The sequence below is a fragment of the Phocoena phocoena genome, chromosome 13 (genome assembly GCF_963924675.1).
Source record: "Phocoena phocoena chromosome 13, mPhoPho1.1, whole genome shotgun sequence".
NCBI classification, from domain to species: Eukaryota; Metazoa; Chordata; class Mammalia; order Artiodactyla; family Phocoenidae; genus Phocoena; species Phocoena phocoena.
The window spans coordinates 23,209,551-23,353,729 of NC_089231.1; the positions used below are offsets into that span (position 1 = coordinate 23,209,551).

Genomic DNA, 144,179 nt, shown 5'->3' on the forward strand with positions numbered 1-144,179 from the left:
TCTATTTTTAGTTCAGAGATTAAGGGTAGGGATTTTTGCTTTTTTTTGCTTTTAATATTAATCAGGAAAAATCCCTAGGAGAACAAGGTATTGCATCTTATAGAATAACAGGATGGCAAGGAAACTTGAACCAGTCACCACTACTTATTGAATGCCTAATTTGTTCCCAGGGGCTGAGCTAGGCGCTAGGGCACAAAGGGAAACAAAGTCAGACACAGTTCTGCTCCTGTGAAGCTTACAGTGCTAGTGGGAAAGAGAAGCATCAACAGAATATTCACAGGAACAAATTGAAAATATGAAGTGACAGGCAACAGGAATGTGGGGTGCCGGTACTGTTGAGAGTCACATGCGACCTAGTGGGGAAGTCTGGGAAGGCTTCCAGGAGCATGTGACTGCAGAGCTGTGAGCAGAAGGCCCAGCAAGGGTTAACTTGGGGAGAGGAGGAAGAGCGCTCCAGGCTGAGGGAGCAGTCCATGCCAAGACTGAGCAACAACAGGAGCCTCTGACAAAGGACTGAAGGCCCACGTGGCTAGGGCCGCACAAACGAGTGGCGCCGTTCAGTAAGGTTAGCTGGGAAGGGAGGGCAAGGCAAGAACGTTAAAATCTGCGCGCTAGGCTCAGATCTGCATTTTGAAAAAAATCTCTCTGTGGTATGGAGGATGGATAGGAATGTAAAAAGTCTTGAAAGGAACTGTTAGCTGCCTGGGGCACCCATCTGGAGATACCAACTGACAATTATTTGGAGCAGGGTCTTATCTATGTTTATGTGTTTTAATGTAACTTTTAAACTAAAGGACACACACATACACACATAAGTAGTTCCAAATACCAAATAGTACTAGGGCTCTTAGGCTTATATAAAACAGTCCTCTGCCTGTCCCTCCCCACATCCCTTGCACCTTTCGCTAAGGATCCTCCACTCTTATTCACCCGGTATTTACTGCCACCTGCCCCTTTTTAAAAAACATAATATGGTTAAAGTACTCTTTATTTTTTACTTCGTACTATGGAAGAAAAGAATTTCTCAATCTTACCCCATGTCCCACCGCACCCCACCTTGAACTCTATTCTTATCCTGCCAAAGAGTGAACATCACCAGCGTTTCCTTTTTATTCTCCCCATAAAAACAAACAAAAAAAATAACTCGACTCATTCAGTACCTAAAAAATCCATCGGTCAGTAAGGACAGAATCAGTACATTTCACCATAAATTTATATCTTTGTGAAGACAAAAGTTACCTTCACTGTTACATCTGTCATGAACATATTTGAAGCAGGAAGGATGTTTACCCCTTTAAGAAAGAACGGTCAGATTTTAAGGTGGCATAAGAATATTCAAGGAAATCACAGTTGAATTATATGTGGTGGTTGAAAGACATAATAAAGTTATTTTCACTAGAAGGCAAAAATTATCTTTATAAGACAAATGTCTTGGAAGATAAGTGTTAGAAAAGTCATTAATTGATGATATTCAATATCATCTGTCAATGGAGTAGTGAAACAGGCCTCTCTCATGCTGCTGCGGTTTGAGTTGGAAAACAAGTGGGAGATTCTTACCCAGAGTCCAAAACAGTAAGTCAGATGTTTTGACCTTCAGAGAAATCAATCCTAAGGAAATACTCAGAGATACAAAGATTTATGCCCAAGAATATTCATGATAGTATTATTTATAATAATGGAAAACAATCTCAATGCCCCAAAAGTAGGAAAACAGATAAATTATATTACCTCTATAGAAGGGAATAATATAAAACTATTAAATTCATGCTTTCAAAGAACAGTTAATACTGTGAGGAAATGTTCATGTTAAATGAGAAAAACAGTTGAGGTCAACCTACATGTAAAAATATGCATGTGTGTAATATACATAGATCTATAAGCATGTTTAAATATACATAAAATATTTATACACACCTCAATTTTTCAAAATGCATAAATAAAGACAGCTTTTTCTCCTCATGTGTTCTACCACTCATATACTTCAGAATCACCTGGGGGTGGTTTTTTAAAAATGCAGATTCTTGGGTTCCACCCCAGACCTACTGAATTAGAGTCTTTGGAATCAGAGCCCAAGGATCTCTGGCTACCTATGCACCCTTGTCCACCTATGTACTACCTTGAGTTATACTGACTCACATCTCAGTTTGAGGATCACTGGACCAAGGCGGTAGCTCTCTGGATGGTGGAATTATGAGTAATCATCTTCTTTTCTTGAACCTTTAAAAAAAATTAACTACTGAGCATATGCTGCTTTTATGTTTAAAAGTTTATTAAAAGTATATTAATGAGGCATGGGTATTTGAAAACAAAGATGATTTGGGGTATATTTGGGCAAGTCTAAATACCTTTAGAGAAACAGAAAGTGCATATTTATTTAAAATAAGCAGGAACCTATGAATTCCTGACAACTGGAAAGTCAGTTTAAGACAAAGAAAATACTATACTCGGTGTAGATATGGAACTTATTACTTCAATAAATTGTCCAGGTAAAAATTATAAATATAATGCTTTTCAGAAGTATTAAGAAACAGCATTTCTCAGTGTTCCAAGATGCTCCTTGGCAAAAGAGGATTCAGTGATCAAATAAATTTGGGGAACACCACATATTCTAATTCCATCTGAAATCACATAACCATGAACAAATTACAAGCTCTAGGAAATCCAATTTAAGATTCACTCTTAATTCTAGCTCCACAAATTCTTAGAATGTGTTCTACCATTAAGAACAAATTCTAGGCCAGAAGAGAGTCCAAGAAAGAACTCTCACCATGAACTGATACCCTACACTTAATCCAACATATCAATTCGTTCCACATCATGTTCTCTGAAGGCTTAGCTCACACATAGTAATAGAGCCTGATTCTAAGGGCTTGAGCTCAAGTCAGCTCTCAAGGAATGCTCAGGAACAGCAAAATGGAGTGGTAGGCTATAAAATCAGAAACACTTGAAGGAACTGCATATTTACTGATATTTACCTATCAGTCTTCAGCACTTAGACAGTGAGCTTGAAATTCTGCCTTATATTCATTTATGTACTCCCAACGCAGTGAACAGGGTACCACCAATCAGGCAGCTAAAATTTTTGGACAAATACAGTCATAAAATGGGCTAGGCACAGGTTCTAAACTTTAGGTCATAAATTTTGTGCATTCATGACATCAAGGCCTCATTTCATTCAATAAATATTTCTTGAGTGCCTACTACGGGTGGGTATTTCCAAAAATGCAGAGGTGACTAAGATACAATCTTTACCCACAAGAGCTCCAGGCATTAGAGGTACTAGTACTAGCCATTCCCTCCTGTACAGGTTTTGGCACACTGCTGGTATCTAATAAATGCTTGTTTGAATTGAGTTCAGAAGTCAAGATACACTTTAGGTCTGGTCAACTTTGGTACTTGGCAGGCCGGGAGCCTAGAGCAGGGCTGAGTCAGACCACTCTGGAGACTGCTTCAGAATGACTGAGCTATTGAGTAACTAGACCCATCTTGATTATCACTACTCTAGGGATTCCAGACCCATCCAGGAGTCAATTTTTACTAGAAAAGCTGCAGAACCCAAAGAAGTTTAATAGTATACACCATGACAGTCTTTCTGAATAAGTGTACAATAAACTCATAGGTTCTTGAGATGTTAATAGATAGTATACGGTGAAATATGACTCAGAAAGGGGTTCAATAGAGTTGACAGGCCTCTGTACTTTAGGACTTTATGCCCTGAAGTAATGTGCTATGCTCCTTTTATACACTGTCTTATTTAAGTTTTTCCCTGCCTTATTTTTCAGTGACAATTTCTCACTGTCTTATTCTTATTTTTCCCATTTTTAGAGATGAGCAGCTAAAGCTCAGAGAGTAAGTCATCTGCTCCAGAACACACAGGACCATCATGAGGTAAAGAATGGGACTCTGGAACCAGGTCCTTCTGGCACCAAAGACTGGCTGGTGATCCCTGAAGCAGGGCTGTTTTTAATGTACTTATGGGAACCAGAACTCTGACGGAGGGACACATAGCATACAGGGTTTCCCAAACTGATTTGATGAGGGAAGCCTTTTGACCGAATCAGTACTTGAGACTACCTCTCCATTGACACATTTTGAGAAATACTGTGGGAAAATGAGTCCGAGATACCCCATGAAAGACAGAAGGGAGGTGGAAGGCAACTCAGGAAGAAAAGCTATTCTAGAAAGAACATTTACTAAAACTGTGCTCAAAGAATTATTTATTGGAAAGCGTAAACGCAAGTTGGACAGGTATCATTTTTTAACCTCCAGATTCATAAGCTCCAGCTCATAGCTCATTTATGACAAATAATATTTGATAAGATGTTCCAATTCCAACATATTCCCTTAGCTAGCTTTTTAGGATTTGTTGTGGAATTTGACTTACCTCGTAGTTCAGTTCAGTATGTCACTAATTTTTATAAAGTATATTCACAGTGGGAGTATAAGTTTTAACTTGCTGTGTATCTCAACAGGCCTGCAATATGCATTTTGGGATGAGATAATTCTTCACTGTTTAGGACTGACCGAACTTTGTAGGATCTAGCATCCTGGCCCCTACTGACTAAATACCAGTAGTAACCACCCCTAGTTTTGACAAGAGACATCCCCACAATTTCAAAACTCCATCTAAGGGAGAGTATCACCTCCAACTGAGAACCACAGGTTTAAAGCAAACTGGAAAGTTCAATAAAATATTAATTGGAGGATAAACACCTAGCCTGACTCTGCACTCAGTATTCAAGCAAAGAATTCAAGACTTAACGTGCCAGCTTCAATCCTTCATATCCAATGTCTCATTACATTTCTCTCTATTCTGTTAATAACATGAACAGATTCAACACAAAATGCCAAAATACCATTTTTAGCCAGGAGGGCCAAGCCCTGCTACTGCTTTGCCAACAACAGCAATAAAGCCGGGCAGAAGCTAAGCCCAGGATTGCATGGCATACTGGCTACCCTCTGAGGCAGCAGCCACAAAACGTGTACACCTGAACAGTCTATCATTTTGTCAAGTGTGGACTCGAAGAAGGATTCTGGCTTTATTCTTTTTAAAGTGACCTATTATCACAAAGCTTGCTCCCTTCTCAATGCTGAGTCAGTTCAGCAATGCAGCTCCATCCTTGTTAGGACTGTTAGGACCCAAATAATTTTAGACCAAAACGACGACGACGACAACAAAACAAACTTGACTGTTCGTTCAGTAACATATTCACAGACACACCAGAATGCATTCAGGAACACTGGCTTCATTTCTTGATTGGAATGCCAATCACCATAAAATCTTCTGCTAGAGTCACTTCTTGGAGATCTAACACTGATTCAGCTTGCTTTTTAAGCTCTACGATCCCATCTGTTTCTCCTTCTCTGGCCAAGGCAACTGGTTTGTACCTCTGACTGAAGTGAGTCAGAACAAGCCTCTTTGCTTGGCACAGCTTTGCAAATGCTGCTGCCATGTGTGGCGTGCTGTGGCCGTGTTCTTTTGCTTTGTCCATCTGGGTGTCATCCAGGGTTGCTTCATGGATCAACAGGTCTGCTTCAAAGCACAGCTTCACTCCTCCATCATCCACAACCCCAGAACAGTCACCCAAAATGCAGATTTTTCTTCCAACAATAGGCTTTTTTAAGACATCTTGGGGAGAAATTGTAACTCCATTTTCCAGAACAACAGAAATTCCATTTTTCAGCTTCCCATAGGCAGGACCTGGCGGAACACCTAATGACAGAGGCAGATAACATCACGTCATGGGAATGGCATTTATGACTTGTTAAGAGAGTCTGTTTCAACAGCACAGCAAATAGCAAGTGGAAAAGGCATCCAATTCTTTTCATAATTGTTATAAATATTTTATTACTTGTGGAAAACTGGAATATTTATACATTTTTAAAAGTTCACTGTTGGCTATTGATATTAGCAATGCCCGAGTACTTAAAACATTTCCAAGCACACGTGTCAGATGAGTTTTAAGCTCTTAAGTCCCACTAAAACCTTATTACAGTCAAGATATCAGCCTTGATTCTCTGCTGTGCATGGGAATAACATTATTTGAGAGTGCTGTATTTAATAAGCTCATCTTTGGGTAAAATTAAAGAGCCCATTTAAATGACAAGGTACCAACAAACTAACATCATAAAAAAAAACTGTTAGAGGGGATTGTCTGGATCACAAGATCAAGCAGAATTTCAGGCAGTTATAAATAATCAATCTTCTTTGTAGATAGGGGCAGTTCCATGTTTACCAAACTGGGCTTAAATCTCATATTAATCGAGAATAATACCTGATCATCACTCTGGGCAACACATACAAACAAACAGAATGTGTTCACTAATTCCAACATAGATCATGTTTAAAGTTTCCCAATACAACAGTATTTTCACAGGTTTTTAGACAATAAAAATACCTTTGGCCTAAGGCACTTTTCCTCATTACTTAGCATTTTGTTTTAGTTGGAAAAGAAAGAAGACATTGCATAAGTAAAGAAAAGACACACAAAAAAACCATCACCATCACCATGTTTTCACAGGCTCTATTGTAGCCATGCCAAGGAAGGTGGTATGCTGGAGGAATGATGTACCCGGAAACTGCTTTGGGAGAGGCGCTGAAGAACTCTCGCACATGATGGCCTAGCATAGAGGAGGTATGAAGCCTTTGATGGGCCCCAAGCCAATCTTTGGATGCTTGCTTCCGAGTGTGATGAACCCAGGTATGTAAAACTGGTTAAGGCAGTGTTCTAAACACCAAATTAACTTAATCAAGGTTGATTGACTAGGCAAAGTCAATAAAGAAGGAAAACCCAGAAAGCAGTTGGTTGGAGTTGCAAGGTTAAGAACTATGGCAAAAAGTCTCTGGCAAAAAGTCTCTGGCCAAAGATGTCATTGAAAACATATTTCAAAAACATGACATGAAAAAATAAAAGCCTAGACCTGAGACAACAGGTCCACTTCACCAACCAAGATAGTAAAAGCTGAAGATAAGACAGATCAAGAATGTGCATCTAGGGAGCTGAAGAGAGAATTCAAATAGATACTTGGTTTTTGCTCTGTATAAAATATTTTGGCCTCAAGAATTTCCCTTAATAAACAAACTTTGGGCAAGGGAAGTAAGTAGAGAAAATGTCAGTTTTAGGCCTGGGAGACAAGAAAAGAAGGTTTCTATGACACTTCTAACCGCTCTGGTTAACAACAACTCGATTGACGAGAAAGGAAAAAAAACACTTACCAAGATCTTTCAGTTTCTGTGCATTGAGTTTACCTGGGCGTTTCTTCTCCACAACTGAAAATCCAAAGGAGGGTATTCGATGAAAGAGGCGAAATGCTTTCACAACAAACTGTTCATCATCAACCAGGAGGTATGAGTTTTCTTCTGAGTCTAACACGATAGTTCTTCCCTGTCCGTCTTTGGGAGGGTTGTCTGCTTTATTCACGTGTACAAATTCTTTCAGTTCTTCTGTAGGACACTGATCCGCTGTAGGCACCAGCTCATGGACCACATAAGGGAAGACCAACTCCGTGTGAGAAAGTTCCATGGTTTGCCAGATGAAGTCCCGAAGCCCCGCAGGGCCATAGATTTCGATCGGCTGTTTGGTGACCATGGAGCCACTCTGCAGGCTGATTGTGCAGAGGAGGCCAGGAAGGCCAAAGAAATGGTCTCCATGAAGATGCGTGATGAAGATCTTAGTAATTCTCCCTTTTGATTGAGGCAGAGAAATAAATTTGGGAATTTTTCAGAAACAAAACCCATACAAAGCTACTTGAAACATGCATAACAACTTACATAGAAAGCAATAAAATGAATTTAGAAGTTCTACTTATCACCATAAACTTATTTCTTTATATTCTTCTACATGATTCTAGAAGCAAGAAAGACAGGTATTATTTCACTAGATGGTTTTAATAAGATATAACTTTTTTTCATAAAACATCTTCAAATTACACAGTGTTACAGTTTTTTTTTTTTTTTTTTTTTTTTTTTGTTTTTTTTTTTTTTGCGTTACGCGGGCCTCTCACTGCTGTGGCCTCTCCCGTTGCGGAGCACAGGCTCCGGACGCGCAGGCCCAGCGGCCATGGCTCACGTGCCTAGTCGCTCCGCGGCATGTGGGATCTTCCCAGACCAGGGCACGAACCCGTGTCCCCTGCCTCGGCAGGAGGACTCTCAACCACTGCGCCACCAGGGAAGCCCAGTGTTACAGTTTTAAGAGTACTTTCCTACACATCCTCTTACTGGGGAAAAAAAAAAAAAAAAGGATAAAGTGTACCAAAATGATTCACATAAGTTACCAGATAGGCCACAAGTGTTAAAAACATCTGGCAGTTACACTGCCCCCTACTGCTCCCTCTGAGAACAGCAAATATGAACAGTACTTCCAGCATAAAAATGTTCCCCTGGCTCCAACGGACTGGACCAGTGCCTGAATTCAAAATTGCCTTTTAAGGACTCCACACTGGACAGAGATTAACTAACCAAGCCAGAGCCTGCTTGTCTGGGTGAGGCCGAAGAAGGAGAAAAAGGAAGGGGGATGAGGGAGGGAGAGGAAAGGAAGGAGGGAGAAGGAGGGAGGTGGAAAGGGAGTGGGGTGAAGAACCGAGGGGGAGGAAGTGGGCAATAGATGCAGAGTGCGGTTTACAGGGTAGATCCCCCATGGTGCTACGTAAAGGCATGTGGGCCCCTCCCTTTCTCTCAATCTGAACTAATACAACAGCTTTTCCAGTGCATACTGACTTAGGCTGTAACTTGATTTAGCCATTGGTAAACTGAATTTACTCCTGGTATGTGGCAGGATGCCACATCAACATTTTTCTCAGATGCACCACAAGGCCTTTTAAAAGCAACAATCACAATTAACACATTTTTAGTATAACAGTGGCTTCCAGTCCTAGCTCATGGCCCACCCATTTCAAACATTTGAAACCATAAAAGAACAGGAACAGTTTATCAATGCCATAAAAGAACAGGAATAGTTTATTGTGATGGGATTTGTCCTGTGACATCTAGGTAACAGTGTTCTCCAAGCGAGTGTTCCCAGTGTTACTACACCAAGCCAGGCCCCTGTGGCAGAGAACAGACTGGGCAGAGGCTGATCTTGAACCTTGAAAATCGCCAGGAGGCACGCTAGAAGTTTCCTCAACATACTCCTTTTTGTTTTCTCTTTTTAGTCCTCGTTTTTGCAGTTTTTTGACTTCTGGAACCCTTTCCTTGCCCCCTTCCTGCTGTCTGGGCTGCCAACACGCCCCCAAGTGTGACCTGAGGACTCAAGAGACAAAAGAACTACAACAGTTGTTGAGTCTCACGCTGACCTCAAAACTGCCAAATCAGACTTTCTGGGCCTCTCCCTATCTACTGCAAAACACAGCCAAAACTGAACACCAAAACAATCTGTGAACTCAAAGCAAGTGAGATAAATTAAGTAAGAAAAGGTACTTCCCACAGATATCACAGTTTCAGGGAAGACAAACATTTCATTTTTCAAGAAAGTTGATTTCAGAGGGAGAAGGAATGGCAACCACAATTATCAAAGGTAAGAGGAAGCTATCAAATGAAAAGAGAAAAATGCATGAGTTCCCTTTCACTTAAGATCACGAAAGTTACCAGGGAAAATGTCATCCATATAGGAGCAGAATACTAAGCATCCTCTAAGGGATAATGCAGTGATATTTAGTGCCGTAGGAAAATGTCTGCAATACATCGTTCATACGTAATATTCAGTTGAAAAAAAGCAGGTCACACCAAGTATAGTTTGATTCCATTTATGCAAAATTATACACACACACAAATACACCTACACCATTACCATATCTACATGTATAGAAAATTCACCAAAGAGAGGGGGATTTAGGCTTCTTATTTATATTTTTCTGCTTTGTTTGAACTTTTACAACGAGCATGTATACTTATTATAATCATTTTTAAGCTTATCTTTTATAATACTTTTTGTAATCATTTTAGAGGAAAAAAAGGCTTAAGCTCACTCTTTAAAATTATGAAAAAAGTAGCTATGGCAAACCTACACTTTTTTTTTTTTTTTTTGGTACGCGGGCTCCTCACTGTTGTGGCCTCTCCCGTTGCGGAGCACAGACTCCGGACGCGCAGGCCCAGCGGCCACGGCTCACGGGCCCAGCCGCTCCGCGGCACGTGGGATCCTCCCAGACCGGGGCACGAACCCACGTCCCCCGCATCAGCAGGCGGACTCTCAACCACTGCGCCACCAGGGAAGCCCAAACCTACACTTTTAAATCAGATGCTTGCATATTAGGACCAAGGAAACTTGCAAGAAGTATATCTAGAGAAACAGAAAATACTTCCTTATGAAACCCATTACCCCGGGAGGTAGTATAAGCTAAAAGGGCTTCAATGGCTCCAATAGCGATAGGTCCATATTGGGTTATTGAGAGAAACCAAGATGTTTTGAGGGTGATGCATTCCAGGTTGAGACAGGGGCTTTTGAAGCGCTAGAGTGTCTCAGCTAATGTTCTGGGATTACCATATCACCCTCCTCTCTGAAGCCAGAAAATTTTTTCTTAAGTCAACAAAATTTTGTAAACTAAAGGTTCCCTTAGATTTTATTTTATTATTATTTTTTGCCAAACTTTTATTTTAAAAAGCTTGAGCTTTGTGCATTGTTTAAAAATATATATAAAATAGCTGTAAAATATAAAACACTAGAGAAAGGTATTGTGGCAGATAGAGTTAAGGTGGTACATGGGGGTACCACCATGGCCCCTGCCTCCTGCTGTTCATATCCTTCTATAATTCCTTCCCCTTGAGTGTGGGCGGGACTGGGGACTTACTCCTAACCAGTAAAATATGGCACAAGGATGCAATACGATTATGTCATTTACAAGACTCCATCTTGCTGGCAGACTTGCTCTGGAATCTCTCTCCCTTGCTGGCAGTAATTGAGCAAGCTACCCTGAAGCAGAAACCCCCATGACGAGGAACTACAGGAGGCCTCTAGTTGCCGCAGGCAGCCTCAGTCCTACAACTACAAGGATTCTGCTGACAACCTGAGTGAGCACTGAAAACAGATTCTTCCCCTAGTGGAGACTCTGATGAGACCGCAGCCCTGGCCAAGACCTGGATTGCAGCCTAGTGAGACCCTGAAGCAGAGAATCCAGCTAAGCCAGGCCCGAACTCCCTGACCCACAGAAACGATGAGATAATAAATGCAAATAACCCACTAAATTTATAATCTGCTATGCAGCATTACATAACTGATACAGGTACTAAATAAAAAGTGAAGACTTACCCTGCACCCAAACCTCTTAACACAACAGTTACTTGTTTCTATTTTAATCACCCTGCCACCTTAACCCCTACTCTCTAAACTGTTAAATATTACAGCCTCCACTCTGGCATGTGGAGGCATGTTCTCGTGAAAGGAACCCCTGTGTGATCCAAGGGAAGTAAAGCACAATACCTGCTCTGACCTCAGGGTTTCAACATAAGACAGTATATAATCAGGGTTGAACTGTGTACACCTCAAGGCCACGTGTCCCAAGTGCATTAGTTCCTTCTTCCAACAGCTTTTTTCCTAACTCCCAATCTTGGTCTGGGACATCATCACCTGTAACTTGTAATAATTCTTCACTTCTTCACAGACTAGGAATTTACTCAGTCACCACCTGCTGTTGGCTCTATAAGTATCTCTTTGAGTCTCTCATCTTCATCCTTATCCCTACTTCCTGCTTCAACATCTTCATCTTCTCTCTCTCTCTCAGGTGAATGCCACTGCCTTGGAACTGGTCTCCTGATGCCAATCTCTCTCTCCCAATATATTTGCCATTGGAAAACTGTCCTAAAACACAAATCAGACCATGTCATTGCTCAGCTTAATTCTTTTTTTTTTCGGCTTAAAATGTTTTAATGATTCTTTGCTGCCAATAGAATAAGGTGCAGATACCTTAGAATACCACAGGAGTCCTCATAGTCTGCCCTTACTTACTTCCTTAAGCATTCTTATCTCTCATCTATCCAGCCAAGTACTCAAAGTTCTGGATAGCTTAATATTCCCCAAACATGTTATTTCTCTCCTAGAAACTCTTGCTCACTTTGTTGTCTGTTCCTTGAAGGTCCATCCCTACTTCTCTCCCCAGAGAAACTTCTATTCATCTCTTACATCCTAGCTCAACTGTTACCATCTCCAGGTTGCTTTCCCTGAACACACAGATACAGTTAGTGCCCCCCTCCTTAGTGCTTCAAAAGTAGTTAGAAAACACCTCCATTATTCTTACTTAGCAAATTACACCATGACTGTTTGCATGTCAGTTTTCATCACTAGACCAAGGAATCCTTGGATGATAGAACTATACTTCCTTTAGTCATCAAATGCTAGGTACTGTGATGAGTGGTAGGAATTTCAGTAACTACCATTTATCAAGACCTAACAAGTGAGAGGCACTGTGCTAAGTGTTGAACATCTTATTCATGCATTAACTGAACAGATATTACTAGGCATCTACTAGGTATGTAAGTGATCACTGAGTTTACTTTATTGTACAGGGAAATAAACAGTGACCACAGAAACAACTATTTAAATAACATAATTTTAGATATTGATGATGCTAAGAAGTCAATAAAAACAGCACAAAACAGTAGAATGCCTGGGGTGAGGAGAAATTACTTAACCCCAGAGGTTCAGCCTTTGAGAAGACAGCATTTGAGCTAAGATTTAACTGATGAGAAGGAGACAACCACACAGAGAAGGGATTATTGTATACAATTCTCACAACCCCTTCTAAGTCGAGTTTTTAAGCCCATTTGAAAGGTGAGCAAAGTAAAGCTTAATTGGCTGACCTGCTCAGGTAATAAGCCGAGACACCGCTGGGACTGGAACCCTGGTCTGCCTGACTCTGGGCCAAGGCTCTGGTGAACACGGTACTCTTCAGTCTGCCTGGTGCTAAGCTCACTCTGTTCCCCATGGCTGGAATGCCCTTCTTCTCCCCAGCCCAGGGAACCCTTCCTCCTCCTTTAACAACTCACAGGTCACCTTCTCTGAGAATGACCCCAAGTGGAAAAGAACATTTCACTCCCCAGAACATCTACCACCCTTTGTATTCTCTCATGATACTTATACCTATCTCCTGGTGGAAATAAGTATGTTCCTTTGCTTGGGCAGTGTCTATTTAATATGTCTGATGTAACCCACTCCATCCTCCATGCCCTAAGCCTATAGAGATCCTTGCTCTCAACATTTACAGGAAGAATGAAAAGTAAATATATAAATAAGGAAGGAAGGAAGGAAGGGAGGGAGGGAGGGAGGAGGGAAGGAAGGAAGGGAGGAGGGAAGGAAGGAAGGGAGGGAGGAAGGAAGGGAGGAAGGGAGGGAGGAAGGAAGGGAGGAAGGAAGGAAGGAAGTAAGAAAGATAGTTTAGTGGGTGTGGCCAGATACCCCAGCACCTTCCAAGTATTGCCAGGGCTCCAGCACTGAAATGGAGTGCAACTGTCAGGGCTTTTCTAAGCAAAAGGCCCAAGGAAAGCCAAGAAAATGAAGCAGAACAAGAGACAGCCTTAATGAGAGAGCTGAATGCACACTGACCTGCTTTAAGTTGGCTTTTCATAAGCTGTGTCTGGGTTCCCTCCCCACAGTCAAAGAGCCAGCACTCGCCTTCACACCGAAGGACCAGAGCAGAGGCACCCCGGGTTGGGGATGGGTATGCTGCGCCTGTCCCCAGAAATGTCACATCCATAGACATCTTCCACCCTGGAACGAGAAGAGCCCTTAGGGATTATTACACATCGCTACTCAAAATCACCAAAAACAGGTTCTTGTGAGTTTTACTATTACCTATGTTTTGGTTATTAAGAATAGCTTGGATTCCTGTTCTCTAATAGTTTTCCACAGAAATCCAAAGAAAGATTTTAGTAACTCTTAATCAGTTAAAACCACAAATTACCAAACCTTGTATGACTGCTCACACAAACAAAAATAAATGTTAAAAAAGCCAAACCCAGTCAATTAATAACTATAATTGAATTCCAACTATATGACATTCTGGTAAAGGCCAAACTACGGGAATGGTAAAAACACAGTGGTTTGACTCTACAAGGTGGGTACTATATCATCATCCCCATTTTATTTTATTTTATTTATTTATTTTTGCGGTATGCGGGCCTCTCACTGTTGTGGCCTCTCCTGCTGCGGAGCACAGGCTCCCGACGCGCAGGCCCAGCGGCTGTGGCTCATGGGCCCAGCTGCTCCGCAGCATGTGGGATCTTCCCGGACCGGGGCACAAACCCGTGTCCCCTGCATCGGCAGGCAGACTCTCAACCACTGCGCCACCAGGGAAGCCCCATCATCCCCATTTTAGAGATGGGGAGGCTGAGGCACAGAGAGGTAATGACTTGCCTAGGGTCCCACGGCTAGTAAGTGGCAGAGCTAGGATTCAGACGCCAGGACACTAGCTCCAGGGCAACTCTATCATGTCACCTTCTGTCTTAAGCATTCCTTATGTTGTAGCTTTATTATCCATAACAAAGGTCCAGGCGACACCTTAGTTTCAGATGTCTAGCCTCTAGAATTGTACAAGAATAAATTTCTGTTGTTAAAAAAAAAAGGACAGTGGTTTGGGGGAAAGGAGGGAGGGATGAATAGGTGGAGCACACGGGATTTTTAGGACATGGATTTAGCACATGGGATTTTTTAGCAAAACTATTCTGTATGATACAGTAAAGACAGACACACGTCATTGTACATTGGTCAAAACCCATAGAATATACAACACAAACAGTGAATGAACCCTAATGTAAACTTTAGTTAATAATAATGTATCAGGGAACCGGATCCCACATGCATGCCGCAACTAAGGAGCCCACGAGCTGCAGCTAAGGAGCCTGCCTGCCGCAACTTAGACCCAGTGCAACCAAATAAATAAGTAAATATTAAAAAAAAATAATGTATCAATATTGGCTCATCACTACCACACTAATGTAAGATGTTAATATTAGTGGAAATTGGGGGAAGGAGTGGGTATATAAGAACTCTGTACTTTCTGCTTATTAATTTTTTTAAAAAGTCTTTCTAATAAATAAACAACTCTAGTGAGATTCTGGGCAAGAGCTGGAATTTAATTATGCTCACTAAGTGATATCTCTGGTGCCCGTGGTGAGCAGCCCTTTCTCTGAAACATCATAAACCACAGCAATGCTCTACAACACTCTACAGTAATGCTAATACCACACAGTAATGCTGAGTGAACGGCTCATTCCCATAATAATAGAGTCCATGAGGGGTTAGCACCTGGGCTTCTGATCTTATAAGTGATCAGCAATAACCTGTTGAGTGTGTAGATTTCTGCCAACTCCTGAGATCTCTTTTTCCTTTTACTACTTTTGGGCACATCTATCTCTCATATACTTCTGTGATAGGAGATATGCATCAAATAAAATAAGCACAAACTCAAACTTATATATCAGTATAACCAATTATAGAGCATCCACATTGATGGCAGGGAAGAAAACAAACATATTAAGTTTAAGAAAAACTACTAAAACAAGAAAATTTGGCAGCGAGCTGGATAAATATATCATCTATAGGGGGAAAAAATCTATCAAAAACTTTTCTCAGTCCTAGCAGTAGCCAGATAAAAATAAAAATAAGGAATAAACCCCTCACTCACAGGAGAAAACTAAGCCTTATAAAATAACTAGAAAGTTAATAGGAAAGGAATAGACCCTAAAAGACTCAAAAAGAGATACACATTCGCTTCCCTGATAGGAAGATATACTATCACAGAAATGTCTATCTTTTCATAATTAATGTATATATATTTAATGTAAATTCTATCAGATTTCCAGTGGGATTTATCTTGGAACAAAAGCAACCCAAAGATCACATGGAAGAAAAAATACATGTCTGAGAATGGGCAAGAAAAGTACACAAAGCATTGAGTAGTGACTTAACTTTTCTAGATATTAACGCTTACTAATCAGGCATAAAGAAAACAGAATAATATTGGCACAAAAATAGAAGTGACAGAGAAGGGACAGTCCAGAAATAAACTCAGGTACGTACAGAAATCAATATACAACAAAAGTATAAAAAGGGTGGCTTTTTTAATGAACAGCACTGACATAATTGGCTACTTCTGCAGAAGAAAGTAAAGCAAGATTCTTATTTTGCATTGTATATAAAAATACATTCCATATGGTTTAGAAATATAAATGTGAAAGGTCCAAAAAAATATGTTCAAAAAATTAGGAAAATATGTATATAACTTTGGGGATGAGAAAGCCCTTACTGACAAGACATGAAACCCAGAAATTTTTTAAAACGACATTTTTACTACATAAAAACTTTCATATATCAAGATTCTTAAAGTCAAAGGACCAAAAAAAACACCTGGAGAAAACTGTATTGTATGATAAAGGGTTAATGCCCCTAAGAAATGGTCCAAGTAAGTGCATTAATAAGAACAAAAAAACTGATAAAATAGAAAAATAAGCAATGAATATACACAGGAAATTCACAGCAGAAATCCAAACAGCCAATAAGCATGAAAAGGCTCAGTCACCCTGTAGTCAGAAGAAATGCAAATTAAAGGAAAAGAGACATTATTTTCCACACATCAGCTGGCAAATATTAATGCTATCCTGTGCTAACCAAGACAAGGGAAAATGGGTACCTGCATTTTACTAGTGGTGTTTAGTATGAATTGCTATTATGTTCTGGGAGAGTGATCTGGCAATATATATTACCAGTAATAATGATGCTGCTAATAGCAATATACTTTAACCCAGCAATCCCAGTTTTGGAAATCGACCTTACAGAAATAAAGGATCTGTGTACAATGATGTTTATTGTGCTACTTTTAAGGTGGCTAAAATTTGGAAACCATCTGAACATATATATACATATATATATATGTATATATATATATATATATATCTCAATAGGGAAACAACTGAATATTTTATTGTATATTCATATCATGAACTATTTATTCTACAGTTCAGTCAGGTCTGTAACTCTTGTCCTGAAGGGAAGACAGTGAGAAAAGTTACAGATGCTATGGCATAATCTCATTTTTATAACAATGCCCAAACCCCTACATTATACAAGACAGTCTGGTGAGGAAGAATATACACCATATTGCTAATATTGGTTATCTCAGGGGTGATTAAAATGATGGTGGTGATAGTGGAGATTAACTTTTCTTTTAAATCTTTGAATTGTTTTTGGTTGCAATAAGCAGCATTTCATTTATTTATTTGATTTTATTTTATATTTAATTTACTTAATATTGATGATTTTTAAGAAATGTGTCATAATGCTGAACATGCTCTTCTAACTACATATCACCTGATCTCCCTTTCCATTTGGGGATACAGTCACCTCACACATCAGGTGGGTGGTACATCTCTCCACCCCCCACACAAGCCTTGAGGTTACTGCTAGTGTCCTTTCCATGTGTCACTCCACATTTTCACTTCCAAGATCAAGACTTCCTCTGATAATATTTGCAGAGGCTTTCTCATTGGACTGCAGTTTGCAAGAGGTGGAAGAATACACAGAATGTAGAAAGTTGAAAATTTAAAGTAATAAATGCAGAAAGTATAATAGAATATAATCACTTTGCATGTGTAACAAATAATAGATCTAAGCCAGTGGTACAGAACCCTGGAGAGTATGAGAGTATTAGAATCACCTAGAGAGCTTTTAAAACATATCAATGATTGGGCTCCATCCCAGAACAATTAAACAGGAAATTCTGCAAAAAACGTGTGTATTAGAATTAAAAAAAAAAAATTCTTCCCCTGTGATTCTAACATGCAGTCAGTTTTGAGAACCACTTAGTGAAAGGCTAATGGAGAACTATAATGGATGGATCGGGCTGACGTGAGCTCACTAGTCAATCTTTTTTAAAAAAAACTTTTGTTAGGAAAAATTTCAAACACAGATTAATATAACGCACTGTCACATACCCATCACCGAGCTTCAACAATTATCAACTCACGGTCAATCCTGTTTCATCTTTATCCCTCACCCATCGTCTAAGAATACTTGACAAGTGGTATTATTGGGTACTTCCATCAGGGAGCACATGCTGTCTGGCTGTCTCTCTTTTTCTGACGTTAACAGCCACTAATGATCATTTCCAGGACCAATTATTTCATTAGCTGATATTCTCTCATTCCTTCTGTAGTTATTAGCTATCATCCTTTAGTAATTCCCTGATCAACTAGTTAGTCACCCTGCAATACAATTTGTACGGAAAAGGTCCAGTGATCAATCTTGACACCACAAAGAGAGACAAGACCTAATCCAACTCCTGATGCGATGTAATACGAAGTACACAGTAATTTAGGAGGTTTTCTTGCCAAAAAGTATAACCTGCATCTGGAAAAGCTGTTATCTCAATACCAGTTTATTAAAGGACACCACAGGGACGGAAAAAGCAAAATTCAGTATGTATGAAACATTACAGGACAAATGACTTGGCTTCTTCAACAAATGAAATACAAGGAAAAACAATAATAAAGAGGGAGGAAGGGGCTTCCCTGGTGGCGCAGTGGTTGAGAGTCCGCCTGCCGATGCAGGGGACACAGATTCGTGCCCCGGTCTGGGAGGATCCCACATGCTGCGGAGCGGCTGGGCCCGTGAGCCATGGCCGCTGAGCCTGCGCATCCGGAGCCTATGCTCCGCAATGGGAGAGGCCGCAACAGTGAGAGGCCCGCATACGGCAAAAAAAAAAAAAAAAAAAAAAAGGGAGGAGATGAAGAGATATGAGCCGTCAACCAAGTGTAGCATGTGTAGCTTGTTTGACTCCTGATTTGGACAATGGGAGAAAAAAAAAAAGAGACAACAGGGGATATGTAAACTTTCACTGGATAGATGGTTAACATGAAATTCTTATGAGATTGATGATGGTTTTATATTTAAGGAGTTACTGTGTTCTATAAACATAAACAAGTATTTAATGGATGAAACGGTACATTTAGATTTACTTTAAAATAATCCAGTGGGGGTGAAGGTACCAGATGAAACTGACTGTGAGTTGGTACATTCAGTACATGATTCTATTTTTGTATATATTTGAAAGTTTTCATAATAAAAAGTTGAAAAACAAGCCAAATAATCAACTCTTCCACTAGGTCGGAAGTAATCAGGAAGTTAATTTATTTAATCAATGGTGCATGTTTTGTGACATGCACCATTCTAAGCACTAGGAAATAAGTGACCAAACCAGATTTTGATCCCTGTCTTTTTGGACAAAAAAAAACAAAAAAACCCAGCCGCTTGCTTTTTCATGACTAAGAACCACTTTGGAGGAAGTGCACATTCCGGGCGAGAACACAGCACACGATCGATCGCAGAACTGTCACTTGACACTCTGGGCCAGTGGTTCTCAGTCCCGGCTCCATATCACGAACACCTGGTGATTCTGGGGCCTCAGCACTTGGAAGGCTTCCCAGAAGATTCTAAAGGCTGCCGGGTTCAGAACGAGTTTCTAGGCAGGCAGTGCCAACCCTGCCATCACCCAGTGGTGCAGGTAGGGCAGATACTGCCAGCCTCCATTTTAGAGATGAAAAAAGCGTGACCCCCGAGATGAGTGAGCGGCCAAGGCAGAGCCAGGGCCAGAGGCCAGGTCTCCAACCGTTGGCCAGCCAAGCCTCTCCTCCAATTCAGCATCAGTGTAGCAAAAGGAGGGGTGGGCGTCGGCAGGAGCGCCGGGCAACTGAGGCCCCCGTCTGGGGGTGGGGGTGGACAAGGCGCGTGCTCTTCCCCGGCGCTCCCGGGCCTGGGTCCTCTGCTCCGGTCCCGGCCCGCGAGTCCGCAGGAAGCGCGCCCTCAGCCACCTCGGCGGGCGCGTGGGGGGCCTCAGCGGCGCAGACCCTGGCCCGCCCCCCTCCGGCGCACCCTGCCCCACTCACCCACTCCCCGAGACCCGCGGCAAGAGCCGAGGGAGGCGCAGGCCCGCAGCGAGGCCCAGCCGTCCACGGGGACACGACGCGCGCGGGCGGAAGTGCGCCGCCGGCCGTGCCCACGTGAGGCCGCTCTAGGAAGCGCCGGAGGTCCGCGCTCGGTGGTTCCCGCCGGAGCTCAACCGCGCCTGGAGGCTAGGCAGCGGCCCCGGGCATCTGCTCTGTGCTGCAGTGGGACTCCCTCTCCTTCAGTCGCCCGCACCAGCGCGCTGGGTTCGATGGTGGCGGTAACCCGTGAGGACCAGAGCCCCCAAGGTGAAAAACATATACGGTTCAGCCTTTTGTTTTCCGTGTAATGTTTTCAAACAAGAGTGTTCACCCAGATGCTTTGCTCTGGCATATCTTTGTGTAAAGTCTGTTCTTTCGTGGGGATGAATCGTTCTATCTTAATCACTAAATCTGAAAGTGTAAGCTTGCGCTGCCTTAGAATCAGAGTTCATAGCAGCGTTACTATAGATCCTGAGTCTCCGCTCCATTTCACTTTGCTATTCCAGGTATACAGCGGAATGTTTGCTGAAAATCTGAAGCTGCCTGTGCTGTGGGAATGTTTGCTGAAAATCTGAAGCGGCCTGTGCTGTGCACGCACGAGCGTCGCAGGTGTGTTCACTTAGTGAACGCACAGCATTGCCTGCTGGACGCGCGAGTGAAGAGCCGGGGCCTAAACTGCGTGTAGTAACTACAAACCACGGGGAAAACACTCATTGATTTAAATCCCAATTTTCAAAATTTCAGGCTTGGGACTTCCCTGGTGGCGCAGTGGTTAAGATTCCCCCTGCCAATGCAGGGGACACGGGTTCGAGACCTGGCCCCGGAGGATCCCACATGCTGAAGAGCAACTAAGCCCATGTGCCACACCTACTGAACCTGCACTCTAGAGCCTATGAGCCACAACTACTGAGCCCACGTGCCACAACTACAGAAGCCCGTGCACCTAGAGCCTGTGCTCTGGAACAAGAGAAGCCACTGCAAGGAGAAGCCTGCACACCGCAACGAAGACCCAACGCAGGCGAAAAAAATAATAATAATTTTAAAATTTCATGCTCCTATGCAGTGCTAGATGCACTGGTATTTGCTCACATGCTCAAAGTGGTCAAAGTATCCAACAGCTTCATAACAGGAATAGAAGTGCTGTGGATGTGAGGTTTTTAAAACTACCTGGATAGAGGGATCAAGATCCCATCCTCTCCCCCCCACCCCCCGACCCCGACTGCTTTGCTCAATAAACCATTAGATCATTTACTTTTGGACCTCTTCAAAGCTTTTATTTATTCAAGTGTTAATTGAGCTCCGACTTTGTGAATAGTATTATTTTTGGGGCTGAGTTTTTTGTTGTTTTTTTTTTTTTTTGCAGTACGCGGGCCTCTCACTGTTGTGGCCTCTCCCGTTGCAGAGCACAGGCTCCGGACGTGCAGGCTCAGCGGCCATGGCTCACGGGCCCAGCTGCTCCGCGGAATGTGGGATCCTCCCGGACCGGGGCACGAACCCGCGTCCCCTGCATCGGCAGGCGGACTCTCAACCACTGCGCCACCAGGGAAGCCCGAGAGAGTTTTTTAAGTATGTCATGGCCCCTGGTTTTAGGAGCATACACTGAGGTTGGGAAAAGAGGTATCAGGAAGCCACTAACAATGTGAGGGAACAAAAGAGAAGCCAAAAGGAGTGATAAGACGGTAGAAATAGGGAGATCACTCAGTTAAGAAAGGGTTAGGGTAAACCCTGGCAGTCCAGTGCTTAGGACCCTGTGCTTTCACTGCCAAGGGGTCCCACAAGCTGCGCTAGGTGCCCCCCCCCCCCCCCAAAAAGAAACAGACTTGAACTGGTTCTTGTAGGATGGTCGAGACTTGGATTAGTGTTCTGGAAATGGAAAAATTAGGTGGATTTGTTTGTGTGGGGACTGGTTTAGCAAAGTATTAAAAACTGGACCTTGAACGTTATTTATTCTGACACTTGCCTAGCTAAGAAGTGCTCAGGAAGACACATTCTACAGCTAGGTCTCGATCACAACTCAGCTAGGGCTTCCCCACAGCGGTACCCTCCATAGATCTGCCCACTCCAGAGGTTCCTGGCTGGTTCCTGCCACCCACCACCCATACCCCAATCAAGGTTTCTTACAACTCCTCAGAGGTTCTTATAGCTTTAGAGAATACTGGACAGTGCTTTTTGTTCGTTTTTAAAACTTTACATTATGGGAAATTTTTAACATACACAAAAGTTGAGAAAATGTTTAATGAACCATTATGTGTAATCGTCACTCAACTTCAACAGTTAGTAACACCTGGTCCAATTTGTTTCCCCTAGAGCCCCTGCCTCTCCAAAGGCAACAAAAAGCCCTGGATTATTTTCATTTCCAGGCACAGTATCATTTTTTCCATAAACACTTCTAAAAGCATTTAAGGATCTTTTCTTTTTAAAAAAATTTCATCTCTGTATAATGATGGTGGATAGTTCAGTATATAAATATAAAGATAAGGACTTTAAAAAATGCAAAGTCTCTGGGGGAAACAGAGACTCCACTCTTGGAGGGCACACACATAATATCATTATCGTACAAAGACAATAATTCCTTAACATCATCAAATATACAGTCACTGTTCAAATTTTCCTGATCATCTCATAACTTTTTACAGCTCATTTGTTCTAGTCATAAAATCAAAATATAAAATAAAAGAAATTCAAAGCTCTCTTAAAAAACTTAGCTACAGGGAGATTGGTTCAAGATGGCGGAGTAGAAGGACGTGCTCTCACTCCGTCTTGAGAGAGCACCGAAATCACAACTAACTGTTGAACAATCATTGACAGGAAGACGCTGGAACTCACCAAAAAAGATACCCCACATCCAAAGACAAAGGAGAAGCCACAATGAGATGGTAGGAGGGGCACGATCACAATAAAATCAAATCCCATAACTGCTGGGTGGGTGACTCACAAACTGGAGAACACTTATACCACAGAAGTCCACCCACTGGAGTGAAGGTTCTGAGCCCCACGTCAGGCTTCCCAGCCTGGGGGTCCAGCAATGGGAGGAGGAATTCCTAGAGAATCAGACTTTGAAGTCTCGTTGGATTTGATTGCAGGACTTCGACAGGACTGGGGGAAACAGAGACTCCACTCTTGGAGGGCACACACAAAGTAGTGTGTGCATCGGGAACCAGGGGAAGGAGCAATGACCCCAGGGGAGACAACCAGACCTACCTGCTGGTGTTGGAGGGTGTCCTGCAGAGGCGGAGGGGGTGGTGGCTGTGGCTCACCGTGGGGACAAGGACACTGGCAGCAGAAGTTCTGGGAAGTAATCCTTGGAGTAAGCCCTCCCAGAGTCTGTCATTAGCCCCACCAAAGAGCCCAGGTAGGCTCCGGTGTTGGGTTGCCTCAGGCCAAACAACCAACAGGGAGGGAACCCAGCCCCACCCATCAGCAGACAAGCGGATTAAAGTTTTACTGAGCTCTGTCCACCAGAGCAACAGCCAGCTCTACCCACCACCAGTCCCTCCCATCAGGAAACTTGCACAAGCCTCTTAGATAGCCTCATCCACCAGAGGGCAGACAGCAGAAGCAAGAAGAACTACAATCCTGCAGCCTGTGGAACAAAAAGCACATTCACAGAAAGATAGACAAGATGAAAAGGCAGAGGGCTAGGTACCAGATGAAGGAACAAGATAAAACCCCAGTAAAACAACTAAATGAAGTGGAGATAGGCAACCTTCCAGAAAAAGAATTCAGAATAATGATAGTGAAGATGATCCAGGACCTCGGAAAAAGAATGGAGGCAAAGATCGAGAAGGTGTAACAAAGACCTAGAAGAATTAAAGAACAAACAAACAGAGATGAACAATACAATAACCGAAATGAAAAATACAGTGGAAGGAATCTATAGCAGAATAACTGAAGCAGAAGAACGGAGTATAATAAAGATAAAAGAATGAAAAGAAATGAAGACATCCTAAGAGACCTCTGGGACAATATTAAATGCAACAACATTTGCATTACAGGGGTCCCCGAAGGAGAAGAGAGAGAGAAAGGACCCAAGAAAATCTTTGAAGAGATTATAGTCGAAAACTTCCCTAACGTGGGAAAGGATATAGCCACCCAAGTCCAGGAAGCACAGAGATAAACCCACAGAAAACATCATTCTCAATGGTGAAAAACTGAAAGCATTTCCTCTAAGATCAGGAACAAGACAAGGATGTCCACTCTTATTCAACATAGTTTTGGAAGTCCTAGCCACAGCAATCAGAGAAGAAAAAGAAATACAAATTGGAAAAGAAGTAAAACTGTCACTGTTTGCAGATGACATGATACTATACATAAAGAATCCTATTCTATGATTATGTGAGAGAATACCTTTGGTCTTAGGAAATGCACACAGAAGTACTTAGGAGTAAAGGGGCATCATGTCTGCAATTTATTCTTAAATCATCAAATAAATATTTATATAGTGAGAGAGAAAGAGAGAATGACGAAACTAATAGAGCAAAATATAAACAATTGGTGAATGTTGGTAAAGGTGCTTGGGAGTTCTTTGCACTGTTCTTGCAACATTTCTAAGTTTGAAATTATATCTATATTAAAAAATAATAATGAAAAGGAGGGAGTGATCAACTGTGACAAATGATGCTTACGGATCTAGTAAAATTAAAGTGTGACCTTTGAATTTGGCAGTGTGTAGGTTTCTGTGGATGCTGGCTATGAAGGCCTGATTGGAGAGGTTCAAGAGCAAGTGGAAGGAGAAGAATGGAAGTCAGGAAGTATAGAGGAAGTATTGAAGGGTTTTGATTTAAAGAATAGTGACTTGGGGCAATAGCTGGAGGGGAGAAGAGTCAGGAGTCCTCCAGCCCCAGTCAGCATGACAGTGATCCAATAGAGGGAAAATGGATGATGCAGAGAGGGGAGAATTGATGAGCAAGGCCCTTAAGCAGGTGAGAGGAGATGGTACCTCATGCCCAAGTGGGGGGCTGTTTCTGGCTGACAGGAGTGTGGCCCATTCCTAAGCACGTGGGTGCAGATGCAGGTTGGCACTGCCCTCCAGCCAAAAAGCACCAAGAGCACAGCTGTAACTGTGACCAAGTTGGGTTTATCACTCACTGCAGCCGGGGAGAGGGCACACATGGGGAACTCTGGGGTGTCAGTATGAGTGTGTTAGGAAGCATCTATTACAGGATTCGGGGTTTCGCTGGGTAGTTTTGCAGAGGGCCCACGGAAGCCGGGGTTCACTCTGGATTGGGTGCTGTCAGGAAGCAGGGACACACGTATGACTGATTATCTCAATAAACCTTTTCTATAGGGAATGCAGACTAGAGTGAGGCTAAAACTGTCATTGGTAAAGTATTGTAATCAAGCATATTAGCCAGGATGCGGGGGCCGGGGGGAAGGCGCGAGGGAGGTTATTTCTGTGGTTTGGACAATGCTTAGGTTTGTCCATGCGTAGACGTGATGGTGGAGTAGCCTTGTTTGGGCCTTGATCCATTGTGGTCAGAGCAGCCTTGTCTGATGTCGATGTTCTTGTCTGATGTGAGATGGTTTCCATTCAACAGGAGAGCACCGGCCGAGGCCTAGCTGTGAGTTCCTAGTATCAGGCCAGCTCCTGGAAGTTAGGAGCTGCTGCTTTTCACTTTCTCAAGGTTCCTGGGGAGATGGGGAGAAGGGGAGCTTGAGGACATTCTCTTCTGATCGTCTCATTTGTCTGTGAAATAGGAAGCAAAGCTGTCTCGAGAGCAAGGGTGTGGGAGGATGTCAGGGAATCTGACAACAGGGAAGGTATCAGAGTCACTGGACGGGCAAGTGCCAGGAGCATTGAGGGTGTCTTGAAAATAGTGATTTTGACTGAGCACGACTGGGATGTTCTACAGCCGTGTTGTGCTGCTCAGCCTGTGCTCAGAGGACGTGGAGAATCTAGTTTAAACAGGATCAGAGTTTTGTCAAAACAGGACGCAGGAGCTCTGAATAGTGGCTTTGCCATTTTAAGTAGCTATGTGACCCTAAGAGTTCTGCGCCTCAGACCTTACATCTGTAAAATGGGGAAAATATCAGTACCTAACACCTCATAAGGTTGTTGTGAAGTTTAAATGAGTAAATGCGTATCAGGTACTTAGAATAGTACCTGGCTTGAAGGAAGTACTCAGTAAGTATGAGCTATTATACCATTTCCCCCTTTATCACAAAATCAACATACAGTTTTCCTACTTTAGTATTCTAACGTTAGGGTCTTAGAATCTGTATGCGGTAGGGGGAAGAGATGAGAACTCATTCCTTTACTCCTCTGATTAAACAAACTAAGGAGAGAAAGGGAGTAGGGAACCAAACAGAAGGAAATGAAAAAATGGGGAGCACGACTAGCTCCACAGTGAATTTCGGTCTAACAGCATAGTCCCAAGGGATCAAGTATTCTGCAGTGTGCATGTGTTTTAAGGTTTAAAATAATACCAAGTTTTAGGAGTGCCCTATATACAGCAGCCTTTAAAAACGAGGTCATACATTTCTGATGCATATGAAAATTTTATTAAGAAAATACACACATCTCGAAGTTTTGGATGAACAGATACACACTACTATATTTAAAAGAGATAACCAACAAGGACCTACTGTATAGCACAAGGAACTATATTCAATACCTTGTAATACCCTATAAGGGCAAAGAATCTGAAAAAGAATATGTGTATATATAAAAACTGAATCATTGTGCTGTACACCTAACACAACATTGTAAATCAACTATACTTCAATTAAAAAAAAGAAAATACACACATCTCAGTAGAATTTATGATAAGAAATTTATAACAAATGAGAAGAAAACAGTTCACACCATTAGGAAGTTTTTAGACTGACTCCTGGAACCATCTGGAGTAAGTCAATCTGGTAAAATACACTCTACACAAGGCGTTCCCCTTAAACCGGTATTCCCATAAGCTATTACCAGAAGATGGCTTATTCCATCTCTTTATCTTAAATACAAAGGTGAGAAAGGGTAAGCAATGACTTTTGCTACGTGTGGCTTCTTTCAAGTCAATAATGAATGCTTGGGATGTTACCAAAGGAAACACAATATCAATTGCAAAATATGGTTTTAATTTCAGTTAAAGGTCATTAGGCAAAGTATAATAAAACATGAGGCAGAAATTTTACTTTGTCAAATATTTAGCTAAAATAGATCTCAGAAATTCCTTATTCCACACATACATTTTTATATTACTACTTTCTGTTATGACCTTTTAGTGGAAGAAGTTATAGACATGGATGTAATACAATAGACATAATTAAAAATATATCTTACAACTCCAATTCATATCGACAACAGCAGATGTCAAGATACAAAGTGTATAAGCACTATTGAAACTGATTGCACAGAGTGATAGCAGTTGGTGGTTTTGTGAAGATTAGCAAATCAAAAGATGTCAGCTGGAATTCTTGGTGTAATTTATCAAATTCAAAACCAAATCTTTTGTTTACATCTAGTACTTAAAATGCTTAAGACTAACAAATTAAATAGGTTTATGTTGTATTTGAATTATAAATGGGAAAAAGTAAAAATCACGTGAACTGGTAAAACACGTTAAAAAGGACCTAAGACTAATATCATAATAGGTGAACAATTTTCATCTGAAATAACAATTCCTGAAGATAAGGTATTTAAGATCCAGATAAAATCGCCGGTCACAGAGGCCCTTCTTCCCTGAGAAGGGCTGAGGTGACACACAGCTCTGCCTCTCACCAGCAGAGAACTTGGGCGAATCTTTTAAACCTATCTGAGCATCTGTATCCTTCTCTGTAAAAGAGGCACAGTGACAGAAGGTGGTTGTGAGGATTAAATACGCTGATGCATGTAAGCTGCTTAGGACAATGCCCGGCAGAGTAGGTGCTATCCATAAAATTTAGTTTATCATCATTTGCTAACTGAACATACCTAACGTGTTGGTGCTAATTCAGTGACTATGTAGGAATCAATGATTTGCTAGAGTGTACACTTAAAATTAGGAAAATAAAGGGGAACAGTTTTCCTAGAACATAAAAGGACATACTGAAAATTGGGGAGTATATACCCATAAATCTCCCCTTCGTCTTAAAACTTTTAAAAGTGTGCTGAATGTAGGGGTAATTTCCCAAAGAGCAAAGTGGAAAATAAGTTTTTATTTGGGAAAAACAGGATTGATTAAATAGCCATATCAAAGAGTCAGTTTACTGGCAAAAAGCTGTTACAGAAATATACAAAGCATCCCAGTCATTTGACTTAATTTGTGTTTTACGTCACTGAACTCTGTACACATTTCCAGACCCTGACTTTTTCTCTTTGAGAGGCACTATTTTCCATACCCAAGTAACGAAAGTAATTATTGTTTTAAAATCTAATCACTGGTTTATTTGAGAAACTGCTGGCAAGGATTAAGGGAATTATGCAATAAGAGTCCTGTCCTAATTAGGCCCAGATTAATTTATAAAATTTGGAACAAAGCATTGAGCTTTTTGTCCACTTATATTAAAACATCTTGACTTCAGATGAGAGGTAAGTTTTCTGTAGTAAAATTGTCTTGAATATTTTAAATATTAAGTATGTTACTTTATTTAGCTTGTCTGTGGAGGATTTATTTCATTTTAACATCTAGATGTACATGAAAGTACAAATGATAAATCAGTTGAGAGCCAAAGTAGATAATGAATCTCTCTGCCATTTTCTATAAAGTCAGCAATGTACCCGCACCTGTGGAGAGGAATTACGATATTGGTGTTGCTTCATTCTTTAGGACAGTCCCTTTAAATGGAATCCCAGTAGAGAGCTTTGAGCTTTATATTAATGTTCTCAAGGATGTATGCGCAACACAGCTGATTCCATTTTGGTGAATTCAACCTTGGAGCTGTTCAAAGTTTGAAGAGGTTATTTTTGAGGGGTACTGAATGGGCTTGGGAAAAGCAACAGGAGCATTTGGATGAAGTATTTTTTCTAAGGCAAGACTTCTCCCACTCCTCTACTCTCCCCTTTGGGCTTTCTCAGTTATCTGAGAGTAAATAATGCTCCATACCCCTTGATAATTGTTATGCTTTGGTCTCAATTCACTAGCAACTCCTTATCAAAGGAGAATGTAGAATCTCATTTCTCCAGAGGCTGATAATTTAGAGAAAGAAAAGACAAAGGATAGGGCAAGTCATATCATAAGACAAATAATAACAGAGAACAAATGTCCACTTGATAATCTTTTATAAATGAAAACTAGTTGCTAGGTTTTCCTTAACAAGTATATTTAAAATCTAATTTAGAATTGAACAATGTTCTATTTACATATTTTCAGAATAAGCTGTTTAAAAGTTCTGTATTTTTGTTCTTATGAACATCCTAGGTAAGTTATACATAACAAAAAATAGATGAAAGAACAGAATTTCAGTTTTCTTTTTCAGAGAAAGTATATACTATCTGAGCACTAAACTTAAAACGCACACCACACTCAGTACTCTGGAGCAGTGCCACTCAGTGTGTTCTCTATACCAGCAGCACGGGCATCACCTGGGAGCTTGTCAGAAATGCAGGATCTCAGGCCCCACCCCAGACCCACCGCATCAGCAGGAGGAATTAGTTAGCTCTCCACATGATCTGGGCATCCACTTTAAGACAGTGATTGGGAGGGGAGGGGAAGTGTGTGCATCAGAATCACCTGGGGACCTACTGAAAATACACCTGCCACAGCCCTGCTCCAGGTGGTCCGGGGGCCTTAAAGGAGGGGGCAGAGGTATCTGCATTTTAAAGCTTCACAGTGACTTGGTGGCAACTTCCTGGTTAAGAATCCATCCCTTAAGAAGGTTTTAACCAAAATCTTTTAACACTTTTCCCATTATAGTCAATAAACCTTACCCTCATTAGTTATCCAATTTATTTCACAGTACAGGTGGGTGGTCTCAGATTAGAAAAATAGGTATTCTCACTTTTCCCACTAAATAATATGACAGACTAATCTACAGAATTTCTTCTTTTTTCAAAAGAATAAAAATGACTGTCCATTGCTATTTTTCAAGTTAATTACCTTTTCGCTGGGCAAAAGTTTCCATAGAGGGTCCATTTCTTTTCCAGTTTGCTGCCATTATGCCACCTCCCTTCCCACCATGCTGTTAGCTCCTGCCTGTATTCTTAGCTTATATACTAAAACATTTTAATTTGTATCCAAAAAACTGTTACTTCTTAAAATACTGGTTGGTAAATAATATATAATAAGTAGCTTCTAAATAAATATGATTTCTGTCTTATTTAAGGAAGCAGGCTATATGCCATTTGGCCTTGTTTTTTCCTTAAAATATTTTTAATTTCCATGTATACTGTATTAGGCATATTTAATAAGCAAACATCTTAGTAAAATTACTTTAATTCTACATTTTCCCGTCTTCAATAAGCATTAGGTGAAAAACAGGTCTGTAAATTATTTTACTTGTAATGTTAAACTAAAATCAAGATTTCACAGAAAATATTTTTGTGGATGATTTTGTTTTGACAAAAGTAATATGAAAAACATAAACCTTTTCCTTAATTGAAAAAACAAATTGTGACCCGATTGCTTTTTTTTACAAAACAGATTGATGATATAACATACCTCTGACTTTACTCATCTGTTAAGTGGGTTTAACCAACTGCATTTTCCCATACTCCAAATGGCAATGCTATTTTGAGCATTCTTAAAAACACTGAATTATATTCAAAATTATTGTGAATCAGCCTCTACCTATAGGTAAAAGGAGGCAGGAACATAAAAATGAAGCCTTTTTATCTCCCTGCAGAATATCACATCTAACATATCAAGGACTGTGGAGGGAAAAATCAAATAATGTGCACACTGATATGTAGCTATGAATAATTTTCGTAGTTAATATTCTAGAATGGGCATTTAAGTTTTGTTTGTTCCCCCAAAGCAAACTATGTTAGGCTCATATATAGCAATACTACTTCTCAAAATGTTTGGGATTGTTCTGTAGGAACTCTCCAATGTGTAAGCCACATAAGAAAACTGGTCTCACTAGCCAGTTATTCCCCATTTTACTGGGATTAAAAATGACATTTACTGGTCTGAACACCTACTTTATTCATTCCCACTTAGCTCTAAATTAATTTTGGTGGTTTCAAACAATTAAATCCACCTTCAATGGAGAAAGAGTTGTCACTACTAATGATAGTTAAAGGAATGTATCATATGAACATTCCAAAATTATATCAAGTAATAAAGAGCATCACTACTGGAATAAGGGTATAGACTCATAGATGAGTCTAAATATGACTCATTTAGATGTGAAACATATGGCTAATCTGTTAGGTCACACGCTGTCAAAAATCATAATTTATGCATCAGGTATCCTATACCCCCTTCTTTAGAATCATCTAGAAGAAAATGAAAATATGTGTTTTTCATAATAAGCAAACCTGAATTTCTCGTTGGGCAATAAAATAGCAGAATTGAAGCAATTTAAGATATTTATTTTAAAAAGTTACACTGAGATTTTTATACACTGTTGAAAACAATGACTAGTTTATTTGTATAAAGGCGGCAGTACTTCACATTTCTCCCACGTTATAGTTAAGCCTCAGTTTAGTCCCAGAAAATACATAATAGAGTAGATTTTTCCTGATCTATCTACTGAAAAGGAATTTCAGAGCATGAAGGTAAAATGAAGCGGAAATAAAAGGACATTTTTAGATACTGACAATTTGTCCTTAGAATTTGGTTAAATTTGTCTTCTTCCCAAAATTCTGTACTCATATCCACAGAAGTAAATCTCTATTTTAGTAGCCCTAAAAGAACTAGGTGAGAGAAGATGATTAGCTATAATAGTAAATAGCAAATACTTCGGCAAGAGTGAACAGGAGCACAAGTGAAGACATTCGCAAGTACCTTTTTAATATCTCTGATGTGGTATGACCTACAAATCAGAATGAAAGCATTATGGTCATCTGATTTCAGGGTGCAGGTGGGCATTAACAATGTAGTCAACAGGTCCATCCTGTACAGACAGAAGTGGAGATTCATGGGAAAAAATAAGCAAAGTGGTAGGGGAGAATAAAACACAGAAAAACCCATAAATTTGAGAACGTCCTCTCTTTTTGTCTGAAGAAAGGAGTCCCTGAAGCATGGAAAGTGTTTATCAGTGGTGTGCTTCTATTCCGTTGTTGGTGGAGGGCGTGACGCAGGCTCTGGCCAATCGTACACATCCGGCAGCAGGGAATCGTATTCACTTCGCCATATTCTTTCTCGAATGTATCTGGTCTTGTCCTCAGGTTCTGGGTATCGGAAAGCCATTTTATTAGCATATAGATATTCTGTAACCTGAAAAATAAAAAAGATTACTGTGTAGACTCTGAGTATTAACCCATTTAAGAGAAAATGTATTATTAAAACACAAAGTAATGAATTTGGAAGAATGGCGTTTTTTTATAATAAAAAATAACATTACTTTGACTCACTTCAAGACATTCACATACTATTAAAAGGTAAAAACATCTGCAGTCTCACCATAAGTTCAATGTGTTTTAAAGTGACTTTAAAGTCCCCCCCCCGAATTATTATCAGCATTTCCTTAATACTTCAATAATTTTAAGCTCTACTGTGTGTTGGTCCAGCAGACCTACTTGGTAGCCTGCCCCACCTGTGTCCCTCCCCACCGCCCTGCTGAGACTGTGTGTAGGAGACTCTACTTCCTAGTCATAGGTGGCTGGACTAGGGTGAAAATCTAACCCAAAGTTAGCCAGATGTTTTTCCTCTAGAATTTGAATTAAAAGACATAGAAATTATTATAAATCAGGTGTTGGACACTAGAACTATAAGGTCAAGTAAAGTTAGGGCTAGAACCTATACATGGCAACTCACCACCACCATCACTGAGTGCCAGGCATGTTCTATGTGCTTTACGTGGGTATCTCATTTAATCCTCCCAAGAACTCTAGGACATAAGTACTATTATTATTCTCATTTTATACATGAGAACACCAAAGTTTGAGGAGTTTAAGTAACTTGCCCAAGCTATTTAAAGTGAGAACTGTTGTTTCAAACCCAAAGCATTCTGATTCTAGGTCCCAGATCCTAAACAGTTAAGCTAGGTTACTTCCCACCTAAACTGGCTTGAATGAATTTCTGATCTTTGTGGCAAGCCACACACAATGACTGGTGGTGAAGATAAAGCCTGTGACTCTCTGTTTTGATGTAAGATGGGGTAGTATGAAGAGCTTCCTCACAGGGTAGCATGGTGCCTGTCATCTAGTTAAGTTCTCAAGTTATGGTTTAATTTTAACTTTAAAACAATGCAGTGATACGTGGTAAAAAAAAAAAAAAAATCAAACAATTACGTCTTTCTCCTCCTCTAATTACCATTCCAAGGGAATTAGATAGTTCCCTTGGAACTAATTCCAAGGGAATTAGATAGACCAAGATGGTCCTTGGTCTTAGGAGTTCAACCTCACTCTATTTTGAGACAGAATTCCCTTGAACAACACGGGTTTGAACTGTGCAGGTCCACTTATATGTGAATTTCTTTCACTAAATATGTACTACGTGATCCCCAGTTGGTTGAATCTGTGGATGCGGAACCTCGGAAAACTGAGGGCCAACAGTAAAGCTATATGTAGATTTTCGACTGCACAGAGGGTGGGTCATTAACTTCTGCATTGTTCAAGGGTCAGCTGTATTGCCCAGTCTGTTGTAGGAAACATATCTGTACCCACAGAGAAGGCTGGGGGCAAGGCCTGAGATGGGAGGGAGTCCTCCTTGATCAAGCAGGCATGTGGCAGGTGACCGGTGACTATATGGGGCTGCCCAGTGGCTGTGGGTGGTGCTGGGCGACAGATACACAGCACTGTCTGCTCACCTGATCCCGTGGCTCCTAAAAAGGAAAGCCTCAGGACACCGGAGAAGGAGGGGGAAGAAAGACGACCTGGGGGCTCTGCTCCTATACCAACCCCAGCACAGATCTCCGTCTATTTCCCCATGTACTACCTTTCATGCGGACACACCAGTAATCTAACCAACTGATACATCCCAAATCTGTCCCACCTGTAATATCCTGTAATTCTCAAGTTGAACTCTATTCATCCTAATTCTGGGCTCTAAATTCTTCAGTTGTTTTACAATAGTAAGGTATTCTGGGGCTTCCCTGGTGGCGCAGTGGTTGAGAGTCCGCCTGCCGATGCAGGGGACGCGGGTTCGTGCCCCGGTCCGGGAAGATCCCACATGCCGTGGAGCGGCTAGGCCTGTGAGCCAAGGCTGCTGAGCCTGTGCGTCCGGAGCCTGTGCTCCGCAACGGGAGAGGCCACAACGTGAAAGGCCCGCGTACCGCAAAAAAAAAAAATCATTTGGCAATGTATATCGGAGGCCTTAGCATGTTAATCCTTTTGTTCTTAGGATTAGAAATTTATCTTAAGAAAAAAACAATCACAAATGCACATAAAGACTTATCTGAGGATGTTCACTACAATATTATTTCTAACAAAACGAAAGATGCTTAAATGTCCCCCAAAATAGAGAAATGGTTAAGCAAACTATGATATAACAAAGAGAATTCCATGAAGCATTAGTGATCATGAGAATTATTATTGATTTACCTGGGGGAAGGCTTACAATATATTAAGTGGAAAAAACCGCAGTGAGAAACCAATTTTTAAAACAGGCACAGGTGACTGCATGTGTGTGCGTTTTTATTATGTGTTTGGGAAGAAAAAACAATAGAAGGCAACAAATGTGAGTTATATTCTGTAGTAAGAATATGAGCAACCTAAAATTTCTTTGCACCCTCTAAATGTTTCTGATTTTTCTCTAATGAACTTGTGTTACTTGCATGAAGAAAACACCATTAAAATTTATGTGAAGAGGTATAAATTATTACTTACTTTAATAGCAATGTTAATAGAAACTTCCTGAATATTAGCAAGTGGCGGGTAAAGTCTCCCCTGAGCTAGCTCTTTATCGGTCAATTGATTTGTCAGAGCCTGAAGAGGAAAAAAGAGAACTTTACTTTTGTTTGCTTAAATAACAGAATAATAAGGACTAATAAAATGGGGAAAGGGTTGGGGGAGCAGAGAATAATACAGGTAACATGTTTTCCTTATTTCTAGCAGGAATACACTTAAACCACTGCAGAAGTTAAAACCGTTTACCACTAAACAGTAAAGAAATAACCGGATTTAAAGACTTTTAAAAAAATCAGATTTAAAGACATTTTATCTATGCTGTCACAAAACATACTTTCAGATATATGTAATACTGGTACAGTATTTATGAAAGGATTCATAGCTTACAATCCAACACTGGAAAAATGATAAATTAATTTTATGCAAAAGTAGAAGGTAAATCAAAAAAGCAACGGATGAGTAACTTCCTTTCCACTCATAAGGCAGATTTAACCCATTCTCTCTCTGTTTTTAAGATCCATTCAGCTTTATAATTCATCCTTTATAAAATAACCAAACAATATTTAAAACATTTACCTTTGCAGCCTCTAGGAAAACATGGTCACTAATATGCCGGGTGTTACAGAGAATAACAGCTAAAGCCACACCTGGAATACATTTTATATAGTTTACTTAGTAAAGTCACTTCCAATTATGAAAGTAGCCAAATAAATTCCTAGATTTAAAGCAAATTAATGGTAACCCACCCCTACCCCAAACAGCCCCTTCAAACAATGAAGCAGGCAAGATAAATCTGAGCACTAAAATTAAGTGATCTTTAACTGTTATAATTCTTACTTATTAGAAGAAACAATTTTAGAAATATCAAATGGCTTTTCTCAATTTAGTTTTCACATTTATCAAAATTACAAATGCATACAATTCATCAACAGTTGTTACAAAAACATAAATTCCCGGGACTTCACTGGTGGTCCAGTGGTTAAGAATCCGCCTTCTAATGCAGGGGATGGGGGTTCAATCCCTGGTTGGGGAACTAAGATCCCACAATCTGCGGGGCAACTAGGCCCACGCAACCGCAACTACTGAGCCCACGCGCCACAACTAGAGAAAGCCATGCGCCACAAGGAAGAGCCCGTGTGCTGCAACTAAGACCCAACGCAGCCCAAAATACATAAATATTTAAAAAAAAATGTTGATACTGACTTAAAAAAAATCAATTCCCAGTCCATCTCTAATCCTCCATTTCTTGCTCTAGAGAAGTAACTACTTTTAATTCTTTTAGCTGATTATTTTAGTATTTCTCTCTCTCACAGCTTGCTTCTATTTCTTCTGATTGACTTTGAGTTTTGGAGATCACCGACTCCTTCCTGTTGGAAATAAGTATTTAGCTTTCTTGCACATTTCCAGCCCTCTTACCAATATAGTTAGAGCATAATTTTGGTTGAATCAGTGTTTATATTATTACGACTTCATAAGTGCTCTTCACAGCTGAGCCGTGTATTAACATTATATCCTAACTTTTCCTCTTCTGCCTTTTTGTTTTCCCTAAGGTTATTGTCCTGCTTTTTCCTTTGATTTTTCGGTACTTAAAATTATTTCATGCTGAGACACTTATTCATTTCGTTGTCTAAATCATCTAGTAATTTCAGCTATTTCACATTTCTCTAATTTCATCCTCGAGAATAAATCTCTGCTGAAACTCCAATCTGGCTTGGTTGCTCTCCATTCCAGATATGGAGCTATCATCCTAGAAACTCTCTTCATCTTCATGGGGATTCCCTTTGCTTCTAAGTTGAGTCCATTTCCTAAATCTCACTTCTTCCTAGTATTTTTGTTACTCCATTTTTTGGGTAGGATATATTCTCCAGTAGTTTTCTGAAAAACAGTGCATAGGAGATAACATATCTGGAAATCTTGCATTTTTGAAGAGCCCCCGCCAGCACCCCAACACACACACACACACACACACACACACACACACACACACACTCACGTTTTTACTACCTTCCACTTTATTTGATAGTTTGTCTGGGTTTAAAATTCTAATTTGGAAATAATTTTCCTTAAGAATTGTAAGGCATTATTTCAATACCTCACAGCTTCCAGCATTGTTGGTGAGAGGTCTGGTGCCAATTTGACTCCAGATCCTTTTTCAACGATTATCTTTTTGTTGCATCTCTGGAAGTAGGTAGGATCTTTTTTTGTACCTAATGTTCTGTAATTTCACAATGTGTGCCTTGAGGTGCATTACTTTCGCCCACCATATTTGGCACTTGGTAGGTGGGCCCTTCCTATCTGGAAATTGGGTCTTGCAATTTGGGGAAATGTTCATGAAGTCGTTGATAATTTCCTTCCCTCCACTTTTCTGTTCTCTCTCCCTGAAATTTCTACTTTCTGATATTGCACCTCCTGGACTAGTCCTCTAATTTTCTTGTCTTTATTTTCCATCCTCTGATCTTTGCTCTATTTCCAGATGACTTCTTCAACTTTTTCTTATAATCCTCCTACCAAACTTTTCATTTTCCAGAGCTCATTTTTGTTTTCGAATTTTTTAAAAAATAAAATTCTGTCTTGTGTCTGGAATATTTGTCTCCATGAGGATACTGATAGTTTTTTTTTTTTTTTTTTTAACATTCCATTTCCCCACATAATCTGTTTTTTCCTAAACGGCTTTTTTCTGTTTGTCTATTTAGTTTCTTTTATGAAATAAATTGTTCATGTAAGGGATTTTCCTTAAAATCCCTTCCTTTGAGTGTTTCTCATATGTAAGGAACTTAAAAAATTGATCGCTATGAGCATGAATACGGCAAACTCTATTCGGGGTTTCACACTATTCAAAGAGTATCCCAGCAGTCTTTGGCCAGAGTGGGGAAGTATGGTAACTCAGTTACTCAGGGATGGGAAGAGGATCACGGTGGTTAATAGCTTCATTATTTTAACCCAGCCTCTAGATAATTTTTTTTTTTAAGTTGAATATTCGTTCCATCTACGTTTAATGTAGTTAATTAAATGTTTGGGGCAAAATCTATTGTCTTCTTACGTTTATCTATTCCATATTCCCTTTCCTATTCTTTCTTGCCTTTTGGATTAAAAAAAAAGTCATTTCATTTCCTCCCCTAATATTCTCTTATCATAGTTTGGAAGTTCTTCTAGTCTTCTAGTGGTTATCTTAAAATTTATAACATGCATTCTGATCAAAGTTTCATGTTAATTTTTAGTTTGCCCTCCTGCCAGACAATGGAAGTTAGGATCTCCTAACAGTTTAACTCTATGTAACCAATAAGCTATTATTATTGTGCCTTTTAATTTTGTCTCTATATCTTTCAAAATCCCATGTCATTATTGTTTTGCCCTACACATAAAACGTTCCTTTTGTTTAACTCAAATATTCACAACTTTCTTTGCTCTTCATTCTTTCCTACATCTCTGAGCTTCTAGCTGGGATTGTCTTTTGCCTAAGGAATACTCTTTATAATTTACTTTCCTTTCTTACATGTCCGCAGATGGTGAATCCTCTTTTTTTCCTCTTCTGAAAATATCTTCATTTTGTTTTAATCCTTGAAGGGGCTTTTCACTGTGTAATGAGCTCTAGCTTCACAAGTATTTTGTAGAGCCACTCACACAGGTCACTCCATTGTCTTCTGGCCTCTTGTTGCTGCTGAGAAGTCAGTTGGCCTGACAATTATTCCTTTGAAGGAAGTCTGTTTGCTCTGGCTGAATTCACAGTCTTCTCTTTGTTGTTGTTTTCTGAAGCCTCACAAGGATGTTACTGGATGTAGATTTCTTTTTACTTATCCCATGTGGATTTCACTGAGCTTCCTGAATATTGTGTAGTGATGTCATCTGTCAGTTCTCAGCCATGAGGCCTGTAAATATTGCCTCTGCTTTACTTACTCTCATCTTTCTCTGGGACCTCAATTAAATGTATATCAATTAATGGTATATATCTGTTTTTCCATATTTCCCCCCTTTTTTGGTCTCTGGATCCTTTCTTCTGGCTTATCTTCCAGTTTATTAATTTCCTTTGGTCTAATCTGTTGTAAGCCTCATTCACTGAGTTCTTAATTTATTGTATTTTTCAATTGTAGAATTTAGTGTTACTTGGCTGAATTTTTCAAGCTTGGCTTTTATCCCATACACATAATAAGCGTATTTGTTTCACAGCACTTGTCTGATACTTAGAGTTCCAGAGTTTTCTTTTTGTTGTATCTGCTACTTTTGGCTTGTGTTGGCTTGTCTCTTTATGTGCTTCATTATCTTTTATTTCTTAACTAGGGTTGTATTTGAAAATTTATTTGTAAAAGTACTTGAGGAATAGGATAGTGTTATCTTGTACCAGAGAAGACTTCTGCTTGCTTCTGCCAGGCACTTGTGGGCACTGGTAGGCCAAAACAAAGGCTTGAGGTTTTCCAGATCACCTCAAGTGCAAACTATACCCACACTCCAAGGTACAGTCCTTTAAGGTTTCAGCCCAAAGTGGGAGGTGGCTCACTAGCATCCCATCCTTTACAGGTGCCAGACTCCCAACTCTTGACCTCTCTCCATGAAAAGCACAGCTTTACCTCTAAGTCACTTCTTCCTGATTAGGAAGGCTCTGGCCCTTTTAGGTTTTAATTGTGTTGTTCATCCAGGTATAATTGCTGGAGTAGGTAATTCAAACATTTCCAAAGCCTTGAGTTTTTAACTGCTTTTTGATCATTCTTTTGGCCAATGCTGTTTTTAAGCCCATTTTGACCTCTGCTACCAAGTCATTCTTTTGTCTATATTTATAGTCCTAATAACTGTTATTAATAAAGTTAGAACATTGAAATGTTATATAAAAGTAATCAACTGCCAAATTCTCCGTTAGTCAAATACGATATTAAAAGTGGCTTTGTTAAAATCAGCAGAGAAGTATTATTTTCACGGTCTTTATGCCAGAGAAATACTGTCAGATGGAACAGACTGATTTTGAACATTATCAAGTTCTACAAGGGGATCATCAGTGATGGCAGAGTTTCTGTTACAGATGCTAGATCTCAAGAGACAAGCAGAGCAGAACTCTACACAACCACTCTGCTGGGAGGAAAAGGAGGAAAGTGCACTAGAAAAAGGACGAAAGTGCACTAGGATGTTCACAGGCCCAAAATCTTTATTTTAACAACAGTTATAATAACGTGCTTCCTTGATGCCAGCCTATGTGTGCTATAAATATGTCCTAAAATCTTAGAGCCTGTGGTCAGTTATTCAGGGAGAGGCCCACAAGGAGAAAGACACAAGTACAAAGGAAATTCATGCCAAATCACTATTTTACTCCACATAATTCTTTCATTAAAATGAATAAACTAAGGATTACCAGAAACTTCTGGAAAATAAACAGCACAAAGGAAGAAATATTTAAAAGAATCGTAATAACAAACAGCACAAAGGAAGAAATATTTAAAAGAATCGTAATAACTCTCAGGAGAGATCCGAAAGGATGCTGCAAGCTTAAAAAAAAGTGGCTATTAAAAAGTTATTCTATGACAAGAAAAGGTATTGACAGTAAAAAATAATATTTGAACCTACTGAGTTGATGGTATGATATTAAGCAATTATTATTTATTCCCTTTGGTGTGATACCACTATTATGGTTATGTTTAATTTTTTTAAAATTATTTTTTTTAGTGACACATACTGAAGCACTTACTAATGAAATTATATGATGTCTCTGACTTGCTTTAAAATAACCCAGTGAAGGTGGAGTGGGTGGGAGTATAGATTAAATAACACTGTTTACAAATTGATAACTGCCAAAAAGTGGGAGAATGGAACGTGGGATTTCATTCTTCCCTCTACTTTTGTATATGTTTGAAATTTTCAATAAAAAAAGACTGTTGAAACAAAACATACACTAGAAGTGCTAAAAAAAAAAAGGAAAAAGGAAACCAAAACAGATACAGATAAATTAACAAACACCACAGAAATCCCCCATATTAAAGAACAAAAAAGGTAAGAGGCGAAAATATGAATAAAAGTTACAAGTCAGGGCAACAGAGGGATTTGACCATGGTCTAACACAAGTTCCATAAGGGAAAAACAGAAATAATGAAAGGAAAGAAATAAGGGGGGGGAAAGACAGAACAAAAAGTCCTTTGGAAAAGAAAATATAGTGAATTGGCCCACCTGCAGACATGCATGATAGAAATAAAGCCCAAACCTGGATGCATCCCACTAATATTTCAGAGATCTAAAGATAAATAAAACACTGAAACATTTTTAGGGAGACAAAGCTAGTAGGTATAAAGGAATGAGAATCTCATTGACACCAGATTTCTCATCAGCAACCCTGGCCACTGAAAGTGAACGGAGAAGTGTTTCCAAAGGTCTGACAAAAATGACTTTGAATCTACAAATCTCTACCCAACCAAACCATCAAGCGAGAGAACAAAATAAAGACATTCTCAGATACATAAAAACTCAGTTTTCATCCATGCTTCATAAAAAAACTTATTCAAAGATGTATTCCAGGAAAATGAGACCAACACAAAGAGGAAGAGTGTACATGGGCAAGAGAGAAGCACCACAGAAATGATTTGCTGTGGGGCAGGATCAGGATGAAATGAAGGAAGCTGGCAAGAAATTAGAGGAGGATTCATTATACTTGACACTTAAAAGACTTTGAGTGTCAAAAATTTTGTTGATCTAGAATTGCAGGTTCTAATGTATTTATCAAACCACACTCTTGTTTAGACATGAATAACATATAATCATGTAATTTCAGAATCAATCCAGAGACAAAACATGGAAAACAACCAGAACACAATGTAAGTTTCAAAAGTTCTCTGCAATGTAGAAATACCAACCATAGTTGAGAGATAAAATAAGAAGAGATAAGAAAGCTAAATACCAGATTTTTTTTTTTCATTTTTACTGTGGCAAGCTAATAAAAACTGTCTTAAATTGCTTACAAAAGCTCTTTATTATATAGAGATAAAGGTAACTACCAGGAAAACTAAAAGTAGTAATAGAAATTGACAGGTAGAGAGATAAAGCAAGGTATTAGGAGGTATTAGGTATTACGTATGGACTATTACTTAGATTTCACAGTTGGAAGTTCACACATACAGTCTAGAGTTGGAAGAATCAAGATAAGGGAGAAGTGTGCCAGTCATGATGGTAACCATCAGAAAAACTCAAAGGAAACCACAGTGGTTATAGCTGATAAGTATGATAAGGAGGTACGAAGGGGAGATAGAGAGGTTAAATAATTTTTTAACATTCTGTTCCTTTTGCATTTTTATGAACCATGTACTACTTTATTTCTATAATAAAAACAAATTTAATGAACGGTATGAATAAATAAATTTTTAGGGGAAATAGAGCAAGTTGGATTTGCTGAATTCCTTGAGTTTTCCTGTACATTCATAGCAAAATCCTGTAAATACCATTGTTTTTTAAATCTTAAATTCTAAAGAATTTCATAAGGAATTTCAATGTAGTTATTAATGATTATTCTATAACATAAATAATGGTGGCATTTACCTGGAAAAATATATACATTGTTTCCTTGACCTGGTATAAAGACTTGACCATCACTGAGTTTCACTGGCTCAAATGGACTGCCACTGGCAAACAAACACCTTCCCTGTTGAGAAATGAAATAACCTCAATTTTGTTACTTTATGTGGACTAGAAAATTGAGGTGAATTAAAACAAAATTAAACCCTGTAGTAGACCAATATACTACTTGCAAAACAGGCATAATTTACTATAAAACATAATCCTCTCATTCAAATCCTTATTAGAATAAGGTTTGTTTTATGCATAGCAAGCATTCAAAGTTGAAAAAGTCCATTAATAAATTCTTTAAAACCTGACACTTCTATTTCCTTTAAAACTTAACAAATGTAGACGGCAAAAAAATATCATCCCTAATAATAAAGACTGCTATAAACATCTGTGAATGAGGGGAAAACATCAAAAATTAAACTGCTACCATTTACTGTACATCTGCTGTTTCTGGCTCTGTACCAGGTGCTTTATATGTGTTAACTCAGTTAATTTAGCCCACATAGAAGGCTTATGAGATTATCATCTCCATTTCACTAATATATATATTTTAAAAATCTCAGAAATCAAAGGCTTAAATATTTCCAAGTACTTTGTAAAAAGTCACACATCACAACTGTAGCAGTTAAACTTGAATCCAGATTTTTATAACTCTAAAACCCATGGTTTTCTATTATGCTACAATGCCCCCTAGATAGGCAGTTTATAGAACAGACATATGGTATAACCACAGTCACTCCAGAAAAACATGGCATGTTGTCTTGTTAAAGAAAAGGAAGTCTCCAAATTTGTTGTATCCACCAATTTTAGTACTGTGCTCTATAATAGCATATAATACATTTTACTAGCACCTTCAATATTTCTAAGAGAATTTGGTGCCCATGGAATTGAAAAGTACCTGAAGGTTAATTTATAAATCCTTTATATATAATTTTCCCCCACAAATTCCATCTGTCGCACCCCTACCTGACCAAAAAAAAAAAGGCAAGAAAACAATAGTTTTCAAACAGGATAACTTATCTTGGAATACTTGAAGTATAACTAAAGGAAGTCATGTTTAAACAGCTACTTAGATGAAGTTAAAAGGTGATTCACAGAAAGCTGAACTATCTCCACACAGTAGGATGCACAAAATGACATGACACCTAAACATTTGACAGTTATTTTAGTGTTTATAATGCTTTATATTTCCCCTACATCTACAGATGTGTATTATAGCAAGAGTGATTATTCTTTGAAATATAGTAGACCCTTGGCATTAGTGGATTTAGCACTCAAGAATTTGACCCTTTGGACAACCTGAAGATCTACCATGTGTAGTAATTATTACTTTTACAAGACATACTTTCAATTTCAAAATGATCTCAGGTTTATGTGTAGAAGCAAGTCAACTGTGCCAGTGGTGGGCCCAGGTGAGTGTCTTGGACCTACAACTCCAGAAAGCTATAGAATTTTCTACAGATAGTTATTACCATTCTCTACCTGTTCTAAGCCTAGCTTTATTTGTGACAAAAATTTTGTTTCTTTGAAGATCATGGTTAATGCCATACAAGTTACCACAATGTATATAATAATATAGATTATTTTTGTGCCACCATTAATTTTAATAGATTTATAAAGTGGATTATACAATATAGCTCTTTATGGGGAAAATGTTATATCCTCATGATATCAGTAAATTTGGAGATTTAGAAAGATCTTGGGCATCTTCTCTAGAATGGCAAGATTCAACAGCAGTTCATCTTCTCCAGCCCATTTTTTTTTAAACATCTTTATTGGAGTATAATTGCTTTACAATGTCGTATTAGTTTCTGCTGTCTAACAAAGTGAATCATCTATATGTATGTATACATATATCCCCATATCCTCCCCCTCTTGTGTCCCCCTCCCTAATCCACCCCTCTAGGTGGTCACAACAGGCCATCTTTTTTATTTTTTAATTCTTCTTCTTTCATAATCAACCTATAACTTAAATGTGGCAAGACCTTAATGATAACAGTATTCTCATTCTGAAGCCCAGGTTAGCCTATTCTTTGTTCTTTGAGCAACTGGCCATTAAAATATAAAAACACTTTTTTTTAAACGCATTTTTCTCCCTAAGCAGCAGAGGGTGTTAGACTAGCACTGAGACATCCCTCCACCAAAAACAACAAAAGGACACTTAAAATTTTAGCAGTAACTACAAATACATACATTTATGCCGTTATTTTATGTAACACTAAGAAAAAAATTATGTTAAATTAAACTATGACACAATGCTTTTTTACCATTTTTAAGAGATAACACAATTTCAAAGTTATAAAAATTGTGAGAAAATTTGCATCTCAGAACTGATACAGTGTGTCAAACTGGTTTCCTTGAGGAATTTTTATTCATTCAAACGGTGTACATCTATTACAATAACATTTATTCAAAAAATAAAATTCTTAAATGTTTGAAGTCTCCTACTGATATACTACTACTGCCCAAAACATTTAAATTTTTTATATTTTGGAAATGCCAAGACCCATAATACATGGAGTATATTTATCAACTAGTCTTTGTGTAAGACTAAGATTTAATTTGGGGGCAAAAACCGTTAGTGTTAAGTAGTAAAGACAGGTGAAGAGGATGAGCAATCAAGCTAATAGTAATACAACTCTTTGATAAAGAAGTAAGACAGTATACTAAAGAGACTGATTTTTTTTTTTAATATATCTGTATGCTGACTTTGGGGATGAGTTCAAAAGAAAAGATTTCAATAATTATTAGAAGTTTCAGTAATTATTATAACTGTTGGAAGCAAATTTATTTTGACTAACACAAAGTGGCAATATAGAAACAAAAGGAATTCTGAGAGGATATATGTGTCAAAATAAAATTTGTAACAATGAGAAAAAAAATAATGCTAAATATATCAAGAGCGTGAATATTAAGTTCAAAAAGTTCTGAGAGTTCTACTTTGGCAATAGTCTTCTAGGTTGTTTCACACCAATTCTCCCTCTGGTAACAATGAGAAAAACTGGATAAAATATATTAAAAATATGTTTTAAGGAAGCGGGAGTGCTACCAAGATAGGGAGAGCTTGGAGGTGGAGACAGTCAATATCCAAAAAAAGAGGAAAGCAAGGTATTTGGGCCCAGCATTTGAAGCTTTCCTCCTTCAGGTGAGTGATTTCAAAAGGAAAATCTGTGGCTGAGTGCCGGAACACTGAAGTTATCAGGAGTCCCGTGATGACAGAGAGAGAAAAAGTATACTTCAGAGACCACTACGGGTGAGGGGTGCTAATAAATACCCCAGGGTTGGGCTTCCCTGATGGCGCAGTGGTTGAGAGTCCGCCTGCCGATGCAGGGGACGCGGGTTCGTGCCCCAGTCCGGGAAGATCCCACATGCCGCGGAGCGGCTGGCCCGTGAGCCATGGCCGCTGAGCCTGCCCGTCCGGAGCCTGTGCTCCGCAACGGGAGAGGCCACAACAGTGAGAGGCCCGCGTAACACAAAAAAAAAAAAAAAAAAATACCCCAAGGTTTTTGATTCATACCCAAGAGAAAACGTAAACTGTGGAAACAGATGAGGCCTCCCATGGACCACATCCTGCTGAATTACATGGAGCTGCCCCAGACTAACAGCCTCCAAAAGGAAAGGCAAAGCTTCTATGGAGGAAGGTAACTTCATTCCGAGCCTCAAATTATTGCTACTATCCTTCATCCACACTACCTAGCACTCAATAAGGAAGTGAAAGAAGTAAAACTAGGTTTACAAAAAGACAAGAACTGGATAACCAAGAAGAAAGACAGATAATAGAAGTGGACTCAGAGAGTGAGATATTTGTTACTATCAGACATTAACCTTAATTATGATTCATATATTCAAGAAATTGAATGACAAGACAAAATTTTAGCAGAGAACTGAAAGCTATACAAAAGAATCAAATAAGTAATTAAAAATATTGTTAAAATTGTGAGGTGTGATAATACTGTGATTGTATTTTTAAAAGAATCCTTAACTTTTGAGAGATACACTGTAATATTTATAATAAAATGATATGTCTGAGACTGGCTTCAAAATCTAAGGTGAGTAGGATGTAGAAGAAACAAGATTGGCAATAAGTTGATCACTTTTGAAGCAGGGTATTGGTACATGGGAGTTAATTATACTGTTCTTTCTACTTTTGTATATCTTGAAATTTTCCATAATAAAATACTTTTAATAGAGACAAAAACATTTATAAAATTTATTAATTTTTCTCAAGGGTATGACCTAACAATTACTACTCCTATATATCACTGTAAACAAGGCTTTAAAAATCACTTCCTAAACAGCAAAGATTTACTGTATAGCACAGGGAACTATATTCTACATCTTGTAATAACCTATAATGGAAACAAATACAAAAAAATGAAAAAGTATATAACCGAATCACTTTGCTATATACCTGAAACTTAACACAACACTGTAACCAACTTAAAAGAAAAAAATCACTTCCTAGAGTCACTTAAAGATCACTTGCAAGAACAATACAGGAATTGATTACATTGTGGAGATTACAAATATATCTCTATAGAACAGTAAGGGAAAAAGAACTGTCCTAACGGTATACAAGCAGATACTTTTACCTGGGATATAACCCAGTGGCAGTGTCAAAGAATTCAAAAGAGCTAAATTTTAAACAATTTAGATGAAAGTAAAAATTTGTTCCAGAGAGCTGTCACATGACTTAAAAGAATGGCCCTATGATGGTGAAGATACATGTGAAGAAGGTAAAAACAATTATTTCATGACATGTGAGGGCAAGAAAGTAGTATTTATAAATTGATTATTTCTATAATACGTGATTTTAAGTCTGTGATGCTAAATTAATGAATTATGGAAAGAATGAAATAAAATTCCACAAGTGAAAAATACAATAAAATTAAGAACCTAACAACAGATTTAGCACAGCTGAAAAGAGAATACGCAAACTGGAAGATAAGTCCAAAGAAAATCACAGGATTGAAACACAGAGAACAAACAGGATGGTATACATAGAAAATAGTGAAAGAGACATATTAGATATGGTGAAAAAGTCTTGACATTCACATAACTGAAGTCCTACAAGAGAAGAGACAGAATGTGTCCAAAAAGACATTAAGCCACAGATTCAGGAGCTCTACAGTCCTCAGGTGGAATAAATACAAAGAAAACCACACCTAAGTCCATAGTAGAAAAACTGCTTAAAACTGAAGACAAAATGGTCTATCAAAAAGAAAAGAGAAGTCAGAAAACAGAAGAACGATACATTCAAAGTTCTGAAATAAAGTATCTACCAACTCTGACTTACATGCAGAGTGAAACAATATCCTTCAAAATGAAGGCAAAATAAAGAAATTATCAAGAGAATTCATCAGACCCACACTTAAAGTAAGTTCTTCTGGTAGAAGAAATAATCCTAGATAGAAGCACAGGTATGCATGAAGGACACAATGGCAATAGAAAATATTAAAATGTAGGTAAATCTAAATGAATAATTTTTGTTTAAAACAAAAAGAATGTCTTTGGGGATTTAAAATACAGAGAGAATTAAAATGCATAACAATAGCACAAAAGGCCTGAGGGTGTTAAAATGGATATATAAAGTAACTGCTTTCCAGAATTGATACAAGCAATAATTTACATCAGAATTTGATGATCCATGGATACATGCTGTAATCTCTAGAGCAACCATAAGAAGAATTATTCAGGAATGTATAACTAATAGGCTAATAGAGAGAAAATAACAGACATAACCAATTCATACTATTATTAATACCTCTGTAAGTGTATATGCTTCTTCAGCTGTGCACTCAGCTTGTGCTGTAGGATTACTTAATGCAAATATTATAGGCCTCTCATTGATATCAGCCATGGCTTTGATTACACCAGGAGTGAAAAGTCGGCCAGCTCCTGCAACTCCTGTAATAAAATAAGGGGGGGAAAAAAACGAACTTCATTACAAGTAAAACATAGCCTTCTCATCAATAGCATTTCTATAATAACACAACAAAAGCACAGGTAAAGATAAGACCTGTGCTTATCCCATTACAAAGATAAGATTTTGTATTGCTGAGATAATTCCAATCTTAAATCTGAAAAGAGAAACAATAAAATGTTAAAATTTTTCACTTAATATTTATTGTCTACCCCAGATATAGTAAATTGTGGACAATAAAAAGAGTATAAGACTACCTCCATCATGTAGTTGTTGTCTAACACAGGGGTCCCCAACCCCGAGGCCACGGACTGGTACCAGTCTGTGGCCTGTTAGGAACCGGGCCGCACATCAGGAGGTGAGCGGCGGGTGAGGGAGCGAAGCTTCCTCTGCATTTACAGCCGTTCCCCACTGCTCGCATTACCACCTGAGCTTTGCCTCCTGTCAGCATTACGGTGAGCTGTATAATTATTTCATTATATATTACAATGTAATATAATAGAAATAAAGTGCACGATAAATGTGATACGCTTGAATCACCCCAAAACCATCCCCTCCCTGGTCTGTGGAAAAATTATCTTCCATGACACCGGTTCCTAGTGCTAAAAAGGTTGGGGACCACTGGTCTAACAGGCATAGAGCTTCAGCTTTTTTTTTTCCCTTTAACTTTTTATTTTATATTGGAGTATAGCTGATTAGCAATGTTGCGATAGTTTCAGGTGCACAGAGAGCTTCAGTTTTACAAGGTAAAAAGAGTTCTGGAGATTGGTTGCACAGCAATGTGAATGCACTTAACACTACCTCCCTGTACACTCAGAAATGGTTATGGCAAATTTTATGTTATGTGTATTTTACCACAATTAAAAAAATTGTTTTAATTAAAAACTTGCACCTCAAATGTTAACTTGTTAAACTCTGTGGTATTCATTATAAAATAACAGGAGTTCAGAAGTGATAAAAGATCTTCTTGACTAAAGCAATCCACTTTCTTTTTTTTTTTTTTTTTTTTTGTGGTACGCAGGCCTCTCACTGTTGTGGCCTCTCCCGTTGCGGAGCACAGGCTCCGGACGCACAGGCTCAGTGGCCATGGCTCACGGGCCCAGCCGCTCCACGGTGTTGTGGGATCTTCCCGGACCGGGGCAAGAACCCGTGTCTCCTGCATCAGCAGGCGGACTCTCAACTACTGCGCCACCAGGGAAGCCCCACAATCCACTTTCTTGATAGAGTTCAGTTTAATGACCTTTTAATAAGCCCCTACAATGTCTGAGACACTGTATTAGGCCATTAGGATATAAAAATGAACATAATGCAGGCAGCTTATAGTTGAGAGAAAGAACAACAGAGTAAACAGAAAATCAGAAAACCTGTAACAGGTGCTAAGCATGCAGTGCATAGAAGCACAGCATGAAGGAAGAATACTTAGCCCATGGTGGGAATCCGGGGATGACCAAGCAATGCCTCGGCTGAGTGCTTACACAGTTCATCCAATAAGACTTACATTCAACAGTCAAAGAAATTTTAAATTCCATTTTATAAACTGATATGTAATAGAGAAAAATACTGATCTGGAGACCAAAGTTTTAGTGCTTGCTCGGTCACTACTGGCTATATGAAATATTCACAAATGTTGGGCAATTTGCTTAACATCTCTGTGCTTGTTTTTCTCATGTAAAAAAGGAACTTCTACTCAGTGTTTCCCCATGTGGAGGTATGTGGACATAGTCTTAGGAATCCATGAGTTCTAAAAGAATTAAACATTTTTTTCTTTTTGTTTCCTTGACCCTCCAGGGACTGAGTCAATGGACAGACTCTTAGGTTTCCATACTGAGTTTTGAGAGAGACACACTTGCAATCTTTAAGATTACTTCTCACTCTAAAAAATTATGAGTTCTAATCAGTGAAGAAGCTAATACAGACATCCTTTTCCTAACCATAAAGACTGTTTGAGACTTAAAACAGTAAGTTTACTATTTAACATTTCACAGAGCTCCTCCAAGAAATTGGCAACATTACAAGAAAAATGATAGCTTCAAATCTTACAGCTATATAGGAAATGAAAGAGTCCCTCTTTTAAAGACTTTTACATTTTCTGCTCTGAACTTAATGCCATGTTGCATAGTCTGATGTCAGCTAGGCAACGCCTGACTCTTAAAACATACCAAAGGCTTACAGCTTTGTTGCCAGTGAAAATCTTTAACTCTGCATAGGATTTTCTTGGTCTGTCAAATAACCTTGGTCTTTTTCAGGTTTTGAGCCCACCAGTCATACCAACTCTAAAAGCAAAGCATGATCAATCACACAGCTTCTAGAAGTTAAAAGTACAAGCAACATCCATTAACAAAACTTTACACACTGTATCTAAAAGCTACCACCTACAACACAGGGAACATAGCCAATATTTTATAATAACCATAAACAGAGTATAACCTTTAAAAATTGTGAATCACTACATTTACACCTGTCACTTATATGATATTGCACATCAGATATACTTCAATTTAAGAAAAGCTATCATAGAAAACATTATATATGCGGAAAGCTAGGTAAAATCTGTCATTTCACTTTGAGTAATCCTGCATGGAAGTTATGACTGGCATTACACAGGTAAGTAACAGAATGACTTGACAACAACTTTACTTACCAATTATAGCTGAAGGCTTAAGTATATTTACTGCATCTTCAAAAGTATCAGGTACGCTCTCTGGGGCTAAGTGAGCAAATGGTTCCTGATGACTGTCTATTGTAGCTTTCCGCCCCTGAATTTTTAGATAAAATACAGTTTTTTAGTAATTGCTTATTAAGGATTAATTGAAAAGACATCATTATAAGTCACATATTGTTTCTACAATAAGAATATCTTTTCATTTTCATGTACCTTTCTTTTTTTTTTTTTTTTTTTTTTGCGGGCCTCTCACTGCTGTGGCCTCTCCCGTTGTGGAGCACAAGCTCCGAACGCACAGGCTCAGCGGCCATGGCTCACAGGCCCAGCCGCTCCGCGGCATGTGGGACACGAACCCGTGTCCCCTGCATCGGCAGGCGGACTCTCAACCACTGCACCACCAGGGAAGTCCAATGTACCTTTCTTTTTAACCCGTATCTTCCAATCCTATCTTCATATTGCTCATAAACCCAAATATAAAACACAAATCAAATTCCATTATAACCAGAAACTTTACTAATCCCTCTCAGAAACTCATTTACTCTGTGAAGTCCTCCTAAATCCAACAGGGCACAAAGGCCCACAATCCCTTATCTGGGCTAGCTGTGTTTTAAAATTCAGAATTTCATATTTTAGAACTGTCTTATGATAATATATCACAAATACCCTCGCAACGGGCACTCCACAACTGAACAGAACTTATGAATAGTCACACCAAGTACAAAAGGTGAAGATTAGAAATACCCTCTTTGGTCTTGCTACCAAAGTTAGTAGGTAAGTTCAGGTCTGTCAGATTTATAACCAAATGAATTTGAAGAAAAACTCAGGGATTTCAGAGTTCTTAGGATTTCAGATAGACATCATGGACTTACACTACCAAAAGTTCAGAAACAAGAGGAAAGGGGAATTTTGGTTCAAGATAGCTGAATGAAGGAACACACTTTCCTCACCAAATCCCAGGTCAAAAACTGTAAAAATTAACTCCTTAGTAGTGTCACAAGGGCAGGAGATATACCACACTAGAACAATGAAGAATTTCTCAACAATGTAAAGCAGACAAAAACATGTGGAATGCAAAAACCAACCAGGCTGAGAAATCCTTATTTTGTTAAAAGAGAAGACCTCCCATGCAACGGTGACTTTTTCCATCAGAACTTCAGAATAACCCCAGGTAAGGACCAGCAGGGGCTGGGAAAAGTAGCACACCATCATCACTTGTTTGGGAAATAATTAAATGAGTGAAATACAGCCTCAACAGATCCAAGTTCTCAGAACAGTGGTTTCACATGCCTGCTCCCAGGAAGACCACAGTTCTTCCATGAGGGCTTCAACAGGAAACTCTCAGTCTCAGAAAGGAGGGCAGTGTTTTGGGTCCTCAGGAGAGATATGAAGCCTAAAACTCATCTTAAAAGAAAAATATACCTTGAACTTGCAGATGCACAGGGTTTCTTCTCACTTGTATTCATTCTAAACTAGACTCATTACAAATATGATAAAGAATCACAAAACATTTATAAAAACCAACATCACAAAAAGAAACACCAACATAATTGCGTACTAGTAAAAACAGATACACCTCCCAATAGCCTTCCAAGTACAATGTCTTGTAATCCTTGTATCTTACATACAAGCAAATATGGCAGTTACAGCTTTGGGAGGCGGCACAGTTGAATGATTAAGAGCATAGGATTCACAGTCAGGCTACCTGGGTGTGAATCCTACCTCCATCACTTGTAAGGTGATGATCTTGGAAAAGTGAGCTGGCCTTTTTAAACCTCTTTCCCTCATTTGTAAAATTTCACTGAATTTTTGATAAGATCAAATGAGACTTTTAAAAAAACTTTAAATGAGATAATACCTGTAAAGTCTTATCACAATGTCTGGTACATTTTTAAACGCTTAAAAAAATTAGTTATAATTTAAGCATTCAAGATTTTTCATTCACATACTTTAATTTTTCATTTCATTTTTTGTACTAATAGAATACTGGTACTAATTAAGAAAAGATTTCAGAACTGGAGCAAAGTACACTAACATAAGCTTGCCCAAAGATGTAGACGACAAGTAACCTCTATCTCAATATATATGGCAAAAATACAACAGCATTGTGTACTGGATAAGTTCATCTATGAGACATTTTACCTACATTTCAATGTGTTACACAGTATAAGATATAAGGCATTTCTTAAGCTACTAAAAATGGCAATCAATGATAGGAAGGCAGGTAGGTCCAAAGGATACCAAGTTGATCTGGGATAAAACTCTTTATTATCCATCATTTGACCTTAGGAATATGTGCCTTTTTCTGGGGAAAAGGTCCTTAGATTTCCATGAGATTGCTACAAGAGATTATGATCTCCAAAGGGTTAAAGAATTTCTGCTCAAATATCAGATGTCCTGCTAATGATTTAATTAGAAACTTCTGAATTCCTATGAAAAACCACTAGGTTTTAGACGGGTCAAGAGTCAGAGAATAAAGCAAGAAAGAATAAGTCTGGTGCCAACACAGAGATTATGATTTGAATATGAAAAAAAACTAAACATATCACTATAACAACATTCTTTTGCTTCTCCAAATTTTAAATACCTTACCTTAAATAACAAACCGAATTTGTCAACCATCCAAATTTTCTTTTGCGCCTCTTCTTCTGAGAGGCCATTTTCCACCATAGCCATAACTATAAGATTTGCAATTCCAAGAGCAGCCTGTGCAACAAAACATAAATTTTAAAAAACAAGGACTAGAGTATGACGCCATATTAAATTACTTTATTTATGAGAATTATATGTTATGAGAAATATTGGGTCTATTCTTCCCTTACAAAGCACACAAAGCTTGATTCTTTGCGATATTCTTTCCAAACATTTAAAATTACCTATTCACAACACTGATCTTGAATTCACACCCTCTATCTCAACAAAATTATAAGTTCATTATACCCCATTTTCCAATTCTAAAGGAGAGTGTTGGTTTTCAATCCTAAAAGCTTATAGGAACTTTACCTCTCCTGCTCCAAGAAATAAGATTCTGTGTTCTGAGATCGATTTACCAATGACTTTTTGGGCTGCAAGCAGACCAGCTAGAGCAACTGCAGCCGTCCCTGTAAGACAAGTAAAACATTGTGATGTAAAAAGTAGGCACATTAAAAAAAATTTTAAGTAGGAATCAAAAACCTAAGGTTTTCTTTTGCTTTACCTTGAATATCATCATTGAAGGTACAGTATTTTTCTCGATATTTTCTCAAGAACCTGAATGCATTATGATTTCCAAAGTCTTCAAACTGAATAAGTGTGTTCTGTCCATATCTAAAAACAGCAAAGCCCATAATAGTTGTGTTGAAAATACCACTTTTAAACAGCTTTCCTGTCTAATAGTCCTTATGATCACATTTTAAAATAATGTACAAAGTTAGTTCGTTTAAGGCCATCTGGCAATTTTCAGAGTCTGTGAAAGACTAGAACGCAAAATGTAGAAAAATCTATTACTCATTCAGAAAAATGTATGGGGTTCTTAAAATGAAGGTAGCAGTATGATGGACCTATGGGATATTAATCTGCATAAACTATTACCAAGTGCCTAGGAGGGTGTCCAGCACACGTAAGCACAAGTAACTTCCTAAAAAGCAAGAGATTTTGTCTCTGAGTCTCAAAAAGTATATATTTGATATGTGAATTTTCATTACGCTCACAGTTAAACAGCAACACAGGCAAGTATATATTAAATAAGAGGTTAAAGAATAATTGCTGTATGAGTTGACTGGCATGCAGAAAAAGATATCAATCATCTTGGTGGGGTGGAGTAAGGGAAGGCTTGAAAAGGAGGTGGGACTTTATTTGGGTCCTGAAAGAACAACAAAAAGTAAAGCGGTAGAAAGAAAAACAAGGTGTATTTTGCTGACCCTGAATTTTCAACAGTCTGGCTATATATTTCAGGGTCTATATGAAAGTATAAGGGAGAAGTTGGTTAAGGTAGGTTGGAGCCAGATAACGGAGAACATTGAATGCAAAATTAGGGAATGGGGACTTTATTCCGTATCTGATCTAGAATCACTGAAGGCTAGAGAAGGGAAGAATTCATCTGAGACTCCCTTTAGGAAGGATAAACCTGCCAGTGATACACAGCATATATCAACCTGGGGAGAGATGAGAAAGAAGGAAAAATAGCTAGACAGCTAGAGGACGACAAGAAGATCTGAAGCAGAAGCCACAGGAAGTGAAAGGGACAATCAGCAGACATCAGAATGAACAAAAAGAAGTTGACAATGAGGACCACCTGGGAAGTGAGAGAGATGCTGGATGACTAAGAGATACTATCTGATTGTCCAAGGTAAGGAAATGAGGGGAAGGGGAGGAGATGGCAATTTTGGGGAAGATAAAAAGTTTAGTTTTAGATATGTCAACTTTGATTCTGAAAAGGAGTTAATTTTTGTGGTACACGGGCCTCTCACTGTTGTGGCCTCTCTCATTGCGGAGTACAGGCTCCGGACGCGCAGGCTCAGCGGCCATGGCTCACGGGCCCAGCCGCTTGGTGGCATGTGGGATCTTCCCAGACCGGGGCACGAACCCGTGTCCCCTGCATCGGCAGGCGGACTCTCAACCACTGCGCCACCAGGGAAGCCCAGGAGTTAATTTTTTACTATCTTCATGTACCAATAATCTACAAGGTAGGGCAGGGCTAGATCATAAAGAGTTTGGACTTTACCCTATGGCAACATGAAACCACTGATAGATTTCAAACAAAAGAGTGATATAACAAAGTGCATGTTTTTAAAAGACTAATCTGGTGGTAAGGTGGAGAGGAAATGGAGAGAAGTTGGAGGAAGGTTTTAAAGAATCCAAAAGAGAGATGAAGATCTGCAGAAAGGCTGTGGCAATGGAAAAGAGGAGATATATTTCTGAGGCATTTAAGGGATAGTACCAACTGGATGTGAGGATTGAGTGACACTATACGTGGTTGATGGAGGAGGAGAAAAAGTCAAAGATTAGACCAAGATCAAAGGTCTGGCGACAACCCTGTCAACCATGTTAATGCCATTATTAGAGGCTGGATTTACAGAAGACAGGCAATTTAGAAAGGGAAGGAGTTGTTCTGGACATGAATATGAAGGAGCAACAAAATGTCTGGATGGAGGATTCCAACTGTTGGGAACGCAAGCCTCAGAGGGATGTGGGAGTACAGAGATGGGTATTCATGGACTTAGGAGTCACGTGCATAAAGGTCATAGCTTACAAGACTACGACAAGAGAAGAGAACTACGTATTCACCCGCATTTAATAAGAGAGGAAGAAAAACCAGTGGAGATGACAAAGGAAAGAAAAAGGGTGGGAGAAAGACCAAGTTAGGAAAGTCTTTTAGTGGTCAAGAGAAAACAATTTCAAGGATGTAGGAGTGGAAAACCTGGTCAGATGCTGCAAAGAGGAGGAGAGAGAAGAAGACCAAACGGTCAGAATTTAAAACACGAAAGCTGCACAAGGGTTTCACTGGAATGGTGGAGTCAGCCTGGATGCCAAGGGCTGAAAGAACCGCACAGTGAGGGGATTTTAGGAGCAGTGAGTGCAGACTTCAAGATTTCAGTGTGCTCAAGATGTCAGATAACTCAGGAAGGCAAGGCAGAGGGTATCACCACACATCAGCACATCGAATCAGGCAGGAAAGAACCTAATTTCTCCAAAATTTAATCTCCTTCTACCTATCTTCACAAAAGATAAAGGAAAACAAAACTGTGGTTCCTTTTTTTTTTTTTTAAGAGATGCTTTCATATACTCAAACTTTTAAAAAATACCTGTCAGTAACGGCCTTCATAAACTCATCAATCAGATCATCGTAACGTTGTGATCGATCTCTTTTCTGATATAAACCCATGTAAAATGGATCTTTTAAGAGTGCCTATAAAAGAGAACAAACGTAAAAATAAAAGCATTCTGTTATGTAACCATTTAAAACACATTCTATAAAACGAAAATTGTAAAATAGAGAAGTTAATAATTTTTAAAACTTTATTGCCCTTCTTCAAAAAACTTAATAGTATTAATTCACTATTATTTGCATAAATATTAAAAGGCGTTTAAGACAAAGGCTAATATCTAATCACAGAATTTTCTCTTCTTATATTTCTTCAAAAGAGGAATGTAATAAAGCAGTTTTTTTTTTTTTTTTAATATGGGAGAAGGGTCAAAGGGGGAAAATGATTTTACTCACTGGATTATCAGTTCCTACATCAATACACACAGGCAGGCATCTATCAGGCCGTATTCCAGCACAAGCTGTATACAAACAAAGTTTTCCTACTGGGATTCCCATTCCATAGACACCCAGATCTCCAAGACCCAGAATTCTCTCTCCATCAGTCACCACAACAGCCTTAATTACAAATAAGATAAAGTAAAATAAATTATAAGTTGTCCAAAATGGAGCACTTAAGAAACACATTCACAAAAAGATTCTCTTCGTCACAAAATAGCACGTATTAGATTATTCCATTCACATGAACATGTAAAGCTACAGAGAGAGAAGTGCATTAGTGGTTGTCTAGGGCTGAGTGGGGAGTGACACTAATGGGTACAGGGCTTTTCTGGCAGGGTGGGGATGAGGGAGCTGTGATGAAAATGTTCTCAATGACGATGGCTGCACAACTCTGTGAATATACTACAAATTACTGAATTTACATTTTAAGCCAGTGAATTGCATTGTATGTGAATTTTATCTCAGAAAAGCTACTGTTCAAAACAAAACAGAAAACCTCAAAAAAAGATTCTCTTCACATAGTTTCACTCTCACTTTTAAAAAGAAAATTGTTTCTTAACTAACTTTCAAAGTTCACCAACCAAGAATGCTTAAAATTCTAGGGTTTCTAGAATATAGATGTAAAGAGGAGAATTAACTAGATTTGATTTCCCTGTGTCTTTGGTTTAGGAGTAGAATGCTTCTGACTAGAGGATCAACTTGAATATGTTCACAAGGACTAAAAAGGGGAGAGGGGAACTTCTGATAAAGATTAACCCTAAGAGAAACAAAGAGTTTAGAAATAACATGTTACTCCAAATAATAACTGAAGCCAAACAAGAAAAACCTTAGCAATGGAGAAAAAAAATCTAGAATAAAAAATACACCTACAAGGTTTTAAGAGGATACTATGAATTTAATTATCTGACCAAATTTTTTTTAGGTTATTAGAACAAATGATAATTCATCAAAGATTATTTTGGTGAGGAAAACATGCAATAAAGGCAACTAAGATTACTGCCTGTAATAAACACTAAAGCCTACCAAAAGATCTTAAATAAGTCATTAGTTTTTGTTTTATGAAAGACAGCCAGATTGACAGCTGTTTATATTTGCTAAATTTGAAATGCTAAGAGTGTTATATTTGCTTAAGGATCTAAATCTATCTTAGAATTAGAAGAAAAAAGACATAATGAATCCTCCCCATTGCCTACCAGAATAAAAGTTTTTATGGCATTTTAATGTATTTTCTTTACCTAGAATAATATTAACTGAAAAAGTAAAGGAATATAGAGAAAGCAAGAGATACCAGTGGTACTGTAGTGAACAGGCTCACCTTACTAGGCCCAGTTGCTTTCCCAGGGCAAACTCTATACCAGTAACCCATTTTATTTTATTTTATTTTATTTTTTATTTATTTATTTATTTATTTTTTTAGTAACCCATTTTATAATTACTATCATGATTTCCTCAGAGCACTAAATCTACATGTATGCAAGTACAAAATAAATCAGAGCAACAATGAAAAAAAACTGTTCTTGAAAATTTTGCCTTATAAGAGGTAACTTACATAGAAAGAAAAACATTGTGAAAGGAAGGTTGTGCTATTAGTACCTTAACATGATTTTCTGGCCAGTTATCCACAATTGATCTAACATGACCTCTGTCTGAGATTGAAATAAATAATCCCCTGCAACAGAACAAAAACACTTTTGCATTTCACAACAGTTTTTAGTTTTTTCTAAGTTTTTGTTCATAATTGGAATATTTAGATATTTTAGTAAAACATCAAGACACTGTCATTTCCAAGCAGATTTACCTAAGTCACACAGGTTTATTTTCAACCACTTCAAACTGTAATTGCATTGTTCACATAGTAGCTGCAACAAAGGTTATTATTAAATGATGTGATCATTTTTACCCAAGAAGAAATGTATCCACATCTCCTATTCAAATAAACTCAATATACCTCCAGTAAAAAGCAATATAAAGACAACCCACCAATGCAGGAAAGCACGATAAAGCTAAGTAAACTACTGTCAAAAGTCACTGAAACAAAATTTGAAATCTGAAGGAGCAGGAAGGGAGAGAAGAAAACTATAGTAATTTCACATAAAAAATCCATCCTTGAAGCATTAGGAAAAAGTAAAAAGTTATTTTAAACACTGTATATTGTTATCCAATTGAGATAATCCAGATTTCAATAAAGGAAGAGAGGAAGGCAGGAAGAGAGACAGAAAAAAGAAACATAGGTTCTAGAAAACAGGCCAAGTAAAGACGAGGGCCAATGGGCTCCCAGTGCCTTCAAACTGATTCTTAACTTTCTCACTGATATCCTTTTTAAAAAATTTATTTTATTGAAGTATAGTTGATTTACAATGTTGTGTTAATTTCTACTGTACAGCACAGTGACACAGTTATACATACATATATACATTCTTTATCATATTCTTTTCCATTATGGTTTATCAAAGGCTATTGAATACAGTGCCCTGTGCTATACAGTAGGAACTTGATGCTTATCCATTCTTCTTATCGACATCTTAACTTTGGCATTACTATCCCAGCTTAAATCAGTTTAAACGGTTTCTCAACCAGAGCTTCATAGTAGAATCATCTGATGAGCTTTTTATTTTATTTATTTATTTATTTATTTTGCGGTACGCGGGCCTCTCACTGTTGTGGCCTCTCCCGTTGCAGAGCACAGGCTCCAGACGCGCAGGCTCAGTGGCCATGGCTCAAGGGCCCAGCCGCTCCGCGGCATGTGGGATCTTCCCGGACCGGGGCACGAACCCATGTCCCCTGCATCGGCAGGCGGACTCTCAACCACTGTGCCACCAGGGAAGCCCATCTGATGAGCTTTTTAAAATGCCAGGGTTCTACCCCCAGAGATTCTGATTTAACTAGCTTGGACTTAAACAACCAAGACCTACTGACCATCTTCTATGTAAAAAGCAAAACAAACAAAAAACTACTGCCACTGCACAAATGATACACGGTATCTGCCCTCACCCAAAAGCTCTTTATGTTTCATGTGAGTTCTCAACTCTGGGTGCACATCAAAATCACACCAGGAGATTTTATGAAACAGCAACACCTGGGCCCAACTCTAGACAAACTGAATCAGAATCTCTGTGGTTGGGGCCCAGGCATCAGTATCTTTTTGTTTTCCTTTGTCCTTTAATCTGGATTGGGAAGTACTATTATAAGTGAAAATGAAACTATAAAAGAGCTGAACAGCTGGGTTATACCACAGAAATGCTTAGACATATTAATTGATGGCAGCACATAGGACAGAACAGACAGTGTTCTCAAAGTGTCTTCCGGGGAATACCTGCAACACCATCACCGACGGTGTTCATTACAATCCGGACCTCCAGACCTTTCTCTTTTTCATCAGAATCTTGGGAATAGGAAGGAGAGGAAAGTTGGCAAGGATGAACATTTTAAGTAAGCCCCACAGATGTTTCATACGCATATTAAAGTTTGAAAGCCACTAGACTACATGAGAGGAGACTAAAGATAAATGCTATCACACAGTGTTTGCATTTCTACATTTGTATCAATACGTAAGCAGGACATGGGAAAAACATAAGGATTGTGGAAAATGATTACACGTTAGAGGAACAGAGAAGAAAACTCAAATTAAGTAAAAATAGCATTTATACAATGCTTATAAGTTTACAAAAAACTGTCACATCAGTTTCCTCATCTGACCTTCTCAGCAGCTCTTTGAAAGATACTGGTATTCCTACCTTATGATAAACAGATTCGGAGGAATAAAGTAACTTATTCAAAGACTTGAGCCAATGCTCATTCCAGTACCCTTTCCACTTAAAATATTTGGAGGTACTTGAACTATCAGAAAGTAAAATTTGTGTAAATTCATAAAAAAGGACAAACAATAGAAATAAAGCTGATAAAAAAATGAGAATCTATCTCTTAATTGGCCAGATTGTCAAAAACTTTTATGATTATTCTGCCGAATATGCCACCAAAATTAAGAATACTGTGGGTTTTTTTTTTTTGGTACAAAAATGCACATTTCCTCTAACAATCATAAATACTTAAAGAAGGTTAGGAATAAATGATGGTATTTCCACAAAATAAAAGATATCACATGTTAGATTTTTATTAATCCCTTTTGGTCCAAATTAAGCTTTTGTGAGGTGGGAAATGTGGTTGGATAAGACTGCAATACATAAAATAGAAATGTAATAGGGGCTACGAAGTGATGTTTTTTCTACGCAATAGTCATTTGCAAATATTTTTTTTTTTTTTTTTTTTTTTGCAAATATATTTTTAAAAATAAGCCTTACCTAGGTCTTCTAAAGATGTGTCCATACTGGGAGCAGGCAAGACCAACTGTTGGTGTATATACAATTGGCATTAGACTTTCGATATCATCTTGCAGTATTCTGTAAAACAACTTCTCATTTCTTTCTTGTATTCCCATTATATAGATGTATCTGAAATTAAGCACACCAAATAATGCCTACATCAGCCAGCATTAGGCTAAAGACTTTGGCCTTTGAAGTCAAATCTAAACATCTAAAATTGAGGACTCCCTCCCCCTGGAAAACAAAACCCTATATTATCATTACATAATACCCAGGACTGAAAATCAACAAAAATAAAAATGTGCTTAAATGGTAGATGGTGATGATGAAAAGAGTAATAACAGAACCAACAGGTAACATTTATTGAGCTCTAACTGTGAGTCAGGCTCTGTATCAGGCACTGGAAACACAAAAATTACCATGAGGCCCCACCTTCAAGGACCTAATCTTCAAGGTGACTGACACGTAAATAAGGAAATAAAGTGGCATTCATTCAAATATTTACAAAATACTATGTGCCAGGTACTATTCTGAACTCCAGGGATGTAAGAAGTGCCCCTGTCCTCGTGGAGTGAGTTTGTTTGTTTATTCATTTACCCATCCATCCATCCATCCATCTGTCCGCAGCACATGGCATGCAGGATCTTAGTTCCCTGGCCAGGGATCAAACCCATGCTGCCCTGCAGTAGAAGCAAGGAATCCTAACCACTGGACCACCAGGGAATTTCCCTCATGGAGCTTATAATCCAGGAGGCTTATAGGCATTTTAAGTTCTATACAGGGCACACAGGTAGCACAAAAGGAGGCAATGGTCAATTCACATAAATATATAAATAACAGCTTTTAAAGAATAGAGGTTAGAAAACAGGGAGATGTTGGCCTGAAAAACCAGTAATCACACTGAATTAAATATGTCTAAAACAGACTCATTGTCTTTTCCCCACATTTGTTTCTCCTCTTGTTATCATCTGATCAAATGGGAATCCATCCAGAGTCCATTCTTGATTTCTTCCTCTCCCACCCTCCCCCACCCCAACCTAATAAATCAGTATGTCCCACAGAGACTACCTGTGAAGTATCTTTCAAATATTTATTTCCTCCCTCCATCCCCACCCAGCCCAAGCCACCGTCACTTCTCACCTGGGCTACCTCAAGAACCTTTTTTTTTCAAACCTTATTAACACCACAGGCATCAAAGCAACAGCCTTTATTTTATTTTTTTATTTTAGGATTAAAGCTTCTATGTTTGTTTAGTAAACAAACCATTAAGCTAAAAACTAGAGAATAAGTAACCAAAGATTAAAAGAGCACAGAGGTATTGTTGAAAAAAATTAAAAATAAATATAGTAAAAGTTAGTTTTTTTTTTAAATTGGAGTATAGATGTTTTACAGTGTTGTAGTCTCTATTCTCACAATTTTGTTCCCCTGCTCCAATCCTATTCTTCTCTTAAAAACATACCTCTGATCATTTCTATTCTCCCTGAAGGGCTTCCAAATGCCAGTTTAATAGGCTTAAGCTCCTAAAATAGTTAACTAGACCTCAATGACTACTTTCCAGCCTCATCTTCATACTGAATCACTTCACTTCCTCAAATGCACCACAACTCTGACCTTGGAGTTGCAGCATACGCCCACACACCCTTTGCCTGGAACACCCTCTGACCAGGCACAGTCCTCTACTCATGCTCTCCAAATGCAGCTCAGTTGGCACACTCTCTGGGGTCCTTTTCTGTCATTCCCTGACCCCCACCACACATATATACACTTCAGATTTTCCTGACTTCAGGTCCCGTTAACACTCCCCTCCGTCTTTAACTCTCACGCCACTTCTTGACATTGTCTTTCCTCCGTGGTAACATGAGTTCGAGACTATATATTTTTTCACGTATATATATATGCCCCATAATGTAAAGAAACCACTCTCACTAGTTACCAATATCCAATAATCCCCTATATTTTATAAACCCAATAAATATTTTTAGTTCTACAGTCAGACTGATCCCTGTACCAGAATACCCTGCCCTTCTTTCTCATTTGCCTGCTCCTTGTAACATACTGTTTCAAATTCAGCTCAGGCATCACTTCCTCCAGGAAGTGACTCCCCGAGCTCGGCTGGCACCCCTCTTCACATTTTCAGAATGTACTCTACGTGTCCCTTTTTCTCACTGTGCTATACAATGACAGGCATAGTATAGCCATCTACTGATGAACTCCTAGAAGGCAGGCTAGGCTGTGAGTTACTGCGGTAGCCATACATTCTAATTTGCCCGGGACAGTTTCAGTTACTTCTTTTTTACTCCCCAAAGTGTCTGGGATTGGATGATATATTACATGGCCACCCTATCTGTCACCCAGTTTATATCCTCAGTGGCTAGCAATGGCACACACAAAGTAGGTGATCAATAAAAGTTATTGAATAGAATGGGTGCAAATTAGGTGATAGCCTCTGCTTCTAACATTCCGTTCAAACCTGAAATGCTCTGTGATTTTAACCATAAAATATTGATTTCTGCTAAATTTTACAATAGTGAAAATAAGTGAAGGAAACAATCATTATAAACCAACTAAAGCAAAAGTTTCATTGAGACTGTATATTTCTCATGTGATAATAATCATAATACTCCCAATTTTTCTGATCAGAACACCAATAAAAAAACTAAGCATCTAATCAACTCTTACTTTTCCAAAGGGCCATTCAACTTTTTCACATTTCTGTGGAATCGTAAGGCTTGAATATCTTGTGTCTCTATTTTGGGAGGTAGAAGTCCTTGAAGGCCAAGCATTTGTCGTTCCTGTAATGTAAATGCCATCCCCTAAAAAGGAAAAAACAGAAGGATTAAAAATTATTACTTACAGGGGTAGCAATGGTGCGTCCTACCAAACATAATTTAAACATAAACTTAAAAAGATCAACAAGATATCATTTTTGCCCGGACTTTCATAAATTTATGACTGATCATATCTAGTACTGGGGAGGGTATGGTAAAAGAATCACTCTCACATACCATTGCTGGAATATAAACTGGTTTAGGCTTTTTGAAAGCCAATTTCAAAGTACTCTTAGATTTTTTTTAAATGCACATAATGTATTATTTTTTTAACTGAAGTATAGTTGACTTACAATATTAGTTTCAGGTGTACAACATAGTGATTCAATGTTTTTATAGATTAAACTCCATTTAAAATTATTATAAAATAATGACTATATCTCCCTGTGCTGTACAATATATCCTTGCAGCTTATTTATTTTATACAAAGTGGTTTGTACCTCTTAATCCTCTACCCCTATCTTGCCCCTCTCCCCTTGCCTCTCCTCTCCTCCTAACCACTAGTTTGTTCTCTATATCTGTGAGTCTGTTTCTGTTTTGTTATATCCATTCACTTGTTTTGTTTTTTAGATTCCACATATAAGTGACATCACACAGTATTTGCCTTTGTCTGACTTATTTCACTGAGCATAATACTCCAGGTCCACCCATATTGTTGCAAATGGCAGAATTTCATTCTTCTTTATGGCTGAATGATATTCCATTGTGTGTACATATATCTTCTTTACCCATTCATCTTTTGATGGACACTTAGGTCGCTTCCATATCTTGAATGCACACAAAGCAATTCTACTTCTAGTTAGTTATCCTAGAGATATATTCATATATAGAGACGCGTATATGAAGAGATTAATTGTAGCACTGTTTCCAGTTCTCTTGCCTATTACAAACTAACTAAAAGTCCATCAATTATGGAAGAGTTAGCAACCTATGGTATTTCCATAAAAACACTTAAACATGTATCTCTAAGTGTGCAGTAGGAAGATCTCCCAGATACACAGTTAGGAGAAAAAGTCAAGCTGAAAATCAAAACAAATTCACTGTTAATTATTATGTTTAGAAAACCCCCATAAAGTACATATTATATACAGATGTATGCATACGTTAAAAATGAAATCAACAGAATACAGTTTGAAAGAACACAAACCAAATTAAGAGGCTACCGTGACTGGAAAGGAGTGAGGCTGAACAGAGGGAGGGGGAAGGAAGAATGCTACTTAAGAAAAATTAACCTATGTAATAAATTCTTTTTCAGTTTCTGGTATTCAGCTATGGGTTAAATTTTTTTTTTTTTTTATCAATGATGTCAGTAAAAATGCCAGAGAAAGGACTTCTAAAAATCTTTTCCTCCATAAAAGCAACAAGAACCCTGGCCAAATGATCAGAATTCTGGAAATTAACCAAAGCTTTCAGCAGTTGGAGAGCATTTATTCAAGAAAAAGTGCTGAATTTCAGTGAGAACAGCAAGCTTCATGGCATTTTAACTTGCCTTGTTCCTATCTCCCCTCCCCAGCTCCACAGTAACCTTGAAAACGCAATCACTGTGAAACAATCGCTTTGACAATCAGAGCCTGGCAGTCACTGGAGAAGGCAGGAGGGTTTGGAGATTCTTCTAAAGCCCCATATCCAGGAAACTGTTATTATCTGACCTGGAAGACCCTATTTGCAAGGCTGTCTTTATTTGACCTGACTTGGAGCTCAGGCAGTGTGAACAGCCTTTCCCGCCAGAAGGGTCTGTTGAAAACAATCAGAGGCAATTATTTAACATAGCAGCTCCCCAAGGCAGTAGGTAACAGTTGGGGCAAACAACAGGCTAACCAAAAAGCTGAAAAGGAAAAGCTGAGAAATGAGATGTCCATGGGGAACTTTGAAATGCTGAGACATATTCCTGAGAACCTAGAAGGTCATATGCACAGCTGTACGCATGTCCAGGAAAGACCTGAGAAAGCCCTAAGCTCCCACCTCTGGCTAACCTTGAGGCTCTGTGTAAACAGGAAGTGAAGGCTGATGCGTAGCTGTAAACTGCCTGGCTGAGTCCTGAAGGCACACCCCAGCAGGTACACAAAGCCCCCTGGCAAAGAATGGGAGATTTAATGGTTCTAGGTATTTCAGTTTCTGTTTAATCATTGGCTGATCACTAAGTTAACAAAGCAGAGACTTCAGTAGGCATACATAACAAGAAGAAGGAATTAGTTCAGAAATGACTGGGAGGAATGAATATCTGGTTTCCAGGGCAGCCACATTATTTTAAAAGCCCAGTTTTCAACCAAAAATCATAAGGCAAGCAAAAAACACACAAACAAACAACAACAGCAACAAAACACATAAAGTCTGACTCATATACAGGAAATAAGGGCAGTTAATTGAAATTGCCCCTGGGGAAGCCCAAACATTGTACTTACTAGACAAAGACTTTAGTTATTCTAGGGGAGGGATAAATTGGGAATTTGGGATTAACACACTACTATATAAAAAACAGATAAACAATAAGGACCTACTGTACAGCACAGGGAACTATATTCAATATCTTGTAATAATCTATAATGGAAAAGAATCTGAAAAAGAATATACTTTGCTGTATAACTGAAACATTGTAAGTCAACTATACTTCAATTTAAAAAAAGAAAAAAGTTAGTTATTTTAAATATATCAAAAAAACTAAAAAAAACCATTGTCTAATGAACTAAGAAGAAGTATGAGAATGACATCCTACTAAATAGAGAATACTGATAAACAGAGAAGATAAAAAAGGAACTAAATAGAAATTCTGGAATTGAAACTACAACAACTGAAATAAAAAATTCACTAAAGGGGCTCAACAAGCAGACTTGAGTGGTGGAAGGAAAAAACCATCAGATTTAAAGATTGGTCACCCGAGATAATCCAGTCTGAGAAATAGAAAGGAAAAATTAAAAAAAACAAAAAAAAAAGAAAAATAAGGAATAAATGTGAACAGACCTGAGAGACCAGCAAGAGTACCAACACGTACATAACAGGAGGCCCAGAGGTGAGGAGAGAAAAGGCTAAAGAATATTTGAAAAAATAATGGCTAAAAACCTCCCAAATTTGATGAGAAGCATTAATCCACACATCCAAGAAGCTCAATAGCTCCAATCAAGAAAAACTCAAAGAACTCTACCCCTAGACACATCATATTCAAACTGTCAAAAGCCAAAGACAGCAGAAATCTGAGAGCAAAGAGAAGTGACTCATCACGTGCAGGGGATCCTCAAAAAGAGTAACAGCTGATTTCTTATCAGAAACCACGGAGGCCATAGACAGTGCTGAAAGAAGAATAACCTGTCAACCACGAATTTCTAAATCCTACAAATCCATCCTTCAAAAATGGAGAAATTGGGCTTCCCTGGTGGCGCAGTGGTTGGGAATCTGCCTGCCAATGCAGGGGACACGGGTTTGAGCCCTGGTCTGGGAGGATCCCACATGCCACGGAGCAACTAGCCCCGTGAGCCACAATTACTGAGCCTGCGCATCTGGAGCCTGTGCTCCGCAACAGGAGAGGCTGCGATAGTGAGAGGCCCGTGCACCACGATGAAGAGTGGCCCCCACTCGCCGCAACTACAGAAAGCCCTCGCACAAAAACGAAGACCCAACACAGCCATAAATAAATAAATAAATAAATGGAGAAATTAAGACATTCCAGATAAACAAAAACAGAGAATTCATTGCTAACAGACCCGTCTCACAAGAAATACTAAAGGGAGTCCTTCAGGCCTAAATTAAAGACATTAGACAATAATTCAAATCCACACAAAGAAATAAAGAACATGGATAAAATGACTACATAATATAAAAGACAGTATAAATGTACTTTTTGTTTGTAGATCTTTTTCTCTCCTACCCAATTTAAGACAATTACATAAAGCAGTAATTATAAATCTGTGTTGACGGTCATGCAACGTATAAAATGTAATTTGTACTTTGTACTTTGTATGACGAAGCAGCACAAAAGAAGGAGATGGACCTCTACAGGAGCAAAATTTTGCTGTACTGTTTAAATTAAATTGGTATCAAACTGAATTAGACTGTATTAAAGATGGTAATTGTAATCCTCAGGGCAAACCACTAAGAAAATAACTCAGAAATAGGCAGGAAAAGAAAAGACAAGGGAATTTAAATGGCATCATAGAAAATTTAATACAAATGAAGGGAACAATGGAGTAAAGAGGAACAAAAGGCACATAAGACATTTAAAACAAATAGCAAAATAGCAGACATAAATCATACCTTATTAGTTATTACACTAACGTAGATGGATTAAACTCTATAATTAAAAGGATTGGCAGAATGGATAAAAAAACATGATCCAATCATATGCTGACTACAACAGACACACTTTGATTCAAAGATACAAATAGGTGGAAAGTTTCAAAGATACAAATAGGTGGAAAGTAAAAGAATGGAAAAAGATACACCATGTCAATAGTAACCAAAAGAGAGCTGGAGTAGCTATGTTAGTAACAGACAAAATAGACTTTGAAACAAACATGTTACTAGAGGAGGGCATTTTGCTGAAAGCATCAATCTATTAAGAAGATACAACAATTATAAACATATTTTGTTAGATAACAAAATACATGAAGCAAAAACTGACAGAATTAGGGAGTAAGACAACTCAACAAGCTGAAAATTTCAATATCTCATTTTCAATAATGGAAAAAACAACTAGACAGAAAATCAACATGGAAAAAGAAGACTTGAACAACACCATAAAGCAACTAGACCTAGCAGACACTCCCCTCAAAAGAAGCAGGATACACATTCTTTTCAAGTGCACAAGGAATATTCCCCAGGACAGACCATTCATCAGGCCATAAAACAAGTCTCAGTAAATCTGAAAGGATTTAAGTCACCCAAAGTATGATCTTCAACCACAATGCAATGAGATTAGAAATTAATAATGGGGGACTTCCCTGGTGGCACAGTGGTTAAGAATCCGCCTGCCAACGCAGGGGACACTGGTTCGAGCCCTAGTCCACGAAGATCCCACATGCCACGGAGCAACTAAGCCTGCGAGCCACAACTACTGAGCCTGCGTGCCACAACTACTGAAGCCCGTGCACCTAGAGCCCGTGCTCCACAACAAGAGAAGCCACCGCATTGAGAAGCCCACACACCATGACAAAGAGTAGCCCTCACTCACCGCAACTAGAGAAAGCCCGCGCATGGCGACGAAGACCCAATGCAGCCATAAATAAATTAATTAATTAAATTTTAAAAATTAAAAATAAAAGAAATTAATAATGGACATTTGGGGAATTCACAAACACTTTGATTTTAAACGACACACTCCTAAAAACCAATTGGTCAGAGAAGAAAGCACAGGGAAATTAGACTTCCAGATGAATTAAAACACACATACCAAAACTTATAGGATACAGTGAAAATAATGCTAAGGGAAATTTGTAGCTGTAAATGTAACTTAAAAAGGCAGAACGATTTCAAATCAATTGCCTAACCTTCCATCTTAAGAAACTAGGGGGAAAAAGGAACAAACTAAACCTGAAGCAAGAAGGAAGGAAATAATAAAGATTACAGTGAAAATAAATAAATAAAATAGAAAAAAACAATTGGAAAAATTAAAAGATTAAACCAAAAGTTGGTTCTTTGTAAAGACCTACAAAATTGATGAACTTTTATAATGAAAAAAGGGGGAGAAGACTCAAATCACTAAATCCTTTGTGCCTCATGTTGCTCCTTACAAGATTTTATCTAAGGCTGGAAAATATAAAGGGGTTAAAACCCCTGTATTTTTATATAGTTTTAAATGAACTGTGTTCATTTAAAAGTGCTTTACCTATCCTATTGCCAAAGATAAATGAGTAGCTACACATGGTTTCACTGCCTATCTCCCATTTAGATTTAAGAGACACTCAAAAGTGTTTTATTTATAATGTACAGTAGAAATTAAAATGATTATTAAAGAAATAATTTTATGTATTAAGTATTTATGTTAATAGTTGATAAAATTCTTAAATTTGCTGGCCTGGTGTAAGTGAAGACAACATAGTTTAAAATAGATGTCTTGATTAGCTCTTTAACAGTCAGCAGAAACAACCTTCCTCTCACCTGCCCTTCTCCTACTCTTTTCTGTCTTCCAATGCCACTTGTTCCACCAAACCTCTTTTGCTCATCTACACAACCGTAATGCCCTCCCAGTTTACACAGAAGTGTACCTCCCTCTGCAACAGAGCAGGACCCTATGGTCTTTGCCCACCCCCATGTCCTCAGTCAAAGGAGACCACATGATAATAGTTTAGTCGTTAAGCATAGTCAAGGCCCTTTAGTCCCTCCTTACGGGCTACAGATAACATTCTGAGCTGTATCCTGGGAGCTGTCTTATAGATACTGAAACACTCACCAGGTGGAAGAAGTTAACTATGTGATGACCAGGCTGTAGCCATGACATAAGCTGCCACAATTGCGAGAACTGGCCTCAAAGAAATGAGAACCGACCTTGGAACTGAAGATTAACTGTACCTAAAACAATCAAGGTGACACTGGTCGGACCACCAATGACCAATGTCAAGATGACTGTCAGAGCTGACTGTGTTGCTTCTGCACGTAGGCGCCTCCCTCGACCTATGAAAGCTCTTGCCCACTGGCTGTGGGGGGCGTGTATGCCTCTGGACGGGCATCTGCCCTCCCCCCTCGTTGCTGGCATCCAAAATAAAGCAAACTTAACTTTCCATCAATCTTGCCTCTTTAATGGCTTTTGAGCAGCGAGCAGCTGGACCCTACTTTCAGTTACACTTCGGCTGATCTTGAGCTATTTTCCTTTAGATATATGCCATTTCTCCACATGAGTCAATATTGATAAAAATCCCTTAACTAGACTCTTCAGTGTGCAGGTAAGCATACTAGGGGGGGAAATAAAAGGCCCCTTCTATTTCTTTCCCTCCAAGGGCAGTTAGAATAATCCATCAGGGATTAGGAAATTACCAAACATTTATAAAAATGACAATATGACTAAACGGGATAAATCTAAATATACTGCATCTGGCCAACAGTTCTGGCCCATATGCTACTCTTGGGTTTTTGTTTTGTTTTGCTTTTGAGCTAGAACTAGGAAATAAACTCAATCCTTCTTGGGTGGTAGAAACTGTGGTAGAAACTGTGAGGGTGAAATTTGGGAGGTATAAAGCAGCCATAATTGTCACAATGCGGAGAAAAGAGAAAATTCACGCACATTTCCGAACAGTTTTAGTATAAAGCTACAGAATACAAAAATGTCATACTTTATCAGTCTAAAATATATCAAACCTTTACCAGGAAGAGAGAAAATGTGTGTTAGAATTAATGTTACTAACCTTGTTTGTTCTTGGGTTCAACATAAGTGGCTTGCCTTTCTCTTTTATGTGCAAATGACGACATGCCAGAGTACAAGGAGTGGCAACTATTTTAAACCTGGACAACATCATTTCTCTCACCTGGGAAAAACAAAGCAAATAAAGATGATGAGAAACATATTATAGAACTGCATGAATATCAGGGATCAGTTTTCAAAAGCAGATTTAGAAAGCTTCACTTCCCACAAGTGAAAAAAAATTTTCAAAATACATTTATGTTGGCAGAACCTTCAAGTTAGCAGAGGAGTAAGACGTGGAAATCACCTTCCTCCCCACAAATACATCAAAAATACAACTACATGTGGAACAACTCCTACAGAACACCTACTAAACGCTGGCAGAAGACCTCAGACTTCCCCAAAGGCAAGAAACTCCCCACTTACCTGGGTAGGGCAAAAGAAAAAAGGAAACACCGAGACAAAAGAATAGGGACGGGACCTGCACCTCTGGGAGGCAGCTGTGGAGGAGGAAAAGTTTCTACATACTAGGAAGCCCCTTCACTGGCGGAGACGGGCAGTGGGTTGGGGGGAAGCTTGGGAGCCAGGGAGGAGAGCGCAGCAACAGGGGTGCAGAGGGCAAAGTGGAGAGATTCCTGCACAGAGGATTGGTGCCGATCGGCACTCACCAGCCCGAGAGGTTCCTCTGCTCTCCCGCCGGGGGGGGGGGGGGGGGGGGTGGGGGGTGGGGGTGGGGGGCGGGGGGCGGACAGGGGCTGGGAGCTGAGGCTCGGGCTTCAGAGATCAGATCCCAGGGAGAGGACTGGGGTTGGCTGCGTGAACACAGCCTGAAGGGGGCTAGTGAGCCACAGCTAGCAGGGAGGGAGTCCGGGAAACGTCTGGAACTGCCTAAGAGGCAAGAGACCATTGTTTCCGGGTGCGTGAGGAGAGGGGATACAGAGCATTGCCTAAATGAGCTCCAAAAGAGGGCATGAGCCGCAGCTATCAGCGCAGACACCAGAGACGGGCATGAAACGCTAAGGCTGCTACTGCAGCCACCAAGAAGTCTGTATGCAAGCATAAGTCCACACCTCCCCTCCCGGGAACCTGTGCAGCCTACCACAACCAGGGTCCCGTAATCCAGGGACATCTTCCCTGGGAGAACACACAGCATGCCTCAGGCTGTTGCAATGTCACTCTGGCCTCTGCCGTTGCAGGCTCGCCCCGCATTCCGTACCCCTCCCTCCGCCCAGCCTGAGTGAGCCAGAGCCCCCTAACCAGCTGCTCCTTTAACCCCGTCCAGTCTGGGCGGGCAACAGACGCCCTCAGGCGACCTACACGCAGAGGCGGGTCCAAACCCAAAGCTGAACCCCGGGAGATGTGTGAACAAAGAAGAGAAAGGGAAATTTCTCCCAGCAGCCTCAGGAGCAGCGGACCAAATCTCCACCATCAACTTGATGTACGTTGCATCTGTGGAATACCTGAATAGACAACAAACCATCCCAAAATTGAGGCAGTGGACTTTGGGATCAACTGTAGACTTGCGTTTGCTTTCTGCATCTAATTTGTTTCTGGTTTTATGTTTATCTTAGTTTAGTATTTAGAGCTTATTATCAGTGGTAGATTTGTTAACTGATTTGATTGCTCTCTTCCTTTTTTCTTAAATATATATATATTTTTTCCTTTTTCTCGTTTTGTGAGTGTGTATGTGTATGCTTTTTTGTGATTTTGTCTGTAAAGCTTTGCTTTTACCATCTGTCTTAGGGTTCTGTCTGTCCTTTTTTTTTTTTTTTTGTATAGTTTTTAGCGCTTGTTACCATTGGTGGATTAGTTTTTCAGTTTGGTTGTTCTTTCTTTCTTTTTTTTTTTTGCGGTACGCAGGCCTCTCACTGTTGTGGCCTCTCCCGTTGCGGAGCACAGGCTCCGGACGCGCAGGCTCAGCGGCCATGGTTCACGGGCCCAGCCGCTCTGCAGCATGTGGGATTCTCCCAGACCGGGGCATGAACCCGTGTCCCCTGCATTGGCAGGCGGACTCTCAACCACTGTGCCACCAGGGAAGCCCTCTTTCTTGTTTTTATTACTTTTTAATTTTAAGATTTTTTTTATTTTAATGTTATTTTACTTTATTCTTTCTTTTTTTTTTCTCCCTTTTCTTCTGAACTGAGTGGCTGACAGGCTCTTGGTGCTCCAGCAGGGTGTCAGGCCTGAGCCTCTGACGTGGGAGAGCCGAGTTCAGGACACTATACCACCAGAGACTTCCCAGCTCCACATAATATCAAACGGCAAAAGCTATCCCAGAGATCTCCATCTCAACGCTAAGACCCAGCTTCACTCAACAACCAGCAAGCTACAGTGCTGGACATCCTAGGCCAAACAGCTAGCAAGACAGGAAGACAACCCCACCCACTGGTAGAGAGGCTGCCTAAAATCATAATAAGTCCACAGACACCCCAAAACACACCACCAGACGTGGTCCTGGCCACCAGAAAGACTAGATCCAGTCTCATCCACCAGAACATAGGCACCAGCTCCCTCCACCAGGAAGCCTACATAACCCACTGAACCAACCTTACCCACTGGGGGCAGACACCAAAAACAATGGGAACTACAAACCTGCAGCCTGAGAAAAGGAGACCCCAAATACAGTAAGTTAAGCAAAATGAGAAGACAGAGAAAGACACAGATGAAGGAGCAAGGGAAAAACCCACCAGACCAAACAAATGAAGAGGAAATAGACAGCCTACCTGAAAAGGTATTCAGAGTAATGTTAGTAAAGATGATCCACAATCTTGGAAATAGAATGGAGAAAATAAAAGACAGGTTTAACAAGGACCTAGAAAAACTAAAGAGCAAACAAACAATGATGAACAATGCAATAAATGAAATAAAAAATTCCCTAGAAGGAATCAATAGCAGAATAACTGAGGCAGAAGAACAGATAAGTGACCTGGAAGATAAAATAGTGGAAATAACTACTGCAGAGCAGAATAAAGAAAAAAGAATGAAAAGAACTGAGGACAGTCTCACAGACCTCTGGGACAACATTAAACACACCAACATTCGAATTATAGGGGTCCCAGAAGAAGAAGAGAAAAAGAAAGGGACTGAGAAAATATTTGAAGAGATTACAGTTGTAAACTTCCCTAATATGGGAAAGGAAATAGTCAATCAAGTCCAGGAAGCACAGAGAGCCCCATACAGGACAAATCCAAGGAGAAACACGCCAAGACACATATTAATCATACTATCAAAAATTAAATACAAAGGAAAAATATTAAAAGCAGCAAAGGAAAAGCAACAAATAACATACAAGGGAATGCCCATAAGGTTAACAGCTGATCTTTCAGCAGAAACTCTGCAAGCCAGAGGGGAGTGGCAGGACATATTTAAAGTGATGAAAGGGAAAAACCTACAACCAAGATTACTGTAGCCAGCAAGGATCTCATTCAGATTTGATGGAGAAATTAAAACCTTTACAGACAAGCGAAAGCTAAGAGAATTCAGCACCACCAAACCAGCTTCACAACAAATGCTAAAGGAACTTCTCTAGGCAGGAAACACAAGAGAAGGTTAAAGACCTACAATAACAAACCCAAAACAATTAAGAAAATGGTAACAGTAACATACATATCGATAACTACCTTAAATGTAAATGGATTAAATGTTCCAACCAAAAGACAGAGACTGGCTGAATGGATACAAAAACAAGACCTGTGTATATACGCTGCCTACAAGAGACCCACATCGGACCTAGGGACACATACAGACTGAAAGAGAGGGGATGGAAAAAGAGGCTAAACAACACATTACTAAATAACCAAGAGATCACTGAAAAAAATCAAAGAGGAAATCAAAAAATACCTAGAAACAAATGACAGTCAAAACATGATGACCCAAAACCTATGGGATGCAGCAAAAGCAGTTCTCAGAGGGAAGTTTATAGCAATACAATCCTACCTCAAGACACAAGAAACATCTCAAATAAACAACCTAACCTTATACCTAAAGCAATTAGAGAAAGGAGAACAAAAAACCCCCTAAAGTTAGCAAAAGGAAAGAAATCATAAAGATCAGATCAGAAATAAATAAAAAAGAAATGAAGGGAACAATAGCAAAGATCAATAAAACTAAAAGCTGGTTCTTTAAGAAGATAAACAAAATTGTTAAACCATTAGCCAGTAGCACCAAGAAAAAAAGGGAGAAGACTCAAATCAGTAGAATTAGAAATGAAAAAGTAGAAGTAAAAACTGACACTGCATAAATACAAATGATCATGAGAGATTACTACAAGCAAATCTGTGCCAATAAAGTGGACAACCTGGAAGAATTTGACAAATTCTTAAAAAAGCAAAACCGTCCGGGACTGAACTAGGAAGAAATAGAAAATATAGACAGACCAATCACAAGCACTGAAATTGAAACTGTGATTAAAAATCTTCCAACAAACAAAAGCTCAGGACCAGATGGCTTCACAGGCGAATTCTATTAAACATTTAGAGAAGAGCTAACACCGATTCTTCTCAAACTCTTCCAAAATATAGCAGAGGGAGGAACACCCCCAAACTCATTCTATGAGGCCACCATCACACTGATACCAAAACCAGAAAAAGATGTCACAAAAAAAGAAAACTACAGGCCAATATCCCTGATGAACATAGATGCAAAAATCCTCAACAAAATACTAGCAAACAGAATCCAACAACTCGTTAAAGGGATCATACACCGTGATCAAGTGGGGTTTATCCCAGGAATGCAAGGATTCTTCAATATACACAAATCAATCAATGTGATACACCATATTAACAAACTGAAGGATAAAACCCATATGATCTTCTCAATAGATGCAGAAAAAGCTATTGACAAAATTCAACACCCACTTATGATATAAAACCTCCAGAAAGTAGGCACAGAGGGAACTTACCTCAACATAATAAAGGCCATATATGACAAACCTACAGCCAGCATCGTTCTCAATGGTGAAAAACTGAAACCACTTCCACTAAGATAAGGAACAAGACAAGGTTGCCCACTCTCACCACTATTATTCAACATACTTTTGGAATTTTTAGCCAAAGCAATCAGAGAACAAAAAGAAATAAAAGGAACCCAAATCGTAAAAGAAGTAAAACTGTCACTGTTTGCAGATGACCTGATACCATACACAGAGAATCCTAAGGATGCCACCAGAAAACTACTAGAGCTAATCAATGAATTTGGTAAAGTAGCAGGATACAAAACTAATGCACAGAAATCTCTTGCATTCCTATACACTAATGATGAAAAATCTGAAAGAGGAATTAAGGAAACACTCTCATTTACCATTGCAACAAAAAGAATAAAATACCTAGGAATAAACCTACCTAAGGAGACAAAAGACCTATATACAGAAAACTATAAGACACTGATGAAAGAAATTAAAGGTGATACAAACAGATGGAGAGATACACCATGTTCTTGTATTGGAAGAATCAACATTGTGAAATGACTACACTACCCAAAGCAATCTACAGATTCAATGTAATCGCTATCAAACTACCAATGGCATTTTTCACAGAACTAGAACAAAAAATTTCACAATTTGTATGGAAACACAAAAGACCCTGAACAGCCAAAGCAACCATAAGAAAAACGGAGCTGGAGGAATCAAATTCCCTGACTTCATACTATACTACAAAGCTACAGTACTGGCACAAAAACAGAAATATAGATCAATGGAACCGGATAGAAAGCCCAGAGATAAACCCATGCACATATGGTCACCTTATCTTTGATAAATGAGGCAAGAATATACAATGGAGAAAAGACAGCCTCTTCAATAAGTAGTGCTGGGAAAACTGGACAGCTACACGTAAAAGAATGATATTAGAACACTTCCTAACACCATACACAAAAATAAGCTCAAAATGCATTAAAGACCTAAATGTAAGGCCAGACACTATCAAACTCTTAGAGGAAAGCATAGGCAGAACACTCTATGGCATAAATCACAGCATGATCCTTTTTGACCCACCTCCTAGAGAAATGGAAATAAAAACAAAAATAAACAAATAGGACCTAATGAAACTTAGAAGCTTTTGCACAGCAAAGGAAACTATAAACAAGACGAAAAGACAACCCTTAGAATAGGAGAAAATATTTGCAAACGAAGTAACTGACAAAGGATTAATCTCCAAAATATACAAGCAGCTCATGCAGCTCAATATCAAAAAAACAAACACCCCAATCCCAAAACGTGCAGAAGACCTAAATAGACATTTCTCCAAAGAAGATATAGAGATTGCCAACAAACACAGGAAAGGATGCTCAACATCACTAATCATTAGAGAAATGCAAATCAAAACTACAGTGAGGTATCACCTCACACGAGTCAGAACGGCCATCATCAAAAAATCTACAATAAGTGCTGTAGAGGGTGCGGTGAAAAGGGAACCCTCCTAAACTGTTGGTGGGAATGTAAATTGATACAGCTACTGTGGAGAACAGTATGGAGGTTCCTTAAAAAACTAAAAATAGAACTACCATATGACCCAGCAATCCAACTACTGGGCACATACCCTGAGAAAACCATAACTCAAAAAGCATCATGCAAAAAAAAAAAAAAAAAAAAAAAAAAAAAAAAAAAAAAAAAGCATCATGCACCCCAATGTTCATTGCAGCACTGTTTACAATAGCCAGGACATGGAAGCAACCTAAGTGTCCACTGACAGATGAATGGATAAAGAAGATGTGGCACATATATACAATGGAATATTACTCAGCCATAAAAAGGAATGAAATTGAGTTATTTGTAGTAAGGTGGATGGACCCAGAATCTGTCATACAGAGTGCAGTAAGTCAGAAAGAGAAAAACAAATACAAATGCTAACACATATATATGGAATTAAAAAAAAAAAAGGTTCTGAAGAACCTAGGGGCAGGACAGGAATAAAGACTCAGATGTAGAGAATGGACTTGAGGACATGGAGAGGGGGAAGGGTAAGCTGGGACGAAGTGAGAGAGTGGCATTGACATATATACACTATCAAATGTAAAACAGATAGCTAGTGGGAAGCAGCCTCATAGCACAGGGAGATCAGCTGGGTGCTTTGTGACCACCTAGAGGGCTGGGATAGGGAGGGTGCGAGGGAGACGCAGGAGGGGGGGATATGGGGATATATGTATACATATAGCTGATTCACTTTGTTATACAGCAGCAACTAACACAACAATGTAAAGCAATTATACTCCAATAAAGATGTTTAAAAAATACATTTATGTTTCTACAGGTTGTAAGGGATTATAAAATACATAAGGTGAAGGCAAAGATTCACTTTTCCTGACAACAGTCTAAGTCCTTGGATAATAATCATTGCTACTCTTTATGCATTACCTACTACAGTGTGCCAAATATTTACCCTTTTTCTAATCCACACAAATGTGGCAAGGTATGAAACATCTAGTAAACAGTAAGTGTTTTCATGGAAGTGATTTCAATGTAAACAGGTGTGGGAGAGTTTAGGTTGAAGGTGGAAATGTAAATAATAGAAAAGCCTGGAGCACACACTTTCAGAGGAAGTGAAGCCATCCAGATTCTTAACCTAGATGTCAAATTTTAAGGTATTAGTAATATTCAATATTTAAATTCAGTGTACTAAAATTTTTTTGTTTTTAGAAAACCTGTTATGTAATATTTAAAAATCAGGCAAATTGTCTTGAAAACATGTTTTTGTCCTTTCACATCCATAGCAAACATTATGAGAATTTTTCAAAATGGAAAACTACATAATACATTAAACCTTAAATATTTACTGATGGGAATATAATAGATTCTTCTGCATATCAATTTTTCTACTAAATATCAATTTGCAATGCTCATTTATTTCTTTAATCATCATAAACCATTATAATTATCATGCAATAGTTTTTAAATGGAATTTCTATTTGTTGAGAAATCCATGGGCTGTATATGGGGGTGTAGCAAAATCATCTACGTTAGGATTTTAAGTTAATTTTTATGGAGCTGAAATTCACATAACAAAATTAACTGTTTTAAAATAAACAATTCAGAGGGATTTAGAAAGTCCATAATGTTGTACAACCACCTCTATCTAGTTCCAAAACATTTTCATCATCCCAGAAGGAAATACCACACCCATTAAGCAGTTTTCCCCACTCCCCCAGTGAGTGCAACCACCAGTCTGCTTTCTGTATTTTTGTATTTACCTATTCTGGATATTTCATATAAATGTGGTACCTAAATATGGGCACAAAACAAGAAATCTAAATGATCATAAGCACATCAAGAATCATGAGAGACGGGAATTGGGGAAAGGGATAGGACAGATGTTGTTTAAAGGTACAAAGTTTCAACAAGAGGCCTAAGAGATAAGTCCTAGAGATCTAATGCATAGTGAACACAGACAACAATATTGTATTATAATCATCTAACTTGCAAAGAGACTAGAACTTAATTATTCCAACCACTAAAAAGAAATTATAATTAGGTAATTATACCTATAGGTATATACCTATACCAATATATTGCAGAGGTGCTAATTATCAGTACAATGGCAATGTTACAACGTATCAAATTAACCTGTTGTACACCTTAAATTTACACAATGTTTCATGTCAAATGTATTTCAATAATGATAATAAAAAAGAATCACGAGAGAAACCATAAGATAACTGATTGGTTTTCTTCAAAAATGTAAATGCCATGAAAAACACTAAAGAACCAATGCAAGTTAAAGAAGACCGAACAGATAGGACAACTAAATGCAAAACCTGATCCCCCAAAATGCCATCAAGGATATTACTGGGATAACTGGCAAAATTGGGAGATATACTGTAACTTACATAAAAGTCTTGTATAATTTAAAATTTTCTGAGTTCGATAACCATATGTAAGAGGTATCCTTTTCTGAAAATACACAGTGAAGTATTAAGGGGCCAAGAAGTATGATGTATACAACCACGTCTTTCAAATTATTTCAAAATAAATTTTGAAAAGACAGAAATTGAAGGTGCAGCCCTGATCATGTTTGTGTGGTTCTTCCAGGAGAGAAAGCATTATTTACCACAATTAAAACTTTGGTACCAAAAGACTGATTAGTATTGCAGCATATTGGTGAGGTAGGAAAATCTAAAACAGTATGGAATACCTTTTACTTTATTTAAAATCAAAGACTATCTGAGAAAAATACACTTTGCAATTAGTACTTGTGGTGTAATAAGAAATGTATTTGGTCTTGGTCCCCAGTTCTTGTACAGAGTTCCTAAAAACTGCTGGAATTTCTTGAGTGACAGGAGTATCTTTTGCTATTCATAAGCAGCCCCTTTTGATCAGACGTGAGTTTATGCTAATGAGGTGACTTAGGGTGAGGCCACTACAGAACCTCAGTCACCAGAAAGACCAAGTGATTATTAGAGAGTGGGAACTTTCAGTACCACTCCAGTTCCCCTGGGAAAGGGGGTGGGAACGATGGCGATTAAGATCCATAAAAACTTTTGAACAAGGAGAGTTGATGAACTTTCAGGTTGGTGAACACATCTAGGTGCTGGGGGGTGGCAAGAGCAGAGGGCAAGGATGCACCGTGCCCTGCCCGACCCCACCCCCAATACCTAGTCCTATGTGTCTTTTCCATCTGTTCCTGAGTTGTATCCTTTTATAAGAAACCGGTAAATATAAGTAGAGTGTCTCCCTGAGTTCTGTGAGCCATTACAGCAAATGATCTAACCTGAGTAAGGGGTTGTGGGAAGCCCTGATTTACAGCTGGTTGGTAAGAAGGATAGGTCAAAACCTGGGGCTTGCGCTTGGCATCTGAAGTGGGGGCAGTCTTTCCGGGCTGAGTCCCTAACTTGTGGGATCCGAAGTTACCACCAGGTAGACAGTGTTAGAATTAAGTTGTAGCACACCCCGTCAGTGTCTGCCTAGAGCTGGAGAACTCACATTTGGTGGCCAGAAGAGTTGAGTCTGTGAGTAGGAAGAAAGTTTTTCCCTTCAAGTAGTTAACTTAAGATCAGCATTCTGACATATAAAATCTTCTGTTTTCAGCTCCTGGCTAAAATTTTGCTTCTATCAAATACTGAATTTAGTCTGTAAAATAAAGATTACCTGTTAAATCTACCTCATAGGTAACTGTAATGATCAAATGAGAGAATAGATGCAGAAAAGTATTAAAGACTTAAAGAGTAAAGTGTTACAGCACTCAAATGATTACTTTATGACTAAGTGATAGAGAGTAAAATAAAATATAAAAGTAGTTTTAATAGTGTCTTTAAAACAAGTAGGCATAAGTTAAAAAACTTAAGGAGAAAAACCAACCTCTGCCAGAAACAGAACCAAGGACTAAGGAGAGAGACAGACAGACAGACAGCAGGCTTAATAGCAGCTGGAGGCAACAGGACAAAATGGGGAAAACCCACACCTAACTCCTCATGTTACACAGACAGGATGGAGGAACTGTAAAAATGAGTGAAGCAAAAACAGGAAACAAAATAAGGTGGGGCTTCCCATTTTGAACAAATATGAAAACTCAAGCTGCTTACTTGAGCTTCCTGGCTATTGAGGTATGCCTGTGGTTTCTCCCTCTAGTGTGTCTGTCATTCATCCTGCCTTGCCCTGGGGGTTAGTGAATTTACTCTCTGGGTGGTGTTTATAAACTGGACTGGGACTGAAACTGCTAGGCCACTGACTGCTGGAGAATACTCTCCCTGGCCCCCTAGCTGGGGGGTAGAAAGCAGAAGTTCAATGTAACAGAGACCAAAATTAGAGAGAGGTCATGACTAGGTACAGTGAGCACAAGCTCTGCAGTCAGTCTGAATCTGGATGCAGCTAATTACCAGCTTGGAATCAGTTATGTCACCCAATCATTCCCAAGTGGTCTCTGAATTGGTGTCTGTCTGAGACACGTTTTTCACTAGTCTATAACCAAATGAGAAAAACTAGCACAACATAGTATTGAAATAGGAGGGAAGGGGGCAGGGCACAACCTTTGAAAGAATGACATAGCCCAAGGACGTGACATAAACAGATTAGAACCAAATGGGTCCAAGATGGCAGATAGGTCGACTTCCACTAGACCTTGAGCCCCAGTAAAAGCTCATTGTAACGCATCAGCAAGCTAAATGACAAACCCACAGGTGCCATGACAGTTCCAAGGCTACTATAAGGATCAAAAAGTGGGCGGTGGCCCAATTCCTGGAAATCCCCACCCCTTCCTGAAACAGCTGGAATACTCCTCCCACTCATTAGCCTATGAAATTACCCACCACTATAAAAAACTGACAACCCCATACCCTGGTGCCTTTCCCACCTTCTGAGATGGCCCACGCTCTGTTTGTTGAGTGCATTTCTCCCAAGGCGTCTCGCCTTCTGAGACGGCCCACACTCCCTCTGCGGAGTGTGTTTCTCTCTAAATAAATCCACTTCTTACCTATCACTTTGTCTCTCACTGAATTCTTTCTGCGATGAGACATCAGGAACCTGAGCTTCATTAAGTCCTGAAACCAGGTGTGTGATCTCAGTTGGAAGACTGTGGGTTTTCCCTGGGTTCGAGTCCTGGCCTCATGGGTTCAAGTCCCAATCTGGGTTTTGGCCAGGTTTGAGTCCCGGCCATGTGGGTTCAAGTTACAATCTGAGGTGCATGGTTTCAGTATAGTTTTTTTTTTTTTTAATAACTATATGACTTTTGCAATGAAATATTCAAGTAACGCATGCAGTTATTTTTATTTTATTTTATTTTATTTTATTCTTTTGCGGTACGCGGGCGTCTCTCCGTTGTGGTCTCTCCCGTTGCGGAGCACTCTCAACCACTACACCACCAGAGAAGCCCCAGTATAGTTTTTCATAATACTAAATTTATTGTCTTCGTTTTCATGTTGTAATTATCTTCCTCCCTTTTTGGTGGTAAAAAAATTTTTTTTTTGTTTTGAAAGGATGGGGATGGTAGATTGTAGTAGGTTTTTTTTGTTGTTTGTTTGTTTGTTTGCGGTACGCGGGTCTCTCACTGCTGTGGCCTCTCCCGTTGCGGAGCACAGGTTCCGGACGCGCAGGCTCAGCGGCCATGGCTCACGGGCCCAGCCGCTCCGCGGCATGTGGGATCTTCCCAGACTGGGGCACGAACCCATGTCCCCTGCATCGGCAGGCGGACTCTCAACCACTGCACCACCAGGGAAGCCCTATGCCTAACTTTTAATTAAGTCTTTATAGCTACCATAAAAGAATCAGATAACAGATTATAAATCATTGCTCACAGTTGACTAAAGGTCCACTATTAGAAGATAACGCTAAACATTTTTCCTTTATTTCTGCAAACCATGTAACATAACTCAAATAGTTATAGTAGTTACACAATATATATTTACCTATCATTTGTGTAACTACTATAGTGTGTGTATATATATGTGTATACACACACGCGCACACACACAGCTGTGTATGTGGGGGGGGGTTGTAAGGTAATGACTGTTTCTTCTCTAATTTCCAGAATGCTTGGCAACTAAAAATCAAAACTTAGGAGCACAACACTGCACTTAGCTTTACAGCATGAACAGTGCTTAAGGAGCATACAAGCTTAAGAGGAGGCTGGAGCTATTAAGTTAGATTGCCTGAGTTCGAATCCAGGCTTTGCCACGTAAAACCTGTGATCTTGGGTAAGTTACTTAGCCTTTCTAATTTTCATTTGTAACCTGGAGATAATAAAGAGTACCAACTTCAGGGCATTACTTTGAGATAATTCTTGCAGAAAACAGCACTCAGCTCCTGATTAACAATTAATACGTGCTTCCATGTTATCAGTTGCAACACTAAAAGAAATAACAGTGCTATCAACTGTTTTGTTTTGAAGTGACTGTCACAAACATTAAGAAGGTAAATCAAACCGATATGCGATAACACGTTTTGTAAGGAAGCACTTCTGTTTAGATCTGTTAGTTTGATTAAGCTTCTTCTCACCAAACGGCAACGGAAATTTTCTAGAATTATCTTCGGAACCAAGAAAGTCAAATCCGGGACCTCAGTGTAACACCACACAAGCAGAAATGGATATCACCAGCGTCAAAGAAACATCTGCCGATCCTGGTCCACAGATGTCATTTCACATGAATGGACAGAACCGTTCCAATCTTAGAACTTTCTAGCCTGCGACAAACGTCCTTTAAAGCAAGGAACAATCACAACACACAAACAAAATGCCTAAGTCCTGCCATTAATTCACCCCTGCAGAAAAAGAGAACTATTAGATAAAAGGATTTGGAGCGACAAAATCGGTCTTTAAGGGGCGCGGGAGTAAAGGGTATAAGAGATGCTCCTGTTAAGGAAGCCGCAGGGCCTTACTCCGGGTTGGGAAGGGGGGGCGCCCTGGGACGAGCGAGTCTCGACCGGGAAGTCGCGTCCCCAAACCGTGCGTCAGGGAAGAGCCGCCCACGGTCAAACAGGGGGTGGCGAGACCCCACCGTTCCCCACGGTCTCAGCCGAGACTCGACGAACCACTTCCTGCCTCCCATCCGCCAAGCTGGGACCTTGAGGGCCGCAGGCGCGGAGGCCGGCGGCGGGTCCGCGCTCGGCTCCCCGGGCCGGGGTGAGGAGGCCGGCGCCCGGTCCCATCCCGGAACTCCCGCCCGGGCCCCGCCGCGGCAGGCCGCCCGCAGCTGCGAGCCGTGCGGAGCCTTACCCGACGTCTAGCCAGGCGACAGGTGGTGCTGCTGGCGGAAAGGCCGCGGCCCCGCAGCCCACCCGGACGATGCTCAGCTCCGGCCGAGTTCGGCCCTCCCCTTCTCGAGGCTTTCCGGAGCCGGCTCCAGGTCAGGATCGGAATGGCTGGGTCGGATGGATAATAGCCGAGGCAGCCAGTAAATCCGCGTACTGAGAAGAGGGAACAGGGAGTACCTCCGGCGCGGCCCCATGGGGGGAGACTGACGGGCGCGCAGGCCAATACGGAGGCAGGAACCCAGCCTTGAGGGGCTGGGCTCCGCTTTGAGGTGTTGCGACTGGCGCACCCGCGTTCCAGCCTCGCAGTACCTTCCTCTGTTTGGTGGCTAGAGGTTATCGTTTAGGGCCGGTGCATGCCCTTAAGGGCCCGACCCCAAGTAGTGAGAGAGGGGTCGTGTAGGGTGGGGGGAGTCCGGATATAAAGACGAATACCGCCGCCCCACGAAAAGACCTGGGGCTGGCTACCGCAGACTTCGCCTTCCCGCAGCAGGCGGTATGGTTTGGGGTGATGGCTGAGTTTTCGCTCGAGAAGAGGCTCTGCGCAGGCGCGGGCGAGGCCGGGAATCGGGTGGGATGGGGCGTGTCGACGGGTACCAGTCTCCGACCCCGAGAAGAGAGGAAGGCTGGGACTTTGGGTCGGTTCTGGACAGCCAGTGGAGGCAGGGAGAGGATTGCAGAGATTTAAGAGCGGGATACACGCCAGGAGAATGGAGAAGCAGAAGAGGGAGGACCCAGGAAATGCGAAGCCTCCGCACTTGAGGAACGCTTTTGTTTCTGAGCAATTTTTGTTTGTCTAAGAGTTGCTCTTCTGCCGAATTCTTTGCTACTCTCCACGGTTGCTGACACACTTTGGCCTGCAGGGAATTTACTAATGATCCCTACAATCACAGTCACCATAAATAGATATTCAATGTTCCCTCTCAGAAGAGCACTGGAACCCTAAATTGTCATCTTGAAAGCTTTAGGACCATACCTTAATACATCTATACTCACCCACGGTTATGATATTGGAGGATATTTCATTCTTATTTCAGAAAATGTTATCACCCAAAATTCTTTACTGTAATCGGGTTCGTGTGATTTTAAAGTATAATAATAATAGTTTTTAACTAAAGATGTAAAGGATAAAAAAGAGGCAAGGCAGGGCTTCCCTGGTGGCGCAGTGGTTGAGAGTCCGCCTGCCGATGCTAGGAGACACGGGTTCGTGCCCCGGTCCGGGAAGATTCCACATGCCGCGGAGCGGCTGGTCTCGTGAGCCATGGCCGCTGAGCCTACGCGTCCGGAGCCTGTGCTCCGCCACAAGAGAGGCCGCGATAGCGAGAGGCCCGCGCACCGCGATGAAGAGTGGCCCCCACTTGCCGCAGCTAGAGAAAGTCCTCTCACAGTAAACAAAGACCCAACACAGCCAAAAAATTAATTAATTTTTTAAAAAGTTAAAAAAAAACAAAATGGGGTAACTGTGGTTCAGGCGTTCAAAATGGAGCCTAGTGGCCATTGTGGATATGGTTTCAGACACATGCCTGCATTACTGAGAACTTGAATTTTCTTTTTTTTTTTTTGTGGTTCGCGGGCCTCTCACTGTTGTGGCCTCTCCCGTTGCGGAGCACAGGCTCCGGACGCGCAGGCTCAGCGGCCATGGCTCATGGGCCCAGCCGCTTCACGGCATGTGGGATCTTCTCGGACCGGGGCACGAACCCATGTCCCCTGCATCGGCAGGCGGACTCCCAACCACTGTACCACCAGGGAAGCCCTTGAATTTTCTGAACTATAATCAGACTCAAGGACACCACCATCCCTTCTCAAAACGATGTCTGCTAGCAGCTGCCAGTTGCAACATTATGGTCTCAACGTCTCTCCTGTAACTCTGCCACCATTTCAAACCCCAACCAATCCTTGCTTAATAAGCCCCCAACTTCTTGCCAGCTCCAATCCTAATTATTGACAAACAACTTATCAACTTTGTGGGTTTTGCCTTTATAAGCCTCCCCCATTTTGTAGTCTGGCAGAACACAATTCAAGTCCTTCTCGAATCTGTGGCTCCGGGCTATAGTCCTCAGCTTGGCGCAAATAAAACTCTTTTCTATTCCTATTATGGATTGTTTATTGATTATTTTCATTGCCGTTACCATTATATCACCTGAAATAGACTAGATTTGAATTTTGTAATAGAGCTCTAGAGCAGGCATGAGATCTCATCTTGCATGTCTATTCCGTCCCGTGTCCATGTGATTGGACAGAGGTCATGGGTGCAGGGCTAACTTTGTGTGATGGTGGGAGAGATAGGCAGGTTGCTAGGGTGAGAAGCTGCTGAGGATAACCATTGCACCCCTGCACTCAGCCTCTCTCCCCAACTGCTGACCGGTTTCCTCTATACCAGGAAATAAGTTTTCATTCAACAACCCTCAGAAATGATGAGAAAGAAAGACAATGAATTCAAAGAGTTCTTGGGTGCCATACCTGTGTTTCTCATTGTCCCCAAATGTCGGAAATTCACTTTGGAGCCCATCACTGTCTCCAATCTGTTAAAAAACAAAATTTAACTGAGTAAATTTGAAGATTTAACTGGCTTTATTCATGAATCAGACAGCATCTCATCTGGCAAATAGAGACATACTCCCAGAAGCGATTACCTCTTAAACTTGGGTTACCTAGAAAGCTCTGTGGAAGAGCACAAGAGCAAATCTTGACTTAAGTAGAAAAGTTCCTTAAATAATGTATTACCTACAAGTTCACTAACTCTTATCCGTAATTCCGGAATCCAGAAGGTTTTTTTCCCCCATGATTTTGTAATTTTGGTGGAGCCAGAATTTATTTGGTGACAAATAAGGATTTGTCACAAGGCTGTCTATAGTCTTCATTTCTCCAACATAATGTAAATATTTACATGTTTCTCTTCAGTAACAAGAATGTTTTGTGGCACTACCCCAGATCCCATTGAGGATATTATAAAACATACAGTATATGCTCCTTATAATGTTTTCCCAAATCCCAAAGTTTCTAAATTCTGAAGCCCAACTGGCTCCAAGAACTTCTTCCATTTTTATGAGCCAATCCTTCTTATGGCAAAATAAATTAGGGAATAACTACATATAGTTCTTAATTTCAGTTTTGCTGGGATTAAGCAGAAAAATTTTTTACGTAAATACTGTTTATTACAACACTTAAAAAGCTAAATTTATTGTGAGTGAGAAATGATCATGACATTTTACTTGGTGCTGTGAGCACAGAAATGACTGATTGGATGAGTTATGAGAACTTAGCTTTTAAGGAGAAATTTTTGATGATAGAAGTCAGTAAAGGTTAGCTTTAAGGGGGTTGGCTGAAAAGAGACACAAGGGAACATTCTATATCTCAGTCTGGACACTAGCTATACAAGTGTATTCATGTGTAAAAAATCATCAAGTTTGAGTGATGTAATTTACACACGTTACTGCATGAATTTTATATCCACCCCAGTAAATATATAAAATAAACCATTTGTATTGTGCACTGCTGTTTCTTTTGGAGCAAATGTTCTCCATGGAAACTGTTATGGATCTAATACCTTTCTTCTAGGCTTTCCTCTTTGGTGTCCTCCACTGGACCCTCTAAGAAAAAGGTGGGGACCATTCTTGGCTGCTCAGAATGTAGCTCACCAGGCCTTCTGGAGTTGTCAAAATAGCCATGCAGAAAATACAAAAAAATGCTGAGCCTGGAAAGAAGGCACAAGCGTTTCCTGGAAGGATGATTACAAGGCCGGTGATCTGGTAAAACAAGGTGCCAAGGCCCAAATCAACAGGAAACTAGGAGGAAGAAATACGTATTGGGGTAGGTCACTGAACAAAGAAGCATGTGGGTGTGGAGCAGCCTGTGTGAGTCCTGTGCTGTTGGGAGTTGAGGCCACCCACCATCTCTGGGTTTGCCTTTGGTTGGGCTGGTTCACCTGTGAAGTGAGAGGAGCTATAAAGGGGCAGGCTGATGCTGCACACTTGGCTACATGACTTCCCTGTAAAACTTCATTAGGCAAAGTTTAAAGAGGTGTGTAGCCAGTTGTCTCGAGATGGGTACACATTTGCCCACTTTCTCAAAATCAAAGAAGGATGCTTGGAAAAACTTTTGTATCAATTGCCATGAAAATAGAGCAGCTTGATTTCTTTCTTTCTTTCTTTTTTTTTGTTTGTTTTTTTGCTTGCGGGATCTTAGTTCCCCAAACCAGGGATTGAACCCGGGCCCTGGCAGTGAAAGCACCAAGTCCTAACCACCGGACCGCCAGGTAATTCCCTAGAGCAGCTTGATTTAATCCAAACACTACAATGTGTTTTCTTAAGGGAAAACCATATTATTGATGTTTCAGAGAATTATGGAAGGTCATTCTCTTTGTAATGAGAATATATGTGAGCAGGATCATTGGTTTTAGGGTGGCACATTATCTATCGCTAAAGCAGACTGTGCTAATCACATTTTTTTTAAGTTAATTTATTTTTGGCTGCATCGAATCTTCGTTGCTGTGCGTGGGCTTTAGTTGCAGCGAGCGGGGGCTACTCTTCGTTGCGGTGCGCGAGCTTCTCATTGCAGTGGCTTCTCTTGTTGCGGAGCACGGGCTCTAGGTAAACAGGCTTCAGTAATTGTGGCACGCGGGCTCAGTAGTTGTGGCTCACTGTCTCTAGAGCGCAGGCTCAGTAGTTGTGGCTCACGGGCTTAGTTGCTCTGCGTCATGTGGGATCTTCCCAGACCAGGGCTCGAACACCTGTCCCCTGCATTGGCAGGCTGATTCTTAGCCACTGCACCACCAGGGAAGTCATAATCACATGTTTAGATTTACACAACTCCATCTGCCTTAGAATAGGAAATATGAATAATGAATGCTGACTGCGCTGCTGGGAATTATCCCTCAGTAAATTAGGGTTATTAAAAATGTAAACTCTTTAAAAATACAAGAGAAAGTAAACAGTATATCTAAAGGCATTTGTGCTAGACACTCTGCAAAAACAAACTTGTCAGCCTAGTCTGGGGGTGAGACATAAAGACATTTGGTGAAGGTAAGTACTATCATTAAGAAACAACAATGTTTTCATTATTCCCAAAATACAATAATGTGCTAATGATGATAATTACCTCCATAAAAGTGCTAACAATTCTTTATATAATTAAAATAAATATAACTTTGCAGGCTGTCTGAAAGAGTAAACTAATAGCATAATAAACAGTGTCTTCATTAACAAAATATTTTAAGGAAAGTTCTGGAAATTTTTGTGAAGAACAAAGAGGTTAATATCATAGGCTTGTTAATAATCGAAGAACCTTTACTCCTCAAGGAAAAATAGCATTTTGATGTTTATGGATAATATTGTATCACACTTGATTTTTCTCTAAGACTTTCAAGTATACTGGAGAGAGTAAGGCAAAAATTTACTATGTCATGTCATTGTGGAAATAACCTCTTCCTTTTAGTGATCCAAAGTGATTTGGTCTTGCTAAGACTGCCCCTAAGATCTTCCTGCGTCAGAGGCTTCTTGGTGTTACTTATTCTAAATCCTAGTCCGGGCTCCATCATTATCTGTAAGCTCTTAAGGGAGGACTCCAGGATCAGCAACATTGGTATCACCGGTGAACTTGTTAGAAAAATGAAATCAGGATCCCCACTCCAGACCTACAGCATCAGAATCCAACAGGTTTAGGCGGTTCCACACAAATTGGCACTTGAGAAGCACGGAGGACTCCTGAAGTCCTAGATTCTGTGAATTCATGTTGCTGTGAATGGATTTTTATTTCTAGATACAGAATAAGAAGAAGCCCATGATACTTTCTATACCTTCAAAAGGTTCCTATGCCAGGGCAAACAGTTATTCTTTCCTTCTCACACTGAGAGTTTGTAATGCTTAAATCTTGAGCAGTACAGTTTTATTGTTAATTCACCAGATGTGTAATTACGAACTAGGCACCAGGTGGAATGTTTGCACCGAATAGGATGCATGTAAAGTCTCTGAATAATGTCTAGGAACAAAATCTCAGGAATGTTTGCCTTGACCATCCAAGTAGTGTTCTTCGTATCTTGAGCATAATTTTATATACAGGTCCTTAATAGACCCAGCAGGCTTCATGGCTCTCTGACTATGTGGGATGAAAAGCTACCTGAGATTCTATCTCTTGGGGGCAATACAGGGACATTTTTCCATAAAGTGTTCAAGATTTCTCTGGCCAAGAGAGTAGCTAAAGAAGAACCTGAATTGATAACTTGAGTTTGATTATCCAATATAGTTTCCTACTGAGCAATAAATGGTGGGTTCTTGGTGCATAGAATATCAGAACCCTAGAACAGCTCTGACACTAAGTTGACTATTTCGTATTTTTTACATCAACAAGATGTGGTCTAACTACAAAGGAAACCTGGTGTGCCTCTCCTCCCAGTGCTCTTTGACCTTAGATTGACTAGCACTCTGAAATGCTTCCCAAAATGAATCACCTCCTACACCAATCTGCATTCCTTGGCTGGGAATTCTAGATGTTATTTCCATGGCCATTGGTTATCTTAGGAATGTCTGGGGGACCCCGGGACCTCCCTGGAGGTTTGATTCAATTCTGATGGTTCATGTTGGGGTCGGCACCAGCTCCAGCAATTAATAGGGAGCATTCTGTTTTAACAGGCATCCAAAGGGAAGTAGAATATCTTTCCTTTCTTACACTTGAACCAAAATTAAGTTGCATAGAACAACATGGAATAAATGATTAGTCCTAAACAATGCAACCTTGAAAAAATTATATCTGGATTCTAACTTACTAAGGGCACCAAATGGTGCAAACAGAATCTGTTGTTCATATCTTTGTGCCTGCAATTAGAAATGATGAACCATAAGCTTTATTCATAAAATACCAGATCGGGGTATTTAATCTTTTGTGTGCAATGGACACCATTGACAGTCTGTTGAAGCCTACAGACTCCTCAGGATGTTTTCTTAAATGCATAAAATAAAATACATAGAATAACTGAAGAATCCAATTATAATGAAATAAAGTTATCAAAATATTTTAAACCTCAAATTTCGGGTATAATAATACATATGCTACTTTATATTGCATTAAATAAAAATCTAACGATGGTTCTAATAACTAGTAAAGATGAGTATAAATGATATTACACAGTACCTGCAACAACTGGAAGGTGATACGAAAATTCATGGTTTCTATAATCGTAGCAGTTTGTTACCTACATCCATAATTGAAGAAAATGCTAAATTCCAGGTAGAGATTAGTGAGAATAAATACATTTTTCTTAGTCCAAGTTCAGAAACTACCTATGGTTAAGAACCCCCCTGTACTAGGCTGTTTTGGTTCAAGTTCAGCTAAGAACCTCGTTCAACCCGTTGGCAATTTACGAGTTCAACTTTCAATACTGGAAGATAGCTTCCTGTAGCAATTTCTTTTGTCAGAGCTCCAATTTCAAGGTTATGTGGAAACATTCTCTGTCAAAAGGTCTTTTGTGACTTTCAGTAAATTTTACTCCATTTTAATTTGTTGAGCGTTGCTTGGGACAATATTACCTGGGCTTTCCTGTAGTCTGGTGACTCAGAATTATGACACAAATGCAGATTTACCTGGCTAGCATTGCAGAGGTTGCTTTCAAGTTGAAAGCTGGCCAAAGTTCCCAGTCTCCAAGGTCTGTAATTTAGGACACTTCTGCTAGTCATCATCTGTTCTTTGTTAAGATGAATTTGTTCATGTCTCTCCCTGTGCCCGAGGCACGTATTGTTTGACGTATTAAGAAAGTAATTTATTCCTGACATTCTTACTCTTGGAGTAATTGCTCTGGAATATATTTTCGAAAGCTTCCATGAAGATTTTTTTAAAAAGCATTTTCAATTCTTTTTTCTTGGTAGAAAAATATATTTTAGCACCTTTTGTGAAGAAAAATGATTTTTACTTTTTTAGATTTCATTCACATTTTCTTAATAGACATGAAAAGCAGCAGTAGTCCTTATGTAAGTTTGGGGAAGGGATAGAATGTTATTTCATTCCAACTGTGAAAATAACATTCAATAAGCATTATTTGCCAACAGTGAGAAAATGGAAATTGAACTCTCTGTCATGAATTCAGCCCATTCTGTACTTATTAGGGGAGAAAGGAGAAGTTAGAAGAAAATGTGACAAGGAACATTCTGGAGCTCACTTTTTTGTATTTCTAACATCTTTATTGGAGTATAATTGCTTTACAATGGTGTGTTAGTTTCTGATTTATAACAAAGTGAATCAGTTATACATATATATATGTCCCCATATCTCTTCCCTCTTGCGCCTCCCTCCCTCCCACCCTCCCTATCCCACCCTTCTAGGTGGTCACAAACCACCAAGCTGATCTCCCTGTGCTATGCGGCTGCTTCCCAATAGCTACCTATTTTACATTTGGTAGTGTATATATGTCCATGCCACTTTCTTGCTTTGTCACAGCTTACCCTTCCCCCTCCCCATATCCTCAAGTCCATTCTCTAGTAGGTCTGTGTCTTTATTCCTGTCTTACTCCTAGGTTCTTCATGACATTTTTTTTCTTAAATTCCATATATATGTGTTAGCATACGAATTTGTCTTTCTCTTTCTGACTTACTTCACTCTGTATGACAGACTCTAGGTCTATCCACCTCACTACAAATAACTCAATTTCGTTTCTTTTTATGGCTGAGTAATATTCCATTGTATATATGTGTCACATCTTCTTTATCCATTCATCCGATGATGGACACTTAGGTTGTTTCCATCTCCTGGCTATTGTAAATAGAGCTGCAATGAACATTTTGGTACATGACTCTTTTTGAACTATGGTTTTCTCAGGGTATATGCCCAGTAGTGGGATTGCTGGGTCATATGGTAGTTCTATTTGTAGTTTTTTTAAGGAACCTCCATACTGTTCTCCACAGTGGCTGTACCAATTTACGTTCCCACCAGCAGTGCAAGAATGTTCCCTTTTCTCCACACCCTCTCCAGCATTTATTGTTTGTAGATTTTTTGATGATGGCCATTCTGACTGGTGTAGTTGTAGTTTTGATTTGCATTTCCCTAATGATTAATGATATTGAGCATTCTTTCATGTGTTTGTTGGCAGTCTGTATATCTTGGAGCTCATTTTACTCTGTCCAAATAGGGGAGCTGGACTCGCCTCCATGCTGCCAAGCCCTTTCAACAAACAGCCTACGTCTCTGCTCTCTCCTGTGAAAACGTTCCCTTCTTCATTTCATACAATCTGGCTTCCATCTCCACAAATCTTTTTTAAAACTGTGCAAAACTTCTTTTTTTTAAATAGAATTCAACCATATATTTTTAGTCCTCAACTTCCTTATTCTTTCTGTTTGTTTGTTTGTTCTGCGGTACGCGGGCCTCTCACTGTTGTGGCCTCTCCCGCTGCGGAGCACAGGCTCCGGACGCGCAGGCTCAGCGGCCATGGCTCACGGGTGCAGCCGCTCTGCGGCATGTGGGATCTTCCCGGACTGGGGCACGAACCCGTGTCCCCTGCATCGGCAGGCGGACCCTCAACCACTGCGCCACCAGGGAAGCCCATTTCCTTATTCTTTCAGCAAAATTTGTCCCAATGGACTTGTCCTTCCTTCTTGAAACTCTCTTTGTTGTCCCTGGCACAATACTCCTCTGGATCTCTGGCCTCACCTTTGCCATCTCCTCTTCCTCCTGCTCTATAATGAAGGGTGACCCCCAAGGTTCAATCCTAAATGTAACCCATTGAGATGACCCGCAAATCTGGGTCTTATGCTGAGTTTTCACCTTTGATCCTGTTCTTTTTCCCCCAAAAGCCTCCATTCATTCAGTAAACATTTTTTGAGTGCCTACTTCATTTCAAACAAACATTTGGTTGTCCCCACCCTCAAGGAGGGCTCAGGTGACGGAGGTGTCAGGGCAGGTGAAGGACTGCAGAGTGAAGAGAGGTGGGAAGCAGACACATCTGCAGGTAATTATGTCAGTACAGTAATAGAAGGAGCATTACAATGTATAATGGGGACACAGAGAAGACACACCTAACCCATCTGGGATAGGGGTGAGGAAACTCATTAATTTAATTTAATTGTATCATATTTTTTTCTTCCAGTTTTATTGAGATATAATTGACATACAGTACTGTACAAGTTTAAGGTATTCATCATAATGTCTGGACTTACATATATCATGAAATGATTACCACAATAAGTTTAATGAACATCCATCATCTCATATAGAGACAAAAGTAAAGGAAAGCTCATTAATTTTAATTCAAACATTAATTAACATTCATTCAGCAAACTGTAGCAAGGACAAATCTGTAAGTTATCAAGCCAGGCACTAAGGCTGCAAGATAAGCCTAGTTCTTGCCTTCATGGAGCTTACAATCTACTAAGTGGGAGAAACAGACATGAAACGAGTCATACAATTTTATAATTGAGATAAGTTCTCCAAAGAGATAAGCACAAAGTGCCAGAGAGTGTTTAATAGGGGGAGGTAATCTGGCTTAGGAATCAGTGAAGGCTTTCCTGGGGAAATGACATTAAAGCTGAGGCCTGAAGCTGAGCAGAAAACGGGCAAAGTGAAGAAAGAGTATTCAGGGTGTATGATGACGCCAAAGAAGGAGACTTTGACAGAGGACTGTTTGATTGATACCAAGATGACGGGGTGAGAGGGACAGGCACAAGATGATTTTCAGGACCTTGAAGTTAAATAATTTAGCCTTCAACTTATTTAACAAAAACAAATTATTATTTAAAAAACAAAGACGAGGGCTTCGCTGGTGGCGCAGTGGTTAAGAATCCACCTGCCAATGCAGGGGACACGGGTTTGAGCCCTGGTCCGGGAAGATCCCACATGCTGTGGAGAAACTAAACCCGTGCACCCCAACTACTGAGCCTGCACGCTGAAGCCCGTGAGCCACAACTACTGAGCCCGCGCGCCTAGAGCCCGTGCTCCGCAACAAGAGAAGCCACCGCAATGAGAAGCCCGCGCACCGCAGTGAAGGGTAGCCCCCGCTAGCACAACTAGAGAAAAGCCCATGCACAACAACGAAGACACAATGCAGCCAAAAATAAATTAAAAAAAAAAAAAAAGGGCTTCCCTGGTGGCGCAGTGGTTGAGAGTCCGCCTGACGATGCAGGGGACACGGGTTCGTGCCCCGGTCCGGGAGGATCCCACATGCCGTGGAGCGGCTGGGCCCGTGAACCATGGCCACTGAGCATGCGTGTCCGGAGCCTGTGCTCCGCAACAGGAGAGGCCACAACAGTGAGAGGCCCGCATACCGCAAAAAAAAAAAAAAAAAAAAGCGTAAGGAAATGGAAAGTGATCATTCTTTGGTCAGATCTCAGGAACAGGAGAATGTTAGAAATGCAAACCAACTACTTGATAGCAGGCAGCTCAACCGTTCTGTGAGCATTTCCCACTCTTGGGGTGAAGGTCTGGCCAGAGCAGGTGGAGTAGTGAGCTTTGATAGGCTTTGCCTCTGGAAACAGAGTCTGGAAGCCGCCTAAGGCTGTGACCTTTTGAACACTGTAAACGATGCACTGTGTATAGAGAACTACTGTTTCCTGTGCCATGGGAGTGGCTATAAAACCCTTCTTCCTAGGAAAAGTGATTAAGTTTGGTTTTTTTTTTTGTGTGTGTGTGGTGTGACTAGTCCTCATTATCTTTTTTAAAAATTTTTATTGTAATATAGTTCATTTATAATGTGTTAGTTTCAGATGTACAGTAAAGTGATTCAATTATATCTATCTATATTCTTTTTTCAGATTCTTTTCCATTGTAAGTTATTACAAGATACTAAGTATAGTTCCCTGTGCTATACAATAGGTTTGATTAGGGGTTTTTTGACTTAATTTTGGCTTTGGTGGCCACTTTTGGATAAGGAGGGGAACTCTGGCTTCATCCCCGGACTTTGTAGCAAAGATGGATGGAGATCCTGGCATTTCATTAGGCTAAGAGATAAAGAGTTAAGGGTTTTGTTTGTTTTTTTTAAATTCAAACGATTTTATGAGATACAGTCTAATGACAGTGTGAAAAAAATCAAAGCCCACAGCAGTCTTAGTTAACAAGGAAACATTGTGATTTAGATGCTACACATAAACTCCTCCGAATAGGAGGGTATTGTACTCTCAGTGGACCACAGTATCTACATATAAAAATCTAAGGAGTTTCTCAGAGTCCAAAGCACTGTGGTCAGGGTGACGATCCATACCTGTCCATAATAAGGATCTGTTTAGTTGAGTAAATGGGAAGCATTATTCAGTCATCCAAAATGTCTTAATCCAGGTTGATATCTGTTGTGTCAATATCTTCTAATTCCAAATTATCCAAATCTACTTCCAGTTCAAGTAAACTCTTTTCTTCTTTGTTGGCCATGGGGGAACCCACAATAACAGGAGTAAGAGAAGCACCTTTCCCATCAAGTTCCTGCTGAGCTGCAGATCTTGAGGGCTGAAAGCCTTTTGCCTCTTCCATAACATTTCTTTCCTCATTTGGCATGACAAGTGGGTATTGTTTGGCCGGCCACAGGTCAGCCTAAGCCTAAGCAACCCCAAGGGCTGCTTAGTAGAAAGGTCTGGAGGCTTCCTGACCTGGGAGAGAGATGTTTATCAAGGGTTGAGGAATCAGAAAGAAAAGCAAGCTTGATGTGTGGAAAGGCAAAGTGTTCTATTTTGAACCCTCGAGTCTGACGTGCTGGCTCTATGAAGATAGTCTAGTCGTGGGGAGCCAGACCTGGACTGACGGGGCTCAATGGTTGGAACAAAGCTAGCATCAAATGAAAATAAGCTCTGAGTTGGGAAGGATGGTCAGATAGGCAGTATATGGGTGATATGCCTCTTATCTAAGACAGAGGGTTCTGCCCCATGACCCTGCTGACTCAGGCTAAGTTGCTTTATCAAGACAATGTCCTGGGTGAGGGAGGAGCCGCCTGGCACTGTGAGAGCTGGCATAGCTTTGCCGAAGAAGAAATGATTTGGCTGAATAAGATGTTCCAGTGACTTCACTGTAGGAACGAATCTGCTGATTTGCAGTGGAGAAAAGTTCCTGACTAAGTCAGTCAGCTGACTGCCTTCAGAGGGATAGAGCTTATATCCTAGAGAAGGAATTAACGTGCCTTCTTAGAGTGCAAGCCTGTCTGCAATTATTGCATATGCACGGCTAGCTCTGACTTCTTTCCGGTAGCAGGTAAACACATTCAACAAGTGGACTTGAAATGCAACAGGAGAGAGAAGAAGGAAAGGCTATGAAGCAAAGCATCTTCCATAAAGAAAACGTTCTCATATGCATCCCTCTCCCTCCTCTATCTGCCCCTTGTTTGTTTAGACATAATCTCTTTCATTCATCAGCCGGCTTTTTAACCCAGCTCTCTTTTCTTTTCTGCTTCTTCACTTTCTCCTGAATACTCCCTTAAAGCACTTCTCCTCTAAGTCCTCTCCTTTAAGTAACACACGTTTTTTTTTTCTTTTTTTCCTTCCCTTGCTTCATTCTTCCCTCAATTTACTGAGAATCCATCTCCTGTAGGATCCTCTGCTAAATGTGCCTGGCTACACATGAAGTCCAAAGACTTCATTCTTGACACCAAGGACTTTACAACTGAGTAGAGAAATAAGATTTTTTACATCCTTTACCATAATATTGGTGCTGGAAGGTGGAAGAAACTGGAAAGTGCAATAAAATAGGGTGAAACAAAACTGAGGAAGTTCAAAAGAGGGCAGATTGCTTCTGGCTGGAAGGGGTGGGGAAGACTTCCTGGAGGGGGGGACATTTGCATTAAGCCTTGAAAACTGGAGACAATTTAAACATGTAGAAATGGGACATTCTATCTGTATTATACCAAATGCATACACTTAACCACGTTCATGTACACTGGCCTGTGTACTCTTAAAACTAAATGCTCAAACTAATAAACTTGCTAATTTAAGAAGCAGAGGATGGTTTTCTAGAATACGGAATAAAATAATATCAGAATTTGAAGGGAACACAGAGATCATCTGGTTTGTACAACCTCCTCATTTTACAGATCAGGAATCTGAGGTCCAGAAATGTCAAGTGACTGCCCCAGTTATGTGTCCTTTTGTTTTTATATTTTCAAGTGGCTCTATTTATAGTGTATCTGCCTTGCGTGTGAGTGTATGTGATCAAACAAAACAATGTGCCTTTGTCATACAGGGTATTTATCATAACCTCAAATTATGTACAGTAAATGAAAAGGGCTCCTGGACCCAATTCCAACCTGTGTCCATGGAAGCTTCCCCACGTCCAATTCTCGGATGCCAGCTGGGTGTCCTACAATTCAACTCAGTCTGACACTCTCTACCTGGAGATAGAATCAGATTCCACAGGTTAAGTGCTCAGTCCCACAAGACCACCCTCCACTTCAGAGGCCAAGAGCAAGTCCAGGTTGTTACCTGTGCTTCTGACTGACCCCCTCCTTGGGTTCAATTAATTTGCTAGAACGGCTTTCAAAACTCAGAGAAACATTTTACTTGCTAGATTACCAGTTTATTATAAAAGGATATTAAAGGGCATAAATCAACAGCCAGATGAGGAGATACATAGGGAGAGGTTCCCCACAAAGGAGCTTCTGTCCTTGATGTGCTTGGGGCCTGACTCAAGGGCACACAGAAGCCTTCTTCTTCCCAACATGAAAGCTCTCCAAAAAGGACCAAGAAGCTGTCCTTTTTGGGTGCTTATGGAGGCTTCATTACATAGTCATGATTGACTAAATCATTGGCTAAAGGCAATGGATTCAACCTCAAGCCCCTCCATGCTCCCCAGAAATGAGGAATGGGAGGTGGGGGGTAGGACTGAAAGTTCTAACCCTCTAAACATGGGGTCAGTTCTCCTGGCAACCAGCCCCACCCTTGGGTGGGATCCAAAGGTCACCTTCCCTGAAGTATTTTCAGGAACAGAGGACAAGAAGCCAAACATCCCATTGCTCTGATCGTTCAGGAAATTCTGGGGGTTTTGGGAGCTGTGAGCCAGGAACTGTGGATAAAGACCAAATATAGATTTTTCCTATAAATCACAATATTGCAGTCAACTTTAAGAAATGTTTGACGTCAATTCCTCTGAGTCTATACTACTGTTTATAAGTAGTCATGAAATAATTGTGTTTTATTGTTCTGCACTCAAGAAGGATCTCAAGAGCTTACATGACAGGCAAAACACTGACCTGTCAAAATGCCCTTCCTGTGCTTCCTCACCTGTACAAAAGCAAAACATCCACACCACTCATTAACTTCTCTGTTCCAGTAAATGTAATCAAATGAGTGACATGACCTGCTCCGTGGGCTTCAGGGGTTGTTGTTGGTTCATTTGGTGAATTTACTCCCTGCCTACTCTGTGTTACAATGGGGGATCATCAAGACCAGCCTTGCCATCTAGGAGTTGAAAGTCTAGTGGAGGAATCTCATTTACAAAGGACTCCAAAAACCTGGTAGGGGATTACAGACTGATGTTGGAGGTGCCAGGGGGCTGCCATTCGATGTGTTTGTGCTGAGGAATGACTCAATGAAGATGGCATTTCAGGGATATCCGGCACGGATGTATCAAGCAGATGGGATGGAGAGAAGCTTAGAGTCAGATGTGATGATCGACGTGTGGTTACTGAGGACCTGCCCTGGCTGAGGACAGAAGAAGGGAGGATGTGAGACTTTTCAAGGAAATAATGCCTAGAAATGTAAAAAAGAAGAGTGAGTCAAAGGTGCTTCTTTTGGACTTTTAAGTGATTGAGAAATTGCTGATGTCATTAGACAAAGCTAGGGAAGTTGGGAAAGAAGACTTTTCCCTAAACTGAGAGGGAGAAACCATGGGCCCTGGTACTTCTTGCTTCTCCTTGTTGACCTGAATCTGTCTGTATTTTCAGGATTCCTATTTCAATGAGTTCATCTGAAAGCCAATTAATGCTGTTGATGGTAGCTTCCTATTTTATTCTTTTTGTTTGTTTGTTTTTGTTTACCTATTTTATTCTTAATAGATAATTACATCATAGAGAATCAAGAACATAATCTGTATGTAAATTCTGGATTATCCTTTTTTGACTACCTCTCAAAAATGGACAATCTCTGTCTGTGTTTCGGCTGAGAGAGAGGTATCCGACTGGGCAGAGGTGTGTACATTTGCAGCATCCCTGTCTTTTTTCTCCGTTGAGGATGGTGGACATTTCTGGTTTTATTCTTGGACCTGAAGAGCTGGAAATATGGGTGTGGACTGGCTTGTCAAGCCAGAAGGGGCATGAACTGAAACAGGAGTATAGTAGCAACTTTGACCATGCTCTGACTTTTGATTCTCAAGAAGTGCTGCTGGGCCAGTTCCCGGATTTTAGGACTGGAATATCTTTGCACTGCAAAGCAAAGTCCAAGCAAGTGGCTATAAGCCTCTCTCACTGATAGGAATTTGACCCTAGCAGGAGGCTGTAGTCAGCCATTAAACCATAGGCGATTCTAGGTTTATTACGCTATTTTGCAACCCAGTATCTACCCCCACCCCACCATGCTGTGGACAGTGTTTTTGAACCCTTGTAACTTGTCTCCTACCATGCTTTCTTTTATAGAAACCCCAGCACCCCAGAATAATTTTACTTATTTGTTTTATAAAACAGTAGTGTACTGGGTGGGCATCTTCAAACTGCACAGTGATAATGTTTGAAATTTATGGTGGCTGCTAAGTGCTGTGCTTAAAGTCACTTTAGTCAGTAAAAGTAACAAAAAGTCTAAAGAAACCAGCATCCTAGGGATGTATAAAATTAGAAGGGAAATTCCCCCCCCTGTGCTTTATTTTTCAACCAGAAAACTGTATAACCCATGACATAACTTATCGTGGCATTTTCCAACGTCCTTTCTAAAGAATGTAAATAAAACTAAGTGGTTTGTCTTTTCCAAGTGGGGATACTGTGGAAGCACTTCTGAACAATAAATATCATGTTTTTTTGCTGACATTCATGTTATGAGCTAAACCCTTGGTGTGTGTGGGAAAGCAAGTGCTTTTGACTTGGATAGCCCTTCACTCCCTCAGAAGGGCACTTTGTACCTACTTCCAAGGGGAAATAAACAGGATGCATGAGTAGAAGGCTGTAGCATGCTGATGAACCAAAGTACAGGAAGCAGATATCTAGCAGCGCAGTCATACAGTTGGGATAGCCATAGGATTTATTGACAGAGGGAAAAATTCTTGGGATATTAATTCTTATTTTGACACAAAAAAATTAGTATAACTGAACAAGTTATACTGTCTATCAGTATCTCAAATTCCTCCCTGGAGGAAGCCCTGTGGTTTTTCTCAGCTGGATTCTGGCCCTGGACTAATCTCCAGACCTCAGTTTCCTCAAACTGGGGGTGGCAAATGCAAAGTGACTGGTAATGGGTGTGGGAAATCTTTTGGGGGTGATAAAAATGTTCTATATTTCATTGTGGTGTTGGTTGTGAAGCCAAGCAAGACCCTGCGGGGCCTTCCCAGGTACAAAAGCCCGTCTGTTTCTTGTTTGTAGCAAAAAGGCTTTAGTCTCCTAGGCCTTCCCCTAGTTCCAAAGACACATCAGTTACTAATTAGGAAAGTGAGGGAATGCAGAAACAAAGGAAAAGCAGTTAAGCAAAAAAAGTATTTTTTAACATTTATTTATTTATTTACTTTTGGCTGCCTTGGGTCTTAGTTGCGGCATGCAGGCTTCAGTGTAGTTGTGGCTCGTGGGCTCCAGAGCATGTGGGCTCTGTAGTTGTGACACCCAGGCTCTCTAGTTGTGGCATGCGGGCTCAGTAGTCGCGGCGCACAGGCTTAGTTGCCCCATGACATGTGGGATCTTAGTTCCCCGACCAGGGATTAAACCCGCGTCCTCTGCGTTGGAAGGCAGATTCTTAACCACTGGATCACCAGGGAAATCCCCAAGAAAGCTATTTCTGCACAGCTGTTAAAATTTTCTAGTATGTTTCTGGGTACGATTATTGTCTTTTTAATTTTCTTCTGTTTTTTGAATATTATATAACGAGCATTTATTGCTAACTAAAACTATTTAATAAAAAAAAAGAAACAGGGGACACAGAAGGCTTTTGTACTGGGAGGGCCCTACTCCTGCTCGGTTTCAGAATGGTACTGTTATGGACTGAATTATGTTCCCCTCAAAATCCATTTGTTGAGGTCTTAACCTCCAGTACTTCAGTATGTGACTATATTTGGAGAGAGGGTCTTTAAAGAGGCAATTCAGTTAAAATGAAGGTCATTAGGATGAACCCTAGTCGAATATGACTGGTGTCTTTTTAAGAAGAGGAGATTAAGACACAGACACACAGAGGAAAGACCATGTGGAGACACAGGGAGAAGATGGTCATCTATAAGCCAAGGAGAGAGGCCTCAGAAGAAACCAACCCTGCCAACACCTTGATCTTGGGCTTGTACCTTCCAGAATTGTGAGAAAGTAATTCCTATTGTTTAAGCCACCCACTCTATTGTATTTTGTCATGGCCACCTGCAATCGTTACTTTTAAGTGTCAACTTGGCTGGACAACCAGTGCCCATATATTTGGTCAAACATTATTTTGGACTTTCTGAGAAAGTGTTTTTGAATGAGATTAATATTTCAATCATGGACTTTGAGTAAAGCTGTTTACCCTGCCTAATGTGGGTGAGTCTCATCCAATCAATCAAGGCCTTAATAGAACAAAGACTGACCTCCCCTGAGCAAGAAGGAATTCTGCTGGAATCCTGCATTTGGGCTGCAATTCTTCCCTGGGTTTCCAGCCTGCTGGCCTACCCTGCAGATTTCAGACTTGCATCTCCACAATCGTGTGAGACAATTCCTTAAAATTAATCAATAAATCTCTCTCTCTCTGTCTCTTTTTTTTTCTCTCTCTCTCACATACACACACATGCACACACACACATCCCATTCTGTTTCTCTGGAGAACCCTGACTCATATCTTGCTCTAGCAAACTAATACAATATGAGAATTATAATTCAAGAAAGCTGTGTAAAAAAAATTTCAGAAGGCTCTATCCAAAATGTTAACAATAATTATTTGGTGGTAGAATTTGGAGTGTTTTAGGTTTCTTTTTAGTTTAGCTTATCCAGACTTGCGATTTTTTGTGTGACCATGTGTTATTTGCGTAATGAAATTTAAGAAAAGATTTCCATTCGGAGGAATGTTTAGAAGCAAGGTCAGATAACAAAGAACCCAGAGGACACAGGGATATGGTGGCATGCATTATAATACCACTTATCATGAAGATTTGGATGAAACATAAATCAAAGTACATCTACTACAGTGAGAAAATCTCATACAGCATACAACACAGTTAGCTTATGATATAGCTACTAAGGTTGTTCCTGGAATATGGGTAGTAAACATGGGTCATTTTTCCTATCAACTCTATTTTTCTGCCATTTTCAGTAATTCATTCAGTCAGCTGGCAAGCTTTTGTTGGGCACCAGCTATGTCCAAGGACCTCACTAAATACCAGAGATTGAAAGACAAACAAAATAGACTCGCTCCAATCGAGACATTTACATTATAGTGGGGGAGATAATATGGTACAATGTGATACGGGCTCCCACAGGGTAAGAATTGTTTGTGCCCATGGGAGGGGCTGCCAGCCTGGGAGAGCTGGGGATGAGAGGAGGCTTTTTAAATCATCAGCACAATCCTGCAAGTTAATTATTATTACTCCATTTTGTAGATGTGTAAACTGAGACTTAGACAGGTTAGATAATTTGCCCAAATCTCTCAGGTGGTAGAAGAAAGGGATGTGAGCACAGTCTGACTCCGAAGTCCATGTTCTTTCCACTGTACTATGTGCTGTGTCTCTAATGCATTGTCATGTGGACAAGCAAACAAGTAGGTTACATTGAAATATAATCAATTTAAGTTCTACCTTGACGTAAGGAGCCTGGTCTATAAACTCTCTATCGTTTGTCTTAGTCTTAATTACCTTATCCTACTCTTTTACCAGTTCTCTTAATTGCTAATAATTGTAACAACAATAATTAACATTTATTGTTTCCTATGTGCCAGATACTATACTCTATACTTAAGATAGTTTCTCTTGGGTATTCCCTGGCAGGCCAGTGGTTAGAACTCTGTGCTTCCACTGCAGGGGGCACAGGTTCGATTCCTGGTCCAGGAACTAAGATCCCGTGTGCTGTGAGGCCAAAAAAAAAAAGATAGGTTCTCTCAATCAATCCTCATAACAACCTAATGTGGTAAGCTGTAGAATTATCTCTATTTTATAGACAGAGAAACTGAGGCTTAGAGGGTTAAGTGGTTTTAAGTGTCAAAGCTGGGATTTGATCCCAGATCTAGATTTTTTTTTTAATTAGTATAGTATTTTTTTTTTAATTTTTAAAAAACTTTTATTGGGGTATAATTGATTCAGATCTAGATTTAGCCATTTTGCTGCAGTGCCAAAAACTAGACAACTGACAGCCTAAAAACTCTTTGCTGGTTGCTGGCTTTTTTTTTTTTTTTTTTGCAGTACATGTGCCTCTCACTGCTGTGGCCTCTCCCGTTGCGGAGCATGGGCTCCAGACGCGCAGGCTCAGCGGCCATGGCTCACGGGCCCAGCCGCTCTGCGGCATGTGGGATCTTCCCGGACCGGGGCACGAACCCGCGTCTCCTGCATCCTCAGGCGGACTCTCAACCACTGTGCCAACAGGGAAGCCCACTGGCTTTTTTTAATTAGAAGAAGATTCTGGAATGTAATTGATCTTCCAGATCACACAGGAATGATAGTGAATTTCTCTTCAGTTTCTGAGGAGGAGCTCCTTAAGGGAGTTTCAGAGAGTCTATTTAATTTTTTGTGTTGCTCTATTCATTAGTTGTCCTCCTTGGGATGCTGGGACTCTGGGTTGTACTAAGAGACAGACAAGGCTGCTGGGATGTTTGGATTTGGGACCAAGGGCACAGAAATGGACCCCACTGCAGATTCTGTCTGGGTAGCGAGCTTTGGTGTTCCGTCCCTCTGGAGCCACATCTGTGCTCCCCACAGAAATCTAGAGGGCTCTGGACTCTCTGCACAGAACAAACTAGGGAGTGTCCACAATGACGAGACACTGGGAGAATTTGTAAGACAAGACAGTTCAGCCCTGGCTGCCTGTTGACCGGGATGCTCTTTTCCTGACTCAGGATAGGAATGGCCTCACATGAGAGGCAGGCAACAGAGGCAACAGATGTCCCTGGCGTCCCGGGGCCTGGGGAAGTCTTGGCAGAGAGGAAGGGGAACCAGCCCACAGCCAAGGGTTTGACTGGGAACAAGGCTGAGACACACCTGCAAACCCACTCAGCTTCAGCATAAGGTACATCTGGTGCAGGTCAGAGGCAAAGAGGACTCTCAGAATGTTGACTGCTCACTGTGAAAACATTCACACTTTGCCTGTTTGCCAGGGAGTTTCAGAAAGCTCAGAAAAGCAGCAAAGGTTGTTCAGAGCCTAACTGACCCAGGGTGGACTTTCATAAGGGTTGCCCAAGCTTTGGAGCTTAGTTGATAGGAGCGTGCCTGACCTTCAGGGGTGGGGCCTGGGGAGGTGATAAGCGCCTGCTCCAGGAAGCACTCGCACACATGTCGTGGCGGCGCTGTGAAACCTTAGAGCCCTGGTCCCTGCTACCGGGGCGCAGGTGGTGCGCTCTACTTTGGAGTAGGGAGGGTGAGGGAGGAGGGGATCTCTGAGAGTCTTGCCCAATACCCTGGTTGCTCAGGTTATCTGTGGACCATCATGGTACCCTGCCCTCCACCAGGCTGCAAGCGGTCGGAGGCTGAGTCTTAGTCACCAACTGCATTCTTCACCGGATGCCTTTGCCACGACTCCTCACCCCGCAGCCCGCTCCCAGCACTCCCTCCACCCACTGTGCACCCGCAGGCAGAGAACTTGAGAATTCGTAGGACAATCTACCCCACGCAGGGAGGGAGATGGAAGAACAGAAGAGCCGTTGGGATGGTGCCGGCGCCTTTTAGCTTGGCCCAGATCTGGCGAGCTGGGTACAGCACGTGACCCTCATGGGTGCTGAGAATCGTGATAGTCCTGGACAGTGAGAACATGGCTTCCAGGAAGAGCCCAACCTCCGGTGGCAGTGCCGGTGGGGTGAGGTCCGCCATAGCCAGGAAAGATCAGTGCTCAGCACCCAAGGCCTGATAAAGGAACTAGGGACAGGCACCTGTGACGACCTCTATGCTGGGGGCAAGGACACTTGTGCCCACCTGCTCGGGTTGACTGTGAGGGAGGGGTTTGGACCAGCAGTAGACAGATAAGGATCTGAAGGCTCTGTTTACTAAGGACCCATGGGCTTCACACTTTCATAAGATCTGTTTCTGAACATCGTTTAGAGACCTTAGGGTCTGTTTTATACAGCAGGTGGGGGGTTAAGCCAGATTAAAGGTTATAAAGCAGTCCTGGTAAATGGATTGATTTTTCCCTAAAAAAAGAGCATTTACTGAATCTGATTAACCTTTGAAAACCTGCTCTTGTCCTTCATTTTTACAAAATTTAAATAAAGGGTTGCAATGGTCAGTATCATACTGACACATGCAGACTTAATATTTGTTGAGTAAATCCACAAACACACATACAAATTCGGTCAATTCGACAAATATTTGCTAGATGGCTAATAAGTGCCTTTATGAGGATTAGAATCTAGTTCAGTGGCTTAACTTTCTCCCTGTGACACGGTAAGAAATACATTTTACGTTGTGACTACACCCACGCAAAACCGGAAGAAAAGTTTCACCGAACGATTTTTATCTTACTGGGTGAAATGAATTCTGATTTTTCTATTCTGTTTTCTTTTTCTATTCTACTTCTTGTTTAAAAAGCTGATGAAGACCCACTGAATTGATTTCATAACCTATTAATGAGTCACAGTCTGCAGTTTGGAAACACTAGTTGATATAAGAAGTCACTGAATTTTAAATTTCATCCATATTTAGCTAAAAGTTGAGGGAGTGAATTCAGAAGCTGGTGATCACGAGCAGATGCCTGCTTACCTGCTAGTGTTGTGTACAAAAGTGTGTCAGGGGAGCCACGTGGCCAAAAGGCAGAAAAGTGAGTGATTTCCCATTGACCCTGAAGGAAACTGGGAAATTAAATTTCCTCTTTGGCTATCTTCCCATAAACCAGAGATCAACATGATAGGCAATGACTAACATATCTGTCATCACTGAAAACACAAAGACTCTCCCCAGCTAACAAATCTTTAACTGAAGAGTTTATGACATATGCAGTTAACTAAGGGCAGACACATCTGAATGAGTCCCTCGAAGATACACTCAAACCAGAAACTGCTAGTTCTGGAGAAGCTGTCTGATGTTAACGACTCAGATTCTTAGAATTCTGACTCTTATCTGCTCAAGAAGTGACCACTCCTGTCTTTCTCTCCCCTTCACCTTTATAATTCTCTGGTAGCACTCATGACACCCTATTTCTTATACGTTATTGACTTATAAATCTGCCTCTCTCCTAGATTATAAACTGCTTGTAGACAAAAAAATGGTTTCTTCTCCATCTTTATATTCCCAGAATGAGGCACAAGATAAGAGCTTTGTCAGTGTTTGTAAAACAATTGAATGATATTGGTTCAAATAGGTGGGAAAGGTATTAATAGGAAAAGTAAAGACAGTTAACTTTTTGAGGAAAAATAAGTTGCAAAAAAGAAAACTGGACTTTATGAAAAAGATTTTATTTATTTATTTAAAATTGTATTGAAGTATAGTTGATTTACAATGTGTTAATCTCTTGAAGCAAAATTTCTTCCACAGCAAAGTGATTCAGTTATACATATATACATTCTTTTTCATATTCTTTTCCATTATGGTTTATCATACGATACTGAATATAGTTCCCTGTGCTATACAGTAGGATCTTATTTATCCATCCTATATATAACAGTTGGCATCTACTAATCCCAAACTCCCAATCCATCCCTCCTTCACCCCGCCTCCCCCTTGGCAACCACAAGTCTGTTCTCTGAGTCTGTTTCTGCTTCATAGATAGGTTTGGCAGATATATTTTTAATTTTTTGAGGAAGCTCCATACTTTTAGGAAGCCCTAAAGTCAAAACTTGTAAGCAGATAAAATCAATGATTCTTCATTCCTATCTCCTTTCAAACAACCAACTTCCAATTAACTAATTAAAAAATCTCATTGATCTTACATAAGTTCAGAAGCATATATACTGAACAGCGTGAATTTCCCTTTATTTACCCTCTGGCAATAATGTTGCTACATTTCAAGGCACATCTCCTGAATGTGCTCTGGGACTTCCAAATTTGGAACCATTCTGGGTTGACAAGACCTATTTTGATCGCAGTTGTAAAGTCATCATGGACCAGAAAAACGCTGTTCTGTTCTACATTCAGCATGTGGTGCTTATTTTGATTCTTACACATTTTAGGTAGAAGAGGAGTGATGCCTGTATGTGCAGGGAGGAGGGAGGAAAAACATAGAGCTTTCTTTAAGATCTTCCAAAAAAGATACGGGGTTTCCATTCAGTATTTTGAATTTGCTTGCCTAAACTATTTTGGCGAAATTACTCTGCATCATCAAGTCACACCATGAAGACAAACATCTCATCCAGCAGGTCCTATTGTAAGGAAACAGCAAGAGGGAAGGGTGACTCCTGAGTTCCAGGGACTGGGCAGATTCAAGCTTTGGCCATTAAGTTAATTCCAGGATGGATTGCACAAAAGCTCAGGTGGGATCAATACCGAAATAATTGTGATAGATCAAATGTCATTGTATAGAGCAAATGCCATTAGTAGAGCTATGCTAAGGGTCCCAGGCCACTAACTCCTCCAGGACACCATCTCGATAAGTACTGTAACTACACTTAGATGGCCATTTGTGGTGCGTGTGTGGTGTTTCCAACAATGAGGGAGTGGTGTGTGTTAGTAATACACAGGGAACGCTGCTTATGAAATTGGCTGCATGCAATTCTATTCCATTCAACATGATCAACACCAGTAAAGAGAAGACCTTGCTGTTGCTTCCCAATCTGACGAGGGTCACCAGTGTGATTCCTTATTAGGAGCCATTCAGTAGTGGTGTTATCCCCGCCAGCCCCAAAGTAGCCGTGGAGACCTTCACCCAGTGGCCATTTTTATACAATAAAGAGACAGCCTAGCTGGTCATGAACAATTTACTCTCCACCGCAACACCGCCCATGCAAATGAAACTAGTGGTCAGCAAAAGATCCATTTACTTTATCTCTTATTGCGTTTAATTAGCTGCTGGGAAATAAGAAAACGCATTTTCTTTTAGCAAGCTAACTTCTTATAGTTCTACCTCTCTTCTGTAGAATTAAACTCAAGTGTTGCAAATGCCTCAAACCAATGTTTGCTTTTGTTAAAGCAAAAAGAAACACTAAATATGTGCTGAAGGTTGTAAAGATTCAGATAAATGAAGGAATCATTTGCTGAAAGTCTGCTCTAATGGACCGAATATTTGCATCCTTTCCCACATCCATATATTGAAACTTAGTTCCCAATGTGATGGTGTTTGGAGGGTGATTGGGTCACGAGAGTGGAGCCCTCAGGAAAGGGATTAGTGCCCTTACAAAGAAGAGCTGAGAGAGAGCTTGCTTCTCTCTCTGCTGTCCGCCACGTGAGGACACAGCAAGAAGACAGCTGTCTGCAAACCAGGAAGCTAGCCCTCACAAGACACCACATCTGCTGGCTCCTTGATCTTGGATTTTACTGCCTCCAGAATTGTGAGAAATAAATGTTTGTTGTTGAGCCACGCAGTCTGCGGTAATTTGTTATAGCAGCCTGAATGGACTAAGACACACACATGTGTAAAGCACCGTGCTGAGTCCCACAGGTTTGGAGTGAGGTCTGCAAAGACTGGAACACAGGCCTTGCTTTCCGCAGCCTCCCAACTCTGGGTCGGGGGATAGGTTCCAATGTAATAATTTGAATACAGGGCTTCCCTGGTCGCGCAGTGGTTGAGAGTCCGCCTGCCGATGCGGGGGACATGGGTTCGTGCCCCGGTCCGGGAAGATCCCACATGCTGCGGAGCGGCAGGGCCTGTGAGCCGTGGCCGCTGAGTCTGCGCGTCCGGAGCCTGTGCTCCACAACGGGAGAGGCCACAACAGTGAGAGGCCTCATACTGCAAAAAAATAAAAATAAAAATAATAATTTGAATACAAGTAAGCTAGTGATAATCTTGTAATCACTATAATGGAAAAGAATCTGAAAAGGAATATTTTATACACACACACACACACACACACACACACACATACATACATACAACTGAATCACTTTGCTATACACCTGAAACATTGTAAATCAGCTATACTTCGATTAGGGAATTCTCTGGTGGTCCAGTAGTTAGGACTCCACGCTTTCACTGCCATGGCCCAGGTTCAATCCCTGGTCAGGGAACCTAGATCATGCAAGCTGCGGCGTGGCCCAAGAAAACCCAAAAAACCAAACAACAAAACAAACAAACAAATAAACAAATGATACTTCGGGACTTCCCTTGTGGTCCAGTGGTAAAGAATCTGCCTTACGATGCAGGGGACGTGGGTTCGATCCCTGGTCAGGGAACTAAGATCCCATGTGTCGCAGGCAAATATAAATAAATAAATAATAAATCTTAAAAAAAAAAAAAGATACTTCAATTTTAAAAATTAAAAAAAAATTTTTTTCAGGAGAAGGAAGGATTTATTACTTATAGCAAGTAAGGAGAACACCAAGGATCTCTCCCAAAGCAGTGTCTCCAAAGAAATCAAAATTATTTTTCAAAAATTGGCTAGTGATAAAGGCCATTGCAGGAGTGCAAGTGCATGGGGAGAAACTGACCAGGCTGTTAGGCCTGGGGAGGACTTTCAGGGTGGGGTTTGAACAAGACCTGGAAGAAGTGGTTAAACAAGCGGTGGTTACAGGGAGGGTAACCTGGGCATGAAAAATAGACACCGAGTGTAGACATTTTGGGGGGAAGTGACTGAGATAACAGTGAGTGTGTCAGTGAATTGGGAGAAGGGCAGCAGAAAGGAAGAGGAGGCCATGTGGGGAGGTCAGGCAGCCAGGTGGCCAGGTAATGCCGTCTGCATTTTGCACACCCCGGAGAGCAGGCGTCTCCTAGAATTCTGTCCTAGGTGTCTCTCTTGCCTTACATTAGTCCTGGCCCTGATAGTACAGAACAAACAACCAGAAGAGCCCTTAGGCTCCCAGCCTGTGACCTCTCAGAGGGCAGGGATCATGTATTGATACTTTTATTTGTATATTTATCTTTATATTCCCTATGCCCTCGTGTTGGGCAGAGAGCATGGCACCAAGGAGACTCTCAATAAATGTTTATTGAATGAATAAATATTTGTTTAACGACACAGTCAGGGCAACCAAGGCAAATATTGTCAGCAAATAAATACTGGCCTCTAAATAATAGGTCTCCAAACAGAAATTCAGCAAGGTAGAAAGAGTATTTGTTACATGAATGTGTGGAGGGAAGACCTTGCCCTGGAATTAGTTCAGTATTTAAAACTTATTTTCCAATGTGTAGAATATGTATAACTTGGTCTGATACTCTTAACACTGGATCTGATACCCTTAACACTGGTCTGATACCCTTAACACTGGAACAAATGCATGATTCACAATACAAAACTCCGAAGTAGAAAAAATGTTCTGTAAAATTTATCACATTCAGTGTGCTCTCCTCCTACATCCGTTCCTGGAGGGAATATTTTTTGAAAGAAATACAAATAGTTCTTTTTTTAAAAAAAGAAAAATGTCACTCTATTGTTAGATTTGGGGTTGCTATGTTACTTCATTATATTAAATGTCACTTCTGCTCATCCAAGAACAATCTTTCTTTTCCTTCTCTCTTTTTTTTTTTTTTTTGAGGAATAACATATCTGTGGCCTAAATAAACATTCATTTGGGAAAGTGAATTCTTAGCACAAAATTTGTAATAATGAATTCAGCTTTACTTTTATTCTAATAGAGTTTTAAATTCAGGAACAAATAGAAAGGAACAATTAGAACTCTCTTTTCTCTAGGGATCAAAATCAAAGGGAGAAAGACAGCTAATGTCCTTCTTCTACACCCACTTCGTATTGTAAAGTGAAGTAACACACAATTAGTAGCTTTCTACCAGGTCCCTGGGTTTTTAATAATGGGCAACTCTGGAATCACTGAATTTACACCCAACTAGAACTGAATTAATAGAAAAAGGTGAGTTAATGATGCTCTTCATCTATGATTAAATATATTCATTGTCTAACAGATAAATGACTTTAGTATTTGTTTTCAGAAGCAGGAATTGAGAGGTGAAAATGCCCTAAGATGTACAGAGGGCTCTGCCTTCCTGCTTCTCCACCAGCCTTCTCCCTCCTTCCCCTCCTCAGTCCCATTGCTGCAAAAAACAAAACAAAACACTGCAGCTTATTTTTTAATGTGTTCTCTTGGGGGGATGTGCACAGTAATTAAGATATATGTCTTAGACTTTTTTATGCTTAAAAGTGCATGAAATAAAAAACACCTGTAACTTTCTATTCTGATAATCCATGTTGATTTTTTAAATTGAAAGCAATAAATATGTTTGGTAAGAAAAATTCAAACTACACAAAAAGATATACATTTGAACTAAAAGCTTCCTTCTTCACCCAATTACTCTCCTCCTAGGAGACTCCTGTTAATGATTTGTTGAGTGCCCTTTTAGGAAAAAAAAATGGCCATAGCGGCACATATTTCTTTTTAAAAATTTACGTACGTTGATTTATAATATATTCTCCTCTGAACCTTGATTTTTTTACTTAATAATATACCTTGAACATCTCTTTATATCAGCACATATAGATCTACTCTATTTGTTTTATAATGCTCCCTAGTATTCCATTGTATAAAGGTACCCTAATTTATTTAAACTGTCCCCTGCTGATGGACATTGCAATAATTTATTTGATGTTACAAATAATATTTCAATGAACACCTTTTAACATATATCCTGATGTCATTCTTCATATGTATTTACAAGGTAACCAGGGTTAACATATACAGTTGCACAGGTTGTACACTGCACAGAGTGCCTCATCTGTGTGGTTACCAATCACTTTGTAGACATCATAACTTTATTTTTAAAATATTATATATATATATTTTAAAAATTTTTATTGGAGTAGAGTTGATTTACAATGTTGTGTCAGTTTCAGGTGGACGTCATAACTTTAAATACTTATTATGATACTTTCCTGGCAGATAGACATAAAATGTCTTGAGGAAGGGGTTCCTTTTTCTAATTTGCACAAAATCATCACTGCCCTGGGTGAACCACTATCAACAGAACTGCTGAGTCAAAGGGCATGTGCACATGGACTTTTGATAGATATTGTCAAGTTTCCTCCCAAACTTAAGAGCTACAAAAAGAAAATTCTTAGTGGGTAAAATTAGGTGATTTGCTTGTTACCTACTTTCCCTTCCTTTCAGGGGACGATCTAACGTATACTCTCTTGAAGGAACAGAGACCAGTAGGAGAGAGAAGCAGCTGTTCTAGGCCCAGAGCACCTAAAGTCTGCAGACTTGATTCCTGAACAAATATATGTTGATAAAATTGACTTCTTTTTCTCTTTTCTTTTCTTTTTCTTTTTTTTCTTTTTTGACTGCACCGCATATGCGGCATGCAGAATCTCAGTGGAAGAGCATAGTTTTAACGATTGGACCACCAGGGAAGCCCCTTTTTGTTCTTTTCTGGAGCAATTAAATGAACAATATTGGGAAAGGTGCAGGAACGCTGTGATGGAGCTATGGTGGGAGGTCGGTATTGTGGGATAAAGATGGAATTGTTGAAATACATCTGTTGTGGGCTATATGAAAGAGTGCTCTATTACTGTAGTTTTCTCCAATCCCTCAAGGAAGAGTCAGCTGTCCCAATCATAGCCTGGATTTCTAATCCAGTACACATTATAGGGCACTTTTGGACATGGATGTACTGTTTTGTTGGTCAAATTGTGCCTGACGTCGTTCTCATTGTCATAAAATGCCTATACACTTGTTGGTCACTGGAATTCTATTGGATTCTAGTGTAAATGCAAAATTGAAGGAAAAGTAAGTGCAATCCTGAGACCGATTCATTGCGGAGGAAGGAACGTGTGAAGCAATGTCCACAGCAAACTGAAAATGGAGACAAGGGAGGTGAGGGATGGGGGGTAGAAACCAAGGTGGGGAAAGGTCAAGGTTGAGAGAAAGGAAGACCATAGAGAGAGTAAGAATGGCCTGTAGAGGTGAGTGGCCGAACCCTCCAATGACTCTGGTTGGTCAAAGCAGGAGAGGAAGCCCAGCCCCATCAACCAGGTTTGAGACTTTGGGCAAGTCCCCTGCTCACTCTGCCTGTCCCTCAGTTTCCCTACTTGTCAAAGAGCCCTGAGAATGACCCCCTTCCTAGGATTGTGGGGTACAACGTGACAAAGAGCATGAAAATGCTTGGGGATGTTAAAAGCAGGGACAAGACGACACGCGGTCGTGTCTGTGGTCTTGATCTGCCTCTCACGGTGCTGTCTATTGATCCAGTTCTCTTCCAGGATGAAGCGCGCGTAGCTTTCTCCCTGGGCCCTTGCAGAAACAGGAAACTAACGTGAGAATCTTCAAAGTTTGCACAACAGCATGGCCTGTAATGAATGTTTAGCCACTATCAGGGGCAGATAGCTTAAAAAGGTGTTATTATGTATTTCCCTCTCGTGATAAAACTCTAATCTGTTTAATGTTTCATCTTCAAGGACAAAATGCAGCTTACAGCCGGCCCCGAGCTTGTTTAAAGGACAGCGGCATTCCTGGGGGTAGTCACTTTGCCTTTCATCAGGATGAGATCTGAGGCAGAAGCCTCAGCACCCAGCTCAGGTAAGACAGCACAGAACATTTTCTGGATTCAACCGATTCTACTAAACCTTGTAGTTCAACACAGTTCATTGATTGCTACAGATTTAACCAGATGGGCTGGAAAATGTTTATATACGTTTATGGTTAATTTTTGGAAGTAGGGGTGTTTGGTGATGGTGTGAATTAATGTCTCAGATAGGAAAGGTGTTTAAACTTGAACTTCTTCTTCTTTTTTTAACTTTTATTTGCATTTGTTTAATGCTGAATTTATTCTTGCGCCATAAGTTTTTGCTTCTTCAGTTTCTTCTGGGATATCTTTTTCTCTGTGCAACAATCTGCCCTTTTTCAGTAAGGCTCACTGGATGGTGGCAGAGGGGGTTCACGCAGGGGTGAATCGGATCATGAGCTCTGTAAATCCAGAGGCACACCTTGGGGCTTTGTTCACCTGGATGAGCTCAATGCCCAGAGAGAATTGACATCAGAGCACTTAAGTTCAGCATTACTCTCTGCATGTTAAAGCATTTGCAGAAAACACTCAGCACTCTTTAGGGGCCACCAATGCTGTGCCAGCCCCACCGCCATCGTGACGATGGAGGGGCACACATTGCTTCTGCAAAGTGACATCTTTCAGAGACTTGGCGGTTTTTTTAGATATGCACACTTTGGTGGTCTGGGCAGTGAACATGGAGATTTGAACCTCTTGGTTTGCATGATTCTGTCAGCTTCCTGGGTCAAGTGAGTAGCGAAGCATTTTCAGAGATCATTGCAGGCTATTTACAGAAGAGTTTGAAATATATCCTTGCATCCCAGTACTAATAACGACTGCCAAGTAATATAGTCAGGAAAACAGAAGGCAGGACAGCTGGACGGTGGGCTGGATAAGGAAACGGCTGAGAACGGTTTTCTGTTCATAGTTTGTAGAACTGGAGAGACTTCACAGGCTCCTGCTTCTCTGTGCCTGAGGGTATTTGAAGAAGAGGGATAAAGCCAGTGCTTCTCCCTGTGGCATCTACTATACTCAAAGATTTGAAACAAAAGACTGTTGCTTTTATATTAAAATAAACCAGATATGTAGTAGAGTGGGAAGCAAACGGGGGGCGGGGTGGCGGGTGACGTTTGAGAAGAGCTTCCCAAGGGGTGTCCGCCTGCCACGGGCAGCTCTGGGCTCCCATCAGTGCTGGGGGCTCGTGGAAGAGTCTGGGGAGCACGAGGTCCCCTGGCTCATCCAAGGTCCTCCATCTGGGGCCCCGCACCCGTGCTCCTCCTGTTTCCCGGAATGCCTTTGCCTTTCCTCTCTGCCTCTCCCTGCTATACCAGTAAGCCCAGGTGATGACGCACCTTCTTTTACGAAGGATATCCCGAGGGACTGCTCTTCGTCACCTCCTCTCTATGGCCCTTACCGAGACCATATCTCACCTGCATTCCCAGTGGTCTCCAGAGGGCACAGTGCCACCTGATGCACGCTCTGCCTTGTTGAAAGTAGGATCTCCATAAGCACTTGGAGAACAAGGAATGAATGAATGAGAAGTTGGCATTCCCAGTTAGTGGCTCAGCAGACAGCCAATTTGATTTCTTTTTAGAAGTGAAAACCAAGACAGACTTTGGCCTGACCTGGGGGAAGTTTCTGAAAGAAGATGAGAGGGAAGAAATCAAAACCCATTCCTTTTAACAGAGTTTACTGATGAGACTATGCACAAGGAGGGGCTTCTGAAAATCCTGACACTAGAGATCAAGCCGTGTTGATCGCTGCTGTCATTTGTCTTCACTTCCCAAGTCTAAATCAAAAGTGAGTTGCTGATTGATTCATTCTGCCTGTTGCCCTTTTCATCAGTGATGCAGACTCAATAATTACTCTCTTTTGATTTCTTCCGGTGGCATCAGCCCCTGCACTTCTGACAATAAGGAAATATTAATTGAGAGTGAAAACCGAGTTGTTAAACAATAACCATAAATAATTATGGTATGTGAAGGACATCATATCATCACCCCATCAATCTGTTGTAATCGAATTACCAGAGAGACTTCCCCTCTCATTCCCAGAAGAACTGTGCTGTGTCCTAAGGCCATGTTAGGAGAACCTTGTTCTTTTGGCATCATGTCCTGGTCTGGATGCTTCCCAAGTTTGTGCTGTGTCTGGGACTCTTTGGGGCTGTTAGCTGTGTCCTTTGTGGGAAGTGTTTAATAGAGCTGAATTTGGATCAGTAAGTCTCCTGGGTACCAATTCTGGTTGTGCCCTGATTTTCTCTGTGACCGTAAGCCAACCAGGAAAACTTGTCTGCCCTTTTGTTTTCCCATTTGGCAAGTGAGGAAGACATTATTTCTCTGCAAAATGTCTCAACACCTGAACACAAAGAAACTTTAGACACGAGGGCTTATTAAGAGTGTATCTCTGTGACAAAGTGAGAGAGTGGCATGGACATATAGACACTACTAAATGTAAAATAGATAGCTGGTGGGAAGCAGCCGCATAGCACAAGGAGATCAGCTCGGTGCTTTGTGACCACCTACAGGGGTGGGATAGGGAGGGTGGGAGGAAGATGCAAGAGGGAAGAGATATGGGGATATATGTATATGTATAGCTGATTCACTTTGTTATAAAGCAGAAACTAACACACCATTGTAAAGCAATGATACTCCAATAAAGATGTTAAAACAAAAAAAAAGAGAGTCTATCTGTTGTATTTCTGTCCATGGTGTGTGTGGGGAGATTTCAGTCCTGAGTCACCAGTGAGACTTGGCAGAGAATCCTTATACTTGCAGCACAGATTTTATTTCTCCAGCTGCTTCTGTGGCCTGGTTTAATTTTATCTGCTTTTTGGTCATCCCAAGCACCGCACGGATTAGTTCAATGCAAGGATATGACCTCCTCGATCTTATTCTCACTCTTGGCAGATAACCCAACTCTGGTCTTACTGAGAAGACGGAGGCTGATTGAACTTGCTTATCCTCATTTTCACGCTGATGGATCTCCATCTCTGCGGTTGTCTCCCAGTTTCAGATAAAAAGAGGAGGCATCTCTCTCCCTCCTCCCCAGAGCTAACCCTGTCCCCTGTCCCCTTGATCCCTCCCTTCAGCTCTTCCTATTTTGCTTTTCACTGCTTGCATTATCCACCTCTTAGGCCTCCCTTGCAACTGTTTTCAAACATGCCCAAGCTTTATTCGATTTTAAAATCACACAACAAAACCGGAATGCCTTTCTTGATCTTGCTGTCTCTTCCAGTCTATTTATTGCCTTCCTTTTGCAGCAAGATGCCTCCATTTCCTCTTTCCACATAGCCCCTGAGCTCTGCAGTCTAGCTTCTTTGTTGAAATTGCATTCTCAATAGTCACTTGGGTGCCCTTGTGCACCCAAAGAGGGCTTTGTTTTAGCCTCATTCTTATTTTCTCAGGGCATTGTTTTTCTGTCCCTCTGCTTTTTTCTTCCAACCTTCCACTCTGATGTACTTCTCAGGTTTATGCCCATCTGACTCCTAGTTAGATTTCCCAAATTTGCCTAGCATTGTGGCTAAGGGTCTAGGCTCTGACATAAGCCTGCCTGTGGGTGAATTCTAACTCTGACACTAATTAACTGTGCGACCTTGGGCAAAGTTATCTCTGTGCCTCAATTTCCCCATTATGAAAATGAGGATCATAATAAGAGTCCTAACATAAGAATCAAACAAGATAGTCTATGCAGTATTCACCCCAATGTTTGGCACATAGAAATACTCAATGAACATTGCTTATTAGCATAACAATAAGCTCCTAGAGCTTTGAAAATATAACTTTTTCCTTTTAGGACACGTTGCCCACGTCACCCAACACAGAGCCAGACAATAAATAATTATTGGTAAATAGATTCTCGCACTTGGATGGAGAGTCCAGGGAAGGATGGGGGGAAGGAAGCTCCCCAAATCTGCAAGTACCCAGGTTTTTTTGGTTTGGTTTTCCCAATAAATCATTTAAATTGTTGAGAGTTTAAATCAGTCGTTTCAGGTCCTGTGGTGTTTGTTGGGCTGGAAGGGGCGTCAACGGTACAGCTTTGGCTGGTGGTACACCAATCAGTCACAATGAAGCTACTTGGCCTGGAGCACAGTGTCCTGTCCTGAGATTAAAAGCTGCTCCAACAGGGATTAGGGAGGGAAGCGCTGCAGCGGCTGCTGGGTACGGAGGCTGCCTGGAACCGGTCCATTGAGTGATGCCGCCATCTAGTGGTCTCACGGGGAACGGTGCTGGACAGAGCCCTTTCATTTGGTGCAGGGGAAGGACCCTAGAATTGCAGTCTTTTCCTTAGAAACTGTGGGTGGGACTCGGAATGAGGGACGAATAAGGGGCAAACACAGCATAGGAAAGGAGGAAAAACACCTCAGCACAGTTTGGCGAAGTAAAGGGCCCAAGGGATGCTTATTCCCACCTAGAACAACCTTGTGGGTATCAGAGGACAGTTCCCTCCCTCACTTCAATTCCATCTAAACTTTGATTTTTTTTTTTTTTCCTCATATGAGTCTCTCTTTCCAACACTCTGCGTTGACTCGTTATCCTGAACAGACCCTGCTTCACCTTCTCATTTCCCTTCTTCTATGTTAGGAGCTCAGGGCTGGGAAAACTGACCCGACTCATCCCATCTGGCTGCTTCCCCGGGAACAGCCGCTCTCCGCGCCGCCCAGGACCTGAGCTTCGGCCAAACCGCGCTTCTTCACCACGTGACCGCCACAGGTAAGGGCCGGCTGCTGGCTGGAGCGGCCCGGGCGGCGGGAAGAGGCTAAGGTCCACTTGGGTTCCCCAGTCCCTTCTGGAATGTCACTCAGGTCGTTGTATCAGAGAGCTGACGTTCTCTTTGTAAAAATGTACTAGGCAATGTTGATGAAGCCGTTTTTTCTTTTCACAAACTATTTCAATCCATCTATGATCAATAGATGGGTTATAGATCGTTATATTAAGATCACTGTATTAAGAGCTTTAGATGGGAGGGGACTGAAGGGAAGGTATGGATGCTTCAAACTGAAGTGTCTCTGCCGTGTGTCCTTACCTGGTCAGCGCGCAGGACACCGTCTAGGAGCTGGATATAGGCTTAGAACATAGTGATGGAAAGTATAGATTTTGGAGTCTGGAGCTCTCTGCTCTGCCACTACTAGCTATTTTTCTTTGGGTGAGTTGTTTGTATTACTCTAAGCCCCAGTTTCTCCTCTAAAATGGGCGTAAGTAAACCTGCCTCTCAAGATGATTGTAAAGGTTAAGTGAAGTACAGAAAAGACCTCATATTTGAGATATTGGGACTGGATTTTAGAGCGCTTATGGAAGAAGTTGGTTAAAGCGGTGAATTATAAAAAATGATACGTAATCAAATATTTTACCTTAAAATATAGAATTTCCCAATCTTTAATGTAGGGCCATGGCCTTTTCTTTGAACATGGATCCTCTAGTGGGCATTTTTTGATATGTCTCTCTTGCACAAGCCACACGCATAATACTTCATCTATGAGTTCTAGTTTTGGTTTCTGTCAATGTAGTGAGACTTTAAAGGCTTCTGGGAAGATGCGTGTAAAATCACTTTCTGTAAGATCATCCCAATTCCAGTAAATCATTCCAGATTATTAAGACTATTTCCAAACTTCTGTCCACATGAATCCTAATTGGACAGCAGTTATTTTTGGCAGCTTCCCATTGTTGAATCCTTCCAAAATATTCAATTTTGCTTTCACAGAAACTTCCTTTCTTTGTATACTCCTATTTCATCAGTTTCTATAATATTTAAATTTTGCAATTACAGTAACAAGTACAGCTGTCATAAACTGATTCTTGGTAAGCCTATGAGGACTAGTGGAGCAGAAGTTAGCAGTGGGTACTGTCAGCCACAAGCATTGGTTGGTACCGTTCGTGGAGGGCCTGCAGAATACGGTTAACCAGTAGAGGTCAGCTAAACAGGCTCTCCTGCAGTGTATACAAAATGCTAAGTATAGTGCCTAGTATATACGTGTCCAGTAATAGTAGCTACTAATATTGTTATCATTAATACCTTCAGTGTTGGAAGGATTGTTACAAATCTAACAGTTTCTTCCCCTCATTTTACAGATAAGATCAAAGTATTATGTAATTTTAGCCTTCATAATATAGATTTTGGCTTTAATAAGTTAAAGGATTATTGACGATAAACGTAATATTTTGAGTCAGAAGGATTTAAATTTGCAAAGGCATCTGGGAGTCAGCATAAAGCACAAAACTCATCTAAGTCACCCCAAATCCATGTCTGTTCAGGAAGACCAGGTAGGACCACAACATGGCAATGAAGACAAGCTGCAAGGTCACGGTGACGGTGAAACTGTCCCCATCGGGGACAGGGCATTAGCACAGAGGGAAGGACTTCCCAGAGGGGGCAGAATTCGTTGAAGAACATACACAAGGATGAATGAAACTACAAGCAGAGCCTTGCCTTAGGTGTCCAGGTGTCCTCCCGGACTCAGTCACACTAGATGAGGCACCTGGGAAACCCAGAGCAACATGCCAGAAGGAGGACCCAACACTCCCAGCAAAGAACAACTGTTCGGGGGCAAGTGGGTTTGTAGGTGGAGTTATGAACACCTAAGAATTCTTTGAATCCATATACTCTGTTTCTTCGTAGTTTATTTACAACATTCCTCTGAGAGCTCCTGTATTGCAACAGGTTTGTTTGATTGGGTTGGGTCAAAAGGACTTAATTTGCCAGAGAGGAGGAGGGAAGCCGGCAGCAGGGCACTTGGGTGGAGGGAGGCCTTTAAGAAGCTGCAAGCTCAGGAGACACAAAGCTCAGGTAAGGGGCTCTGCAGCCCTGAATGAACTTTTCTTCTGTGTTATTCTTTTTTTTTTTTTTTTTTTTGCGGTACGCAGGCCTCTCACTGTTGTGGCCTCTCCCGTTGCGGAGCATAGTATCCAGACGCGCAGGCTCAGCGGCCATGGTTCACGGGCCCAGCCGCTCCGCGGCATGTGGGATCTTCCCGGACCGGGGCACGAACTCGTGTCCCCTGCATCGGCAGGCGGACTCTCAACCACTGCACCACCAGGGAAGCCCTGTGTTATTCTTTAAGCAAACTTTTAATTTAAGAATAGTATCCAACAGGTGTGTACAAATCATAGCCTGTGTAGCTCGATGTGATTTTAATTTTATTTCGAAAGTGAAGTTCAATGTGCTTCACACACGTGTGCCCGCCCTCCCCAGTTCTCTGCAAAGACATTGACCTCTCCCCTCTTGTGCCCTCTGGCCCCAGCTCTTCCTCCCACTTCCGGGATCTCTTATGCCAGTGGCCTCAGGTGAGTGGAGTATGCCACTTCTGGAGGTAGTTAATTTCCTCTGGAGTATTCCGGGGGTTCTTCTACACCGGTGTGTGTGTACCGTCACAAGGCACCTTGTAAAAACGGGCAGCGCTCAGGCCCTCCACTCCCTGAGACTGATCCTGTAATTATGGAGCAGGCCTGGGGCTTATAACAAGCACCCTGGGGGATTCTGATGTAGGAGGCCCAGCCAAAGAATTCTTTGCTTTCTCTGCCCCAAACATGGAGATGAGCCCTGACGACCCGAGACTGAGCTAGATCACAGTTTTTATCTTGTGCTGGGGAGGCAGGAGGTGGGAGGTGGTGAGCCCTGTGTTTTTCTTTTTTTTTTTATTAAAACTATTCTTATTTATTTATTCTTATTTATTTATTTATTTGGCTGCGCCGGGTCTTAGTTGTGGCATGCGTATGGGATCTAGTTCCCTGACCAGGAATCGCGAACCCCAGCCCCCTGCACTGGGAGTGCGGAGTCTCAAACACTGCGCCACCAGGGAAGTCCCACCCTGTGTTTTTCTAACCACACGCTGAATCTCCTAAGGAGGGCGCTCAACCCTCGTGCACTTTGCTCTGCTTGAGAGCCTTCCATGACCTTAAATTCTAGACGTGTCTTTTAAGAAGTGACAAGGCAGGATGCTTGGCTTCTGAGGCCTGGGGAAGTGGCCTTGGGTGGCTAAAGCCCTCAGCTGCTGTGCTAATGCTGCAAGAGAAGGCCAGTGTGAGGAACAGGAAACCACGTTTGCTTTCCTTCCCAATGGAGAGAAGCTTCAGGCATGATTTTCTTATGCCTCAGAACAGGGCCACCAGCTGTTTTTTAATGAGGCCTGTGCCTCCCTTGGTGAGTGACTATCACCTCGAGAGAACTTTGCTTCTTCTAAGCTCCCCATACCCACTGTCCGGCGCCCATCGGCTCTGATCCATGGCATTCAACCTGAGGAGTGGCAGGTTCCATTGATACAGAAGGTTGTGTCCAGAAATTCCCCAGAAAGAAACAACCAAGCATGTTTTTTGCCTGTGTGAATTTTTAAATCCTCTTGTTCTGGAGAGGAATCACATAGTAATACTGGTTTCTTTCTGTTAATGCATTGGTTCTCAAAGTGTGGTCCCCAGACCAGGAGCATCCCAGCATCACCTGGGAGCTTGTTACAAATGCAAATTATTGGGTCCTGCTTCAGATGTACAGAATCAGAAACTCTGGGGACTGGGTGTGGGAATCTGTGTTTTAACAAGTCCTCCAGGTGATTCTGATGCGGACTCGGGTGTGTGAACCACTGGCTTAATGTAAAGTGTATGGGAACACCTTTTCACTCAAAGAAAATCTTGCTAGTTAGTGGGAGTGCAACTTTCTGGAGGGTGGGTGGGTTGGGCTCCCTCATTTCCATGGTGAGGGGAGGTCTGCTGGCCAGAGATGGAGAAGAAATAGAGAATGCCGCTCTGGGGTAAAGAGGTGTATTCATGGTCTCTTGAGTGTCTTCTGACCAAGAGAGCATGACCTAAACCTGCTGGCAGGGGAGGGGCACAGAGATGATGGAAAAACCAAATCCCCATGTATCTCCAGGTCAAACAGAATCAAATGTTCTAAAGCACAGCTGTTTAACGGGACCGGGCTCTATCCGTAACTTGCATTAAATAAGTTCTAAACTCCAGTAAAATCAGCGTGGCCAGCTTACCCTTGTTTGCCCAGGACTTTCCTGGTCTTAGCACTGAAAGTCCCATGTCCCAGGAAAGCCTTCAGGGCCAAGCTCCAATGTGTGTTTTTTGCACACCCACCAATCAGTTCTCTAGTTCTCGGTGGATACTGACTGGGTGTCCTACCTTTCAGTTCAATTCACTTCAATTCAACTCAGACACTATCTACTTGAAAATAGCATCAGATCCCACAGGTTAAGGGCTCAGTCCCCATACTTTAGAGGCCAGTCACAAGTCCATGTTGTCACCTGTGCTTGTGACCAACATGCTAAAGATTGAAGGTTCCCACAACCCTGTCCCCGGGTTCGATTAATTTGCTAGAGCAGCTCATAAAACTCAGAGGAACATTTTACTTCCGGAATCACTGGTTTATTATAAAAGGATGTAACTCAGCAACAGCTAGATGGAAGAGATGTATAGGGCAAGACATGGGGAAAGGGCAAGGAGCCTCCATGCCCTCTCCAAGTGCACAACTCTCCCTAAATCTCTTATTATAAATCACAATATCACAGGGACAAAACAAGATGATTGGTCACTGGTCACCCTATTCAGTGACTGCCCATTGGAATTACCTGGTGAGTTTTAAAAATTACTGATGCTCAGGCCCACCTCCAGATATGATGGTAGACTTGGTCTGGGGTATAGACAGGGCATTAAAATGTTTAAAAGTTCCTTAGGGGATTCTAATGCAGCTAGGGTTGAGAACCACTGTTATTTCTCCTACTAAAAAAAAATTAAAAAACCAAAACAAATAAAGGTCAATGGTTCTGATGAAGTTGAACCCCTACTGCACACCATACACAAAAATTGACTCAAAATGGATCAACAGCCTAAGAGATAAAACTATAAAAATTTTAGAAAACGTAAGGGTAAATCTTCATGACTGGAGTTGGCAGTGAATTCTTTTTTTTTTTTTAAAGATAGGTACTTTAATTAATTAATTAATTTATTTATTTTTGGCTGTGTTGGGTCTTCGTTTCTGTGTGAGGGCTTTCTCTAGTTGCGGCGAGCGGGGGCCACTCTTCATTGCGGTGCGCGGGCCTCTCACTATGGCGGCCTCTCTTGTTGCGGAGCACAGAATCCAGACGTGCAGGCTCAGTAGTTGTGGCTCACGGGCCTAGTTGCTCCGCAGCATGTGGGATCTTCCCAGACCAGGGCTCGAACCCGTGTCCCCTGCATTAGCAGGCAGATTCTCAACCACTGCGCCACCAGGGAAGCCCGGCAGTGAATTCTTAGATATAGCATGAAAAGCCTAAGCAACAATGACAACAACGAAGATAGATAAATTAGACTTTGTCAAAATGAAAAACTATTGTGCATAAAAAACATTATCAAGAAAATGAAAAGCCAACATACAGAATAGGAAAATATATTTGTGAATCATATATCTGATAAGGGTCTAGTATCCAGAATATATGAAGAACTCTACAACTAAAAAAACCCAAAATGATAGACAACCTAATTAAAAATGGGCAAAGGATTTGAATGACATTTCTCTGAAAAAGGTACACAAATCACAAACAAACATACAAAAAGACACCAGTAGTCATTAAAAAAGTGCTAATCAAACCCATAATGGCATACCACTGTACACCCACTAGGCTGAATGTAATAATAATAATTTAAAAAACTGGAAAATAACAACAGTTGGTGATGTGGGGAAACTGAAACCCTTGCACGTTGCAGCCACTGTGGAAAAGTTTGGCGGTTCCTCAAAAAGTTAAACGTAGAATCACCATATGTCTCAGCAATTCCATTCCTGGCTATATACCCAAAGAATTGAAAGCAGATACCAAACACTTGCACACCACTGTTCATAGAAGCTCTATTCACAATACCCAGAAGGTGAAAACGACCCAGGTGTCTAACAACAGATGAATGGATAAACATATGTGGCCTATCCATATGATGAAATATTGTCCAGACCTAAAAAGGAATGAAGTACCCATACATGCTACAACAGGGATGAACCTCAAAAACGTCATGCCAAGAGAAAGAAGCCAGACACAAAAGTCATAATATTATTTGATTTCCATTTATATTAAATATTCAGAATAGGTAATCCATAGAGACAGAGAGCCAGTTAATGGGACTGGGGAGAGGGCAGAATGGGGAGTGATTTCTTAATGGGTATGGGGTGTTCTTTTGGGGTAATGAAAAAGTTTTAGGACCAGATAAACGTGGTGGTTGCACCATGTTGTTAAATTAGCTAATTGTATGTTACATGGATTTCATCTCAAAAAAAAAAAAATCAGCGGTTCACTCTTATCTACAAAATACTAAAACTAAACTCTTTAGCAGTCAGTCCTTCACAGCTGGCCTTTAATTACTTCCTGTAGCCTTATCTTTTACCACTCTCCTATTTTAACTGTTATTACTACCACTACCATGATACTACATAGAATCCCAATGTGTGAAATACGTTCTGCCTCTCCATTAAAACTCACCCACGTGCAGTGGAACGTCTCTACCAGTTCTTCCAGCCCACAGTCCTCTCTTATCTCTTGGAGCTCCTAACTTTTCATCCTTCAAAGCGTGGTACTTGGGACCCGGGAGCATTGGTGTCACCTGGGAGCTTATAAGAATGGAAAAATCTGGAGCCCCCACCCGAAACCCACTGAGTCCAAACCTGCATTTTAACAAGTTCCTCTGATGACTGAAGTGCACATTAAAGTCTGAGACGCACTGGTTTACTTTAGTGGGTCTCAAGTCAGGCTGTAGATCAGAATCACTTTGCAAGCTGTATTTATTTATAATGTATATTTTAAATAATATATACACATGGAAAAATTACAAATTCTATATCTCGTAAACAAAGAACAAACAGCATTGCTCTGGCCATTCGGGTTTTGTGTTTCCATACGAATTGTAAAGTTTTTTGTTCTAATTCTGTGAAGAATGTCATTGGTAGTTTGATAGGGATTGCATTGTATCTGTAGATTGCTTTGGGTAGTATAGTCATTTTCACAATATTGATTCTTCCAATCCAAGAACATGGTATATTTCTCTCTCTGTTTATGTCATCTTTGATTTCTTTCACTGGTATTTTATAGTTTTCTGAGTACAAGTCTTTTGCCTCCTTAGGCAGATTTATTCCTAGGTATTTTATTCTTTTTGTTGCAGTGGTAAATGGGACTGTTTCCTTAATTTCTCTTTCTGATTTTTCATTGTTGGTGTATAGGAATGCCGGAGATACCTGTGCATTAATTTTGTATCCTGCAACCTTACCAAATTCATTGATTAGTTCTAGTAGTTTTCTGGTGACATCTTTAGGATTTTCTAGGTATAGTATCATGTCATTGGCAAACAGTGACAGTTTTATTTCTTCTTTTCCAATTTGGATTCCTTTTACTTCTTTTTCTTCTCTGATTGCTGTGGCTAGGACTTCCAAAACTATGTTGAATAAGGGTGGTGAGAGTGGACATCCTTGTCTTGTTCCTGATCTTAGAGGAAATGCTTTCACTTTTTCAACATTGAGAGTGATGTTTGCTGTGGGTTTGTCATATATGGCCTTTATTATGTTGAGGTAGGTTCCCTCTATGCCCATTTTCTGGAGAGTTTTTTTTTTATCATAAATATGTGTTGAATTTTGTCAAAAGCCTTTTCTGCATCTATTGAGATGATCATATAGTATTTATCCCTTAATTTGTTAATGTGGTGTATCACATTGATTGATTTGTATATATTGAAGAATCCTTGCATCCCTGGGATAAATCCCACTTGATCATGGTGTATGATCCTTTTAATGTGTTGTTGGATTTTGTTTGCTAGTATTTTGTTCAGGAGTTTTGCATCTATGTTCATCAGTGATATTGGTCTATAATTCTGTTTTTTTGTGATATCTTTTTCTGGTTTTGGTATCAGGGTGATGGTGGCTTTGTAGAATGAATTTGGGAGTGTTTCTCCCTCTGCAATTTTTTGGAAGAGTTTGAGAAGGATATGTGTTAGCTCTTCTCTAAATGTTTGATAGAATTTGCCTGTGAAGCCATCTGGTCCTGGACTTTTGTTTGTTGGAAGATTTTTAATTACAGTTTCAATTTCATTACTTGTGATAGGTCTGTTTATATATTCTAATTCTTCCTGGTTCAGTCTTAGAAAATTGTACCTTTCCAAGAATTTGTACATTTCTTTGTGGCTGTCCATTTTATTGGCTTATAGTTGTTTGTAGTAGTTTCTTATAATCCTTTGTATTTCTGCAGTGTCAGTTGTGATTTCCTCTTTTTCATTTCTAATTCTATTGATTTGTGTCCTCTCCCTTTTTTTCTTGATGAATCGGGCTAAGGGTTTATCAATTTTGTTTATCTTCTCCAAGAACCAACTTTTAGTTTTATTGATTTTTGCTATTGTTTTCTTCGTTTCTATTTCATTTACTTCTGCTCTGATCTTTATAATTTCTTTCCTTCTACTTATTTTGGGTTTTCTTTGTTCTTCTTTCTCTAGTTGTTTTAAGGGTAGGGTTAGATTGTTCATTTGAGATTTTTCTTGTTTCTTGAGGTGAGATTGTATCGCTATAAACTTCCTTCTTAGAACTGCTTTTGCTTCGTCCCATAGGTTTTGGGTTGTCATGTTTTCGTTGTCATTTGTTTCTGTTTTTAAAAATTTCTTCTTTGATTTCTTCAGTGATCTCTTGGTTTTTTAGTTGCACACTGTTTAGCCTCCATGTATTTGTGTTTTTTACAGGTTTTTTCCTGTAATTGGTTTCCAATCTCATAGCATTGTGGTCAGAAAAGATGCTTGATATGATTTCAATTTTCTTAAATTTTCTGAGGCTTGATTTGTGACCCAAGATGTGATCTATCCTGGAGAATGTTCCATGTGCACTTGAAAGAAAGTGTATTCTGCCACTTTTGGGTGGGATGTTCTATAAATATCAATTAGATCTAACTGGTCTATTGTGTCATTTAAAGCTTGTGTTTCCTTATTTATTTTCTGTTTGGATGAACTGTCCATGGGTGTAAATGGGGTGTTAAAGCCCCTACTATTGTTGTGTTACTGTTGATTTCTCCTTTCATGGTTGTAAGCATTTGCCTTATGTATTGAGGTGCTCCTATGTTGGGTGCATAAACATTTATAATTGTTATATCTTCTTCTTGGATTGATCCTTTGATCATTATGTAGTATCTCTCCTTATCTCTTGTAACAATCTTTATTTTAAAGTCTATTTTATCTGATACAAGTATTGCTACTCCAGCTTTCTTTTGATTTCCAGGTGCATGGAATATCTTTTTTAATCCCTTCACTTTCAGTCTGTATGTGTCCGTAGGTCTGAAATGGATCTCTTGTAGACAGCATATATATGGGTCTTGGTTTTTTTTTTTTTTTTTTTTTGCGATACGCAGGCCTCTCACTGTTGTGGCCTCTCCCATTGCGGAGCACAGTCTCCGGACGCGCAGGCTCAGCGGTCATGGCTCACGGGCCCGGCCGCTCCGTGGCATGTGGGATCTTCCCGGACGGGAGCACAAACCTGTGTCCCCTACATCGGCAGGTGGACTCTCAACCACTGCGCCACCAGGGAAGCCCATGGGTCTTGTTTTTGTATCCATTCAGCCAGTCTGTTTTGTTTGGGGCATTTAATCCATTTACATTCAAGGTTATTATCGGTATGTGTGTTTCTATTACCATTTTCTTAATTGTTTTGGGTTTGTTTTTGTGGGTCTCTTGAGAAAGAAAAACAGAGCTGGAGGAATCAGGCTCCTGGACTTCAAACTATACTACAAAGCTACAGTAATCAAGACAGTATGGTACTGGCACAAAAACAGAAATATAGATCAATGGTACAGGATAGAATGCCCAGAGATAAACCCACGCACATATGGGCACCTAATTTATGACAAAGGAGGCAAGAACATGCAATGGAGAAAAGACAGCCTCTTCAATAAGTGGTGCTGGGAAAACTGGACAGCTACATGTAAAAGAATGAAATTAAAACACTACCTAACACCATGCACAAATGTAAACTCCAAATGGATTAAAGGCTTAAATGTAAGACCAGACACTATAAAACTCTTAGAAGAAAACATAGGAAGAAACACTCTTTGACGTAAACCACAGCAAGATCTTTTTTGACCCACCTCCTAGAGTAACAGAAATAAAAACAAAAATAAATAAATGGGACTTAATTAAATGTAAAAGCTTTTGCACAGCAAAGAAAAGCATAAGCAAGACAAAAAGACAACCCTCAGAATGGGAGAAAATATTTGCAAATGAGACAACAGACAAAGAATTAATCTCCAAAATATACAAACAGTTCATGGAGCTCAACAGCAAAAAAACAAACAAACAATAAAGTTAAAAAATGAGTGGAAGACCTAAATAGACATTTTACCAAGGAAGACATATGGATGGCCAAGAGGCACATGAAAAGATGCTCAACATCACTAATTATTAGAGAAATGCAAATCAAAGCTACCACGAGGTATCACCTCATGCCAGTCAGAATGGCCATTATCAAAAAATCTAGAAACAATAAATGCTGGAAAGGGTGTGATGAAAAGGGAACCCTCCTACACTGTTGGTGGGAGTGTAAATTGATACAACCACTATGGAGAACAGTATGGAGGTTCCTTAAAAAACTAAAAATAGAACTACCACATGACCCAGCAATCCCACTACTGGGCATATACCCTGAGAAAACCATAATTCAAAAAGAGGCATGTACCACAATGTCCGTTGCAGCACTATTTACAATAGCCAGGACATGGAAGCAACCTAAGTGTCCATCAACAGACGAATGGATAAAGAAGATGTGGCGCATATATATAATGGAATATTACTCAGCCATATAAAGAAATGAAATTGAGTTACTTGTAGTGAGGTGATGGACCTAGAGTCTGTCATACTGAGTGAAGTAAGTCAGAAAGAGGAAAACAAATACCATATGCTAACGCATACAGATATGGAATCTAAAAAAAAAAAAAAGATACTGATGACCCTAGTTGCAGGGCAGGAATAAAGAGGTAGACGTAGAAAATGGACTTGAGGACATGGGGTGGGAGGGCAAAGCTGGGGTGAAGTGAGAGTAGCATCGACATATATACACTACCGAATGTAAAATAGTTGGCTGGCGGGAAGCAGCCACATAGCACAGGGAGATCGGCTTGATGCTTTGCGATGACCTAGAGGGGTGGGATAGGGAGGGTGGGAGGGAGGTTCAAGGGGGAGGGGATATGGGGATATAGCTGATTCACTTTGTTATACAGCAGCGACTAACACAACACTGTAAAGCAATTATACTCCAATAAAGATCTATATATATAAAGAAAGAGCATTGCTCACCACCCAGTTCCTCAAGAAATAAGTCCTAACCCACTGCAGTCTTTGACCGACAGTGCACTCTGAGAGGTGTGAGGTGATCCCTCATTGTGGTTTTGGTTTGCGTTTCCCCGATGATCAGGGATGTTGGTGTTGCTCTTTATCTTTGGATGCGACTGTTCTATCTGCTCACCAAGGTGACATCCTGAGGAGGCCTCAGGGATGCGGCTTCTTTACCTTCTTACCCTGGCACAGGGCTTTGTGTGATGATGCTTGTTAATGATGAGGCTTCAAAGAGTGTTTGTGGCTCATATGATGATTTGTTCTTTTTTTAGTTCCATGGACCAAACACAGAAAAGAATGCTGGACCAGCCCCTTTGCATCCCCACTGCCCAGCCCAAGAAGAAAAGGACATCAGTGATATCTTTCTTTTCCAAGGTCTGAGACAAATTTTTAGGAACAAATGTCCCTGCTCAGCAGCCACTATGTGTACTTGCTCTTCTGCCTTCGTTTGGTTCCTTCCGTTCCTTCTACTGAGGTTCCTTCTCCTGAGAAAATGTTTGATGACAGCTCTTTAAACACGAATAGGATGTTTATATGATAACAAGAAGATGAGTTGGGAAGAATTTAGCTTGCTGCGAACTTAATGATAAAAATATAGAATGAACTGCAGTGAATATTCAGAAATACTGATGAGACTTGCTAATCACCTGAATACCAAATAGGGCTGTGGGTCTCCTCTCCAGCCCCTACCCACTAATAAGGATGGTGAGGAAGTGGTTTGTTCTTGGATCTTGTCTGGATCTTGGTTCTGACTCCAGGACATGTTGGTATGTCCTGTGATGTGCAGAATACCAGGACCTTCCTAGCATCAGGGGTTAAATGCTCTAAAAACCTATCTCTTGCCTTGAAGTTAATTAGAGTTTAGTCCTTGAAGTACAGATTTCTGCATCAGCCACACAGCGCTTCCAATTTGCATTATTTATGCATTTCTTTTCCTAATCTTAATTGCTCAGATGCTCGCATTCTGAGATAGGACATCCATCAGGTGCCCTGAAATGCCTGTAGATGTGCTTTGCTAATTGTGTCAAATGCTGTTGAGAGGCTGAGTGAGGTGAGCTCTGAGAATTGACCCTGGGATTTAGCTACACTGGGGGAGAGGGGGGGGGAGGGGGTATGGATGCCCTCAACCTGATTGCAGAAGGTTCAAGGGAGGAGGGAGGAGAGCAGCTGAAGAAAGCAAGTATAGGCACTTCTTTCAAGCTTTAGCTACGAAGTAGAGCAGAAAAATGGGGAAGGGCTGGAGGAGGGAGAAGGGTCAAGGAAACTCTGCGACAGGAGGAACACAGCTTACCTTGTCCTCTTAAAGAGATCCCTATTCTCAGATCACATCAACACTTCTAAAGCCCCCTTTTCTCAGCTCTGTCACACCCACAACTGCCTAGACACCTCTCTCCATAATGCCCCCAAACGTACCTCAACATTAGCTCTGCATTATTTTTCTCCACCCCTTTCCCCTTCCTCCATCCATTTCTTCATTATGTAGATCAAACTAATATATTCCCAGCAAAAACCAGATGTCTTTAGGTGGAGAAATAAGGATTAAAATTGAGTGGGCAACACAGTATTTTCTTTAGAGGGAGGGATTAGGGTTGGTGATGGGTAGGGTGTGACTCTGAACACTCCCAAATCAATACATTTTTGACTCGCCACCCAGGTCTCTTGGAAACTGAGGCTCCAGAAGCAGGAGCCTCTGAAGAATGTGTCTTTCAACTTGGCAGAGAGAGCCTGGGACCCCAGTTTTAAAAAGCATCATATGGCAATGAGAAGCCTAGGAACTATGGCCTGTGAGACCCCGGACAAGGTAGGAAGGGCAGGGGGCACTTGGCCAGCCCTCATGGCCTGGAGTCCTCAGCACTGGGATGGGGGGCTTCATGTACTAGTTGCCTACTGCTGTGTAACAGTCCATCAGGGGCCTGGTGTTTATTATCTCACAGTTTCCTTGGGTCAAGAGTCCAGGTACCACTTAGCTGCATCCCCTACTCAAGGTCTTGCAAGGCTGCCACCAAGGTGTGGGCCAGACCGCATTCCTTTCTGAAGTTCAGGGTCATCTTCCAAGCTCATGTGGCCGTTGGAATTCATTTCCTTCTAGATGTAGGACTAAGGTCCCTATTTCCTTGTTGAGTGGCCGCTCTCAGCTCCTTGAGGCCACCCTCTCACAACATGGCAGCTCACTTCTTCACGGCCAGTGGGAGAGTGTTTCCCACTCCTGTCTGCTAGATGGAGTCTCATATAATGTAAGGGAACCATGGGAATGATGTCCGTCACCACTGTCATGTTTGAGAGGCCACAAGCAAGTCACTGGCTCCTTACACTCTCAAGGGAAGGAGATTGTACAAAGGCACACATGACTCATTTGGGGTCGTCTTAGGGTCATCACACCTCAGGATCATCAGCCTTGGGAAACAGAGCTGCAGGTAGGATTAACACCCTCCAGTGAATTTACTTTTTCTAATAATCAATGCTTGTTTAGTAAAAGATGTTTCCCCCACCTCTTCCTTCAACATCTGTAAACTTAAGTGACCATTTCGCCTTATCCCCTGTAAAGGTACCCAATACACCCAGATCGCTAGATGGTCCAGGTCCACCACCCTCCTTGCCGTGCCCTCCCCAGCCTCACCCACCCATAGGCCATGCTGCAGACTGCTCTCCTTCCAAGACCGAATTGGGCTCTTGGGTCGGGTTAACGGAAGCATTTGTACTTTGCTGAGAGTTGTGGCAGCAGGTGCTGAAGAAAGCCACGGCCTCTTAGTCCAAGTCCTGGGTTATTGGAAGATTAGGAGTGGAGATACTTTTCAACTCATGGGGAGCAACTCCTGTGCTGCTAATGCTTTCCAAACCTTGGTAACAGGTGAGAAAGTATAAAATGATTGTCCTGGACCTGCTGGTACATGGACTGTATGAGCCTATGAGTTCTGAAGTCATCCACGAGAGCCTGAAGACCCTGACCATCATGCTGGGCAAGATTCAGGGGAAAGGCTTGGGCTCCTTCTTCATAGACATCACCCTTCGGACCAGGACTTTGTCAGATGATGTAAGTGAGACAACGCAGGAAGATTCCAGGTTCTTAAAGTCAAATGTGAGCGCTGGTTGATGTGTTGCTCAGGAAACAAGGCCTCTATTGTTCACTACTTATTAAGAAATCTTGTAGAGAGATTGGTACTGTGCTGGGGGTTATGGAAGACATATAAAGACATGTAGGATTTCATCACCGCTCTGCAAGGAGTTGTCACTGTAATGGAGCAGTGAGTACATGTACACTGATGGTGGTGACACTCATGTGTACTCAGTGCTCTTATAAATGTAACAGTAAGAGTAGTTTGCACTTAGTGAGCCCTTACTGTGTACCAGGCACAGTGCTGGGCAATCTACGTGGATTGTCTCATCTAATCTTCCCAATAACCCTGTGAGGCAGGCACTGTTATCTTCACTTTATAGAGGAGGAAACCAAGGCCCAGAAAGGTTAGGTAACTTGCCCACGGTTCACAGAGCCAGTAAGTGGATATGAAGCCAGGCCCTTTGCCCAGGGCCTGCACTCTTAACTGCCGGGTGACAAGGCAGGTAGAGCAAAAAGTGCACAGATACAGAAAACGCGAGGACTGAGAAGCTAATCAGTTAGCTTACCCCAGTTACACACACACACACACACACGCACACACACATGCACGCACATGCACAGAAAGATAAGACCTTTAGAACGGGGAACAGAGCGACAGGGAACTTGTATTTACTCACAGAGCGTCTTGCGTGAGCTCCCAGCACCAATTCCCCAGGAGTAACCCAGCGAAAGCGAGGTGCCTGCACCTCACGGGAGGAAGAGAAACCTCGAAATTATAAAACTTGGAGCATATAGAAGAGCTGCTGGGACATTTGCCTCTCCTTCCGCTCAGAGAGGCAGAGAGGCCTTTGCTCTGGGATGTAAACCGGCCCTCTCTGGGGCTGGGAGAGGAAGGTCTCTACTCCACCTCCCTGGAATATAAGCAGATATCTCCAGGCAAGTGTCTCTAAATCTCTCTGGAGGCGCCATCTTAATGGCCAGGGCTTGTTTGCCATGCAAGTATTTTTTAAAGCCAGGTCGACTGTAGTTTTTGATCAGAAACTCCTTGTCATGGTGAAACCTGGGAATACTCATGGGGAGCTGTTTCTGCCAGTTTGTATCCCTGTCATAGAGTTCTTCACTGCCTGCCTGGGCTGTGCCCCGTCAGACGATTGTCAGACTCCTGGGGGACAGGCAACCCCTTACACATCTCTGTACCTCTCACAGCACTAGGGTATGCTTCAGGTAGAGTCAGGTCTCAATAAGTGCTAGTTGAATTGAATTAAACACATACAATTCAACACACACACACACACACACACACACACACACACGTAGACAACACGAAAGCAGTTTCTGTGTGTGTCACGTGTGCTAAAAAATTGTTTCAAATACTTCAGGAGATGATCAGTGGTCTCCACTCTTGCTGAGTGTCTGTGAACCCCATTTCTAGGTGAGGAGGCCTGTCCCAGATCAGTCCCTTCTGGTTCACTTGGAGCTGGACAAGATCAAGAAACACTGATATAAAAATCCCTTCACCATGAGTCAGGAGGCTGAGTTGCTACCCTGGTTCGCTGTTCCCTGCTGGTGTGACTCTAGGTGAATCACTGAAATGCCCTGAGCCTCCGTCTCCTTACCTGGGCAGGGAGATACTCGGACCAGACAGCTCCCCTGGGAGAGGGAGGAAGGGCCGAAGCCACTGACTTGCAGTCAGGGACAAACCAGCGAATCAGACCCAAAGCAGGGAGAGCTGGCAGGGCATCAGGGAAGAAACAGAATTGTTATTTCTGCTGCAGGTGGGAGGAACCCAGACCAGGGTAAAGAGAGATGGCCTGGCAAACATGCTGGAAGTAGTAAGCAGGGGATGGGTCGAATGAATTAGGGTACAGCCAAAAAAAAATCCCTTTACATATTGACATAGAAAGAGCTCCCAGAGAGAATGGTGAAAAATCAAGGTGTATAACAGTGGGATGGTCCACATCCATTTGTTTAAAAATGTGGGAAAGGGCTATGTAATATATATTTCATTTTTTCTTTATTTTTTGGAGGAATCACACAAAATTTATGACTTTGTGGGGAGGGAAATTTGGTGGCGGGTGGAGAGGTGTAGGAAGGGAGACTTACTGTTTTATAAACCTTTTTGGTTATTTTGAATTTCGAACCAAGTAAATATAATCAATCTCCAAAATGTTAAATAATGAAGAAAAAAGCTGGGAAGCTGTGAGTAGCACCAGTGAGCTCCCAGTCTAACCCTCTCGTCTGCTGAAGAAGAGGTTCGCTGAAGACTCAGCCCGTCTCTGCTCTGTCCCGGAGCCTGGCTGGCTGAGTGCCATAGACTGGATCTGATGTCCCACATGTAACATGCGGCAAGGGACCAGGGTTGTGCTATTCTCTGATGCAGCCGCCTTTTGGTACTGACCCGAGGTTTCTTGTTTTGTTCACGGGGGACCCACAGGAGAATGACAGCCCGAGATACTCGGCCTTTGTCTTGTTTGGGCAACTGGCTGCCTTTGCGGGGCGGAAATGGAAGAGATTTTTCACCCGTCAGGTGAAGCAGACTCAGGGTTCTCTCCTGACCCATTTACCGGATAGGAATCCCCAGGTTGCCAAGGTGAGTCCGTGACTCTAGCCAACAGCATGAAACCTCAATGCCATTCCTCAAGGGAGTTGGAATGCAGCCCTGCCGAGTCGAGATGCCAGGCCCTCAGTTCCTGCCAGTTCAGTTACGGACACTCAGCCGTGTATCCATGTGAATCCTGGAGAAAGTGCCTCCTCGATGGCTAATCTCTCTCTGAGCAGGAGTGTTGTTTTTCATTTGCTCTTACCCCACTTGCCCGGTCCCAGCACCTGTCAAATGCCAGATACACTCAGGTTAATGGGGGTGGGGGGGTGGGGGCAGGTAGGTGCTACTTGCTCTGTGGGACAGCACCTCCTATCAGAGGAGATTTATTCATACCCAGTTAGCTTTTGTCACTGCACCTGGTACAGATTTCCCACCCTTGGCTTCTTAGTTTCCTATGAAGCTTTTGTGTTATTCTTGGAGAAAATGTGTCCTAACCGGGTTGGATCGACCTCAGGGCTGCTTTGGAGCAGGTGAGTGTTTCAAAACCACCAGGAGCAAAGGTTCCACCAAATCATCTGCCTTCTTTAAGGTCACGCATGAGGGAGGGCGAGAGAGAGAGAGGGAGAGAAAGGTTGAGATTGAATTTAGGAATCCAGCACTACTTTTGATGAGACAATAAGGGCTGTGATAAGTGTAAAGCTTTGCCCTCCCCACCAGCCCCAAAGTATAGACATGGTCATTTTATAAGCATAAATCCTTTAAGATTCAAGTTTTCAAACTTCCTGGAAGTTACTTCCACTCTTAATGGCCCCCAGACCACAGATTGGGTGCAACACTTTTCCTTGCTTGGGATTATAAAACTCTTTAATATTTTTGACAATAAGATGGTGATATTATTTCTCTCAGGCTTGCAAAACAACTTTTCAAGCCTGTTCTCCATATCTGAGACAAAGGAAGGACTACAGCTTCCAGAGTGAAGAGGATCAAAGGAACCCTAAACTCTGCCGGCAGCTGGTGAGTGAGCAAGGGCAGGAGAGGTTCTCCCAGGTTCCCTGCCCTTCCAGTGTTAATGCAGAAGGTGGTTGGGCACACCAGGGAGTTACCCCCCTAAAACGACTCAGGCCAAGTATGTTTCGACTGTAACTGACGCATAATGTGATGTGAATGGCAAAACACCCAGAGGATTATGCATAAAATATATTGGCAGTTCCAGCTTAGATCGCTGGGTGAAGTATATTGACAGTTCCAGCTTAGATCGTTGGGTGAAATATATTGGCCGTTCCAGCTTAGATCGTTGGGTGAAATATATTGGCCGTTCCAGCTTAGATCGTTGGGTGAAGTATATTGACAGTTCCAGCTTAGATCGTTGGGTGAAATATATTGGCAGTTCCAGTTGAGATCGTTGGGTGAAATATATTGACAGTTCCAGCTTAGATCGTTGGGTGAAATATATTGACAGCTCCAGCTTAGATCGTTGGGTGAAATATATTGGCAGTTCCAGTTGAGATCGTTGGGTGAAATATATTGACAGCTCCAGCTTAGATCGTTGGGTGAAATATATTGACAGCTCCAGTTTAGATCATTGGGTGAAATATATTGACAGTTCCAGCTTAAATCGTTGGGTGAAATATATTGACAGCTCCAATTTAGATCATTGGGTGAAATATATTGACAGTTCCAGCTTAGATCGTTGGGTGAAATATATTGGCAGTTCCAGCTTAGATCGTTGGGTGAAATATATTGGCAGTTCCAGCTTAGATCGTTGGGTGAAATACATTGGCAGTTTAGATCATCATTTGGGTAATGATGCCTCCTCTGCTGAGAATCTGAAGATTGTTTATCCTCATGCTCTGCCTTTGACAACTGTCTGCTCGTTCTAGAGTCAAGGAGGTTTACTGACTCCCTTCCTCACGTGTCCCTTTGCCAATTTCTTTCAGAGCCACTATCATCCAGAGCTCCTGCAGTTCTTCTATGCAGATAAAATCCTGTAAACACAGAGCAGCAGGGAAATGGTTCCAGTGAACACAATGCTGGGGGCTGATATTCCCCCTTTAAACTCTGGATACTTCTGCTGCTTCTTGTGATTATGATAGAAAAGGGGATGTTGGGAGAGCAATTGATGGCAAAAAATAATACTGTAGAATTGTATAATTATACCCAAAGTACATTCCAAATAACTTTTATATGTCTCATTTTCTCCCCACACAAATTTGATGATAAGGTGCATACTTTAAAACATGTAAAGTATATGTAGCTTCAGTGCTTATTTCTCAGCTATTTTCTTCTTAAGGATATCTCTGTCACCAATTTTTATTTATTTTATTTTTTATGTTTTTTGCGGTCCGCGGGCCTCTCACTGTTGTGGCCTCTCCCGTTGCGGAGCACAGGCTCCAGACGCACAGGCTCAGCGGCCATGGCTCACGGGCCCAGCCGCTCCGCGGCATGTGGGATCTTCCCGGACCGGGGCACGAACCCGCATTCCCTGCATTGGCAGGTGGACTCTCAACCACTGCGCCACCAGGGAAGCCCACCAATTTTTATTTTTACTTTTAATTTCTAAGGCTTAGGAGAATAACTACTACCTGAAGTGTTTTTTTTTTTGTTTTTTTTTATTATCTGTTATTGATACTTTGCCATTTGTTATTAACACCTTTTTTTTTTTTTTTTTCTTGCGGTACGCGGGCCTCTCACTGTTGTGACCTCTCCTGTTGCAGAGCACAGGCTCCGGATGCGCAGGCTCAGCGGCCATGGCTCAGGGGCCCAGCCACTCCGCGGCATGTGGGATCTTCCCGGACGGGGGCACGAACCCGTGTCCCCTGCATCGGCAGGTGGACTCTCAACCACTGCGCCACCAGGGAAGCCCAACACCTTTTCTCGGCGAGACCTATTTAAAGTTGGCCAAGGTACCAAGACGTTGGTGTGGAGGGGGATCATTAGCTTCTCATCATCTTCAACAGTCAGTGCCTCCAAGATCATTCCAAACAAGAATTAATAAAGAGAAAAAAAATCGATGAACATGTGTTGAAAAACCTCAAGTTAATGATAATGTGTGGAATAATAATAATGAATAACATATATTAAGAATGTTTGTAGTTTACTGAGCACTCTCTAAGCGCTTTGCGAGTATTACTTAATACTCACAGCAAGCTGTGAGAAAGGTACTATTACTACCCTCATTGTGTAGATGAGAAAACTAAGGCACAGGGAAATTGACCAAGATGACCAGTAATTGATGGAGCTGGAATTCAAACCCTGATTTCTGGAGCCTACGTTCAGTCATCGTGTGATACTGCCTTGTTATGGAATAATTGACGGATGGTTAAAAATGTAAAAAAATAAAAGAAATTTAAAACACCTGCCACTTCTGCTCTTCTGTTTGACTCAGTTAACTTTCGCTTTTGTATGTACTAAGTACACATTTTTATTTAATTTGTGAGCTAAGTGTATATTTTTATTAATCATGTCTCGGCTCTTATGTCAATTTTGGGGTGATCAATCCTAGTTATAAGTAGGGTCACATTACTCTTATAAAAAGTTTCAAGAAATCTCTCATAGTCCCTCTCACCTTCCCTCCAACCAGACTGCTACCCAAGCTTCTCCCGGAAATCCTGTTACTACCACTGAACTTGGCGTTTGGGTCATACCTGGAACAACTATGTCCAGTATTGAAAATGGAAAACACAAGAAGGTCACACATGCTACAGAGGGATCTTAATGTCAGTCTGAGAACCAGTAGCTCAGTGTTTCTGCCCTAGCTCTCCAGAGACAGGACCATGTAACACAGATGAGGGGCGAGGTGTCTCCTAGAAGAGACGGGATGTGGGAGGTGGCCGAAGGGGCACTTGGAGCCAGACATGAATGGGGTTTCTTTCTTCCTGTTTTGAAGCTTGGGTACTTGACCAGGAGCTCTTGGGAGTGACCCAGGCTCAGGAATGACCTGGTGAGATGCTTCTGAGCTAACAGCCCTCTTCCTTCCTAGATGTTGGCCTGTTTGAAACTATGTTGCAAGGTTGGTTTGTTCTAGAATCTGATGCAGTTCTAGTAAGTGATCAGTAAGTGGTGTGAGAAATGTCTGCATTCTGCCAGCATTCAAAGAGGTAGGGGTAGAGTGGGGCAGGCAGGTTACATGCCCTAGAGTACCAACATCTGTGCACTGAATGCCCCTCAGTTGATTAAAATTGTGGAAGACGCTGTTGAATTATTTGACTTTAAGACGTGTGGTAGACTGTTGCTTTGGTGGCCTCCAATGAATCATGCCTCCTGATACTCATGTCCTTGTGTAAATCTCTCCCCTCAGATCTGGGCTGGCTTTGGGACCTGCTTTAACCATTAGCATGTTCTGGAAGTGCCTGTGCTAGTTCTAGGCTATGCTTTAAGAGCCCAACAGCTTCCTCTTTTGCAGTCTGGGTTAAGCCAGCTGCCATGTAAGAAGCCAGACTACCAGAAATGAAGAAGAATGTCTGAAGTCTCCATTTTGGAAGGAAGACCAAGCTAACCACCCAGAGATGCCACGTGGAGGAGAACTGAGGAACCCAAATATACGGTTCAGCCACTCAGGATGGCTCTTCTCTTACTCTCTGTACATGCCCTGCTCGGCCAGACCCTGCTTCACTCACATGACTATCCAATCCTCTTAATTATAGGGCTTAATTAGCCCCTGGTAACCAATGAGCCCACCTGATGTCAATTCCGCCTATAAATAGTAGCCTCCTTCTCCCCCAAGTAGCAAGACTGCTGGCATGTCCTGCCTGGAGTCTGCCGCACACGGTGGGGTGTTGCTCCAGGACCCTTTGTGTAAGATCCCCCTGTCCGATAAACGTCCCCGCCGCCATCTCCAGGCTCTTTCTTTGGCCTCAAGGTTGGGCAACTACAAGGCTTGCAGGCCTGCGGAGTGCAGCCCAACACCAACCCATGATGAGGTCTGAGACCCAGACACAAGTTGGCCGTTCCAGCCAGACCCCAGTCGTTCAAGCTACTCCAGCTGTCATCATGTGGAAAAGAGACCAGCTGTCTCCATCAAGCCCATCCCAAATTGCAGAATTGTAAGTAATCAAGTGAGTGTTATTTTAAGTCACTAACTTCTGGGATAGTTTGTCACTCAGCAATAAGTAACCAAAAAAAAAAAAAATTCCTTGTCACTAGTGTTGTCTTTTGGCCAGTCTTGTTTTGCTCTTAATAAGTCCTCTTTGAGTTTATACTTCTAGAAAGTTATGTTGTCATGGAATGTCAACATGGAGAGCAAGGGCCCATGCCTTGTTTTTCTTTCCGTATCTCACTGTATCTATCCCAGCACCCAGCACATAGCAGATGATAAGGAAACATTTGCTAAATGACTGAATAGTTCCAAACTAGTGGGAATAGAGTCCAAACATTAGTTTGCCATTCTGGGCTCTCAGCCATGGGCTCACACGCTTCCTTTCCAGCTTTTTCTTCTGTTACTCTCTTTGCTTCAGTCAAGTTTGGCCCATCTCTTCCCTAAACACTGCTGGGTCTCTTAGGTTCCCTGCCTTTGCTCAGTCTGTACTTTCTGCTTCGAATCCCTTCACTCCCACACCCAGGCACACTCACACGTACACACACGCACATCTCGCGTGTATTTCTTGTCCCTACTCCAAGACCTGGGTCAAATGCCTGATCCCCTCAATCAGGGAAGAACTCGCATCTCGGAATGCTCAGAATATTCTAGCAATCTTCTGCCACTTAACACGTTTTACCTCATTTGGAAGTTTTGTAACCTACAGGTCTTTTCCCCCTCTGTTAGACTGAAGCTGCTAAAGGTTGTGCCCCATCTTGTATATTTTTGTATCTCCTATATGACCTCAAAGGTGCTCAGTAGGTGCTTAGTAAATGAATGTTGATTGGGGGTAAAAGCCAGAAAGTCATCTGAAACTATTGCCCCTTGGGAGGAGCCAGTTTTGACAAGTGAGGGTGATCATTTCTCTCCTTATAACCAATTTACAGGTTACTTTTATGCTTATGTATTTAAAGTTTTTCTTCCCCCATGAGATGCCTTTTAATTTGAAAGCCAACCTAAAGACAATGCTTTGACATTTCTTACTTTGAAACACTAGACATAGGACAGTTGAATGAATGAAAGAGAAAGGAAAGTTCAAGTGCTACCATGCTAAGTGGTCAGGGAGGGGTGTGCATAAAACTTGGTCCATGCTTTCAGGTCGCTCATGAAATCGGTCTTTTTAAAGGGAAAGGAGAAGGGAGAGAAAAAGACACAGAAGGAAGTTGAGGACCTAACAAGTGTGATCAGTACTGGTCATCAGTGTGAACA

The 144,179-nt window shown here is 40.8% G+C and overlaps 3 protein-coding genes across 4 annotated transcripts; 1 reads left to right on the forward strand and 2 right to left on the reverse strand.

Annotated features, from left to right (window-relative positions):
* Window positions 1-5,042: 5,042 nt before the first annotated feature.
* On the reverse strand, window positions 5,043-13,691 carry ELAC1 (elaC ribonuclease Z 1). Its single transcript, XM_065890439.1, has 3 exons — window positions 13,530-13,691; window positions 7,217-7,684; window positions 5,043-5,713 (listed from the first exon to the last, which is right to left on the reverse strand). Exons 1-3 carry the CDS (start codon window positions 13,684-13,686, stop codon window positions 5,247-5,249), a joined length of 1,092 nt encoding a protein of 363 aa, XP_065746511.1. The 5' UTR covers window positions 13,687-13,691; the 3' UTR covers window positions 5,043-5,246.
* An 18,055-nt stretch (window positions 13,692-31,746) lies between these two features.
* On the reverse strand, window positions 31,747-85,468 carry ME2 (malic enzyme 2). The gene is made up of 16 exons (XM_065889389.1): window positions 85,228-85,468; window positions 71,598-71,717; window positions 64,121-64,254; window positions 61,421-61,570; window positions 58,716-58,791; window positions 57,078-57,239; window positions 56,662-56,765; window positions 54,075-54,184; window positions 53,882-53,979; window positions 53,471-53,584; window positions 50,861-50,975; window positions 48,061-48,203; window positions 42,270-42,372; window positions 35,343-35,413; window positions 34,746-34,844; window positions 31,747-32,193 (listed from the first exon to the last, which is right to left on the reverse strand). Exons 2-16 carry the CDS (start codon window positions 71,706-71,708, stop codon window positions 32,026-32,028), a joined length of 1,758 nt encoding a protein of 585 aa, XP_065745461.1. The 5' UTR covers window positions 71,709-71,717; window positions 85,228-85,468; the 3' UTR covers window positions 31,747-32,025.
* A 30,511-nt stretch (window positions 85,469-115,979) lies between these two features.
* MRO (maestro) lies at window positions 115,980-140,061 on the forward strand. Of its 2 annotated transcripts, XM_065889963.1 has the most exons (8): window positions 115,980-116,036; window positions 120,582-120,710; window positions 132,572-132,674; window positions 133,954-134,100; window positions 135,148-135,330; window positions 137,789-137,944; window positions 138,803-138,910; window positions 139,834-140,061. In XM_065889963.1, exons 3-8 carry the CDS (start codon window positions 132,576-132,578, stop codon window positions 139,885-139,887), a joined length of 747 nt encoding a protein of 248 aa, XP_065746035.1. In that variant the 5' UTR covers window positions 115,980-116,036; window positions 120,582-120,710; window positions 132,572-132,575; the 3' UTR covers window positions 139,888-140,061. The 2 variants fall into 2 exon arrangements, with proteins under 2 accessions (XP_065746035.1, XP_065746036.1); XM_065889964.1 differs by lacking the exons at window positions 115,980-116,036; window positions 120,582-120,710; window positions 137,789-137,944 and having other exon boundaries at window positions 132,576-132,674; window positions 139,834-139,887.
* The last annotated feature ends 4,118 nt before the right edge of the window (window positions 140,062-144,179 follow it).

Bases quoted from the DNA above. Each gene is read 5' to 3' on its own strand.
- ELAC1 (XM_065890439.1), bottom strand. From the start codon at position 13,686: ATGTCTATGGATGTGACATTTCTGGGGACAGGCGCAGCATACCCATCC. The intron at 7,685-13,529 runs GTCAGTGTGCAT...CTCAATCAAAAG, and splicing joins GAAAAGCCAACTTAAAGCAG to GGAGAATTACTAAGATCTTC. The intron at 5,714-7,216 runs GTAAGTGTTTTT...CTCTGTCATTAG, and splicing joins ACAGAAACTGAAAGATCTTG to GTGTTCCGCCAGGTCCTGCC.
- ME2 (XM_065889389.1), bottom strand. From the start codon at position 71,708: ATGATGTTGTCCAGGTTTAAAATAGTTGCCACTCCTTGTACTCTGGCA. The intron at 48,204-50,860 runs GTAAGTAAAGTT...ATTTTATTACAG, and splicing joins TAAGCCTTCAGCTATAATTG to GAGTTGCAGGAGCTGGCCGA. The intron at 42,373-48,060 runs GTATTAATAATA...ATTTCTCAACAG, and splicing joins AAGCATATACACTTACAGAG to GGAAGGTGTTTGTTTGCCAG.
- MRO (XM_065889963.1), top strand. From the start codon at position 132,576: ATGGACCAAACACAGAAAAGAATGCTGGACCAGCCCCTTTGCATCCCC. The intron at 135,331-137,788 runs GTAAGTGAGACA...GGGGACCCACAG, and splicing joins CCAGGACTTTGTCAGATGAT to GAGAATGACAGCCCGAGATA. The intron at 138,911-139,833 runs GTGAGTGAGCAA...AATTTCTTTCAG, and splicing joins CTAAACTCTGCCGGCAGCTG to AGCCACTATCATCCAGAGCT.